This window comes from Cebidichthys violaceus, unplaced genomic scaffold (genome assembly GCF_023349555.1).
Source record: "Cebidichthys violaceus isolate CVI_PGR_0920_01 unplaced genomic scaffold, fCebVio1.0.p SCAF_8, whole genome shotgun sequence".
Lineage (NCBI taxonomy): Eukaryota > Metazoa > Chordata > Actinopteri > Perciformes > Stichaeidae > Cebidichthys > Cebidichthys violaceus.
This window is the reverse complement of record NW_027176964.1, coordinates 16983068-17123008: the sequence shown is the minus strand read 5'-3', so window position 1 is coordinate 17123008 and position 139941 is coordinate 16983068. Positions and strand designations below refer to the sequence as shown.

At 46.9% G+C, this 139941-nt stretch overlaps 10 protein-coding genes and 1 long non-coding RNA gene across 21 annotated transcripts in view; 5 read left to right on the top strand and 6 right to left on the bottom strand.

The window, feature by feature from the left end:
* gpsm2 (G protein signaling modulator 2) overlaps window positions 1-919 on the bottom strand; it is a 7854-nt gene extending 6935 nt beyond the window's left edge. For 2 of the 3 annotated variants that reach the window (XM_068701433.1, XM_068701434.1), the window contains exon 1: window positions 698-918. The gene's annotated coding sequence lies outside the window, so the exon portion shown is untranslated. Of the gene's footprint in view, window positions 1-697 lie in introns of all 3 variants that reach the window. The other variant, XM_068701432.1, reaches the window with a different exon arrangement.
* Window positions 920-1261: 342 nt separating this feature from the next.
* Window positions 1262-10719, top strand: LOC137892830 (microtubule organization protein AKNA). The gene is made up of 22 exons (XM_068738220.1): window positions 1262-1562; window positions 2329-2551; window positions 2848-4013; window positions 4133-4207; window positions 4294-4408; window positions 4880-5049; window positions 5129-5188; window positions 5343-5476; window positions 5580-5772; window positions 6441-6622; window positions 6897-7031; window positions 7369-7516; window positions 7664-7758; window positions 7849-8054; window positions 8154-8262; window positions 8615-8797; window positions 8998-9104; window positions 9227-9364; window positions 9485-9583; window positions 9870-9984; window positions 10106-10271; window positions 10377-10719. The coding sequence occupies exons 2-22, from the start codon at window positions 2347-2349 to the stop codon at window positions 10572-10574; spliced, it is 3999 nt and encodes a 1332-aa protein (XP_068594321.1). The 5' UTR covers window positions 1262-1562; window positions 2329-2346; the 3' UTR covers window positions 10575-10719.
* A 2679-nt stretch (window positions 10720-13398) lies between these two features.
* fndc7a (fibronectin type III domain containing 7a) lies at window positions 13399-20711 on the top strand. Its single transcript, XM_068701997.1, has 14 exons — window positions 13399-13509; window positions 14000-14018; window positions 14216-14473; window positions 15089-15349; window positions 15890-16147; window positions 16224-16475; window positions 16563-16817; window positions 17344-17601; window positions 17828-18085; window positions 18408-18662; window positions 18799-19062; window positions 19161-19190; window positions 19421-19457; window positions 20064-20711. Exons 1-13 carry the CDS (start codon window positions 13453-13455, stop codon window positions 19450-19452), a joined length of 2457 nt encoding a protein of 818 aa, XP_068558098.1. The 5' UTR covers window positions 13399-13452; the 3' UTR covers window positions 19453-19457; window positions 20064-20711.
* Window positions 20712-43682: 22971 nt separating this feature from the next.
* On the bottom strand, window positions 43683-48347 carry prpf38b (pre-mRNA processing factor 38B). Its single transcript, XM_068738236.1, has 6 exons — window positions 47935-48347; window positions 47289-47357; window positions 46915-47066; window positions 46647-46707; window positions 45204-45445; window positions 43683-45092 (listed from the first exon to the last, which is right to left on the bottom strand). Exons 1-6 carry the CDS (start codon window positions 48142-48144, stop codon window positions 44420-44422), a joined length of 1407 nt encoding a protein of 468 aa, XP_068594337.1. The 5' UTR covers window positions 48145-48347; the 3' UTR covers window positions 43683-44419.
* Window positions 48348-48821: 474 nt separating this feature from the next.
* On the bottom strand, window positions 48822-55757 carry LOC137892420 (EEIG family member 2-like). Its single transcript, XM_068737517.1, has 11 exons — window positions 55476-55757; window positions 54229-54349; window positions 53933-53962; window positions 53367-53483; window positions 52881-52927; window positions 51566-51669; window positions 51126-51221; window positions 50838-51030; window positions 50515-50651; window positions 49863-49926; window positions 48822-49603 (listed from the first exon to the last, which is right to left on the bottom strand). Exons 1-11 carry the CDS (start codon window positions 55619-55621, stop codon window positions 49561-49563), a joined length of 1098 nt encoding a protein of 365 aa, XP_068593618.1. The 5' UTR covers window positions 55622-55757; the 3' UTR covers window positions 48822-49560.
* Window positions 54363-62286, top strand: LOC137892419 (mitochondrial adenyl nucleotide antiporter SLC25A24-like). 3 transcript variants are annotated; one of them, XM_068737516.1, is made up of 11 exons: window positions 54363-54403; window positions 57323-57601; window positions 57768-57894; window positions 58037-58124; window positions 58277-58388; window positions 59600-59758; window positions 59917-60069; window positions 60204-60311; window positions 60754-60921; window positions 61073-61223; window positions 61335-62286. In XM_068737516.1, the coding sequence occupies exons 2-11, from the start codon at window positions 57422-57424 to the stop codon at window positions 61514-61516; spliced, it is 1428 nt and encodes a 475-aa protein (XP_068593617.1). In that variant the 5' UTR covers window positions 54363-54403; window positions 57323-57421; the 3' UTR covers window positions 61517-62286. The 3 variants fall into 3 exon arrangements, with proteins under 3 accessions (XP_068593617.1, XP_068593616.1, XP_068593615.1); XM_068737515.1 differs by lacking the exon at window positions 54363-54403 and adding an exon at window positions 54590-54633; XM_068737514.1 differs by lacking the exon at window positions 54363-54403 and having other exon boundaries at window positions 56973-57601.
* Window positions 62287-63412: 1126 nt separating this feature from the next.
* On the top strand, window positions 63413-68014 carry prkab2 (protein kinase, AMP-activated, beta 2 non-catalytic subunit). Of its 2 annotated transcripts, none has more exons than XM_068701676.1 (8): window positions 63413-63519; window positions 64453-64619; window positions 64758-64909; window positions 65057-65150; window positions 65405-65519; window positions 65613-65746; window positions 65884-65952; window positions 66851-68014. In XM_068701676.1, exons 2-8 carry the CDS (start codon window positions 64461-64463, stop codon window positions 66926-66928), a joined length of 801 nt encoding a protein of 266 aa, XP_068557777.1. In that variant the 5' UTR covers window positions 63413-63519; window positions 64453-64460; the 3' UTR covers window positions 66929-68014. The 2 variants fall into 2 exon arrangements, with proteins under 2 accessions (XP_068557777.1, XP_068557778.1); XM_068701677.1 differs by having other exon boundaries at window positions 63420-63519; window positions 64456-64619.
* A 552-nt stretch (window positions 68015-68566) lies between these two features.
* Window positions 68567-106187, bottom strand: LOC137865903 (myomegalin-like). 6 transcript variants are annotated; one of them, XM_068701471.1, is made up of 49 exons: window positions 106008-106187; window positions 104557-104603; window positions 104403-104470; window positions 101423-101533; window positions 96211-96287; window positions 94723-94846; window positions 94471-94628; window positions 94228-94384; window positions 93622-93675; window positions 86590-86727; window positions 86383-86502; window positions 86207-86299; window positions 85864-86088; window positions 85614-85772; window positions 85431-85532; window positions 84892-85029; window positions 84566-84745; window positions 84128-84322; window positions 83835-84017; window positions 83635-83751; window positions 83470-83538; window positions 83254-83360; window positions 83027-83166; window positions 80626-80759; window positions 80335-80486; window positions 79919-80204; window positions 79633-79837; window positions 79398-79514; window positions 79033-79283; window positions 78725-78939; window positions 78518-78635; window positions 78262-78379; window positions 78068-78122; window positions 76918-77165; window positions 76725-76829; window positions 76467-76628; window positions 76057-76314; window positions 75827-75958; window positions 75630-75746; window positions 75356-75545; window positions 75100-75221; window positions 74733-74969; window positions 74506-74607; window positions 74107-74324; window positions 73878-74021; window positions 73607-73745; window positions 73227-73273; window positions 72969-73023; window positions 68567-71353 (listed from the first exon to the last, which is right to left on the bottom strand). In XM_068701471.1, exons 1-49 carry the CDS (start codon window positions 106055-106057, stop codon window positions 71223-71225), a joined length of 6870 nt encoding a protein of 2289 aa, XP_068557572.1. In that variant the 5' UTR covers window positions 106058-106187; the 3' UTR covers window positions 68567-71222. The 6 variants fall into 6 exon arrangements, with proteins under 6 accessions (XP_068557572.1, XP_068557566.1, XP_068557567.1 ...); XM_068701465.1 differs by lacking the exons at window positions 93622-93675; window positions 94228-94384; window positions 94471-94628; ... (4 more) ...; window positions 104557-104603; window positions 106008-106187 and adding an exon at window positions 88123-90240; XM_068701466.1 differs by lacking the exons at window positions 93622-93675; window positions 94228-94384; window positions 94471-94628; ... (4 more) ...; window positions 104557-104603; window positions 106008-106187 and adding an exon at window positions 88123-90240 and having other exon boundaries at window positions 76482-76628.
* A 3213-nt stretch (window positions 106188-109400) lies between these two features.
* Window positions 109401-113297, bottom strand: LOC137892558 (uncharacterized). The gene is made up of 3 exons (XR_011105422.1): window positions 112830-113297; window positions 112006-112101; window positions 109401-110253 (listed from the first exon to the last, which is right to left on the bottom strand). It is a non-coding gene; the product is annotated as an uncharacterized lncRNA (long non-coding RNA).
* An 834-nt stretch (window positions 113298-114131) lies between these two features.
* LOC137866126 (transmembrane 6 superfamily member 2-like) lies at window positions 114132-117696 on the top strand. The gene is made up of 10 exons (XM_068701812.1): window positions 114132-114426; window positions 114854-114957; window positions 115047-115144; window positions 115271-115374; window positions 115463-115545; window positions 115629-115753; window positions 116212-116313; window positions 116418-116510; window positions 116601-116720; window positions 116811-117696. Exons 1-10 carry the CDS (start codon window positions 114335-114337, stop codon window positions 117018-117020), a joined length of 1131 nt encoding a protein of 376 aa, XP_068557913.1. The 5' UTR covers window positions 114132-114334; the 3' UTR covers window positions 117021-117696.
* A 1350-nt stretch (window positions 117697-119046) lies between these two features.
* The window catches only part of LOC137892557 (neurocan core protein-like), a 34744-nt gene continuing 13849 nt past the window's right edge, over window positions 119047-139941 (bottom strand). The window contains exons 3-20 of the mRNA XM_068737802.1: window positions 139403-139606; window positions 138196-138378; window positions 137430-137604; window positions 136626-136753; window positions 135957-136241; window positions 135257-135400; window positions 135039-135125; window positions 134790-134947; window positions 134527-134689; window positions 131212-132318; window positions 127773-127889; window positions 124205-124318; window positions 122713-122764; window positions 122414-122520; window positions 122043-122125; window positions 121433-121577; window positions 120382-120564; window positions 119047-120210 (exon numbers count right to left, since the gene is read on the bottom strand). Coding sequence (XP_068593903.1) covers window positions 120092-120210; window positions 120382-120564; window positions 121433-121577; window positions 122043-122125; window positions 122414-122520; window positions 122713-122764; window positions 124205-124318; window positions 127773-127889; window positions 131212-132318; window positions 134527-134689; window positions 134790-134947; window positions 135039-135125; window positions 135257-135400; window positions 135957-136241; window positions 136626-136753; window positions 137430-137604; window positions 138196-138378; window positions 139403-139606 — 3554 coding nt within the window. The 3' untranslated portion in view covers window positions 119047-120091. The remainder of the gene's footprint in view (window positions 120211-120381; window positions 120565-121432; window positions 121578-122042; window positions 122126-122413; window positions 122521-122712; window positions 122765-124204; window positions 124319-127772; window positions 127890-131211; window positions 132319-134526; window positions 134690-134789; window positions 134948-135038; window positions 135126-135256; window positions 135401-135956; window positions 136242-136625; window positions 136754-137429; window positions 137605-138195; window positions 138379-139402; window positions 139607-139941) is intronic.

The window sequence follows — 139941 nt, the reverse complement described above, 5'->3', positions numbered from 1 at the left end:
GAAAAGTGTTGTGACCATGAATAACCGCAAACCTCATTCTGCTGCTGTTCAGTGCTTGTGTGAAACATTTTAGCTTTATAGACACTACGATATGGATTGTATATAACGTTAAACGTAAAGTTCTCCAGGTGATATATATACACACACACACACACACACACACACACACACACACACACCTTAGGTATAAAAACCAGGTAAACCTAATAAACAACTCAATGAGGGAAGACCAAATGTGAGAAACACATCCCAAAATAACAACATTCATTTCAACAGCACCTCAAACTACATGCCACATACTAAAGGGTGATGTGAGTGTGCGCATGACTGTGTATTACCATATCAATTAGTGCAATGAATGCAGAAATCCACATGAAAGTGTACACAATAATGTAAGACAAGTACAGTTATGACGTCAGCTATTTGAACTATATTCACATAGGACGGTTTGAATCCTACATCACGTGTTTTCATATGCATGTAAACATCAAGTTTATCCGAATTCCCAGATTGCATCTCTTCAATGGAGGCTCCAGACAGAGAGCATATTGTGAACGCCACGCGCTCGTGACGGGGTAAGAAGTTGAACACCAGCTCGAGGCCACAAGTCTCGGGCTCACGTTCAAGCCCCTCACTGGTCCCGGTGTCGCGTCCAGCTTACAGACTAGCATGTTAGCATGTTAGCAGCTAAACTTACGTTAGACGATCCAGCTCGAACAACGGTGACTTCTCCTCTTCTTCCGTTTACTTTCTCACGAGAACAAAAAGTAAAAACCGGTCGGTTTAAAAACACACAAACAGACGTAGAGACACACTGTACACGCAACCTAAACGCTACATTATCCTCTTTTTTTGGAAAACTTCCGAGTTAACTTCCATGAGACTGAAGCAAAAACTCTTATGGATGTGCGTTAACCAAAGTGTGTGTGAGTGTGTGTGTGTGTGTTTTCGCCAAGTAGCCAATCAGGGGACGACATTCAAATGTGGCCACGCCCCGAACGACAGTCATTGGACCGGTGGATTCGAAAAGCCGTGACGTATCGTTTGTGTGGCTGTCAGTGCCAGACGAGCAGACTTTGCTTTGTGACATTTAAAAAACCCTTTTTTTTCTTGCAAAGTCAGCACTAAGGACCACTTGGCGGCTGTGTGTCGTGAAGTGAGGTGAAGGTGCATCGTTCCCCTCACTCAACCCCAATGAAAGACTCTCGATACATACTGAACATGCAGAGGTTTAGTCGTTCAAAACGTATTTTGCTCTAACAACACAAACGCATTCCTTCACTAGTTCTTTTGGGTGGAGGTTACCCAGCAACTAGACTTCCTCCTGCACGCTGCCGAAGGGGGCCCCTCGGCTCCAGACGCTCCAGACGCTGCCGTGCGGGCTTACATTATTAATGACGCTACAGACACCGAACCTGTCCGAGGAACCATATGTCAAGAGAGAAAGACACAGAGACGCGTACAGCTGGATGCGCGGTGATGTCAGGATCAAGAGCGGTGGCTGAGGAACGGATGGACTCAACGCTCGCGTCGCAGTGCAGGAGGACCGGCGCACAAGGCGGGTAAGTCACCGCCTCAGCGTCACGATATGAGACTGAACGTTTAGCAGCACGGACACGTGAAACAGCTTCGTTGACAGTCAGACTCTGCAGTGTAGCTCAGTGATGCATGTCCAAAGACCCAACTAAGTGCATCTAACGAGTAGCACTTTAATACAGTTTGAAGATACTTCTACTTTACTTTCTTGAGTATTCCTATCTTCTGCTACTTTAAACTTAAACTCCACTACAATTAATACTGTACTCATTACTTCATTACATACATCTGACAGCTATAGTTACTGTATTCATAGGTTATTACTATAGGCTACATAAAAAAAACAAGTCATTTCATAAAATATGATGTATTACCAAACAGAGTATTAAAAATAGTTGAACCACCCAACATAATAGGAATAATTCCCTCTATCTATACTGTTTAAATAATATATACATATATATTGTATTGATCTGACTCTGACAGGGGCCATGTTACAAGTAGAACTTTTACTTTTGATAGCTGACAGCACTTTAAAATGTTTTACTTGTAATGGAATATTTTTATATTGCGTAATTGCTCATCTCACCACCGTTTCACACACTTCCATCCGTACATAACGTCATCCACGCGAACACCTCGCGCACTTGTGTCACGCAAACCTCCGACCACACAATGCATTGATCGTTCAATAATTGACGGCGCCGCACGTTTTTGATCCGGTGTTGTCAGCTCACACGTCGCGTTGCTAAGTGACGAACAGGTGCTCCGTCCTCCTTTCTTATCCCACAGGTGAAGACAAAAGCGTCCATGGAGGGAGAAGCGGAGGAACCGGACGGGGGTGTCCAGGTAGAGGACAAGCCCACTGTGCTTTGGCAGAAGTGCATTCAGCAGAGCATCTTCGTCGACCTAAGTGAGGATGAGAGTCTCCACCTCAGTGATTTCGAGGATTCTTTAGCCTTACGTCTGTCCCAGGCAGAGTCTGCTGCCTCCGAGGCAAGCGTCCATCTCAGTGGTGAGTCCGGAAGACACCGTCACGTTAAACCGGCTCGTTTTAGTATTTAGGAGATATTTAGGTGGGAGGTGGTATTTTCTAATCAGCTGCATGTGACATGGGAAGGGGAGCCATGTCTGAATGGCTTGTTAACTCAAGTGTTTCTGATCCAGGTAGCCCATAAAAAAACGGACCCGGTTGTCTTGTATCACAGTTTGTAGGTTGGTAGGCATTCCAGATACCCAAATGAGTTTTTCATGATAAGTCTCCCATGCAGGATTCTGTGCTGCCCTCTAATTTGGCATTTTCGTCCGCAGGGAGCTCGGAGCTGTCAGCCTTGGACGTCACCTCGTCAGAGTCCAGTGTTGTCGTCAGCAGTCAGAGTGAGAAGGTGGTACAGAGCAAGACCAAGAGCAGCGTATTGCACGTGTCCGCCCAAAGACCCAACACCATTCGAGATGAGCCGGCCTCATTAATAAAGCGCGAGGACCCGGGGCAAGACACGAGTGACGAGGATCAGGATGACCTGCCTTTTGATGGTGACCTAGGAAGCCCCTACTTCAACCACACGGCGAACTCTGAGGGCAATATGAGCTCTGACGGAAGGGAGACGGTTCACGCGAGTCCTGATGTTACTGGTACGCTTGAATGCGAGACAAGAGATAGAGATGATATTGTCGAACGCTCGGTTTCTGCCGAGCGTTACGCTGAGAAACCAGCGACGTCCTCACTAGAGGACGCCGACGCCAAACGGGACGAGCTCTTTGACGCTCCCGAGCCGAGTGAGGTCGCCCCGCCGTGCCCTCGTCCTTCAGACATTGACCAGCTGTTGCTGCGACACTTCTCCCAGGAGGAGCTGCTGCGGCCCTGCAGGCCGATCGAGGCGGAGACCCTGCCGGAGGTGTCCCTGTTGGAGAGCGTGGGTGACACTGTTTGTAGCTGGGCTCCAACACACAACAGCACAACGATCCATAGCGGCCACTCAGACAGCCCTGCGTGTAATTCTGAAATTAATCACAGTTTCTGCTCTGACAGGACTGATGAGAAAAGTTCAGAGGAAGAAGCAGAAAGGGACATTGCTCCAGTCGCCTCTGCTGCTTCTGACAGCATTGTATGGAGCTCTGCAAGTGTACATTCAGAACAGGGCAGCGAGGAGAAGCAGGAAAAGGCCGAAGAGGTCCAGAGAGTCCCACTTGTGCGCACCAGGTCCTTCATTGACATGAAGTATGGTCAAGGCCAAGTCCATTACCCACTCCCTGACTTCTCCAAGGTTGCCCCCAAGGTAAAAATCCCCAAAACTCCAAATGGACCAGCCAGACCCGTTCCTCAGAGCCCCGCCACCGTGCACAGAGCCCAGTCCTCTCCAGTGATGTTAGAGGTGATCAACAGAGTCCTGGAGGATTCAGTCCAGCCTTCAGCGAAGCCCTACGTGTTCAAAGAGGAGGACAAACAGTCTGCTCCAGCACTGGTGCATCACCTGCAGGTAGAAAACATTCAGGGTTTACGGTGCACCTGTACCTACTGCTTTGTATGTCCTCAAACAATAACATCTATGAATGCTGATAGGACTAACATTTGTCTCATTCCATCTGTCTTCCTGAGGCCGAATATGACAAATTACTAACCAAATATGCTGAAGCGGAGAACCTTATAGATCAAATGAGAATAGGAACCAACGTAAGTAAAGAGTTAACTTAACCTCAGAGTCATTTCGGAGTCATGTTTTAAATGCAAGTTACAAGTTTGTGGCTCTCCTTTCACAGACTCAACCCTCCTCAGAGCCGATGCTTTATTTAGAGCGTGATGATGATGATCATCAGGGTAACTTAGTTGAGGGAAGCCATCTTGGATCCGTGGCGTCTCACCTTCCCCCATCAGGTACGTCTCTGTGTCAGACATCTGATATTAGGACGGGTCAGCGCTTTGCTTTGCTGTACCTACAAAATAACGCAGTGGAGGGCAACTGGTCTCCATAGAGACAAATGGGGTCAGGTGACAACTATTGCAGTTGGACAGACATCTTTTCTTAGCGTTTGCAGCACGTTAATTAAGTGGAAATCAATGCCTGTAGACTGAACAACCGAACCACACGCAGATGTTTCACTGTTGATTTCTGCGTCTTTAAATCACAAGATCATCAGTAACATGTAAGTCGTAACAATTTGCAAAGTAACACATTATTTGTATGCATTCACTGAAAGTATACATTATTAGCTTCCTTTCCTCAAATACAATGATGAGAAAAAAATAATTTGATTCCCCTTATCTTTACCAATTCAAGGACATGTTGCTCATGGTTTGATGACCTGCGTTCGGTTTGGATTCCTCCAGTCTTTGCTTTGTTTTCAGGAAACTTTGGCGAGAAACAAGAAACAGCCCCCCAGAGCAACACTGAGGTGATGAACACAGCCTCCTCCTCCTCCGGCTGGCTGGAGGAGGAGGAGGAGGAGGAGGCTCCCAGTGATGGTGAAAGAATGACTGCAGAGCTGATGGACATCATCAGCCAGTTCATGCAGAAGGTGCGTTTGAAGATGTGCCAGGATATTAACACTCTACCATTAAATGCACAACAACATGTATGAACCTTCTTCTATTCAGGTGGAAGGATTTAAATCGAGTGTGAGCGTCATGTCGGTGAGCACAGCAGAACAACAAATGGTGAGTATTGTTTACTTCCTATCTGTAGTTCTTTAAGAGATGCACTGAATATGGAGCTGTAGGACGTCACAATTTTGTGTGTTTTTTGGGGTGCATCATATCTTACATTGTGCACTTCTGCATGTCCGTGAATGTAAAACACGTCCATTGTCAGATGTTGAGGAGCATAATGGAGGCTCAGGACCAACTGGAGAGAGAGTACATCAGTAAGAAGGAACAGCACAGAGCTCTGGAGATGCAGAACTACATGGGCCTGTCCAGGAGAACGGGCATCTTTGACCCAAACAGGTTAAGGAGACCCTTAACCCATTTCACCAGTGTGAACGTGTCAGTGTCCTGTCAAGGCTTTCATCCATGCGTGTGCGTGTTGTGTGTGCTAAACCGTGTGCAGGCTGGTGGAGGGAGACATATTCAGGATAGGGATGCACCTTGAGGACATAAAGGAGATGATAGACAAAAATGTGTGTGAGCAGATGTCTCCGCCCCATTCATCCTCCACGCCCACACCCATGAACGAGATGCTGCAAACGACGCCCAGTCCTCTCTGCATGCCCACACCCTCACCTCCACCATCCCCGCATGAGGTAACCAACTCACAGACACGCTTACTGCCTCGTACGTTCCTCTAAATCTTTGTCTTTCTTATTTCTTATCTTCTTTCACACGGAATGTTCTGAGCTTGAGTGGGGGACCCAACAGCAAGAGTGGAGGCGAGCTTTAAAATCCTCTCGAAAACATTATCCTTAACCTGCTCCCTTTCCCTCAATCGTTTTACCTTCAAAACAAAAGTCCCATTGAGGAACCGTATCTTAACAGGAAGCTTAGGATTAGGCTTGTTTTTTCAAAATAAAGCCCCCAACTCTCCCTGTGTGTTAACAGAAAACTAGGGATAGAACTAGTCTTTTAAAATGAAAAGCCCCAGAAGGTAACCATATCTTAAAAAAAGATCAATAATGTGATCGGTATTAATCCAATTTTCAATGACATTCATGAGAATTTAACCCAACTAGTCCCTCTACCTCACCTTCTTCATACAGCAAGCAGTGCAGTCCAGCGTCAGCTTTTCAAAAATAAATTGAAATAGTCCACATCTGTAAATATCGCAGCCTCTGTGCAGAAGAGAGCAGAAGCCCATTTGTAGCATCAAACAACCTGCTCATTCCATTGTGATAAGTTCTCTCCGGGATGAAATGCGTCAGTGTGTGTCTGTGTAAGATTTACACTAACCGCAAATTATCTGAACGGGTGTCAGGAGCCTAGAGCAGGTGTTTCCACCGTGGGTTATAAGATGGAGACACAGAGAGAGGAGGAGGTCCAGGAGGAGGTCCAGGAGGCCGGTGAAGTCGGTGGAGATGAGGGTTTCCAGCAGAGCAGTGAACGTATAACAACTGACTCTTTGCTGAAAAATACTGGACACATCTGCAGCCATTCAAGGTACTTATGAAAGATATTTTAAAGTCCAACGGTATTATAATAACGTGAATGATGTAGTCAAACAAATGAAATCATGCACCACTGTTGTGCATGTGTCACTGTCACCATTGTGTCTACCTCTCGGTGTTTTTGAGTGGTGCTTGCATGTGTGTGTGTGTGTGTGCTCAGATAATAGGCACGCTCTCAGCCTCACCATGGGCAGATAGGGTTTCAGGTGCGCTGTTGGTGTTGGGTTCCACAGCGTGTCTCTGTGTTCTTCTCTGTCCTGCTTCAGGAGCTCACTGGGCTCTCTGCAAGGACTGGAAATCCAGTCGACGGAGGCTGAAGATGAGAGGAGCTCTGTCTCGTCGGAGGCGGTAGATCGTTCATGCAGCTCATCCTCAAGACGGAGGGAGTGGACGCGCAGCAGGTCAGTGGCGCTGAACTCTACCTGACCATATAAAAGAGCTATGACTCTCTGTTTGTGGTCTCTCTATACTGCTTTGTTCCTACATAATGCATGACTCATTAAAGTAATCCGTCTTGTAGTTTTGTCACAGAGTAAAGGAGCTATGTTTGCCTACTGTACAGCATGTACTGTTGTATTGTTAATCTAGAAATAGGGAACATCTACAGTACTCTCCCAAGAATAGTTATGTTCAATGCTTTCCATGACAAACTGTTGAAGAACTATTTCCCTGAAGCCTCTCCCTTCCCCAACTCCACTCCACAGACTGTAACTATCTCACTTGTTGTTGTTGCTGCAGCCGTAGCACCCCGGACAGTGTCTTGAACCCAGAGGGGGAATGTGATCTGGGGGATTGTGTGAGTCTGGCTGTGGAGGTCTCGTCGTCAGCTGATGCACCCAGAGACATTCTGTCAGAGCCTCCTCTCAACGCCTCATCCGGGTCACAGGTCAGTCACAGAGAGCCGGTTTGTTTGACAACTTTAGTCTGATGTTTGCTGTGCGACAGCTTTTCTTGGATGGTGTTTAGGCTACAGTGGTGTAGAGGATGCATTGGCTGCCATAGTTTAACTGTTGTTGGGTCTTCTGGGGTGCAGAGGATCGTGAGTCCAGAAACCGACAGTGGATTTGGAAGCTCCTACTTGAATCAATCAGCCTCTGGACCGCTTCAACCAAATCTGTTCACAGAAAGGTGCAAAGCTACAATACTTAAGTATTTAATAAAATTAGCTCCTGTTGATGCACAGTCACAATACCTGAAGTTTGGTCCTCCCATCTACAGTGGGCCGTCCCAGGATGATGGTGTAAGTAGCTCAGACAGTGAAGGCTCCTGCTCCAACCTGCAGACAGCCATCCATTCAGCCTCACTCAGCAGCCAGCGATGGGCCGGTCCCTACCCACCTGTCCAAACACAGTCCTCTGGTGCGGCAGCAGATGTGCAGCGGTGGGTGGAGAGCACCACGCAGGAGCCTGCAGTCAGGCTGCAGGGTGAGCTCACATGCCTGCAATATGACGATCTCTTTTCATCTCATCTCATCTGGTCACTACTGCAATAATGAACGCTTCCAAACACCTCTGACCGCGCAGGAGTTGAACGCAGCCTGCCGGCCCGGCTCCGTCACCACGTATCTGAACCCAGCGCCGCCATGGACACAGAAGAGAGAGGCAGCCCACTGTACTCCTGCTCATGTAATAGGTATGCCGAGGAGCGGGTTAAAAGGTTTAACGCAAACTCGGTTTTCAGAATGGAGATAACGGCAGACAGGCTAGGCAGAGGTTGAGTGTTCTTTGGGGCCGATCCAGTGGCTTGATTGACAGGAAGAGAGTAAGCAGGTAGGCAGGAGACTGAGGCTGTGAGGAAAGCCAGGGTCGTTAAGCTGCAGCAGTTGATTAGATGATGAGACTCAGCTGCAGGAGAAGCCACACTCGCTCGCAGACACTGCCTGTTTACACAGTGAACATCTGCACGTCTGTGTGTGTCTTCACGTGTGTGTGTGTGTGTGTGTGTGTGTGTGTGTGTGTGTGTGTGTGTGTGTGTGTGTGTTTAGTGAGGCCATCCGAGCCTTGCAGTCAGAGGTGTCCCGGCTGAAGAAGGACCTGGAGGAGGGCTTGGTCCAGCTGCCTCACCTAGCGCAGAAGATGGACTACCTCACCTCCAAATACAGACAGGGTCGTCAGGAGCGCAAGGCGAAAACCAGACCGCGGACCCACCACAGATCGGACTGCAACAGGTGGGGAGCTGATCCTGCAGGCTGGTATGATGGCCATTGTTGGGGCGTATTGATGCAACATTTGGCTGATATTTACCAACCAGACAACCGCACATGAGATATACAGATGCTGAATATCAGATGAAGGTCCAAGGTAGTCCCGTCATGTTCATCTTCATTATACAGTCCTTATTCTGACCCCTTTTTATTCTAACGTCTAGTGTGTGGAAGCCGTCCAGTGGCACACAGAATGTGAGCGATCTCAGTTCTGGTCAGGTGAGGATAGAGGACTGGATCTCTTCAGACATGGACCCCAGCAAGAGCAAAGGTTCCTCCACAAAACACTAACAAGCAAATTACAGCAATGAACTCCACGTCTCAAAGTGGGTCTCAACATCTGCATGTGTGTGTTTGTGTGCGTGTATATTTCTTCCATCATCCGCTCTTCAGGGACAGACAGCGGTGACACAGCTGGCTCTGAGATCCTGTTGCAGTTCCACCGTCCGCCTGTAGAGAGCAGGAGAGCCAGTGTGCGCTCAGCCCCGGAGCTTCAATATGAACTTCAGGAGGCGCCGCGGCCCAACAGAGGTCAGAGCCACGGCCGGTTTGTACACTTCAGTACATACCCCGTTTGTTTCTGAATCTCTTGTTGTGTGTGTCATCTACACAGGGATGCTGTGTTTAATATCGTGTGTTGTGCTCCTTCAGGGTCAGAGGGAAATGGCTCAGTGAAAACATCTGGTTTGACCAACTCCATTTTAAAAGGAGGGAAGGCTTCTGACGGCCATGCTAAGCAGAGACCACAGAGTAAGTGGTTTTATCATCAACATGTTGGTGTCCTTGTTTAAAAAAACAAAGACTATATATACATACAAATGATTTCAATTGTATTTTTCCGTAATAGACAAATTGGTTTCAGAGCACATTCTCTAGAAAAGCACAAGAGTAACCGTGTTCAAACAGGGAAGAGACAAAGAACTGTCATCAGAATCACCATCATCATCATCATCATCATCATCATCATCATCATCATATGTGTGCGGTATTGTGTCGGTATACACACTGTAGTGCTTCTCATGTTCTCCTCGATCAGCAGCCGTCATGGAGAGTTTTAACTCCACAGAGAGCTGCTCTCTCTTCACCTCTCCACCTCTTCAGAAGCCTCTTCTCCAGGTCAGCTACGGCTCCTCCAGCAGCCTGCCTGCAAGGTAAACGCGTCACACAAACCTCCTGAAAGCAGACACACACACACACACACACACACACACACATGCAGAGTTATTAGATTTTATAGTTCTGTTCAAGTGGAATGTCTGTCCTCAAATCCAGCTATAAAGTGAGGGAGCCTCTGCGGTCCATGTCCCGTCACAGGAGGCGCTCCACCCAGTCGGACACGGCCCTCCTGCCCAGTAACGTGTACTTCCAGCGGACGCCGTCTCCAGCATCAGTGCCCTCGAAGACGGGCAGCCGGACAGGCAGACGCAGAGGGACCAAGGTGAGATGTTCCATCTCGTCGCGTGCGTCTGCTCACTATTCTGACATTTTGAATGATCCTCCCCGTGTACGAGACGTGTGCCGTTGTTTGCAAACCGTTTTCCAGGAGGTGGACATGAACAGGACTCTAGACCAGGCCATCGAGGTGGCCCGCTGCATGAAGAGGACCACCGACCGAATGGCCAAGAGACTGTCAGCTGACCTGGCGGAGGCTCGTCTTCACAGGAGGGTGCACAGCGTGCGGCCACAAGGGGGCAGCAAACACCATTCTAACGAGCAGAGTGCGGATCACTTCACTCTGTAGTCATGGATCTGCCTTTCACTGTGATACCTGATGCCTACGTAGAGCATATCTCTGTGTAAAGTTATTGCTTTTTACATGGTTGTTTATATTTATACATGGAAAAGTCTGAAATCAAACTGCAAAAATAAACATTTGGATTTTATAACCTGTATAATATAAGGTGTTAAAATAAACACGCTGTCCATGTTTTTGTTGGACGTCCATCATCTCAGTTTTACACTCAACCGTGTGTAAAATGTCACCAAAAAAAAAATAGGTTATAGCCACTATTATGTGAAAAAAATTACATTCTGACCCAATATCTTTGACAAGAGGAACGCTGTGATCCAGTTGTGACCTCTACTACAGATGAACGAGTGAACATAAACCTCATCTTCAGTGCACTTGTGTCACCTAACCTTCGTGTTTTCCACCTGCTCACCAACTGTTAGCTATCCACACCAGCAGCCACGGGGTAAGTAGATAAAGTTAAATCATATTAAAAGTAGGTCAGATTTGTATTGTTACATTTCTGCCTTTAGTTCCACTGAGTATCAGCCTTTGTCCTTTTCGCTAATCCGCTCTACTGCGCCTCCCTGCTGGCCTGTGGGTGCTAGTGTCTCCTTACTGAGTATCAGCTGGAGGGATGTGTCCCTGTCGCAGCCTGCTGGTGCCACGCTGTGTTCAGTTTTGAGTTTCGCTGTTGTTCTAAAGGGGGGGGGGGGTATCAGGGAAGAAGATGTGTTCAGTGTTCACTAACCTGTAGGCCGTCTCAGTGAGGCAGGCACGACTCTTCAGCCGGTGCAGTTCACTCCTCGTGTTTCATGTGTCATAACACGTTTAGTTTACACAGTTGTAGATTAATGCCATTACATAAGAAGTTAGTCTTAAGAGACAGTAGTCCTTATTACACATTGTCAGCAGCTCTACTTATGGAAACATTTAAATAAACATGAGCCTTTGTGAAACCTTACTGTGCATCAAATACACCTTCTGTAGGTCATTGCACCTCATATCGGCTGTAAAGGAGCTTCAGCTTTTGGTTGCCAAAACAGACAATATTTTGAGTCACTGTATGTTTTCGGTGTATAATGCAATACGTCGGCTTAATCATGAACCTGTAGCGTCAAAGAATCAAAGCTTTATGACAGTAACCAAACAAAATGTAGACCTTTGTGCTGATTCCCACCACAGGTCTGTTGGCCCTTTGCCATTACATTCTTGGATTGTGAGACCAACATAAACTTGAGCATTGTTTTTAGTTTCAGGGATGATCTTCAATCTGTCTGGATTCTGCTGAATCCCTCTCACAAAAAGACTGTCCCTTTATTTATATGTTAAAAGTGGTTGATACTGATGGAAACGGCCAAGAATTGGTTGCCAATTTCTCAAACCCTCACTTTCTGCCGATTCCTGAAAAGCTGCAGGAAAAAAAGACGCCTGGAAAGCTGTTGGCATTTCACCTCTTTGTGATGATCAGGGGCGGAGCAGTGCTGCAGTGGTGAGCATCCAAAGTAAGTAGGGATATGATTACTTGGATTCCAGGGTCATAGATCCACATAGAACAAAGAGGTGCAGAAACAAAAGCTCGGCGTTGGTACTGTGGCCCATCAGAGCTCCAAGGAGCTTCTCATTTCTGTGTTTCTCTCTCAAGGTTTCTTCAATATCTCTCTTTAGAGGATTAGATTTAGAGGAGTTTATTGGTTTGCTTGAGGAGGAGGTCACCATCTTATCAAAATCAGCCTCTGGAGTGCAGCTTTCTTTTCTAAATATTACTAAAGTTACCAAACTAGATGTTAGCTGTGTCAATTACACATTTAGAGTTTTTATTAAACGCTATAAAAAAAAACATAATTTGTGTCTTTTATGTGTAGAAAGAACAAATAGTTTAGAATAGTAATCTGGAGCCATGTCAACGTGGATTCCTTTAAAGGATAACTATGGGAACATATGTTTACATGGAAAGATGACACAGATGTACACATCAAAATGTGAGAACTGTTTTGAGAAAAACTTGAAAGATTGTGACCCCTTTGAGGACTTGTACAGAATGTGTACTTGCAGTTAAATATTATTAATATAGGCAATTATCTGTAACATTTACCTCACGCTGACAATACCTCTGAACGACACGCTGACTCTGGGACATCCGACACCGTTACTGTTTGTTCTCCTATCGACCTTTAAGCACAAAAGAATTAATCTGGTCCTCTGGGATCGTCCCAGCGCATCTTCATAACGCACACCTGACGCTGATACTAGGCCACTGGCTAAAAGAACAGCTATGACACCTTAATGCAGACGATCTGCACACAGAACTGTTCAGCATAGAGTACAGTAAAGCACAGCACAGTGTGAAGTTACACAAGCCAGCTTCTCTCTAGTCTCTAGTTTGTTTTGGTCGTCAGCTGACGAATGATGAAGTAAACAGATGAAGTATTTATTATTAGAGAACACAAATAAGTGAACTGTTCCCTTTCAGACACAGAAATAGGTCATCACTAGGTATCCCATGATCCTTCATTAAATAAGGTGTAGTGATGCATGCTTCTCTACTGGGAGGTCAATTTGCCCCATTTGTGACATGGTCGTAAAGACAAAGAGTTTGCTCATTCTGTATCCTCATGTAGAGGAGATGAGCGTCTCTCTCCGATAGGACACCCAGACACCCCGGTGGGGGGGGGAGGAGTTACAGCCTTTGGGCTCTTTGGTATTTGCTGAAACAATAAAGGACCTGTCGTTTCATCTGAGAGGGAGGGAGGGAGGGAGGGAGAGGGAACCAAAAAAAAAAAAAAAGAAAGTCAAATTTAAGCCTGAGCTGCTTCCCTGAAGTCATTTTAGAGAAACAGCATCAGACGTCTGGCCTCAAGGCTCAGCATCGAACTACAGCGCCGAGGGCATGAGAGCCACCGAGATCAACATGCTGAAACTAATGCTTTTACTCACCTTCACAGAGGTAAGAGACCATTTCATCATACTGTACACTGACTGTAGAAAAGCATTGAACAAACAACATTTTTGAACGTCCTCGGTGTAGATCGTCGGCATGTTTTCCTGTATCTTTGATACACTGTTTACTTTATACGTCCAGATGAATAATAGCGGACGTATGAACACAGGCTCTCTTTTGAGCGTCAGTGCTTTCAACAAGTGCGCGTGGCGTGCCCAACCTTAGCTCAATAGACAAATTCATTCCGACCTGAAAGAAATACCTGCGCTGAGCAGTCCTGAAGCCTGTGTTGAGTGAAGGTAATGTGCAGCCTGCTGCCGAGAATATGATACAGGCATTATACCCTGAGGCGTAATTAGCCTCAGGGTATAATGCGGAACACTACTAGCCTGCTACCCTTGGAATGATGTCCTTGTCTTGAAAATGCTGTGTTTCCTGTCGTCTATCATTATCATTATCATTAACCTGCCATGTTTGGGTTTTTTTTCATTTTCAGATCTGTGCTGCTCAAAATGGTAAATGGTCTTCTTTGACATGTGCCTCTAATAACACACATTATCCATTATTTTAAATGCAAATTGCTTTGAAAGGTTCCCCGAAAAAAAGCTTCAGGTTCCATAAATAAAACTCAACTTATGCACATTTTCTGAAACAACCCCAATATGCATATTTCATGAGCAGACTTGTTGAACGTGTCCCATCGCTCCCACAGGCATCGCTCTGTCGGTGTTCGCGGCCACGTCTAAGAGCATAACGGTGCAGTGGAGCCGCTACGCCGGTGCCAGCTCCTACAAGATCACGGCAACACCCAAGAACTCCCCAGGAGGATCCGTCTTCGCTCAGTTCAGCGGCAACTCCGCGATGGGCTCAATCATCTCCCTGTCACCGAACACGGTGTACACCGTGCAGCTGGAAGCCATGGACAATGCCCTCAATGTCCTCAGCGGTGCGGAGACAGAGGAGACAACAGGTCAGTCACAACAGATCCGTCCCTGATCACGAAGACAGACGGCGTGAGGAGTTCAGTTCTACAGCTGAGGAAGAAGTCCTGAGATTCTTTACTTAAGTAAAGTAATACTACAAAGTCATTGGATTATTATTAGTGATGCATCAACGTGGAAGCAGCGTCTCTATGTACCTCTTTATCTAAAGCAATGCATCATCGTTTAAGAGTTTCAGTTACAATGATTATACTACTACTATTACTACTATTCATACTACTATCACTACAACTGAATATCTTTGAAGCTGGATTGGACATTTTGCCCGACTCTTAATTAGCAATTAAAGGTTTTGGTCGCAGCCCTAATTTATAAAAAAAACTTCTCATGTTTTGCATATAAAATCTAAATTAGTGGCCATAGCTTTCAAATACATTTGGCGTAGTAAAAAGTACACCGTCTTTCTTAAATGTGGTGGAGAAGAATAATGAAGTAGGGCAGGACCTCAAGAAAAGTACAAATACTTCAAAATGCTTCTTAATTATTGTAATAAAGTGAATGTTCTTAGCACATTCCACCACTGCATTTATAATACATCTTATGCATAGAGAAGGTATTGTAAACTTCTATCGTTTGCTCTCCAGCTCCTGACATCCCCAGCATTGACCAGGCCTACTCCAAACACAGCGACAGCGTCACCGTGGAGTTCACGGAGGTCTCAGGGGCGACCAGCTACATCCTCAGGGCACAGTCGGAGACGGGCGATTTCTTCTCCGAGACCATGGTGGACAGCTCCCCGGGCACCGTGGTGCAGCTCCAGCCCTACACGGACTACAAGCTGAGCGTCATGTCCATCAACTCCGGGGGGAGGAGCCAGCCCTCGTACCCCATCGAGGCCAGGACAGGTACGGACCAGCTGCCTCACGCAGAGTCCTCAAAGACACTTCATCCTGTGGCTGCATCTCGAGGAGTGATAGAAGAAGGAAAAACTGATCATTTAACACAAACTATAAGACTTAATATTATTACTATTAATCTGTAATAATGATGCTTTCACACAGACACTACACATAGAAGCAGTTTACTGCAGATGGTGATCAGTGTATGAAGGGTGAAACGCAGCCTTCCTGTTGTTCCTGAAGGACAATAGTTTGTCAGCTCACTCCGCCGGCCATAACAGCGTGTCCTTTCACAGCCCATTGTCACAGAGTCTCTGCTCCTTAAAGCCAACGCAGGAGGGTGGAAACTGTATCCACGCTTTGGCAATATACTATTCTCACAATATGAAAAGTGAAACCATGAGAACGAGGTCGTCTCCCTTCCCATAAAGAGTACTGTAACATAATCGCAAAAATATTGTTTCCGTATCGCCCCCAAATTGTCAGGAGAGTAGAAGTAAGAACCCTGTGTTTATTTCATTTATTTATTTCTGAACCTGCCCGTAGTGGTAATGGCGCCCAAGTTGAACACCACGTCCCCCGACAACGGCACCATCCTCGTGACGTGGCCCCCGGTGAAGAACGCCGTCCTCTACATGCTCTGCATCATCCAGGAGGGATCCAGCTCCCGCGTCAAACTGAACACCACGGACACCGCGGTGAGCTTTGATGGCCTCAAAGCAGGGACCACCTACTGCATCAAGGGCACGGCCTGGGACTCCGTGGGTCGAGCTGGAGACGACCTCACCGTCTGCCAGATCACACGTAAGACATGATGAGACGTAGGAGACGAATGTGGCAGGTGGTGTTGCTCAACTCACTTAACGCTTTTCACTTACAGGTCCTCCAAGCCCAGATGTGACCTACGTCCACGTGACCCTGGGTCGGTCTCTGGGGCTCGCTGTGTACTGGGCGTTAGTGGAGGGAGCAGAGAACTACATGGCCACGACCACTAATGGCCAAAACTGTACTTCAACAGATAACAATTGTTATATCATACCTGTGGAGTGTGGCCAGAACCACTCAGTCGCTGTCGTAGCCAACAACAGCGCTGGTCCCAGCGACCCCTCGCAACCAACAGACTACATTACATGTGGGTATATCACACACACGACCATAGGCACATACAGTACAACTCCAGAAATCCTCCATCTTTCTCCATCTCTGTTTTACCTGACAGATCCGTGTCCTCTGGAGAACATCAGGGTGGAGGAGCCTGCGGCAGGCAACTGCTCGGTGGTGTGGGATGAAGTGGCGCTGGTGGAGCACTACGTGGCGTTCATCAAGAGGGACGACGGGAGCGAGAAGTCGTGCAACACCACTGGAACCACGTGCCCATTTTCCTGCATGTGTGGCTACACCTACCTCACCACCGTCTTCCCCTACAACCAGGCCGGCTCCAGCCCTTACGCAGAAGTCCGCAACTACACCACCAGTAGGACCAGAAGCACCCACACGTAGTACCACCACAAGGACATAGTCAAGGACCATACTAGTGGTTTTGTACTTTTTACAACCTTCCAAAGTACGCCATTGCCTTATTTATTATCAGCAACTTTCACACCAGAAATGTAACCTGTTAATATAAGAAATGCCTGAATCCATATCATCCGTTTTGGTTTGGCTTCTGGATTTGATCTTCTCACATCATCATCATCATCATCATCATCACAGCTCACGACCGCAAGGCTTCTTGGCAGTTAACTCTAAAATCTCGAATGATGGAGATTCCCTGAATTCTCCACCTTTGTCAGAATAAAAGTGTCCCTATTGCATGAAGGGAATGAGCAGATGTAAATCACACCATGGCTGCATTCCATTTAGGTGTGGCCCTTCTCTCACAATATCACGTCCCCAGCATTAAAGGAATACTTCTACTTGATATACTCTTAAGACTTTACTCTGCACAGTGTTGAATAATATTCTCCCCTGCCTCCTCTTCCCTCACCTCCTGCCCCCAGTTCCTTGTTGCCCGCAGGACGTCGTCATAAAGCTGGTTTCTACAGAGACGCTGGAGGTCATGTGGCCGCCGGTCAAAGGGGCCGAGCTCTACGAGACGACGGCGGCTCAGACCGACGACGTCGTCCACTGTAACGACACGGCACCGGTGTGCGCGCTGTCAGATTTGAGGTGCGACACGGCTTATTCCGTGACCGTCACACCTTGCAGCGAGCTACGAGGATGCAACCGCACCTGCGCACCGCGCACACACGCGACAGGTACCAATGGGGTCCGTTTAGAGTGACCTCTCACCCCGTGAATACACATGAACACAAGCTAACCAGCTGATGACGGTAGCTTCTAGTTACTTAGCTTTCTGCTTACAGACATGAGAGCGGGTTATCAAGCTTCTCATGTACCTTCTTGGCAAAGTGAATCATGCTATTTCCCATTTAGAGTCACGTCTCTCTCTGCTGTATTTCAACGTGTGTCTTTTTAAAACAGCTCCGTGCGCTCCAGAGATCCTGAATATGACGCAGACCAACAACTCCACATTCACAGTCCTCTTCACTACCCCCAACAACCCCAAAACTAATTATACCATCACAGCCGTCGGACGCTACGGCACCCACACCTGCCAGTCGACAAACGCCTCCTGTCGGCTCACACAGCTGCCCTGTGGTTCGACCTATGAGGTCACGGCAGTGGCCATCACAACCGTGGGGAGAAGTCTACCTGGATTCAGTAAAACCTTGGAGACGGGTACGATAGTAGGGTTGGTTATCGCTAGGTTTAAATGTGAAGTCAAATCTAATTTTATTTATGCATCCCAAGACCACAAGTTTGTCTCAGAGGGCCATTATAGTTATCCTACAAATAACACAAAACACTCCACTAGCAAAAAGTATGACAACACGGATTTGGCAGCTAAAAACAGGACAGTTACATGCTGATCCCACCAGTAACAGTAGACTTCTCATAATAAGAATATGAGCTTGAATAAGGTCATTTCAAAAATGAATGAATGATATTCTCCCTACATTCACTCACGTGTCGATTATTGTTCTGTGATTCACTCCCCAAGGTCCTTGCTGCCCCACGTATGTGAACGTGACCCAGGTGACCCAGGCCATGACCAACGTGACCTGGTCACCTGGCAGCGGAGCTCGCTCCTACATCACCACCCTGACGTCCTTGCGCGGACACGCTAAGTGCCACACCCTGGACAACCACTGCCTGATGGGATGCATCACCTGCGGCACCAACTACAGAGTCGACCTGGAGGCCATCAGCGGCACAGGACACAAGTCGGAGTGCAAATATCGTGGATTCTCATCGAGTGAGGGCAAATACACACACACACACATACATATGCACCTGTTTGAGAGTGTGAGCGGTGAATGTTAAGGGTGGACATTTGCAAACGGTCAGTAAAGTTTCTAGTAAAAACATCCAAAACGTCCAACTTCCTGTAGGTGCCTGTTGTCCAACGAGCATCAAGCTCTATCGCAGGGCCGACAACTCCCTCAGGGTGTACTGGCGCTCCATGGGCGCTCTGACTCAGAACCACACAGTCGAGCTGAACGGGACGGCGGCCAACTACACGTGCATCGCAGCCGCCGGCAGCAAATACTGCGACATCCTGGAGGCGACGTGTGGGGACGTGTACACAGTAGTGGTGGCGCCGGTGGGACAGAACGGGGTCAAAGTCAACTTCTGTCAACCCAGGATCTACTCAGGTGAGTCCTGGAGGGGACGGACAGAGTGTTTTTAGAATCTGCGTATGGTTTTGTGGTAACGAGCTGCATTAATGCGTTCATCTTTGTTACATTCTCAGTACTCTGCCCAGGAAGTAATGCTGGTATGGGTAAGTATCCTCTAAAGTGTAAACTTCTCATTGTTTAGTACACTTGTTTGCGTCTTGCAGAGGGTTTGATGAGAAGTTTGTTAACACCCAGACTAAGAAGTGGATCTTCTCACGTAACGCTCGGCAAGAAGTTGAATAAGTGCATTCACCGAAACTATTCTTTAAAACTGATTAAGAAGTTGTGTGAAAAATACCACTGCACTGAAGACCTCGTCTCTCTCCTTCTTCAGTGATCTCTAGCGGAAGACTCACGGTGGAATAACTGCGGTAAGTTCAATGGTCCTCAACTCCTTCCAGATAAGAAGGCACTGTCTTCAGCCCACCTGGACTTGCGCAACAACACGGGACAAACAACGTGCTTTGATTGACGAACGCCGCTTTCACAGGACGCTTCCATCGCTTGCTTCTCGAGCTGGAGGGGTGTCTTGTGACAGCGTCGCCAGCGTCCATACATCGACTGTGTCTATAGAAGTGTTGTGCAACAATAGGCGCGTTTGAGCATAGAGCAGAAAGACGAGCACAGGTGAGGCCGAGCTCTGTCTGCACCTCTGGGACCTCTGGGATATCTGTAAAGCACGGGAAGAAGAATGACATGGACATGACTCAGGTGAATGAAGATGGAGCGCTGCTGCGGGAACGTGACACGGGCATCTTATTGTGTCTGCGATGATAGATAAGACATAGATGGATATTCAATACCCCCCCTGACTCAGTGTGACGAGGCTATATTCTGCTTTCTGCAGATTCAATTCCACAAAGAATTCTTTCTTATTGAGTGTGATGAATCAGTGCTGAAGCTATGATGATTTATTTGTATTTTTTCCAGTAAATCCAGGTTGATAATCTCTCTCTCTCATCTTTCTTGCCCTACAGCGAACCCCCCCCCCATGGACAGTAAAGACCCAACGTACCAAAAATAAATCTCAGCCTCATTTAGGAATATCTGTTCCGTTGTTTCTGCTGTTTGCTGTATAGAGTCTGACTGTTTCTGCTGAATAAATATGAGAAACACAAATGAAACGCTGGACTACTGCAGTAACATGTATAGAAGAGGGCTTTGAAATGAATAACTGTGGGCATGTAGCCAATGATTTTGAAAAATATTCTCCATATTGCTACTTTTTATAATAGGCTGCATGTTATTCTAACTGTGCCTCGTGTTTAATCAATGATATGATGTAACCTCAACATGTAATGACAAATAGTGAAAATGAAAAAGAAGCAGAAATAGAAACTTTTACAGCGAACCTACACGGATGTATCCAAGTCATTCAGAGACCAAATCAATTCTCAATAACATATTAGGACTCCTCAAGTAGAAGACCTCCACACGGCGGCCGTGGGACATGTCGACAGGAGACGGCCGGTGGACAGTGAGGCAGCGGGCGTCCGTCTCTTTAGGCTGAAGCGGTGCATGGCCCGTCCTGCGGATGATACGTCTGATCACATAGCCGGAGATGGACTCAGTGATACCTCCGCCATCGTTGGGTTTGTTTTCTTCGCTGCTGGCAGACGACAACAAATAAAGCACGTCACTTTTTGCATAACAACAACGTGTGCTGTCAATCATCTTGTGTGGGTTTTTCTTTAAGGAGTAGAGGATCAGGTGGTTGGATACATGAGCTGCATTCAGTCCCCCCCCCAAAAAAAAATACTTTCACTGACGTTAAAGGTATCTGACCCACGGGACTCTGTTGCACATATGTTGTACGTTCCAGGGGTGGAGGATCAGTAATAATGATAATGACCACTCTATATGCCAAAGAGAACATCTCAACAGGCTGCTTATTGTTGACTTCTGTAACATATCAATGAGTGATTGATTTGCTTAAATCACATTCATAGTCTTAAAGTTCAGTTGCACATATAATACAAAGATAGAAATGAACAGGATGTGTCCAACCTTTCTTCTTTAACAGATGTGCTTTTATGTGAAACGCTTGTCATCTGGGCAGTAGGCCTCCTAATGCAGTACCCAGGGATCAGGGGAGGCAGAGCCCTTTTTATTTAAAAAACAAATAATGCTAAGATAAAATAAATATTAATATGTTTCTACTGATCTGTGCTATAAATGTAATTTCTGGATGATTCCATTCATTTCAATCATTTTTATAATCATAATCTCTGAATGACGTCATGTCCTGTTCAAACAGAGGACACAGTGAGGTGAGGCACTGACCAGCTGTTCCTCTCCTCACTGTGAATCCTCACTAACTGTTGAGTCTTTTTCTGTCTCATTGTTTGTCACCACTGTAATATCTGTAGACTCTTTTATTATATGTCCTTTCTTTACATAGAATAATGTATCTCACGTCTGTGTAGAACATGTTTAGTGTTGATCTGACGTTAAACCGCAGTGAAAAAGCACAAAGAGGCGAACAGTACCTCTGCCTCACTGAAGGGGGCGAGCGAGAGCCCACGGGTCGGGTTCATGCTTGTTCTATCGTTGCTCTTCTTCTACGCTTTTCTTCTTCTTATTATTATTATTATATTTTGCTTTGACCACAAACACGTACGATTCTATATCCAAGTTTAACAATGTCTAAAAAAACAGTGAAATGTGACCAAATCAACATCAGTTCACCGTCGGACAGGTAAAGTAACCTTTTATGTGTTCGAGGAATCTCACGATTTTTGCGGGTGGCGCTCGCGAGCGCTACGCTTCTGAAACGCTCCTTGTGGAATCAAATATGTACCTTACGTGTGTGTGTGTGTGTGTGTGTGTGTGTGTGTGTGTGTGTGTGTGTGTGTGTGTGTGTGTGTAAAGAGTGCTGATATGAAAAACAACCAGTAGTCAATGTGCAGGCTCCTCTATTGGGTTCATATATTTGTAAATCTGACTTGTGAAGTGTCAGAGCCTCACGAGACACGAGCCTCACCGCACGTCACCGCTTATAGTGACTCTAAACGTTGTTAAAATGATAGATGTCTCCCTCTGTATTGGTTAACTGTGGACCTATCGACCCAACAACAGGCCAGAGCATTCAGTATATTTCACATCAAAACCAGCACGGTGGCCGTAAATCCAGAGGTGGACTTTTCAAAACAATTACTAGAAAACACGCGTGTGTTCAAGAGCGTTTGGTTCTCACACGAGGCCGACAAATGCTACTCGATACTCACAATTCAAAAGTGCTTTAGAAACATGGTACGCTGCTTCTCACTCATTCATTGTTTGATGGCTTTAAACTGCTCTGAAGTTTTGTTTTATTACTGATCTTAAATATATATGTATGTATATATATATATATATATATATATATATATATATATATATATATATATATATATATATATATAATGACAGAACGTTTCCAAGAATAATGACATCAGTCCAGGAAGGATGCAGGACTTGGTTCCATCCTCTTTATGTCACATAAAGGATCATTGTATCATTTTACAGCAGGAAAGTCCAGTTCCATATACTGGGAAGTCAGCTTTATTAAAGAAATATGGATATATAGAGAAAGATTAAGTCTCATGTCAAGTTACAGCTGAATCATTCTGGGAACATGGAGCAGTTTCAGTGTAAAGGGGTGGGGGGGGGGGGTTGGAAGCGCCCCCTCCTCCTCCTCCTCCTATCACAGGAATCACACTTCATTTCCTTCTCATGATGACCGGGAGGCAACGAGCATCTACCTGTCCTCACTTGGGACGTCCTGATTGGTTCCCATTGAGTTGATCTACAGCACTCGGCCAGTGAGGACTTCAGTTGAGCTGCAGTGTGCAGAACCGACGTATGGATGTACCTCACTGACACCCTGACCACTGCAATGGATACGATGTGGATGCTGTGCTCATCAGCCATCCTTTTGTCTGTCATACAGGTAAGACAACCTTTTCCTAAATTCAGTTTCTGATTTGAAAAATTGTTTATTATATCTTGTAATTCTTATTAATATATTTTGTCTTTTTTTTTTAGACTCAACATGTTTTGGCAACAGGTGAGTGTTCTGCTGCATGTGAGGGGAGAGGCTGACACTGACTTCTAGACGCTAGGTGTGCAAACATTAGCCCAGTGGACCTCTACATCTGTATGGTTCATCTGTACTTGTCTTTATTTCATATTGTATTTTCTATCCTAAAGCGAGAAATGAGGGTTTTTGATGAAAACCGTCTTAGAATAAAAAAAAAAAATTAAAATTAAAATGCACCATTATTCACAAAGGACATTGTAAAAATTACAGATAATAACACAACTGAATTAAAGATTATTGAAATACCCGACAGTGAAGAGAGATTGTTCTGGTGATTAAGCCCTCCAGGTGTCGAGTATCTTGATCAGACGGCAGGAGGAGGAGCTGCTGAGGGCCTAAATATCATACTTTTTAATTAATAACATGATCACAACTTATTTAAAAATGCTCAGAGTTGCATATTCCATATAAGTCTGGCATTTTTCCCTCTTGTAACAAAAACCTCCAATAAAAAATAAAACAAAAAATCAGACTAAATCCTCAGTATTTATATTTTTTTTTTACCATTCTAATCTCAAAAGGTGCTATAATGATATTCCCAAACAGGACAAATTCTTCCTCTCTCTTCTTCCAGGATGTGATATTGTGTCCGTGACTTCTCCTTCTGCATCAACACTGAATGTGATATGGAACGGCTTCGCTGGAGCTTCAGTTTACTTACTGGACTTGAGAGTGGTGAACTCCACCACCGTCGCCCCCGTGGTGGTGACGCAGATGGCGCCCGGCACACAGAGGCTCATTCAGGGCTTGAGACCCGGAAGTGTCTATCAAGTCACTCTGAAGGTCTTTGATTTTCCCAATATCTTGTGCACAGACGTTAAGATAACCACGACAGGTAATGACAAAACATTTTTGAAAAGTTGCCAGTGAAATAAAACAAAAGCAGAAGAATCCCTCCGTTGAACAATGTCTTCATCTTGCATTCCCACAGTGCCCGCCACATCTCAGATCACCTTTTCCAAAGCTATTTCCAGCTCCTCTATAAGGTTCGAGTGGTCCAGCGTGTCAGGAGCGGACAGCTACGTATTGTTTGTGGAGGAGTTGTTCAGTTCTCCTGCAAAAAGCCGCAACCAGACCTTCACGACTCTGGGTGGACAAGTGGACGGCCTAACTCCCGCTAGAACGTACAACTGTTACGTCTACTCGTCAAACGCTGCTGGAAGAGGCGCCAGGAGTCGCACGAGGACAATCACGATGCGTAAGTGCTCACCAGACGCTGCTTTTGCTGATTTATGTAGAGCAGAGTTAGAAGATTTACGTAAGGATATGTGAAAACACGGATGGGGATTAACGCCTGTATTTTGTCTTTGGAAGTGGTGCAGCCACCGACCGGTGTGGCCGTGGTTCCAACGGGAAAGAGCACAGCCCGAGTGACCTGGACCTCTGTAAGCAAAGTCCTGCTCTATCAAGTGGTCGTGAGCGACAATGACGACCCCAGCATCGCCCCGGTCGTCAGAAACACTTCAGCCACATCCGTGGACATCAGTAACCTGGAGCCCTGCTCCACCTACACGGTGGGAGTGTCATCCATCAATGTCTTCTTAGCTCCTGGGGAGGCCTCTGACGTCACATACACCACCTCCAGTGAGTATTTGAGCAGGAGGATTCAGTTGTGAGTATAGATACTCTCACTTTGTGTGTTGTGTTGATATTGATCTGACTTCCTCGATGTTTGGGGTCCCACAGACCCCCCCCCCCATATTTGATGAAGGTGACAAAACATGTAAATGACCATAACGCATTGGTAATACACACATTTCATGTATTCTGTGGGCTATGCATGAACAAATACATAATAATTATGTTGGCCTAAAGGTCAATCGCATAGTGATGTTACTTATGTTTGGGGTCAATCAGGTGCCACAAGGGTCAGATTCCTAGTTAGACCTCCTGTGAGGTGCAAAAATCCAAGTAAACATATTTGGATTTTGGGGTAGTGTCGCCTAAAACACACAGAGAATACAGAAAGCTGCTGTATTCACCATATTTAACAGCTGAGGTCTGTAGTGCAGCATTTTCTGTTGCTGACTTCTGCAACATTTCAAAAGAAATTCATGAAGTATCAAGCTGATAAAACAATGTTACGTCTGTGTTTGAGCTGCCCGGGGTCTCTAGCAGCCAAACAGAACATGAGGATTAAGCGGAAGAAGGATTGTGAACATCTGTCTCATCTGTTCACACTTCTTCCTTCAGCCATTAACCCGGTGACGACCGTCGCTGTGGACTACAGCTGCTCCGGCGGCATGGTGACAGTAACTTGGGATCTGGTATTCGGGGCCAACTTGTACCGGGCCACGGCCGTCGACGGCACCGGCGCGTCCATCAACTGCACATCGGCCTCCTCCAGCTGCCAGATCACCATGCTGCGATGTGGCGAGACGTACGCGGTCCGCGTGACGGCCGTCTCTAACGACTGCGAGAGCAACTCCAACGTCACCTCCTTGTTCGAGACAGGTGAGCGGAGCACCTGCTCACGAGGCCATTGTCTCCACCTCTCCCCAGGCACCACCACCTCTCTGTATGTTTCCCACATGTATGTGCACGCCTTCTCATTTTACCTCTCACTGTCTCTCTCACACACACACACACACACACACACACACACACACACACACACACACACACACACACACACACACACACCCACGCTTCTGGAAAGCTCTTTATCACAAACCTTTCCTATAAGTCTGTCCTGTGGGAGGCTGTTTAGGGTCCTCCCATGGTGGTGTCCTCTGGTCTTTTCTCATGCTGAGCGGTGAAACACATCCTCTCTATAACCACCGAGACCTGACATCCAACACCAGTCAGTCCAAAGCTCTGAACGGCCCATTGAAGTCAGGGAGTTATCTCAAAGGTCAGCTATAGCATGAGTCTGGAAAGTGAAAAGGTGAAGGAGGCGCGCACACACACACACACACACACACACACACACACACACACACACACACACACACACACACACACACACACACAGTCCCCCCCCCCCAGGTTTATTACGAAAGACTGGAGTCAAATCTCAGGATCTTTTTGAGGGCTTTCAAACAATACAGTGTGAACTGCTGTAAATACCTCCTTCTAAACCATTGCAGTGCATCGTAGAATCCACAGCTCTGCTGCTTCTTTTCCCCCCTAATTCATCCAGATGTGAAATGCATTCCACCCTTTTTGGCGTCCTCCATATTCATTGCGCTTTAACGTCTAACTCCGCTCCCCCAGTCCCCTGCGCTCCGGCTGATCCTCGCACCACTCACGATTGCTCCGGCAATGTGATCGTCTATACCTGGCAGCCCACCAACAACACCCTCTTCTACGTGGCGACGTCCGTGGACGACACCGGCAAGGCGACGGAGTGCAGGACGGCAGACAACGTGTGTGTCTTCACCGACACGGGCTGTGGTCAGTTCTACACGTACACCGTGTACGGAGTCAGCCCCGACTGTAACACCGACGTCAGCCAACCTGAGTTTGTCCGGACCTGTGAGTAGGACTTGATTTGTTCACACAGACGGCAAAAATAAAGTCTTTGTTATTTTCTTAAATTGTCATGATTTTGGTGGTATTAAATATTTGTCTTATTGTCAACAAATCCCATGAAAAGACTCTATAAGAAATGAGTCAATGAGCCCCACCTTGTAGGAAGAGAGAGCACATACGTCTTTGTTCATGTCCGTCTCCTGCAGCTCCATGTCTACCAACAACCGTGGAGACCGGAGCTGGTTGTCACTCTGACATCTTGCTCACCACCTGGGATTCCGCTGCCGGAGCTCTTTCCTACACGGTGGAGGCGCAGGGGAACACCGGAGAAACCTTCAACTGCACCTCCTCCTCCAACAGCTGCGCGGTGACCGGGGTGCCGTGCGGTGAACACCTCAGCGTGTGGATCACCGCCTCCAATGACAACTGCTCCACTAACAGGGTGTTGGGAGATGTTGCTCAGACTGGTGTGTGTTTTAGACTCTTACTGATCTTGTTGATGTTCTGTTATTCTGAGTTTATTAATGAGGTATTTGACTTAAACGCGAACCTTTCCCCGTCTCTCCAGTTCCCTGTGCCCCTATCAACTTCTCCGCATCGGTGGACTGCAGCCAAGACTCTGTCAAAGCCAACTGGACGGCGAGCATCGGCACTATATTCTACGTCGCCATCGCCGAGGACCAAAATGGGAACATGCACAGCTGCAATTCAATGGGCAACGACTGCTTGATCGAAGGCCTGAGATGTGGACAGAATTACACTGCCAGCGTCATCGGCTCCAATCTGGAGTGCAACAGCAGCGCCAGCGAGGAGGTCAGCTTCATGACGGGTAGGTCAGAGGGTTGGATTGCTCCGGTTATTCATTTTTTACAAACATATATATATATATATATAATAAGTCTGATGCTTTGTGCATCTAATCGACCAAACCCTCTGCCTCTCCATCAGCTCCTTGTCCTCCAACCAACGTTGAGGCATTTAGAGACTGCGACGCCAACCACGCCCTGATAGTCTGGCAGAACCATCGGCGAACAGGCCTCTACACCGCAACCATGGAGGACCGGAGCGGAGCTCAGCTCAACTGCACCAGCAACATGGTCAACAACTGCAAAATCACCTCTTTGCCCTGCGGAAAGAGATACAACGTCACCGTCACCTACAACGATGGCTACTGTCCGTCCACCTCCGCGCCCATCAACCTGAACTCAGGTAGGGAAGTAAGAGCGGCGCACCTGCATCTGTCTGGAAGAGTAACCAATATTACAAATATCTTACGGTGTCTCGTCGCCTCTCCTGCTAGTGCCGTGCGGTCCTGAGGATGTGAGGGCCAGCGTGGCCTGCGTCACCGGCGAGCTGACGGTCACCTGGAACATCTCAGTTCCCGCAGAGAACTACACGACGTTCGTATCTAGAGGAATGGGTCAGCCTCTGTACTGTAACTCTACAGAGGCTCAGTGCACCATGGGCGGGTTGTTGTGTGGAAGCACCTACAGGGTGATCGTCTTCTCCGTCACCGGGACCTGCTTCAGTCTCCCCAGCGCAGAGGTCACGGTGCAAACACGTGAGCGCTTCATCTTCTCTAAGGTCGTAGACTCGGCAGCGGGACTGTTCTCCAGGGCCGTCTCAAAATGTCTCCTTCGTCTGTATTTCCCTCCAGTGCCGTGTCCTCCCACCAACGTCTCGGCCGCGTACGCGTGCGCCCCGAGCCCCGTTCCTGTGTCGTGGGTGGCCAGCGCCAGCGCCAAATACTACACCGCCGTCGCTGTGAGCGCCGGCGGAGGAGGCCACAGGTCAGAGTGCACGACCAATACGACTTCCTGCAGCATCCCCGGACTCCAGTGTGGAGAGGTTTACACCGTCGGTGTGTCAGGAGCTGATGACAACTGCACAGGTCAACTGAGCGACGCCGTGTCTTTGAACACAGGTAACGCGACGCCGACCGCCAGCAATGACTTAAATGAACGTGTCATTCATATGAATGAGGTTTGATTTGTTTCCCTCTCCAGAGCCTTGCTCTCCCTCCAATGTATCCAGCCAGCTGATGTGTAGGGCTGCCACCGCGCAGGTGTCCTGGACCCCCAGTGCACACGCAGTGAGCTACACAGTGAAAGCCACCAGCGACGGACAGACCCTCACCTGCAGCAGCCTCGGCCTCAACTGCACGCTGAGTAACCTGGTCTGTGGCCGAGCGTACGACATCCACGTCGCTGCCGCCGACGGCGCTTGTGTCAGCAACTTCAGTGCCCCCTTCAGGCAAGACCGAGGTACTGACAGAGAGAGGTCTGGTCTTTAGATGACGAAGAGGAAAACGCAAGCTTAGAAGAGCGAGTTTGATGAGTGGAGCTGTCGGCTGTTACAGAGCTATCATTAATCCGCATCGTGACATCACGTGACCCGTGTTGTGGTTATGCAGGGGGCTTTTGTCTTGAATGTTTCTGACACAATAATGCATGTAAAACTGCTCACCGAGTGACAATGTATCAAAGGAATAGTTTGACATTTTGGGGGATAATTACGGTTATTCAAAAACACGCTTTATCTCATAATCGTTTTTGTATGGAAAACACAAACAAGGTATAATGTGACTAATTCACATTGTGTTCTGTCTCTGTTAGTACCCTGCGCTCCGGAGGACTTTAGGGCGGAGCTGATCTGCGGCACCGATGACGCGACGGCCAGCTGGAACACTTCTGCTGTGCCCCTCAACTACAGTGTCGCCGCCGTGCCGCTGGCTGGACATCTCAGTTCGGTCACGTGCCACACGAGCGGCGCCAGCTGTAGGCTGAGCGGTCTTCGGTGTGGACGGAGTTATAACGTCTCTGTCAAAGCTTCCTCCGGCAGCTGCACTGGACCATATAGTCTCCCACAGACTGTTCAGACCGGTAATAAAGACGAACGCAAGGACGATCATTTCCATTAACTTTGTGTTGCTGCGTTGATGTATTTCATGCAGTGATGTCTCCCTCCAGCACCCTGCCCCCCTGACAGCCTGACAGCAGCCACAGACTGTGGCACAGACTCTCTTCGGGCCTCCTGGAACGCCTCTCTCGGTGCCACCTCCTACACGACGACAGTGACGGGCCCCGGTGGCTTCTCTAAAACCTGCTCCGCGTCCAACCTCACATGCTCCGTGTCCGGCCTGCAGTGTGCCAGTCGGTACAACGTCACGGTGACGTCCCGGGGCAACTGCACCAGCTCCCCGAGTCAAACCTCTCTGACAACAGGTTTCCTTTCAAACATTTCTTTACATTTATTGGAAAGCATTCTTTTGGACTTGGATTGCATGATGTGACACACATCCTCTCTTTACCTCTTCCACCAGGACCATGTGAGCCTGTCAATGTGACCGGTGTCCTCCAGTGCGGTTCGGACGCGGCCTCTGTGTCCTGGGAAGCTGCTGCCGGAGCCGTGCGCTACACCGTGCGCGCTCAAGAGGACGGCTCTCGGCATTATACTTCCTGCAGGAGCAGTACGACTTCCTGTCAGCTGAACCAGCTGCGGTGCGGAAAGGTTTACAACTTGACTGTGATGGCCGAGGATAACACCTGTAACAGCACCGGAAGCATCAGTGCAACCCTGATGACAGGTAGAAAGGAGAAAACCAGAGGAGACTGCAGAGAGAAAATAGATTATCTTTGGAAACCACTAACTCGTTCTCCCTTTCATCTCTCCGTCTCAGCTCCTTGTTCTCCCTCGATCCAGAACGGCAGCCTGATCTGTGGCACCAATTCCTCCTCTCTGTCATGGACGCCGATGGCCGATGCCACAGGTTACGTCGTTAATGCGACGGCTACTAACGGGCACGCGGTTTCGTGCAGCTCGGCCTCTGCTGCATGCAACCTGACAGATCTCCTGTGCAGTGAAACCTACACCACCACAGTCATTGCACGAGGAAGCCAGTGTGACAGTGCACCTGGCTCCGGCAACAACATTACTACAGGTGAGATAATTTAAGTGTATGTGGGGAAATAGACACGTCTTTCTTTCTGGTGACCCCACGTCTATATCCCGTTTCTTCTGCTTTTCCTTTTCAGCCCCCTGTTCTCCTGCAATCTTATCTAAGCAATACACGTGCGGTACCAACACAGCAGTGTTCGGATGGACCGACCCTGTGGGACGCCTCGGCTTTCTGGCTCGGGTAGCAGGAGGAGGGTACCAGGATACCTGCCGGACGACAAATACCAGTTGTGCATTTCAAAATCTTCCCTGTGGCTTGGATTTCAATTTGACAGTTCAAGCTCAGGGGACGCAGTGCAGTAGCCCCCCGAGTGTCAGTGAATCTGTTGAAGCAGGTAATACTTCAACCGATGTAGCGCTTAGCAACACTAACTGATCATCATGAGGTCGTTCCACGCTGCTAAATAGTCTTCCAGCCTTTGTGCTAAGCTAACCGGCTGTCCATCATATCAATCTTCTCATCTAACTCTTGGCCAAAAAAGCAGAGAAGCGTGTATCTTAAAAAGTCAGACAACTGGCTGAACCTGAACAAAGTGTCAGGTGATGCACTGCACCTTAATAACTGCTTTGTCTCGTTTCCATTTCCCTCCCCCAGTCCCTTGTGCCCCGCAGAATGTGAGCGCCACACCGGTGTGTCTCGATCACTCAGCCCTGGTCTCGTGGGTAGGAAGCCCCAGCGCCGTAGGATACAATGTGACGGTGACGGGCCGGGACGGACACACACACCACGGCCACACCGACGCCACCAGCGCCCGGCTAACTGACATCCACTGCGGTGAAACCTACGGCATCACGGTAACGCCGTACTCCAAGACATGCACGGGACGCCCAAGTGCAGTTTACAGCTTTGACGCAGGTGCAGAAAGACTTGAAATTAGATGTTATGCCTCAAAAATCCACTTTCAGCTCAGAGAGACAACATCAAACCCTACTTGTCTTCCCTCACCTCCAGGTCTTTGCGCTCCAAGTAACGTCTCCGTGTCTGCGGCGTGCGAGGACAGCGCTGTCTCTTGGTCTAACGTAACAGGGGCTGAGATGTACACAGCAATAGCAACTGCAGATGACGGACACAATCACACTTGCAGCTCAAACTATTCCTGCTCGTGCAATTTCACCGACCTACACTGTGGGGAAACCTACGCTGTCACTGTGGTGACTGTAGACAGGGGCTGCTGGAGCGAGCCAAGCTCAGCCGTGGAGCTGAGGACAGGTGAGAGGAGACCGCAAGGTGGGAAATGAAGACACATAGATGAAGCAATTGTGCACTGACACAATGTCCCCTCTGTGTTATCCTAGGTCTGTGTCCGCCCACCAACTTGACAAGCCAAGTCAGTTGTGATACCAACACACTGAGCCTCACGTGGGACCAGAACCCCGTGTCCGGGGCCACCTACACTTTAGAAGCTGAGAGGATAGGCGGCACTCACCCTCCTTCGATGCACACTGCCTCTAATACCTCACACGCGTTGACCAGCCTGCTGTGTGGACAGACATATGCTTTCCGCATCGCGGCACAGGACGGAACCTGCCGCAGCAGCTACAGCCCGCCCGTAGAAATAAGCACAGGTGGGATGTGTTTCTATGGCAACGTCTGCAAGAGTTTTTACCTGCTGCAGTAGAGTAAAAGGGAAATGATCGTAATCGAAAATCCGTTTTTTTTTCTTCCCCCCACCTCTTTCAGCCCCTTGTGAGCCGACCAACTTCACTGCTCACGTGGACTGTGGGACCAACAAAGGGAACTTCTCCTGGTCCGAGAGCAGCGGAGCAGATTTCTACACCGTGGAGGTGACAGGAGAGCACGGCCACATAGCGTCCTGCTCCTCCAGGGACACCTCCTGCGCTGCAAAGCTTCACTGTGGCCGGTCATACTCGGCTACGCTGGTGGCTTCCACAGAAAGCTGCAACAGCAGCAAACATGCTGACATAGACTTTGACTCGGGTAAGATATAAGGACAGGACCTTTATTCAGAAAGTTGACATAAAGGGACATTCAAAAACAGTTAGTTTATCCATCGATAAGACAAATCAACAGTCCCGTATAGCTCAAGGTAAGGCACTCAACATGTCCTGGGCCCCCCATGCACATTTTGTGTATCAAATATCTCACAATATCAACATTTCTATGTACATATGTAGAGTGTGCTCATACCTGTCTCCCACAGCTCCGTGTCTCCCAGAAGACGTCCTAGCTGGGGTACAGTGCGACAGCAACATGATGAATGTGAGTTGGACACAGACGCCGGGCCAAGACGAGTACACCGCCTGGGCCATCAGCACCGACGGACACAGAGCCTCCTGCAACTCCTCGTCCAACTCCTGCTCCATTCATGATCTGCAGTGCGGCAAGGTCTACGAGGTGGCCGTGACCTCCTCCTCCATTCACTGCAAAGTCATTGCCGGTTCGGACTACAAGGTTCAGTCTGGTCAGTGCGGCGCTTTGATCTGCGGAGCTTGAATGTAAAATCATTTTTAAAAAGCTGAATTATGTTTGCTGAAACGATGAATGATGGGATTTTAGTGAAAATGCTGCTCTTCTTTCCACCGCCTCCAGCTCCTTGTAGACCTGAGAACGCCGCTGTTGAGCAGAACTGTAGCAGCAGCGTGGTGACAGTGAAGTGGAACCAGCGCAGCACAACGCAGAACTACACCGTCAAAGCCACGTGCGCTTCAGGCGTTAACTCCACCTGTGACTCCCCCGAGAGCAGCTGCACCTTCCTGGACCTGAGCTGCGGTCGGCTGTACACTTTCACCGTGACGGGACACACGAACGTGTGCATGAGCGAGATGAGCGCTCCGGTAGAGAAGCTCACCGGTGAGCTCATTTAGATGACTTTGACAGCTGTTTCTCAAAGGAAAGGAAACTGTTTCGGAAATGTACTTATTCGCTTTCTTGCTGAGAGTTATCTGAAAAGATTGACGCTGTGATGCATCTGCTCTAAACAGGAAACTACCACGAAGCAAAAACAGCATGCATAGTGGTGCTAGAATGCTGCTACAACGATGTCATTATGAGAGCAGAGACAGAAAACTTCATACAGCCGTAACTATAAATTACGCTGCTAGTGGCTACTTGAATGTTTTTAGTCGATTCCAGCCGTCTGTAGTAATTTGCAAGGCATGGACGGCCATTTGCTCTCTGTCTTCCTCCAGCGTCGAACAGACTAGCCACAGCCTTGCGTCTGAAAACACGGTCTATTCCTCCATCTGGTGGATGAATCGTAGGGGTCAGTTTGATTTCCAAAACAAAGCCAATCATGATAATTAAGAATGAATGCCTATAGTGGCGTGTAAATTAAATTAAATGAGTTTCACAGTTACCTGAGGACGTTTCAAATGGCACAGATGTTACCCAGATGTTACCCAGATGTTACCCAGATGTTACCCAGATGACCAATGTGAAGACTCTGCCTGAACACAGCTTTACTAAAATCTCTGCAACTGGTTTTGGGGTGCAAATGCATCATTCCAAACTATCACTCTAAATTAAAGCGTACAAATGTGTTGTGGTGGAAATGAAATCTTTTATTTATTTATTTAGCGGTGGCTTCATATTTAGCGTACAGACACAGTGGCGTCGATCTCATTTAACTCTCCTCAATGTAATAAAACTAATAAACGTATTTCTGTTATTTTTATTTCAGTGTATTTTTCTATTAGTCTTCTTCGTGTCCACCAATCTGTGCCTCTCTCCCTGTCCAGCCCCATGTCCTCCCACCAACGTCTCAGCTGAACTGAACTGTACGACCCGTAACGCTCTGGTCAGCTGGCGAAGCTCAGCTGCAGCCGCGGCCTACAGCGTCGAGGCGACCTCCACTGCCGGACACAACTCCTCCTGCAGTGAGACGAGCACCTCCTGTGACCTCAGCGACCTGGTCTGTGGGCAGGACTACTCTGTAGTCGTGGAAGCGATGCAAACCGGCTGTTCTGGACCCTCCAGTGTCGCTGCCAGGCTCACTACCGGTGCGTGTAACTCGGACCTCGCTCTGTTGATGAATGAAAATGAATGAAATCGTGAGTGACGAAGACCACAGTCGTCCTCACTACAGTATAATTGTCTCCTTCCAGAGCCCTGCGTCCCCGTGAACCTCTCTGTCCACTACAACATGAGCTCTGCCCACGTCATGTGGGGGGCAGCAAGGGGCGCCAGCTCCTACTCTGTCCAGGCTGTGACTGACCAGGGCTTCACCGTCACCTGTAACACCACCAGCACCAGCACCAGCTGCTCCCTGAATGGCCTGCAGTGCAGTCAGATCTACAACGTCACTGTGACGGCACAGAACCGGGCCTGTGACAGCATGATCTCTGAACCCTCCCGCCTCATGACAGGTCCGTCATCTGACTTGGAAAAGATGTGTTTAAAAACTATTTAAGATATGGTGTATGTCTTTTTTTCCATTTTGAAATGTGTTTGCTCTTCATTCAGAACCCTGCCCACCCACCAACGTTCAAGCCAGCATGGCGTGTGAACAACTCACTGCGACTGTTTCCTGGCAGCAGAGCGACCTCGCCGTGGGTTACGTCGCCTACTTTGACAACCAGAATGGCCTCGACGCTTCCTGTGTCGGGTCAGACGCAGACACCCGATGTGTTGTCTCAGGTCTGACGTGTGGCACCGTGTACAACGTCTGGGTCAAGGCCTTAGGTTGGCCGTACAACAGCTCTGACAGCGCAGTGACCACCCTGACGTCAGGTAAAGACGCACTCAATACATAGAATTACATCAACTAAGTTCTCAAGAATTATTGTGAGGAGCAGGTTGTCATAGCACCCCATTCAATAATTGAAAAGACATTTTACTCAAAACCACAAATGTCAAATATGCAGCAAATTACCCAATGTACTTATCCGGTAAAGCCTTATCCAGGTGTACGCTTGTTAGTTTAATTTGGGTGAAAATGAAAATTCCCATTCTTCTAAATCCCACAGGACCTTGCCAGGCGAGCTCCATCGGAGCCATTGTGGACTGCGAGGCCCACTCTGCTGCCACATCCTGGCAGCCGGGCGTCGGAGCCGTGTCCTATGTTTCGGAGCTCACGGCTTCGTCGGGCCGCACCACCAGCTGCACCACCAACCGCACCAACTGCGAGCTGAGCTCCCTGCAGTGCGGGGAGGAATACAATGTCACTGTGAAGGCTCTGGGAGACACCTGCAACACCACCGCTCAGATGGGGGGACACCTCACTACAGGTACAGCGCACTTACCTGTGTGTGTGTTTGTTGTAGCGTAACGGCCATTGTGTGCTGTGGGAGACGAGAGTATACAGCCACGTCATCCTTCACATTCAGTTCCTATCTTTTTGAATGTAGCTGCCACTAAGTTCCCCCGTTCTCCCTCCAGAGCCCTGCGTCCCCGTGAACCTCTCTGTCCACTACAACATGAGCTCTGCCCACGTCATGTGGGGGGCAGCAAGGGGCGCCAGCTCCTACTCTGTCCAGGCTGTGACTGACCAGGGCTTCACCGTCACCTGTAACACCACCAGCACCAGCACCAGCTGCTCCCTGAATGGCCTGCAGTGCAGTCAGATCTACAACGTCACTGTGACGGCACAGAACCGGGCCTGTGACAGCATGATCTCTGAACCCTCCCGCCTCATGACAGGTCCGTCTCTCTGATCGGGAAGAACGTGTAACTTATTGCACCACATGCAGGTGTGGCCCTCTGCATGTCTTTCCCTCATTCTTAAATGTGTGTGTTTTCCCTCTTCATTCAGAACCCTGCCCACCCACCAACGTTCAAGCCAGCATGGCGTGTGAACAACTCACTGCGACTGTTTCCTGGCAGCAGAGCGACCTCGCCGTGGGTTACGTCGCCTACTTTGACAACCAGAATGGCCTCGACGCTTCCTGTGTCGGGTCAGACGCAGACACCTCCTGTGTGGTGTCGGGTCTGACGTGTGGCACCGTGTACAACGTCTGGGTGAAGGCCTTAGGTCTGCAGTACAACAGCTCTGACAGCGCAGTGGTCTCTCTTACATCTGGTAAATACTCAGTGTTTACGTCATTTTCTGTCCATATTGTTTGTGTATCGTTTCCATTCATAATCCTGCTCATGCTGTTTCCTCAGCTCCATGTCTGCCCACGGAGGTAGAGGTAGAGGTGGACTGTCACTCTGAAGGTGCCGCCGTTGTGTCCTGGAATGCTACTTACGGCACGGCGAACTTCTCCCTGACGGCCGTCGTCAGTGGAAGTCTTCAGACTCTGTGTGTGACGCAGCAGAACAGCTGCAATGTGACGAGTTTAAGTTGTGGGGAAACCTACAACGTCAGCTTCGCCGCCAGCAACGAACAGTGCAGCCTCCCAGCGCCGATGCACGCCAACCTCACCACGCGTGAGTGTTTTTACAGCAAATCCTCACAAGTGGCTTTCATTTGTTGTTCAAGATTTAAGATCTCATGATCCGTCCAAACGTCCTCTTTTTAGGTCCTTGTCCTCCTCGGCGCGTGGCCGTCGACCTGCAGTGCGGCTCCCGCACCGCGGTCCTGTCCTGGGAGGAGATGTCCGATGTTGATCTATACGTAGCAAGTGCCATCAAGACGTCGGGGGGGGGGGTGCGGACGTGTAACTCTACAGGCGACGCCTGTCGGTTCACCGGCCTGGAGTGTGGAGAGACGTACAACTTTACTGTGAAAGCACACAGTCAAGGCTGCTGTAGCCGGGCCAGCAGCACCGTGTTCATCCAAACAGGTACTGCAGCAGATTAATACAACATACATTATAATATAACATAACTCTCAAAGGGATTCTTTTCTCAATTAACTGATCAATTATTTGGTCTGTAAAATAGTCGAAAAGCATCAAATCCTCACGTTTGAGAAGCTGGAAATCTCAAAATGACTTAAACAATGAATTGATTATTGAATCTTTTCAAGTACTAACTGCTAATTGATGAATCAACTTATCGTTTCAGCTTCATTAGTATTTCAACTTGTACTTTTTTAAAGGATCTGAGTTCCCTGTTTGTCTCTGGCAGACTGCCGATCGTCTTAATCTCTTTGTTTTTCTGCTGCGCCCCTCAGAGCCTTGCCAGCCTGTCGTCGTATCCGCTCAGGCGCTCTGTCAGAGCGAGGTGGTCCACATCTCCTGGCACCGAGCAAGTGGCGTTGTGAACTACTTCGTAACGGCCAGCGGGAGCCTCGGCTATGTGGAGATCCTCAACACGACCCGGACCCTTCTGACAGCCGCTTTGCCGTGCGGACAGGACTACAATGTCACTGTCCAAGGACAAGGCAGCGAGTGTGACAGCCTCCCCAGCAGCCCCGCCTTCTTCAAAACTAGTACGACCTGCTATCTTTACACCACAACACGCATGACGCACAGCTCCTCTCACACGCTTGTTTGACACCGCCTCCCTTCTCCCCCCAGCTCCATGCGTCCCCCGCGGCGTGACGACCTATGTGCAGTGCGAGGTCAACGTGGGCTCTGTCAGCTGGGGGCCCAGCGACGGTGCTGAAACGTACGTGGCCGTAGCGACTGGGCTCGATGGCTACGCCCACCGGTGTGTCGCCAACGCCACCTCCTGCACCTGGAGCCGCCTGCGCTGCGGAGAGGTGTACACTGTTGTGGTGAGAGCAAAGGAAGGCAACTGCACCAGCCTGCCCAGCAACAGCTCCGTCATCCACATGGGTACGTGAGACAGTGAGACAGTGAGACAGTGGATCACCTCCAGTTCATTCAGTCATTGCTGGAGTAATTTAGGCTTTTAGTCAGTGAACGCTGATGCAAAAATGTGACATTTGTCTTATATTTATTGTCCGCATATTGACAGAACTATTGAACATGGTGAAGTAAACTCTAGCTCTGTTTTAACAGCCACCATGCTTGTTTCTTGCAGGTCCCTGTGTGCCCCAGAACTTGGCTGCCACCGTGCATTGTGATCTGAAAGTGGTTTCACTGAGCTGGGACGCCAGCAACGGGACAACGTCGTACGTGGTCTCGGGAGAGGCGGGAAACGAGACAGCTGGGCTCACCACTAATGTCACCACAGCTCACTTTTCTGACTTTAAGTGCGGACAAAACTACAGCCTCACGGTGACGCCTCACAACAAGTTCTGCTCCGGAAACTCCAGCGCAGCTGCTTCCAGAGAGACGTGTACGTACCGGTCAGATTATGAGTTCAGCTCACTTTGAAGGGCAAGCAGCTGGAAAACGTAAATCGTAAAAAAAGTGAGCTCAAACGGGTCTAGAATGATCTTGTGTGTTATTTTTCCCAGGGCCTTGTCCACCTGCAGGAATCTCCACCATGCAGGACTGTCTCTCTGGCATCGTCCTGGTGTCCTGGCAGGCCAGTAACGGGTCGGACTACTACACGGCCACCATGCAGGCCGACACCGGCATTTCAGAAATGTGCATGTCTGACTCTGACGAATGCAGCGTCCCTAGCCTGACCTGTGGGCACAACTTCTCCGTGTCGGTCACGGCCTCCAACAGGCAGTGCAACATCACCTCCAGACAGACCACGAGTCTGCACTCAGGTGAGGTTTCTAAGGAGGCTGAAGGTCACTGTGCTCAGCCTTTGTAACCAAGAATCATTTCCTCTTCTCCTGTTATTCACTCCTACAGCATTTGGTGGATGCAGCCAAACCAAATAACGTTTAACAGCTTTCAAAAGTATCTATCAAATAGATTTTACTTCATTTAGGAACACGTTGGAATTTGTATGAAACATCTGTGGCATTGGCAAGATTTATACACTCTTTTTTTATTAAGTTAGGTTTAAAATAATAAAAGTATATATTGCAGAATACAGCATGGTGGTACGTATTAAACTAAATAACTATATATACCTTTCATATGTTGTAATACAATATATTTTATTATATTTATGTGTTAGCTTCATTTTGTAAATGACGGACATTTTTCTGACTTTTTTGGTGAACTATTCCGTTTCCCCTCTCGATGGTGATGTTTGCATCACTCTTATACACGTGAACACATGAATGATTGATGAACTTTGATGAAGCTCTTGTCCGCCCCCTGCCTCCAGTGCCCTGTGCTCCCACTAACGTCTCGGCGGCGATGGACTGTGCCAACGACACCGCTCTCGTGTCCTGGCCCGCCAGTCGCGGTGCCGCTCGGTACTCGGTGACGGCCCACGGCGCTCACGGCAACGTCAGCTGCCAGACCTCCGCCCACAGCTGTAGACTCGTCAACGTCACGTGTGGCGACCGCTACAGCGTTCATGCGGTGGCTGTGAATGACGACTGCTCCAGCATCCCCAGCCAGACTCTGATACTCAACTCGGGTAAGAGAGGAAACACCAACAAATACAGATTTATTACTTTTGTGCTTTGTGTACCAAAGTGTTCAACTTTACATCTTATTCCCAGCTCCCTGCCCGCCTCAGAATGTGAGTGCAGAAGTCAGCTGTCTGTCAAACGACGTGACGATTTCTTGGGACGCCGTCAGAGAAGCAGAGCGCTTTCTGGTGTCGCTGATTGCGGACAATGTAGGAACCGGCGAGTCCTGCAACACCACAGACACGGCATGTTCCATCAGCAACGTGACCTGCGGAGATGCATTCAGGGTTCGGGTCACCTCCGTCAGAGGAGCCTGCCACAGCCGGCCCGGTCAGGCCCACATTATCCCGTCAGGTACGACGACCTCGAAAAGGCATCCGTCCTCGCGAGACATCCATTCATCCAGTTATCAGTTTAACTGTCGTTGTTTACTGTCTAGCTCCCTGTCAGCCTCGGGGAATCAGAGGCGACCTCGACTGTGTGACCAATTCTGCCTGGATATCGTGGGACGCCGCTCCGGGGGCGGACGGTTACACCGTGTTAGCTGTGGGTGGAGGCGACCATACGGCCAACTGCACCGCCTCCTCCAACACCACATGCGAGGTGAAAGACCTGGCATGCGGCCTGCTTTATAACTTCAGCGTCACGGCTAAGAACGGCAAATGTGAGAGTCAGCCAAGTGCCGCCATCAGCTTGCAGACAGGTAACAGATTTCTGACGTCAATTTAAAAATAATGCCCGACCCTGAGTAGAACGGAACGTCACGGGACGCTGCAGCGTTCCTTCATGAAAGTCCGTCTCCTCCCCCCCCAGCCCTGTGCTCCCTCTCTAGCATCACAGCAGTTCCTCAGTGCCACAATTCCTCCATCCTCGTCCTGTGGAATCTGATGGAGGGCGGCCAGGGAAACACTGTGTACACGGCCACCGCAGAAGCCAGCGATCACACCTACCTGTCCTGCAACGACACCGGCACCAGCTGCTACCTCCGCGGAGCACGCTGCGACCTCCAGTACACCGTCATTGTTGCTGCTTCATCAGACCAGTGCAGCGGTCTGAGGAGTCCACCGTACAGGATTAGCATGGGTATGTAGATCTGTTTTGTTTTCTGTTTGTTTGGATGAATTAAAACCTTAATCATGAATCATCACAGTTAGAAAGACATCTTTAGACATCACCAACTTCCCAAACTTTTTCCACAGAGCCGTGTCCGCCCAGGAACGTGGTGATCAACGCCACCTGTGAGGACAACAGTGCGCTGGTGTCCTGGAGCCCCTCTCCCGTCGCCGAAACCTATCGCGTCGTCGCCGTGGGTGTAGACGGACATCCTCACACCTGCAACGCCACCTCCAGTAACTGCAGCATATCGGAGCTCCACTGCGACGAGCGCTACGCCGTGTTTGTGACGGCCGGCCATGAGAACTGCTCCAGCAGAGCCAGTCAGAATGCCACACTCAACACAGGTGTTTGTCTTTATATACTGAAGACATGTACTACTACTACTTTACTTTACTACTTTACTTTACTCTACTTAGTAATATTAGTTTCAGCAGTTTGATCTTCTTTTTCTGTCCAGGTCCCTGCCAGCCTGACGGTCTCTCGGTTACGTTCCGCTGCAACAATCAGTCTGCATTGCTGTCGTGGACGCCCAGAGATAACGCTGTTGGCTATTATGGCTGTGCCCAGGCTGGAGATGGAGACATGCTGTACTGCCACAGCACAGATCCCACCTGCACCATCCAGGCTCTGGATTGTGGAACAGTTTACAACTTCTCTGTCCAGGCCTCCGATGGGACATGCAACAGCTCCTTCAGTAGCCCAGTGCAGAGTGGAGCAGGTATAAGAGCCGCATGTAAGACTCAACAACTTTGTGACATGTGTGGACTAATGCATTCATTCATCTCTCTCTCTCTCTATCCAGCTCCCTGTGCGCCAGACGCTGTGGAGGTGCAGCTGCTACCAATGGAGATGGAGATCCAAGTGATGCGCTTCAACTGGACACGGATCACCTGTAGCGACACGGACTACATGCTGAAGTTGACAGGAAGTCTGCTGGGAGACAGCCAGGCCCAGCTGGAGCTCTCGTCCTATTGGACGACCGTGACGTACTTTGAGATTCCTCTCCCCTGTGGGTCGTCCTACTCGGCGACAGTGGAGAGCAGGAACGCTGCCGGTACCAGCGACCCGTCCGTGCCTCTTAACGGCACGACAGGTGAACCACACCGAACGCTGGAGCTGCTGTTCAAACGTCACCCATTTCATTATGGACCTCTGTCCTGTTACTACTGTGACCAGCTTAGATGCTGATTGAAACATTGTATCAATAATAGGAGGTCAAAGTAGCTCCTATCCGTACTGTAGAGGCCTTAAACACACATGTTCTCAGTCGGTTTCTTACTACAGGACGAGCGATGGGGTCTGACACAGGAATGCAGCGTCTTCTGCCACATTTAGAGAAGATGTTTGGTGATCATTTAATCATGAATGTATACGGAAACCAAGTTTTTCAGACGCTTTAACTAACTCCGCCGTCTCTCCTCCCAGCTCCCTGTCCACCATCAGGGGCGGCGTACAGCGGTAACGGCTCCTACGCCACAGTAGCGTGGAACGCCTCCGTGTTTGCCACGTCGTACACGGTGTACGACGACAGCGTGACGCCGAAAGCCCAGCTGTGCAGCACTGCGGGGCTGTCCTGCTCCCTGTCCGGCATCGCCTCCGCTAGCCTGGTGATCACAGCCAGCAACGCAGCCGGAGAAAGTGAAACGACGAGCGTCACAAGCGGTAAGGACTCTTCTGTGCTCGTGTGAATGAGCGCGGACGCTGCATTTGAAAAGACACATTTCACTGATTGTTTAAAACAAACCGAGTTAAACCGTTTCCCTGCAGTGGCAACACAAGGACGCAGGAGGAGAGATCTCAGTCCGCAAAGGCCAGAGCACGGTGGGTTTAATACCTGAAAATATTAGCATTATTGCAATATCATTATTCCTCTTTTATTGGACTCTGAACTCTGACTTGATTTCCCCCAACAGGAGGCCTCTCGGCTCCCGCGCTGAACGTCACACAAGCGACGGCGACGGTCGTTTTGATCGAGTGGTCACCAGTAGAAGGCGCGTCTCATTACCGGCTGCTCATCACGGAGCAGAGCGGCTCCAGAGAGCCCGAGACCAACGTAGTGCAGGGAGCGATGACCATCGTCACGGACCTGAACCCGCACTCCGCGTACTGTTTCTCCGTGCGGGCCGAGGACTCGACCGCCGGCGGACCGGAGTCAGAGCCCGTGTGCGTGCAAACGGGACGGCGGCTTAACGGCGAGACGCTCGTGTAGACGGAGCTGGAGGTCTGCACTCGTCTCACTGTCGAGGTATCTGACAAATCTTTTCCCGGTGACCTGTAATAATAGGTCCTGTAGAACACGGGGGTCAAGTAGCAGCTCTGACCTTTACAGTTCTGCTGCTAACCATAAACGGCACACTTAGGTTGAGGTGTTCCACGAGGGAAGAGGTCTCCTAAATGAGCCACGCCCAAATGATTCTTAACTTCCTCTCCTCTTGCTGTTGGTCGAGGTGATATATTTCATATCTTGTTCCTCTTGCTTTTTTTAAATTATAATCACTTTTGTAATAACTTAGTCACCTTAAAGTTAATATATCAGGAATTGTTTAATTTTTTTTTTACCATTTCTTAATGTATATTGAATACGGAAAATACTTTCTGATTATGTTCTAATAAAATTCTAAAAAATATTCTTTGCATTGCAGCGTTTGTGTCTTAACGTTGTCCATAAAGTTATATGGTAATCTATGCTTGCATGACATTTTTAAGCACTTTTCTTTCAAGACAGGAACACGTTTTGTTTGTAAAAGTGTTTTATTAGAAAACAAAATGCAACAGAGCAATAACCCAAACACAGCACAGGCAGGGCTCAGTGTGTGAGTTGTACAAAATCACCCTTTGCAGACTGCTCATTCGAGGATTAAAACATTCTCGTGCCGTCTACACACCACCGCGGACAGAATTGCTTTTTGCTGAGTCGTCGTTGTTCCGCGTCGCTCGGATTTGTACTTGGACCGTTTTACTTGTGACCCTTCAAAAGTTTGACTGTGAAGAAACTCCAAAATATGTGCACTGTGATATCAGACGCCAGTCGGATTTAAAAATAGGTTTGGGCTTTTTGCATCGCCTGAAAATAATTCTTTATACACGACATGAAGTGTGTGACGGCGTTGAGCCGAGCACTCGACCCAGCAAGAAAGGCAACTCGGCGCTCCTGTCGTGTGTAGACAGCCTCCGAAACAGTATGTACACACCCACATCTCCACGGGCAGACGAGCGCACCATCGGAAATTAAAATGCCATTTTTGCCACTTTTCAAACTGTGAAGACTAACTGTTCTGGTGGGGGGAGGGGGGGTGAAAAAGGCAAAAAAATCAAACAGTAAAGTAAAGCAACATTACATCGGCCAAAGACGACGACTGCAGATGTCCAATGAGCTGACGCTCCTTCTCTTGAGCACAGGAGACAGACAGCTGGGTAGAAAACACGAGTAGAAGAAGTGATATTGCTGGGGGGGGGGGGGGGGGGGCATTCACTCAGTGCTGTGACTCCTATGTTTACTGTGGTCGTTGCTGGACTCCCGCTGATGGTGGCTCCTCTCTTTGCTCCCGCTGCGTTTGTGGGACCGCTGCTCTCCGTCCCTGTCCCTGTCTCTGTCCCTGCTGTGGCTGAGCTCTCCTTTCCTGCTCTTCTCTTCTCCTCCACCTTTGTGCTTCCTCTCCCTGCTTCGACTCCGACTCGGCCTCTTGGCCTTCCTCTCTTCTCTGTGCCTCTCCCTGTCGTCTTTATGCTTCTTGTCGTCGGTCTCTCCCCTGCTCTTTTTGTCCTTGGACCTCTCCTTCTCGGCGCCTCTGTCTTTTTGTCGCTCCCTGTCCTTCTTTCTGCTCTTGTCGTCCCCGCCGTCTCTTTCTTTGTCTCTGCGTTCGTTTTTTCGGTCCCGGCTGCCGCTGCGACTTCGCCTACGTTCCCTACGGTCTTGGTTCCTGTCTGCACTGCGGGACCGCCGTCTCTCCCTGTCCCCCCTCTCCCCTCTGTCCCTATCCCGGTCCCTGTCCCCCCTGCCGTCCCTCTCCTTCTTCTGGCGGTCGCGCTCCCTCTCCAGCTCGCGGTCAAAGCTGGGGCCGTGGCGTTCTTTCTCGCGGTGGTGGCTCCTGCTCCTCGACCGTTTGGGGGACCGCTTGGGGCTCGGTGTCCGCCTGGGTGTCCTGGCAAGAAAGGTTCCATTAGCTTCAAGCAATTAAACGTTCTGGTCTAATGAGCTGCAAGATGATGGCGCTAGGTAAGATAAAGCTCAAAAGCTTGAATCGTCGCGTTACCTGGAGCGCCGGCGTTCCCCTGGCCTCCCTGCCTCCGGCTCCGGCTCCGCGGGTTCCTCCTCCTGCGGCTCCTTCTGAACCACCTTACGAGGCCTCGCCTTCATCTGCTGGTCAATGAGCTTCTGCACAGGCACTGGGATACGGGGGAACAGCGTGGAGAACCACTCCAGTTTGGTCAAGAAGGAGCGCAACATCTCCCCAACGGTCATGACGCAGCCGCCTCCCGCCTTCACGTCGAGCTCCTAGAACCAAACGGTGGTGAAAGAAAATCAATCAGGAGACACCGGCAGGACATGGGAAACATCTGATCGCTTTATCAAGCTTGCCTCAAATCAAAAAGCAATTTGTGATGACCAAGTACTGAACCTTCACCTCTGTTCATCTAGCTTAATCTCTCATATCAATCAAATTTGCCTACTTTACTTTAAAATGTTTAAAGAGGAAACACAACGACAAATAGAAAAGCTTGCCTCGTCTAATCTAGTGCTGGAGTCTGTACTAACAATGTGAGCTTTGATCAAACAGACGCTATGACATTTATGAGAGCCACCCTCCTTTCCTTCACGTCGTCCGTTTAAAGCGACACGCTCCAATAAAGCGCTTTGCCTCGACTGCTCACGGAGCAGACATGAAGGAAACAAGAGAGCGCCGTCTAACGACACTGTGAAACATCCTCGTTGAGCCAGAAGGACAAAGAGAGAGAAGCCTCGGCTCCCTTCAGTCTCCCAGAAGCACAACGGGGCCGTCGGAGCGTGAGCCCTGCCCACAGTGTCAGCACAGAATGGAGCGGGTCGGCCAAACGCACGCCAGCTCAAGAGTTATCGACTTTACATGGTAGAGAACAGCCGCTTTGCACTCACACACGCAACCCAACAGTGCTGAGATACAATATCCAATTCACCTGCTGCACAATGGGCATCTAAAGAAAAAAACAGGGGAATTAACCAGTTGGGTAGGATTTCATATGATCAAATGTAATGCAACAGAACATCAAAGGAGGCCTGGCTGCACAGCCTGGTATCAAATCGTATACTAGTTCAATAAGATGGATGCAACAGTTGTCATGTGTGGTATGGTTTGAGTTTATCTCCTCTGTGTGTATCCGTAGGAATGCTCCTGTTGCTATTAATCCCAAATTTAGTTTTGTGCAACAAGTCCTGATAAACGCATGCCTTAATATTACACCGACGAAAATATGTACTCATTATTACATTACGGTACTTACCATGATAAAAATCACCGGCAGAGAAGTGAGCAAGTGACCGAGCTACTTAGGTTTAGAGGACAAAAGTTGGAGGACAATTAAGCCAAATGAAGGCAAAGGTGAAAAATCAGCTATGAGCATCACAAGGGAGGGAAACGGACAGTTTTTTAACGTGTGTCGTGTAACTGTGTGTTTAATGCAGAGAAAGAAACATTAAATTATTACCCGAGGTGACATACCTCCTCATCATCCAGGAAACCGTCGTACCATTCGATCAAGTCTGCCGGGGGCTGAGTGTATCTGAGCAGAGCCAAACAGAGAGCACAACGATTCATTTATGTTGTTGTTGTTACAGACCTGATTCACTGACCTTCAGAGAGGCGAGACAACGCAGCATCAGAGCATTAAAATGTCCCGTATGCACACTAGATTTAATTTAGCACCACATTTCTAATTACAATAGTTAGAACTTTTCTATTAACTCACGTAGAAATATGTCAACCGTACCGTATGTACATGAATCCAAGCGCTCTGATGTATGGCGAGTCTGTGTGAGTGATCAGACCCATCAGCTGTTTGCGAGTCAACTTGAGAGTAAACAGTTTGTATAGAAGACAGAAAGCTGTGGACACAATACCACCGGTCCCGACTCCACGCACCTACAGAGGATGAAGACACATTGGTAAAGCACATCGGTGTAAACGTTTCACAGCAGACCTATTCATAACTGACCGGCCTTTAGGCTACATCGCTCTCTGGTAGTACCGTGCATTAATAAATCACGTAAATGTCTCATATTTGTAACGCATCATCCTCCAGACTGGTACGGGCAGAGGGGGGTTAGACATGGGGAATATAAAAAGCACGTACTTCTCACTTACCCCTCCGCACATTCCAGTCTGACCCGCGGTCTTTCTGCTGCCTTTTTCCCACGGTTCAGCATGGGTCACCTGTAGGAGCACAGGACGAGTTTACACACACACACACACGCACGCACGCACGCACGCGCGCGAGACCGTATTCACAGCGCACATTAGGAAGACACCGCCCACCTCCCTGACGACTTGCATTAGAGGTTTCATGAGACAGTCTGGGACTATCGTGGACGTTCCCCTCGCAGAGAACACAGCTTAGCTCGTATACATAACGATGTTGAACTGTCCCAATCGTTCTAAAAAAAATGTCGACGTACCGTTAGCCTTTAAAGTACCAAATGAACGGTAACGTTACTCTAACACAGCAGATGTAAAGTTAAACTACTCTGGGTTTGTAACGGCAGCCTATTAACGGTATTTGATTTAACGTTAGCTTAGCCGCCAAAGTTAGGTAGCGTTAGCTTACTAATAAGATCACCAACGTTATATATTTGTGCGCATTTATGTGAATTAGGCGGACATCTTTCCGAGCCCTGAAGTTGAGTTAGTTAAAATGAATGCTATCTGAGCCCAGTTACCGCTGCGGTGTAGCGCTAGCTTGACTGGTTATCTAGCTAGCATGCGGCTTAGCATTGGCTAACGTGAACGTTACCTTGAAGTAGATTTCGTCCACAACTTCGTGGTAGGTCTTGAGTTCATAAAGCTGAACTTTGAAATACGGTGACGACAGTACATTCGTAAGGATCATTGGGTTGAGGTTCATGGTCTTCTCGTTGCCCCACAGGGGCAATACATTTCCATGTTTTCCTGGCGGAGGCTTGCTAACGGCCTGTGTTGGTAGCTGGTTTCCGACATTAGCCATGTTAGCTGAATCCCACGCCGCTAAAGCTTACTGTACAGTTAGCGTATGTCCGATTACAGACCCATCAATGTTATATCGTGAAATGATGATCGTTAACGATTTCGTCCGCTCAACTGTCGCTGATTCGAGGTTAAATTGATGATAACAACTTCCCGCCGTCGTTGTAGCTCGGTGCTGTTGCGCGGTGGAACAGGACCGTTGGTGGTGCAGTGTGAAAGGAACCGAGAGCTAACCGTCGGTACGTCAACAAGGCGAATGTTTACAAAATAAAAGCATTTATTTATACGCCAAATTGTTTGAATTTTTAAATCAAACAATCGTGCAACGCTTCTGTGAAGATGGGGTGTTTTAATTCTTATTTCATGGTGTATTTAAAACGATTTTTCATGTCAATACACTCAGTACGTTTATTTTGAAATGTGTTCGTCTTGCCTCAACAGGAAATGGTAAATTTTATTTTCCGATTTAAATTTGCCGCTTGATAATTTCAACAACCAATTTCCTCTTAAAGCTTCAATTGTCTTTTTGACATTTATTTTGATCTGGGTAGTTAAATAAAATGTAACTATATATTTGCTTTTATTTCCAATTTTAATTCTGGGTCACATTTTCCTCCACACCCCTTCTGCAAAAAGAGTAAAACGCAACACAAAAGTAGTTTGGAGTTATCCAGAATGCACATTTTTAAATGTTCTTTTTATTTGACCTATATACATATACATACATAGATTACATACTTGGCATTACGTATGACTTTGCACAAATACAAAATCTGTGGTAAAAATAAATTCCATCCGTTAATTATGACTTTACAGACATGCACACAGAAAATAGACGTCATACCAAAAGGTACAAAACATGAAAACGTTGTGGTATTTTAAATGCAGTCGTCCTCCCTCACAACCAGGTGAGGAGCCAGGTGACACACACTGGTGCTGTAACCACTGCAGCTTTCACAATGTCAGTTATCTATTGTTTAAATTTGAAGGAACTTCAAGGAACGGACACAGTCCCCTCCAGCTTAAGGTACGAGTAAAATAGTGAAACAAAATCAACCATAGCAAAATAAAAGCATGTTGGGTACTTAAGCATATTTTTTAAATAACAGAGATGGGTCAACAATATATGTAGAACTACAGTACTAATCCCTAGACTTGCTTTTCAAAGAACACCAACAGAACTGTCAGTACAGTACACTAGCAATCACCAAAATGTTCCAATTGTGGCCGTCACCCCCGCTTCCTGAACACTAGGGGGCTCTCCTGGTCAACAGACGCAGAGGGCTTGCATAAAATAAATTAAATCTCCTGGAGTGAGGCGGGGACCAAGTTCTGATGGAAATTCCACAACTCAGTCTGGTATACCCCGTATCAGTGTAATACGGCACCCTCATGACAGCCACATGCTTCCCAAAGCCTAGCGCTTGATCACCACCTGCTCGAAGGCTCCAGCTGCAACCCTGAAAGAGAACGCCACAACGTGTTACAAGACAGGAAATGAGGGCGGTTATCTGATCCGCTGCTGCTGCGGATGCATTCTTTTACATGCAGAACTAACACTGCGTTGTGAAATTGAAAGTACCCTGACATCTATGCAATAGATACCTAAATAAAAACATTTTAATTTAATCAATTTAGCAGACGTCCAATGAATTTAGATGTGTAATGAATGCCTTTCTGCGTGGCAACCACAATCCACAGTTACATAATCACACCCACCTCATATGCTGGCTTCCCAAAGCTGTACTCCCACCAGGACCAACAAACAAGCTGAGGCCCTCCTCTGTAGAGACAGACACACACACACACACACACACACACACACACACACAGTCATGGTTTGACAATAGCTCACACTTACGTCTCTAGAAATGATAATAGTAAACGGCAATAGAGGAATAGAGAGGGAAACGATGTTGCAAAGCCGATGAGATCTTTTGAAGAACATCAACAGAAGTAGGTGATAGTTGAGGAACACCATCAAAACATATGTTCAACATCACTCTCTGAGTGGAGAGAGTCTCCATTTTTTAACACAATAAATGACTCCTCTTAAGGACGGGGGTTAGTAACACGGCAGCCACTCTGTGCGCTCAGCTACCAGTGAAGTGAAACTGCCCTTGAGGAATTCAGATAATGAAATCTAACCTCTGTAATCCTTATTCAGATACATTTTAATATTCAGGCTGGTAAATAATGTATGATTTGACATCATAAACATCTAATTGTCATTTAGCGTTAGAAGGAAGTACTTAAAGCCGTCCATTTGTTGCATTGCAACACCTCAAAGTAATTTGATCCAATCAGCAGGAGTGGAGGTAACTTTTCCGAGTGAGCCTTCAGTGATAAGTCACGGATCAGGTGTACACACCCTCTGCACTGGAGTCAAAGACGCTATGGCTGAAGTCCTGGCTCTGCAGGATTTTCTCTATTATGTCATCAGCATCCACCCTGGTGGCATCGACTCGTTTGAGCTGATTCTCCACTGAGTTCTGCTTTACTGGATGTCTAATGGAGGAACGGAAACAGAGGGGGAACATCATACGGGTGTGCTTTATATAGACCATATATTTAGTGGAAAACAGACACAGGTTTGTTTATATAACAGGGTCATTACACACAAAGGGCGGAACCAGCATAGAACACGTGTTAAAAGTAAACAGTGAGAAGGAAGGAAGAAAACAAAGACATTACCGCTGGACTTTAGCAGGGGTGGAGGGCTGTTCAGGTGAATTGGAGCAGGTAGCGGCGGCTGACGGAGTGGTCCTGCTCTCCCCCTGCTGATCACTGGGTTCCAGGATGCTGCCGATGCCGGTGGAGGCAGAACTTCCTGACGCGCTCCTCCGATGGCAGAGATCTGTTAAACTGGAGTGATTCGAGCTGTAACCTACAGAACAGGAGAGGGGGGGGGGACATTATGGTTATGCTTATGATTTGTGTAGCTGGCGTGGGAGTAATGTTGTGAGTCTATGTGTTTGGTACCTGAGATTTTTGACTGTTGACTGGCATGGCTGGGTGTTCTGGAGTGACCGTACACTACCAGCTCCTCTGGGACTGATACCGACTTTACTGGAGTCTCTGAATGAAAGAAAACACAAAACAAGTTTAGTTATGAACATTTTGTAAATATGCAAACAGCTAAAACGTCTTTTCTTTAAGGAGGATTCAACTAGTTTCAGTGTCTTCATGATGCTATTCATTCTGAGGCTTCTTCAATGAAAACACTTGATGATGATTTTGAGTATGTTGCCGTTGACTCCTGAATAATCACGACGCTCCGTGAAGAACGGTTCTTTGTAGAACCTTGTCAAAACCACCGTGTTGCTGCTTTCGGCAGGAATTGAGAACCTTCAAATAAAACCTTGCCATCGTGAGGAACGGCAAACTCTTCTAAGCCTCGGAGTCTGTGCGTGCGTACGTACCGGTGAGTGAGTGGGATATGTGCATGTCTCCTCCCTTTCTGTCCTCAAGGAGACACTCTGCTTCAGCCTGTGGGATTCCCAGAGTCATGGCTGTGGATGGGGGACTAAAGGGAACACAGGAAGAGTTTCTTAAGAACCAGAGTGTTGTTGGAAAAGACCTCCTTCAACTGCTCTTATCATCAACACAAAAGTGTGGACTCTGACCCGATTGGACTTTGCGGTATGCACCACTATTCTAGTGGACACAGCAATGTGCTGCTACGCAGAAACTCTGTTCAGATATGGTTACGCATCTAGGAATACCTCTACTGGTGAATAGAAATAGAACAAAATACCGCTTATTAAAATATAAAACTTTGCATTTTCTTCTGATTCACAGTCAAAAAAGGGGGATGAGCCTAGAAGTGCAGAGACACTGAGATGTTAAACACACACTTTACATGTAGAAATACTGTGTGATAGCTAATCAGCAACAGTCTCCTTCAGCAAGTTACACATTAGTTCAAAATGGATAAATAATAAGTCTATTAAAAATAGAAGGGCACAGGAAACATGACTTCTGATGCTGTGTTAAAGAACAGAGAGAGGAAGGAGACGAACAGCGACAGACAGAGTTAAAAAAAACAAAAAAACAAGCGTCTCACACACACACACACACACACACACACACACACAATGAGTAACACTCTGTGGGATGAATGACTACGCCATCACTGAGTTTACACTTTAGACATCTCCTAGGCAGCAGTGTGTGTGTGTGTGTGTGTGTGTGTGTGTGTGTCACTACACTAGAATGAGTTGGAACATGACAGACTTCAGCGGTGAACTGTTTGTGAGCGGTGAACAGGCTTTGGCAGGATTGTGGTGTTTCATCACATCCCCAGAGACAAACTGCTCGACACAAAGCTCCCCGACGGAAGAGAAAACAACGTCTGGGCCGATCACACTCACTGCTGAGGTTGGGCAGATTAATGAAGTGTGGGTGAGGCGTTATTAGCTTTCAGATAAGATTCTGACACAATCTCAGCCAGCGTACGCCGCGACTTCAAACTCAACGAGGACTCTGTAGCGTGAGACGAGACAGCGTGTCTTCGGTCGTGTGACAGACGAACACTTTCCACTGTGGTTGGATGCAGATGTTTGTAAGTGGGGGACGTGCTTCCTTTGCAACCACGGCTACAGCATTTTGTAGTTGACTACACTCAAACACAACAGACAAGTCAATATTTCCGTAGTAACGACTTTAGAATTGAATTGATATTCAGAGTTGCAGAACGAGTTATACAGACGAATGAGGTAATAAATGAGCTCTTACGTTTTAAAACAGGGGTCTCCAGACATAAGCTGTGTGGTGATGACAACCTGTAACAGACAAGAAGAGGTGAAGGGAAGCAGGCTTCAGGCTGACAAGAGGCAGAACAAAGCTGCAGTGTTCCTGTGGTTTAATCAACTCAGGTTTAAAATAGCATTTTGTTCAATGTAAGCCCATCGTAGCCCCAGGAGGAACCCGCATATTTTAAATACGTTCCCATGGCCCAGGTAGTTCACAGATCACAGGCTCAGACATGTGTGGCAGCAATTGTCAGAGCAATTCAACTTTTCTCTCCACAAATGACATCATTCAGAGCAGCACAGCTTTGCAACAACAGGTTACAGGCTTTGCTAAAATGCGTGTTACTCGTACAGACGTGTAAGGAGAACGTCACTGGACCGTATTAAAACGCCGCCAGTGTGGCAGCGGCTCCGAACGGCATTTACACCTCAAAGGGTTGTGGAGCTACGCGTCCAAACAATACCGCACCTTCAGAATGGAGTTGTCCTGCCTGGTGTTTTTGGTGTCGTACCCCTCTAGGAGACACCGTCGTGTAGTGCTGCCGGAGCCGGCAAACTCCGACAAGTTCAAGTCAGCAAAGCCCAGCTGCACAGGGATGTTAGACCCAGTCAGAACCATCTGACAGGAGGTTTCTCTCCGTCAGCCAGCATCAACAATGTATGTGTACACAAAGCATCATCCTATAAACTGTCTACATTTAAAGAAATCCAGCACAGATAAGGTTTTTGGAAACCACCTGTGTCTGAGAGGAGGTATTAAATCAGATTAATACTTTGACTCATCGTTGAAGTTCATGATTAACGTTGCGTAGGTTGTGATTTACAGACTTTTAATCAGTAACTAAAGCCGGAAACTAGAACTACAAACATTGGTGGTAAACAGACTCACCGTCCTGAAAAGTCCTCTAGGGACACTTGGAGGCCGACTGTTATCACATGTCATGTCTGATAAGACGGCTCTAATGGATATCTGGCACTGAAGTATCTACGTTTACAACACATACCAGTCTACAGACGTGAGAACAGAGGCGTTACCTTTGCAAACGTTTTTCCACCCTTCAATTCCTTGAATGACAAAAACACAGACATCGTAGAGGTCACAAGTAGCCGTTTCATCACAATCTCAAACAGCATCTTCATTCACCAAACATCTGTGATATGATTTCAAATGAACAATGCTCTGACCTTAGCTGCAGAAACATTGTTTTTTTTTAGCACATTCAGGTCTCAGTTAACTGTCTGGACTCTATGCTATGGAACATTTCTACTGCGCATTTTTGCAGCGTCAACAAAATTGAGCTCGACGGCAGCAAGAAGAAAACGTCCTGTACCTTACGCACGGACACCCGGCAGAAGCAGGGGTCGAGTACACCGGTCCCAGCGCTGGCACTCATCTTAATCATGAAGGAGAATCTCTTCCTCCAGTGGACACAGTTGGCTTGCACTGGATTCCTGTGAGAGAAGCACATTTAGCAACACTTCTTCATACAGAAACAACACACGCAGGTATACTGAGCAGATATTCATTTTAAGATTTTGTCAGATTTATGCTCGGTTTGCCCGCAGAGCTGGATCCTAAATGTGTGCAACGCTTCAGCGCAACGCTCAGCTGAACATGTGCGTCTTTTGGAAGAAGACCCTTTTAGAGGCTAATTGATTTTGTCCTACATGAGTACACCAGAGTTCACACGGTGCGCAGAGAACGTTGAGCAGACACTGGACAGCAGCGATAAGAGGTGTGGCTTTTTTTAATTAAAAGACAATATAGTGGTAGAAATAATAGAAACAATAGAAACATAGGAATGTTCATACGCCCCATAAATCACACGCACGATTGTCGATGTGATTGTGTTGAAAAAGAGACTACGGTTGTGTTTGGAGCAGGACAACACTAGGAGCACAGTGTTTGTACACAGACTGTTACCATGGCAAAGTAATGAGGGGCTGGTGACTCATTACGACACGAGCGCGTGTAAGCACGGGCCCCTAGGACGAGCGCGTGTGCTTCTTTGCAAAGGAAAGGAAGTGAGCTTCAAGAAGACGCTAGGTTAACTCAGAGACGTTGATTTGCAACTGATTTAATCGTTACATTGATTAACGAAATAACATTATTGGACTAATGATGTATAATATGTATAATAAGTAGCGCTAGTAGCTCTTTAACCAGAGCCTCCTGGTGTGTTCGCTTCTGTCTCCTTGAACGGTCTTCACCGGTACGTTGAGTTAACAACACATACTTCATCTAACTAGCTTATAGAAGTAACGTTACAAGCCTAGAGTTACCCAGGAGCTGACTAACGTCTCTGGTGTCGCTTAGTAACTATCGTCACACACACACACACACACACACACACACACACACACACACACACACACACACACACACACACACACACACACACACACACGCGTTCAAACTCACGAAATGCAACAAAGAAGCAAAACCGAGGCGACAAATGATTGACAGGTGTCGAGCGAGAGACTTCAAATGGTCAAAAACTAAGTTTCACTAACTTTCAAGTGTAGCGTGCTTACAGCCAGCGAACTGCTGCTATAAATAGCAAAACCCAAATCTTACCTAGGCGACTCTTCTGCGAAGCCTCCATCCAGGAGTCGAACTTTACAGAACAGAACTCCGTTTACGAAGGGAACCGATGACAACTCCTCCAGAGCGAAGTCCACCTTGAATTTGAATCTCTTCTTCTTCATGAGAATGAACGACATGATGTAGAACCGAGGCGGAACTGAGTCCCGACAGGAGCTGACAGACAACTGTCCGCTTTCCCCCGCGCGCCGTGCTGTCACCGCGGCTCGCTCAGCTGTCGCTGGTTGTTGCGGTGTTTGCGGTAGCGTCGTTGCAGTGTTCGCGGAGACACGATTCAAAGTTCAAATCTCCTCCTTCCCACCCACTGAAAAGTATTATTCGTGACGTGACGGATGTTGCGCATTTTGATTGGACACTGCGGCTACATGAAAACCAAAAAAAAGAAAAAGAAAAGCGGAATACCGAGGTATTCTATGAGGACACGGTTGAAATGGTCACACGCGTCACGGAGGAAAGTCATAATGTAGAGCCCTGGAGTGACACACCGTTGTGAAAGAGCAGAAAGACAATATCGTTTATTCAGCAGACACGTGACAGGAAAGAACACGCTAAATCAGCGTATGATAATTAATACTGAGGTTCAAATCACTGCTCAATGAAACTTGTGATAGGTGGGATCTCCACAGCCAACATGAAGAGACCATACGTGTAATTCAGCAAGAACATACTAATAGTTTGAAGCTCAGGTTATTGAATATTGAATGAATGTCGAAACAGTGTTTGAAGAAGAATGCAGATCATTTACTGAAAGTAGAAACACAATGTCGTACTTTGTTTACTTAGAAGTAGAAAAGTGTCACCTGTGCCCAGAATACCCTGACAGGCCCTGTTGTTGATACACTAACATGTTAGTAACATGTTAGTAACATGTGACATGTACCATTGAGGTGGGGCAGATTGTATCCAGTACTACTGGGTAGTTTAATATATAACATTTCATTTATAACATTTAATGTATAACAATGCACAGAGGTGGAATGAAACTACATGTACTCAAGTACTGTACTTAAGCATACATTTGAGGTTGTACTTTACTTAAGTATTTGTCACTTTATACTGATACTTCATTACATTTCAGGGGGAAATATTGTTTCTCTCTACATTTGTTTGACAGCTTTAGTTATTAGTTACTTTAGAAATTAAAATGTTTACAGTTTTACATTGTAAAATACGATGTTTAAATCAAATTTCCACCACAACCAACTATACCAGTAAAATCAAATCATCATATTTACATACTTTTGCAATTTTTAATCATAATTCTTAATGCAAGATTTGTATTTTTGCGAGGTTAAGAGCAGAAGAAATGGAATGTGCGGTGCATTACAGATATGCACCTGTAGCACCACATGAGTCAGTCCGATGCGTTGAGGGGCACAGACACGTCTCATACTCCCCATGTCTTTTTGTGCGGACGAACTCCGCCCTCTAGTGGCGACCAGCGGTACCGCGCTGCAGGGAAACCTGTTATTTCCTGCACGGACACGTCGGGCCAGATGAGGAGATTACGTCTCCCACTATATGACACACCAGGACACATCACATGGAGCACAGGGCCAAAAAGACAGATGGTGAAACTCACCACGCGCATAAACCGGATTATGCACGCGGTTAATCCGGGATATTAGTTTCACCACTTTTCTATTTTCACCATCTTTCCTGCTCTAAAACGTCGAGTGGCTACGTAGCCTTTCGTTGCTCCGCCTCCGATAGCTGCAGTTCGCCTGAAACGTCACGGAGGACACCTCTGCACGGGACAGTGTGCAACACAAGAAAGCAGCCTTTTTATTTCATCGCTCCCATCTGGATTTATTCCCCAGGTTTCATGCATGATTCTCAATCTGGATATGGATTCATAACCCGATCCTGAGCGCAGAGCGACCCGCCTCTCGACCGCCGCTTCCCCCTCAGCCCTGACAATGTATCCGACGTTACGGACGTTTCTACTATCGAATGCCCGGTGCTGGGACGCCGACAGCCAGAGGTCGTACCAGGACTTGTTCGAGAGGCTCGATACCAATAACGATGGGAAGGTGGACGTCGCTGAATTACGCGCGGGCCTCAAAGCAATGGGCATGTTCCGCCAGGGTGCCGCACAGGTAAAAAAAAAACCCGGGGGGGCATTGGGGGAAATTCCTGACCATGTGTCAGTCTGTGTGTGTGTGTGTGTGTGTGTGTGTGTGTGTGTGTGTGTGTGTGTGTGTCTGTGACTCGCCCTGATACCACCTGCAGGCGACCTGAACCACTTGTGAATCCTCTCTGCAGAAAATCGTGTCGTCTGGCGACCAGAACAAAGATGGGAGTCTGGACTTCAACGAGTTCAGCAAATATCTGAAGGAGCACGAGAAGAAGCTGCGGCTGACGTTCAAGAGTCTGGACCGGAACAACGACGGTAGGGCACGATGATGAAGGAAGCGCGCGCTCTATCAACATACTTGGCACAGAGTAGTTATGGCACATGCCAGTGGTCTGTTTACAGGTCTGCATACCCTCCGTTCAGACTGCAGCGTGTCTGAGTACTGTGTTGTGTTCAGGGCGCATTGATGCCTCGGAGATCCAGCAGTCCCTAGAAGAGCTCGGCATGGACATCAGCAGAGAGAACGCCCAGAAGATATTACAGAGGTTTGACTTCCACTTGCTTCTATTTAGAGTGTTCGCGGTAGTCTGACAGCCGTGCACGGTCAATGGTGTGCTCGTTATAACCATAGATCAAGGGGTTAACAGGTGTGTGTGTGTGTGTGTGTGTGTGTGTGTGTGTGTGTGTGTTTCCTTAGTATGGACATTGATGGGACCATGATGGTGGACTGGAATGAGTGGAGAGAACACTTCCTTTTCTGCACGGCTCACAACCTGGAAGAGATCATTCGCTACTGGAAACACTCCTCGGTACGGACACACACACGCACGCACGCACGCACGCACGCACGCACGCACACACACACACACACACACACACGCACACACACATTCATATACAGAGGCAGGCTACTGCAGTGGAATTAAATCACGTGGCGTCTAGTCCTCTTGTGTGAGATGTTATGGATTTTCCCTGCAGTCCACATTTTGCCACCAGCTTTGAAAGATAAGAGTGCCCAATATAATTAGGTCACAGCAGCACAGGTCGCCCCCCCCCCCCCCCCCCCTTCAGCCTGCTCCTCCACCTCTCAGTGCAAATAAAGATATTAGCTCCAAAACCAGACAAAACTGCATTCTCATGCCATAGATGTGACGTAAGAGTGGCTGCAGGACAAATAACTTGCTGCATACGCCTCTGTGTTTCCCTGCAGAACTGCATTGAGTGTGTTTGTCACAGACACATTTATGCTTTTGGAAAAACATTGGATGTGTTTATCGGTAGTTCTAGCTAAAGGAGAAGGAGGTCAATTCATTGTTTGTTGTAAAAATAGTTACATAGGCAAAGAAATCACAGAATACTTTCTCCAACAGTGTGACCTTTTTTCTATGCACAAGTTGTATGAACTACACAAGACGAGGAAACATGTGCTTTTAATATTTTTACTTCCTGCAAACCTTATGTTCACGTCTTTGTGAATGCTGCTATCTCTCTCTCTCTATCTCTCTCTCTCTATCTCTCTCTCTCTCTCTCTCTCTCTCTCTCTCTCTCTCTGTGTCTCTCTCTCTCTCTCTCTCTGTCTCTCGATATCTCTCTCTCTGTCTCTTGATCTCTCGCTCTCTCTGTCTCTCTCTCTGTCTCTCTCTCTCTCTCTCTGTCTCTCTCTCTGTCTCTCTCTCTCTCTCTCTCTCTCTCTCTCTCTCAGTGCACAACTGAAAGAAAAAACACAGTGTGAAACTAGACCTCAAAAGGAGAAGTTCTGGTCGGCTTGTGAACATTGACAGCCACACAAACGGTCTCTATGTGACATGTGCCTTCCTGAGAGAGAGACAGTCTCAAAGGCACTAATAATTCTGCTGTATTATTATTATTATGGTCATAACACTGAGAATGTGTTTATAGCTCTAGCAGGAGCAATAATGCCAAACGGACATGTCTTTGATTTGACCCGTGTCCATAAATACAAGTGATTTGATCACATATACATATATATATATATATATATTTGTATATATTTGACCAGGTGCTGGACATAGGTGACAGTCTCGCCATCCCAGATGAGTTCACCGAGGAGGAGAAGAGCTCGGGCGTCTGGTGTAAGCAGCTTGCTGCAGGCGCAGCAGCGGGGGCCGTCTCTCGCACTGGTACCGCCCCTCTGGACAGAATGAAAGTCTTCATGCAGGTGAAATAAGTGAAAGAAAACGAATGGACCACTGGACTCTTACCTTAGGACGATAAGACAATCCTTTATTAGGGAAATTCACTTCTAATCATAACGTCTGTAACGTACGTGTGCTGTGAGTGAACCTGACCTGTAAACCGTATGTGTTTGTGCTGCAGGTTCATTCTTCTAAGACCAACCCGATCAGCCTGGTGGGGGGCTTCAAACGGATGCTCAGAGAGGGGGGGCTGACGTCACTGTGGAGGGGGAATGGGATCAACGTGTTGAAGATTGCACCTGAGACGGCGATCAAATTCATGGCCTATGAACAGGTGAGCTCTTAAATGCACGTTTATCACAGTTTTGTAACATGACAAGTATTTGGAATAAGTGCATCATTTATTTTCTGCTCCATTTGTGTGTGTGTGTGTGTGTGTGTGTGTGTGTGTGTGTGTGTGTTCTGTAGTTTAAGAAGTTGTTATCCTCAGAGGGCAAGAAGATTGAGACACACAAGAGGTTCATGGCTGGCTCTATGGCTGGAGCCACAGCGCAGACAGCCATCTACCCGATGGAGGTAGGTCACCTGACTGCTTGTCATGTTTTTGTACGTACTGCAGCTGCACCGTCCCGTGCATTTGAGACGTTTCACTTCGTCATTAAGCTGCGGCTTGAACTTTGACCCTCTTGAATGTGCCGTCATCTGTCACCGCGCCTTCGGCCACTCGAGCTGTCGTCTGTCTCGTGCTCCGTCGGCTCAGACCAGAGGGTTGCGGGTCAGGATAACCAGAAAAGCATGCTGGCTTGCGTACCGACAGATGTGACCGGATGCTTTAGGACGTCCTGGGAATGTGGCATGCTGCTTTTGACTCACTGTGTCTCAGGGGAATACTAAATGTTTTTCTGATATACTAAATCGTATGGTAATTGGGCGGCGAAATAAAATGAGAGTTGAAAATACCACACAAATCAAAATAATCTGTCCCTCAGCTTTTCTTCTTTTGTACTTTCCCTCTAAGGTATTAAAAACTAGGCTGACCCTGAGGAAAACTGGCCAGTACTCAGGAATGTTTGATTGTGCCAAGACGATTCTGAGAAAGGAAGGCATCAAGGCTTTCTACAAGGGCTACATTCCAAACTTAGTGGGGATCATTCCCTATGCTGGGATAGACCTCGCTGTCTACGAGGTACGTATTCTGCTGCTTTTCCTCATATGTCACGACAGAGTTACTCATTTGTACGAATCAGTTCCCCGAGGACCGCAGCGCTTCGTTAAATCAGAGAAATCCATTCTTTTTTTGTTTTACGCTCATAACGCACGTCTCTCCCGTGTCTCAGACTCTGAAGAACACGTGGTTGTCGCACTACGCCAAGGACTCGGCCAACCCCGGGGTTCTGGTGCTGGTGGCCTGCGGGACCATCTCCAGCACCTGTGGCCAGCTGGCCAGCTATCCGCTCGCGCTTGTGCGCACGCGGATGCAGGCGCGAGGTAAACGCAGTCCTGACATTTGGTAACAAGGGTGACAAAACTTACACGGCACGCAACTACACAGCGCATAATAGTAATTTCAGCCTCCCTAACTTCCCTCTTCCTCTCCAGCGTCCATGGATGCATCAGACCAGCCCTCCATGACCAGTCTGATGAAGAAGATAGTAGCCAATGATGGCTTCTTCGGACTCTACCGGGGCATCCTGCCAAACTTCATGAAAGTCATTCCTGCTGTCAGCATTAGCTACGTGGTTTACGAATACATGAAGACTGGCTTAGGAATTTCCAAATGACGCTGCAAGTCAAATGAAGAGAGAACATTTATTCGTCAGACTTGAAAATGCCTGAAATACTGAAAATCCCAAGACGAACAGACAGACATCAAGCATACAGAGCATGACTTCCACCAGCTGGAGAAGAAGTTCACTGGATGGAAACCTGTGTGTGTGTGTGTGTGTGTGTGTGTCCTAGTAAGGGTCGTCTGTCAGTAGCCGAAGCATTTATCGTTCCTGCTGAGCATGCTTTCATTTCTACCCTGTTGTTACACATAACACGCTCCCAAAATATGATCACTGTCCAAAAACAAGATGTGACGTAAAGAGACTACTGCACTAAATACATACACAGAAACTAGAAAACATGTAATGTATGATGATTCTGTTAAAACTGTGATCAACCAAAGTGCTAGCTTTATGGATCATATTGTTGTTGTTTTTGGTTACTAAAGAAATATTTAGTTTGGTGAAATCTGGAGCTTTTCCAGTTAACGGTCTTCTGTTGAGGTAAAGCGACGCTACACCAGTTTAAACGTCGGAGCCGACGCCCTTCAGAGGTAACTCAACACTTGACTAAGTTGTAAACACCTAGAGTTCAGCTCCTAGCAGCTGTCTGCTAAAAATAACTGTCCCTGAGAAATCAATAACTCGTTAACACTGGAGTGCATGAAGACAAATGTGTCTTGTGCAATGTGGAAATCATGTTATGTGATAATCATTGAAATGTGCCTTACAGCCACTCAATGTGTTTTTTACTACACATGTATATATACTGCATTTATGTACTGTGTATATATATATATATATATATATATATATATATATATATATATATATATGTATATATGTTTTCAGTTATGATTATTTACGGGTTGTGATGATGGATACTACTATGTCACATATTAACAGTAATGACTTGAAAGGAGCATGTTTTTATCTTGTTTCTCTTCTCATTTCTTCACAGCAAGACTTTTACAACCAACCACACACTGAACACTCTGGACACTGTTGTATTTAACTTTACAGCCTGTTGTCTTTATTATATGTTGCTTTAATGTGGATTTTAAGAAACGAAAACTGGTCTTGATTTCTTTTTTTTTTTTTTTAGCCAGAACACGAGGACACTTTAACATGGTCTTTCCTGGAAGGCTTACTGGCGAGCAAATGGCTCAGTGGTGTAAAGTTCACCTCTTCAGGGTGGGGATCATCTGAGGCGCGTTAACAGCGCCACCCAGTGGCTGATGAAGATAACAGGTGGACACATTTCCACGCAAGTAAACGAGACCATAATAGTATTTTAGACTAAAGTATTTTGTCTTTAATCATCCCAGGGATTTTTATTTCTAATGGATCCTAGCTGGCCTAATAAAAACGAGCCAGACTTAATTTAAAAGGGCAGCACAGAGGTCAGAGATACTAGTGGAACAAAACAGACAAAACACAGACCAAGTGGAATAACTAAGACCAATAAAATGATCGCATCATCGTTGTCTGTGATTTGGGCTCTGGCTCTTGTATAAAGCATGTTGTCATCTTGTCCATCTCAAGTTCGAACAGTTTGCTTTCATTCATTACACATAAAGGGTCAAGAGAATTATTTAAGATGCAATAGATTTCTCAATAAAATGAATGAATGAATGTAGCTGGTCAAATGATTCTGCAAATGACTCTTTCTTTTATTGTACAGGTTACAATAATACACGTTTATATTAGAGCCCTCCCTGTAGCAACGCTACCAGGGCTAACTGTAATGACAGCACCTTGTCAGTTTATAATTCTGCAGAGTAAAGTACATAATATGAAGTTGCTGTATCTCTACTGCATCCGTAAACAATTGCATCGTTCCTTCTCAGGAAATAATGGTAGTACTGGAAGCGCGTTTCTGCAACTGTGGCGAAATAGACCGTCCCACAAGTTTGTCCTAGTCGCACACCGTAGTTGGGACTGCAACTGTTGGGAAGGAGGTTCTCTCTCCGCTGGAACAAAAAAACCCAAAACTACATAAACTTCAGCTGTTTTCGGTGAGTTTATTTACTTTGTCGTTACTACAGTTACATTGTGATGTTTGCGTGACGTTGTAATAATCGACACTGACGTCGTAAACGAGACAAACCCCGTGCTAAGCTAAGCTAAGCTAGTTAGTTGTAGAAAGTGACAGCTAGCAGCTAGCCGACTATAAGCTAAAAATATTCTCCTGCCGAAGGGAGTTGAGGTCGACGCAGCTGAGCGGACACTTCGGTAGGCTACAACTAGCAAGCTAGGTGTGCTAATCGCTCTCAATTTAATGGCGACGTTGTCTCTAACGTCGAAGCTTAATTTGGGAAGGTACAACTTGTTGCTCGTTAAGTAGCTAGTGGGCGTTAACGGGGGGGACGAAGCTGTGTGGAGACGGTGTTACCGATTAGCTGTGGCAGGTCCAGGGCTACAGTTACAGTTACAGCTAGCGTTACTCGGTCGTGTCTTAAGGCTGTCTAGCCTCCCGATAAGCCTGTCTAGAGAGCCGTGTGCACAGCTCGTGTGCATTCAGTGTCTTAAGAAGGTGTTTAAATCAGCCACATGTCACACTTATCGTTTGTAGTTTGTGCTGTAACAATAGGATGTGGCTAGACTTTCTTTTTTACCATTACATTGTCATAATGTATTATTATTATTATTATACCTTTTTATTTATTGTTTTAATATACACGCAATCATTGAAAAGACATGAAACAAAATCATAAAAGGCAGATTGATATGCTGGGACGACAGACAGATTTATAAACTCCTAATGAATTAGCCTCCAAACCCTTGACTAGGATCGAGGACTAGGATCGAGGACTAGGGTCAGCCTATCTAGCTGCTAATCTGTCTTCAAGTGGTTCCAGGCTGGAGGAATCTGTGCATGGTTCACTAAGGTCTCCGAAATCTGGGACAAAAGATGCAACGGATTAAAAGAAGTTGTCTTTTCGTTCCAGCAGGCATCATGGGCAACACAAGTGACAGAGTGTCTGGAGATCGGCACGGAGCCAAGGCCCACCGCTCGGACAGCGGCGGCAGCCACAAAGACCAGGAACCCAGCGGCAAGATGGTGGACAGCACAGACGACCCCAACATCTTCAACACCCACGGGCCGGAGTCCAAGGTGCTGCTGGAAAATACAGAAGCGGAGATATAGATTGTCGTACAGTGTCTTGTTTGTTGAGCAGGAATACCTTTTCAGATTTTTATGCCGTTTGTTAGATATGATGTGTTTTCTGAGATGTCAATGAATTGTTTTCAGGCGTTAGGAGAGAAAGAATCAGATCTGGGTGACCAGGTGAAAACCGGTCGTCAGGCTCGACCCACAGTCATTCGCTGGGCTGGAGGGGGGAAGGAGGTCTTCATCGCTGGTTCCTTTAATAACTGGAGCACAAAGATACCACTAAATAAGAGGTAAATATCACCTCTTACGCTCTTCTAGGGGATCCAATGGAAATGATCTTCTCTTATCCATCGTAGCTCCATCCATACGTGTCAGTCGTAGAGTTGTGACTGAGAGTAACGACGTGTCGCACTAATACTCTTTTCTTTTCTCCAAAGCCATAATGACTTTGTAGCGATCCTGGACCTGCCAGAAGGAGAGCACCAGTACAAGTTTTTTGTAGATGGACAGTGGGTCCATGATTCCTCAGAGGTACGTCGGTGTCATTTGTACTTTATTGTTGCGTTATTGAAAGTGTTTCCTTAATACCGAATAGTTCAGTTCCAGACTCGTTCACACTTTTGGCCATGTTACGATGACCTTTGACCTTATATACACGTGACAGGATAAAGACCTCCTGTGGAAAGACATCATTGTTGTGGAATTTGGTCAGGAAACCACAGAAGTATTCGAGGGAAATGTGTTCAGTGTTACAAATAATATGTATATACATTTCTCTTTTGCAGACGGTTGTAACCAGTCAACTCGGCACCATCAACAACCTGATCCAGGTGAAGAAGTCGGACTTTGAGGTGTTTGACGCCCTGCATGTTGACTCTCTGGAGTGCTCAGACACGTCAGGTCAGCTACAGTAAAACTCTGATGCAAATGGAAAGTTTAGTCGAGCCTCGAAACCCCGTCAGCGGCGTTATTGTGCCTCTTTTACGGTTGCAGATCTGTCCAGCTCCCCTCCAGGTCCGTATGGGCAGGAGCAGTACATCTTCAGGCCTGAGGAGCACTTCAAAGCCCCTCCTATACTCCCTCCTCACCTCCTCCAAGTCATACTCAACAAGGACACCAATATATCTGTCAGTGCCTCCGTCTACCTACGATTCAGATTCAACACTATCATTTCCTCAGACCTTGATTTGCTGCTGCTGCTGCTGTTGTTGTTGTTGTTGTTGTTGTTGTTGTTGTTTACCAGAGTCTTCCTCTTCCTCCACAGTGTGACCCTGCCCTGCTGCCTGAGCCCAACCATGTGATGCTAAACCACCTCTACGCCCTCTCAATTAAGGTAGGCTCCCTGGAAACGGCTGAAATACTCCTCACACCTTTCCTGATGTTACTGGCACCCCATGAAATACACACGCCCCCCCCCCATTAACTACCCTTGAGCAACCCAATTCTGTGGAGGGGTTTGAATCTCCCTCACCTTTCAGCCAGTGAATCAGATGGTCGTGCAAAAAAACGTCTAACTTAATATATTTGTCGTTAACTCCCAGACTCTGATTGTACAACAAACTTTTAAATGTCAAAGTCTGTTGCTGTGACATAACCCTGCATGACTTCAGAGCATGTCTATCGCCTCCACATGGCTCTCAACACTCACCATGGCGACGTAGCTAAGGACGCTAACAGCGCAAACAACGGCAACAGTGGCGACAGGGTTCAGTGTTGATCTGAGGGTGGGTGCTACGCTTCCGGGACGCTGCTTGTCGGTCGGTGGCCGGTGTTATCGGCTGGGACCGCTTCATGAGCGCAGTGCTGAGCAGCGGCCGCCGGCTAGCTAGTGGGGCACGTTCACGTGCACTAATGTGCACTAATGTGCACTAAAGGCCGCTCGGGGCGACCCTGCTATGTCAACAAAGCAAGGAGGAGCTCGGGTTACAGCACATACAGAGGGAGAGCGACTCCATTCCCTTCAAACGTAGACATTACCTCACTCTATCGCTACAAAGCAGATGGTCGTTTGCTGCTTCCTGTATTAATGCTCTGAATATCCTATAGAGAACATTTTAAATATATTGCTAGTATTGCAGTAAGACACGTTTCATCACTAAATAAATAAAGGTTTTCGTGATTATTGAAAATCATGTGTTCATCTCCTGTTTATCTGCTCCGTGGGTTTGGCTCTCTCTAATGGCAGACTGCCTGTGTGTTGTTGTGTTGTGTTGTTGTGTTGTGTTGTGCAGGATGGAGTAATGGTGCTGAGTGCGACTCACAGATACAAGAAGAAGTACGTCACCTCCCTGCTTTACAAGCCCATCTGAACCCCAGCGTGGGAGCTCCACGGTGCTTTAGAGAGCAGCATGCTGGTTTTTCTTCTTTCTTTTTTTCGTTGGTATCGTCACATTTAGCCAAATCTTGCACTGAAACAAGTTTACAGGCAAGCCGAAGGCCGGTAGCTGCGACCTCGCCTCGGCTTTTTATAAAAGGCCGCACCTCTGTCTACACAGGGCTCTGAACAAAAGGTAGCGGAGTGAGCGTCGGCTGTTGAAGAGAGAGGAAAACCACACTGTGGCTTTTTACCTGTGACATCGACTGAGAGATGAGAGACGGATCAAATCACTGCGTGTGTGAGAGTGTTCGCTGCACCGTGTGAATATATGCATGTCCGTGTGTGAAACGAGGAAGACGTTGGTCTGTGAAGGATCCGTCTCTGAAGGTGATTTGAAGGACGCTGTCCTGACATCAGGGCTTCTGAGTGTTCCTGGTTTGATTTTAAAGTGTTGTGTGTCGTCATATTCACGTCAAACTGATTTTGAATTGCGTTTTGATAATAATTGACCCGACGGTATTTAAGGCCAGTGCAGGTAGAATAACAGAACGGTGTAGATGCTGCAGAGAGCAGCAGGCCTGGCGTTGGTCGAACATGAAGTGCAATAATGTGACTCTCAAACGAGGACAGGAGGAGGAGTTCAGAGGAGGAGCAGACCGACCGCATTCAGATGAGTTCACTTATTTATTTACGATGAGATATTATCACCATGCATTCAATAGTTGTAGGAGGTTTGCTCACTTGTGTTCTTTACTTTTGTTTGTTGTTTTGTTTGTTTGTTTTTGAGGTGTGTAGTCTGTGCACACAGTGCGTATCAATGGTCGACACAGACTGGTGAAGAGAGGCTTTCATAACTCCTGTTATGTTCAACTAGACGCTCTGAAGGTGTTGTTTGAACGTTGAGTCTAGTCATGAAGTTTTGTCCAAAGAGTTTTTATTAAGGCTGATATGAAGAGATATTGAGGTTCCATGTGTTTTAAGGCTACAACCCAAAACTTGAATTTTACATGAATGTTTTAAAATGCGTTTGAAGAACCAGTGTGGTGATCCTCTGTAAATAAAGACGCGCTGGTCCTGATCCCCGTCTGTCTGTCACTCATTTTGTCTGCTCTGAGAAGCTGTTTGTTCTTTAAACACATTTTAAGTTTTATTTGTTCATGTGTAAATACTCGGGCAGCGATAACCTCACGAGGTCGAGGCGGGGGCCCAGTCCTGTAAGACCCAGTGCATGATGGGAAACGCCTGGTGTCTGTGACTTCCTGTCACTTCTCTGAAGGCAGCGGTTTGTCATCGCCTCCTGCTGCTGCAGCCTGACCTCCTCCACTTTCCAGGTGAGACGCAGTTTGTGAGTTTTTACAACCTGATCCTGGAGAAACGATATTTAACTTTAGTCTTTTTAAAAAGCTGGAACAAGGAGATAGTCAGAGACACACCTGTGGTCTCTATGCATCATTCCTGTCTCTGGTACTCTTTTACCGATCTATTAAAACACATTTAAATAGGTCTCACCCATGCTGCTGAGCACTGTGACATCATCCCTCTTGGGTGAACAAAGACACAAACTTTTATCTTCTAGCTGACGGGGATATATAAATATATAACGATACATTCCACAAAAGTGAACCACACAAGCTTTTGAAGTGTTTTATTCATTCTTTCTCAAGTCGTTCACTGATAATACTTTTTTGCCCACACAGCACACTGTTAACCGTCGTCAGAGACAGGATCCGTACGAGTCCTGTATCGGCTTCCTAGTTCATTATGCACAAACTCAGAAAAAAAACTGCTTTCCTATCACATAAAAGCTGCACCAATCAAATACAGTATATACATACGAAAAGTCAGGGCCAACAATACATCGACTCAAACTGCCGTTTGATTCCCTTCTTAATAACGAGTAGCAAAAAGGCTTTGTTCACGCTCCGACAAAGTGCTTTGTTTCAGTCGTTGGCTTTTTCTTTGACGGTAGACAATTCTTCAAAACGGTTGTCTTCTAACTTCTTCCATTTCAAAAGGAAATATCAAACTTTTTAATCTCTATTGAAGTACATGCCAACTTTAGTCTTCTTTTTTTTTTTTCTGAAGACTCAAGCGCAAACAAAACCTGATTTGGCAGATCTCAGGTAGACGAGCGCTCGCTCGAGCTAATAAATGCAAAGGCAAGCGAAGCGACATTAATCGGAGCTTTGTTATAGGCGGATGATGCTGGGATCAGTGACTTGGATATCATGGAGGCATAGTTTGAGATTCAAAGTGACAAACTCCTCTAACGCACAAATCACACGTCGCAGGAAGTGAATGCAGCGATCGAACTCGCGTTACAATGATGTTTGACATCAAAATAAAACACAGAAGCTATTGCACAGCTACCCAGAAAATCAACTTTGCAAAAAGCAAATGTTGGATGTTTGTTCACACACACACACACGCACACACACACACACACACACACACACACACACACACACACACACACACACACACACACACACACACACACACACACACACACACACACAAACTCACTCTTAAGGTCATACAGAAGAAGCAGGTTATTTACAGCGTCAACATGGCAAATGTACAGCAAGAGCTCATCAAACTGAACGTGAACCGTTATAAGCGAGTGAGTTAAAGACCGGTGGTCCCACCAGTAGCCTGCCAAAGTTTGCATCGTCTATAAGAACTCGGTATCCTACGTTGCCGTTGCCATGGAAATCCTAAGACGGCCTGAACCAAGAGAAATAACACAAAGTAAATAGCAAACGGCCAAGTGGGAAAAATCCACTCTTGAGTTTTTGGTCCAAAAAAAGGAGCTCATTCCGGTCGCACAATTCAAAATTGTACCGAACCAGCTGTCTAACGGTTACCGTCTCTGTGGTTCTGGAGGGAATAAAGACGTCTCGGTGTCCCTGCGGTCTGAGCCGACCTTGGGTTTGTCGTTCGCATGGATAAGGCAAGTCAAAGCGAAGTGAGGAGTTCAAAGACTTCAAACTTTGGCAAGTATTGGCGATCCACCGATTTTTACAATCTCTGCCACGACTCAACAGTCCGGCATGAAGTACAATCGTTACTCTGATCGTGTCTTAACGTTATTATGAGTGAGAATATAATAATCCAGTGTCAAGCAAAGAAAAAAGAAAAAAACAATCCCGGTGCAGCATTCAAGAAACATTATTATTGCACATGCTCGTATGAGAACTCCTACAGAGGAGCTTGAATACGCGTGTTTAGCCTGGTTCCATTTCAGCACTTTAACCTCTTTTTATTTTCAATTGTTTTTACATATTCTTGTGAACATCCTGCTCACAAATCACAGCCAGCCACATTTTTAGAAGCCTCGAGCATTACATTGACCGTACGCCCTTTTGTTTTTGACTTATTCAGAATTCAAAAAGGACCCAAAAAAAGAGGCTTTGTGGCTAAAACGGAACCTTTTTTTTCTGCTTTTTTCATATCCCTTGGCTGATGTCTGACAAAAGCATTCATGAGCTTCTTCCACAAATACAGATACTAGAACACGACTACTTAGCAGTGATCGCCTACGTCCTCTACATTCCCCCACTGTGCGTAGTGATGCATCGTGGGTGTCATTGTTCTTTTGCATTGCATTTGCAAAAAAGAAAAGAAAGAAAACGTCCTCGTTGATAAAAGTGCCACAAGAAGTAAACTTGCAGTCGAAGGTAGGATGAGTGGTCTCTGAGTGTGCTGTTGTCGATCCAGCGTGACCTCTCTCTCTCTCTCTCTCTCTCTCTCTCTCTCTCTCTCTCTCTCTCTCTCAAGCCACGATTTAACATGCATGAACATCTACTCCGTCCGCAGGCTGTCTGGCTCTCAAAAGAGGATGCTCTTAGATACAGATCACAGGGTTCTCTCAAATCTACGGTTAAAATCTCCTTATCTGCTTTAATCATCCTGGAAGCCTTCACTGACACCAGACTGAGAACACACACCTGCTCTGAGATCAGTGTCTGGGAGCATCCTCAACCAGCTCCGTCAGTAGGACGCACTTCACTGAAACCACCAGAGGCACATTTTAAAAACCTTCTTCGGTCACACACACACGGCGAGGCGTACTGCCCACCGTACCACTCAAAGACAGTGATGCATGTGGTGGGACGGGGGACGGGGACGGGGGGGGAGTTTAGTAAGGCAGGTTATACTGCACACGTGTTGGCTGGACGGAGGCTGGAGTGTTTGGGGTGGGACAAGAAAGGCTGGTGTGGGGGGGGGTAGCATAGAGGTCAGAGGTCAGAGGTGGTAGCATTGAGGCTGGTTCTTTTAAAAGTCTAAAGCAGGCATCGGCTGCTGCGCTTCCTCGCTGCTGGACGCTGATTGGCTGCAGCTCCGGGAGCTCCGCCGGTCTTCAGGAAACTGCGATCAGCAGGCCGGTCTGTGGCAGCACCTCCTGGGTCCTCAGCTGGGTTTAGGGGACAAAAGGAGAGGACATTAGACGCACGTTCTTATTCACCAGTCCTCATGCAGGCGGTTGAATAAGATCAGACAAACTTCTGGCGAGGTGAAATGTTGAAGGAACAGTTATACAATTTTTGGCAAATAGGCCTATGTGCTTTCTTGCAGAGAGTTTGGCGAGAAGGTCGATAGACTGTTCGCTCAAAGAAACAGACAGCCAGTAAAAGATCCTCCTACTAGTGATGAGCTGGATCACTTTCACCGGCTGCAGTCATTCTGAAATCTTTGCTAATTGATTAGTGTTAGTTAGTGAGCTTTATAGGTGTGGGTAGGGAACGTCGTCACCTTCAGACAGAGACGGGCTAGTGGTTGCCCTCTGTTTTCTAGTTGTTATGCTAAGCTAAGCTAACATGTGTCCTGACAGTATCTCACTCGCGTGATCTTAGTTGTAATACCATTCCCAAAATACAACCGCGTGCTGGTGAGAAGCTGAGAATGATTATTAGAGAATAAGCAGTGCTGTTACTCAAATCTGTTGTCCTTCTCACACACACACACACACACACACACACACACACACACACACACACACACACACACACACACACACACACACACACACACACACTCTGTGTACTGCGAGTTAATCTAGGTGTTTATGACTCAATGCAAACATTGAAGGGCAGCAGTCAAACCTTTCATTTGAAGCTGTCACACAGGCGTGTGTGTGTGTGTGTGTGTGTGTGTGTGTGTGTGTGTGTGTGTGTGTGTGTGTGTGTGTGTGTGTGTGTGTGTGTGTGTGTGTGTGTGTGTGTGTGCATCATTTAGCGATACTGTGACAGCATGCACACAGAATAGAAACTACGCACCATGCAGTGATTTTAGCGCTAACTGTGTGGGGGGGGGGGGGGTCTAAAGCTATGAATAGACTCAACTTTAATACATGTGAAGGTAAACAACCCTTCAGTGCAGTGGAGGCTTATAGCTGGGTGCTTTTCGGGGTTGTGGGTTCAGGAACAACTCGCTGCCTTTAACCTTAAAAGTGTTGTTTACGATAGCTGAGGAGGATTTTAGGATCACCGTGTCAGACAGACACACACACACACACACACACACACACACACACACACACACACACACACACACACACACACACCGAACACACAGCTGAGTGCTGCTCATGGCTTGTGTCCCATGTAGGAAACAAGGAGGCCACAAACACACGGCTCCAATGACAACATTGATTACATCTACTTTACTTTACGGACATTGAGAAAGCCCAGGAGTGTGTGGCCAGCTTGTTTTCTAGATAGAACAATGTTTCCTCCTATGTTTGATTTCTCCACGATAAACACTCTTATATGTCAGAAATGTCATAACAAGTTAGTTTAACCAGGATGCAGGTCGCTGTGACGGGATGCTGAAGCAGTGATGTCGGCATTGGTTAGAAAAAGCGAAACCAGGCGGAGGTAGAAGCTGCCCCAGACCACTGAGTCACCCTTATTCACTTCTACAGCTACAGTTCCACCAGCAGGTCTGAACTACTACTGTCGGGTTATTCGAAAACAGCATCTGGGACAACGTCTACCTGTCTGCAAGATCACAAGATGTCAAACAATTACCAGCGTGAGGAGAGGAAGAGGAGGAGCTGAGAGAGGAAAGTCTCAGCTCGTTCTTCTGGGGGGTTTAAAGGAGCAGAGGAGAGACAAATGCAGGACGAAGGAACAGGTGAGGCAGGAAAGCCAAAAGTGATGAAATTACATCATGAAGACGCCACAAAAATACAGTACTTATACACATAATACTGTGACCTATGGAGTATGCACACAGATGCCTATACTATGTGTGATATCCTGGATGTAACGGTGATGTTTGCTTACCTCTAAATTTGTCCTCGCTTTCTTCAGCACATCACGAGTCCTCGACACTGTAAAAAAAAAACAAGGAAAAAAGACGTTTCTATATTGTTTCTACTGCTTGTTTCTGCTGCATACATTTGTTGTTTCTATCCAAATCCTCAACCTGGAATTTCTCCAGAACTTCCAAAAGAAAGGGACAAAGCAACGTTGTCTGCTGAGAAGCTCTCGTTCTCTTTTTCTTTCCTCGCACCTTATTTGGTTTTGTTTCACACTCAACATTCCTACGTTCTTTCCTTTCACTTTTCGTGGCTGTGCACCGAGCAGACCTCCTTCTCACACACACACACACACACACACACACACACACACACACACACACACACACACACAGAAACACTTACACTGGTTGACTATGAAGTGCTCCATGTTCTCCTTGGTGCGGCTGGTGCTCCTCAGTCTGTAAATCGTCCCTTTAAGGACCTCTTCCTGCTCTGACATACGCAGCTTCAGGGACAAGATCTCCTCCTGCATACACTGCTCCTACACACACACACACACACACACACACACACACACACACACACACAGACTATTACGTTGTTGATTTTGGACTTTTCATGGGATTTGTTGACAATAACACATTATTATAAACAATTAAAATATGCCCCGAACCTTCTTAAGGTTTTGGATGGAGGGATCGGTGCTGGGCAGAGCTGCTCTCCAGAACATCTTCAGCAGGGACATCGCCTCTTCCAGGATCTGTCTCAGAATCTTGGTGTTGGACAGCAGACTCTTCACACATCCATAGTCCAGGACCTGCAGACAGACCTCTCAGTTAGACATTTAGTCATGACTTGTTGTCATTGACGACCTGTCTTCGGCCTTTTGTTTCGGCTCTCACCAGCTCACTGCTCTGCTTCTGGTGGCCCTCCAGCAGTGGCGGGCCGAGGCAGGCCTGCAGGGTTGTCTCCATGCGCTGGACGAGGCTCCCGCCCTCTAGGACCTGCTGCTGAAGAGCGCTGAAGTCATCCACGTGGCCGATGGCGTGGCGGCCATTGCGGTTTGCAAACGATCCGTCGGGGGCCTCCCCCTCCAGCTCAGAGTGAGGGTCGAGAGGGTCTGTTGGGAGTGAAAGAGCTGAATGTGACTTTGACTTTGACTTTGCATGACATCTTTGCATTTATTGTGTATTGCGAGTTCAGCAGTGATTAAAACAGTATTCATTCTAAGAAGTTATTGTTGTTACAGAGCAAACCACACGTTTAAGACAGATTAACATGCAGCGCAGTTAAAATCACACCATTGGCAGTGCTATGGCTGTCCTCCAGGTCTGAGTAGGGAGGACCGGGAGATCCACAGTTAAACAGACCGATGTCCCTGACCGGTGGAGACGGAGCCGGGTCTGTGGAGCACACAGAAACAACAAACCGGGCTTGGACACAGCGCAAACCACACCACAGCACACTGAGCGCCAAGGACACGTCGTGTCGTTGTAGTTGCGTCGTATCTAGGAGCCGCCCGTCTCACCGTGCAGCAGCTGGCGCCGGTAGAAGTTCTCTCTCTGAGGGCTGGCGGTGAGGGCGGAGAGGGAGGGGGTCCGAGGAGAGCCGACACCCAGTTTCTGCTCCAGCTGCTTGTGGAGCTCCAGTTGTTTGAGGGCGCTGTTCTCCTGGACGCTGTTCTGCAGCTGGGCTCGCAGGCTCCTCACCTCCCCGAGCAGCTCCCCCAGCTCCACCGGGAGGCCTGGGAGCTCACACAGGTAGCCTGAACACAAAACCCACAACCACGGTCTACCACGATGCAACTTTGATTTCTATCACCAGATGGCGCCAACATGTTACGTAACAAGGGGAGTGTATGCAGTACAGCTAGTGTGTGCGATGGACAGACTTGCCTTTGTTGGCGTTGGTGCTGGAACACACTCGATCGTACACTTGTAGCTCACTCTGCAGGGAGTGGATGAGCTCTCTGCTCTCACACAGCTGCTGCTGCAGTAGAGACACCTCATGCTGGAGCCTGAGGATGCATCACAGTGCATTAGATGTGTACACACACACACACAGACACACACACAGACAAGTTCTATCAACGAATCAGTCGATGTTTGATTCAATCTGCACACACACACACACACACACACACACACACACCTGTTGGTCTTCTCCTGGCTGGCCTGCCGTTCCTGCCTTAAGATGTGTATCTGCTGTCCTTGCTCCTGAGTGTGAGCCTGGAGTCGTCTCAGCTCCTCCTTCCACTGCTCTGCCTCCAGCTCTGCTTGCTTCAGGCGGGCGCGTGCCGTAAACACCGCCTCCCGCAACTGCACCACCTCCTCACACGTGTCTGAGGAAGGAGGAGAGTTTAAAAAAGATGGCTGAACATGCGTCTATTCCAGAGGAGAGTGATTCAAACATTCAAAGGAAGTACCTGTGCTGGCCTGCAGGCGTGACTTCAGACCCACGTTCTCTTCCTTCATCACTCGGATCTCATTGGACAGTTGACTGACTGTGTCCAGTCCCTGAATGTAGATGTTTGTTGGTGCCCCTGGCCAAAAAAACAGAAGAAGTTATTTAATGTAATTTCTTACAAATAGAGAAAGAATGTTGCAGCGAGGGCTGCGATACCTCCATCGCGCCCGTTTGAGGCCAGTCTCTCTTCCAGCTGCAGTCGGAGCCTCTCATTGGTCCTAATGGACTCCTCCAGACGCTGACGGAGACACCTCACCTCCCGCAGGTGCTCCTCTATCAAATTGACTCCTAGAGACGACATAACAACAACACGGTAATAATCATTTGACTTTTCTGAAGACTTTGTATATCGATTACTAACGAGACAAAACAGTAGAGCGTCCCACCGGCGTGGCTGCCTCCCTGCTGGTGTCCCGATGATCCAGAGTAGCCTCCAACTGGCGGAACCATGTTTTCCATGTCCCACATAGTCCGCCCTGTCACTAGACCCGAGTCAGACTTTGTCGAGTGGCCTTCGGGGATGCCGCCCAGCGGATACTGTTGAAAGGCATGATGGGATTGCGGGCTGTAGCTGGAGAGGTCGTGCTGGATGTGGGCACCCGGTGCGAGAGTGAACAGAGGCTTGTCGTGGGGAACTGCAAAACCTGGAACACACACACACACACACACACACACACACACACACACACACAAAAGAGTGAAGTGTGTGAAAAAACTCAAGGACAACAGAGGAATGTAATGAATCTGCAAGTGAGATGGTTCTGTTCACACGTCACTCCCCCACCAAGGCCCTCACCCCCGTTCTGCTCACTCATCAGTTTGTACAGCGTGTCCAGCTCGGGGCGAACAGCGATCACAGACAGGGCCCTGGGCCGGGGGTCAGAAGTGACTTCTTTACCCCAGACGTCAGGGCCAGAGGGGACAGAGTAGGAGTGGGAGACAGGCTCACTGAAAAGGGCTGGAGGAGAATGACACGTACAGAAGGTGAAGCAGGAGGAGGAGGAGGGAAAAGGAAATGTGATTTTGGGGGGATTTGCATCTGTGAGTACCGTACCTCTAGAGGACTGACCGGTCAAACCCACGGGGGCTGAGCAATGCATGTTGGGACAGCTGCTGGAGGACTTAAGGAAGCCATGAGGAGGAAGGATAGATGGATGGACTAAAGGAGGGGAATGAAAAGTGAGAGGAAGGAAGAGGCACTTTCCAGATATGGAGAGCTGGAACATACAAAAAAACAACAACGTTACCTTCTTGTTCTGATCCGTGTCCCGGCCGCTGCAGCCCATGCTCCTCCTGATATTCTCCGGCGTCTAAATCGGAGCACAGCTCCAAGTCTTCATTGGTTCTGTACTCATCAGACACCAGCGAGGTTCTGTCTGATTGGTCGGTGGTCTCAGAGAGGGCATGGCAGCTGGACGGGGTCTCTGGACGCTGCTGCAGCTTGGTGTGGAGCGACTCGATGATCTGATCTTTCTGCTGAAGCTCCTTACTCAGCCTAGACAAGACAATCAACCATGACGGTCTGGACTGATAGCTAACGAGGACAAATAAACATTAACTCGACATCATAATCACTGAAAATGATGGACAGCAAGATCTTATGTAGCTCTACATCATTTGTGGATGATTATCCTCGAGTAAAACTAAAGGAGGAGTGTAGAGGACACGCAGGAACAGCTATTACAGTGTCGTCTTAAAGTACACCTGCCGATGTGAAGTCACTTCCCCTTACTGTTTCAGTTGCTGAAGCATGAACTCCCTGTCTCTCTCCAACAGCATCCTAAGAAAAGACGTGTCTCTCGCTTGTCCTCGAGCCGTTGAAAAAGACCACAGCGAGTTCCTGTATACGGAGCTGCTCTTAGAAATCATAGATTTCCACAGGGGAGCCATCAGTTCAGTCCAGAAAGACCACGTCCTTGATGCACTTCAGACTCTTCAGACTGTCTTCTAAATCTAAGATACCTTCTTAATAATAAAAAAACTAAAAAGAAGTCGCGGTAGCTTTAAACGCTTAAAATCCAGGAATAAGTGACCGAGCATAGATCCAACAGAAACAGTCCTCCATTGAGCAACTGAATGATGCAACTAAAGGATTGTCAACCAGTCACACTGAGCCTCTTAGGCCCAGCTGGCGGGACACCTGCACCGTAAGACTATTCAACGAAAGCAACTTAAGGTTAAAGGATCCATGCTGGGGCCTGCGTGTGGATTAACAGCAACCTTCTGTCTCCTTCTACCGCGAGGAGCCGTGTGGTGTGACGACGTGAACTAATCGCTAGGACAGGAGTGGTAAGTGCTCCACTAATAACTTCGAGGGAGGCCCACACATCTCAATGCTGCAGGGGATTCGACAGATCAGCGCTGTTCTTTTTAAAGCACGTTAGCGAGCCGACTCACCGCAGGGCAAGCAGCTCGTGGCCTGTCTTGTCGTCGTGGCTCTCTGCACGGTTGCCTACGGAAGTGAAACGGGAAATGCAGCAGAGGAGAGAGGAAACGTCAAAAAAAAAGGGACAATTTGGGCATAAAAGGACCACAAGAATGAACTGTCTGTCTGTGCGATGGAAGACACGGGGGGGGGAGATGTTCCTTACGTCCGCTGATCTTGGCGACCACTCTTTGTGCCAGGGCAGAGTTCTGTGCCAACTGCTCTCTGAAGCTCTGACCCATGTAGTAGTCGATATCGTTGGCCCGCAGCAGCTCCTCGAAGGTCTGCAAGTTGTAGAGAATTTGAGTAGCTATGAGAACACCGACTACGAAATGCAACACTCCCATTATTTCCACGTGTTGGTAATCTGTAGGAATGTGGTTCAGGGATGTAGTTAGTCAGTGCAGAAGGGTTTGCAGCACCTTGGTGGTATCACCCAGGTGCTGGGTGAGGATGTGGCAGACTCCTTGCCCCTCTCTCACCCTCTGCCTCAGGTGGGACAGCTCACGAGCTTGTGCCTGGATCAGAGAGTTGTAATTCCTGCGGGAGGGAGGGAGAAAAGGAACCATGTAAGTCTGGTGACTCATCATTCTCATGCTCTTTAATCTTATCTGTCTCTGCCCACTCACCCGGGCCAGGTGGCACATTTCCCCTCCTCTGCTTGGCTCTTGTCCTCCCGTCGGGAGCTCTTCAGTTGCGCCTCCAGTGACCCAACTCGTGCCATCAGTTCCTGCAGTTCCCTGCTGGGTTTGGGCCCTGAGAGAATGCCCTGGGTGTCAGACATCCAGCCTTCGTCCTCTTCCACGCCGCTGGGGGCCGGTGATGTCTCAAAGGCCCAGTTTACCTAGAAGGTGAGGATAAAACATCATCATGAATACATAATAAACCCCAAAAAGGCCGGTCAGTGATGCCGAGCAGCCGGTTAATGTCGCAGTACCTTGCGTGGGGTTCGCTCCAGGCTGGAGGCGTAGTCGCTGGTGGTGGACAGGGAGCGGACACGCAGCTGCAGCCCACGGATCACCTTGTGGCAGCGGGTCAGCTGTGAGCGGAGATCCTGGACCAGGTGCTGCAGAGAGGCCGACTCGTCCTCCATTTCACCTGCGTTACTGCTGCCGGCGTACCAGCTGCCCGCACCTTCGTAGTCCTGCTGATTGGACAGCGACGTGCACATCTCCAGGTCATCAAACTCTGAAAGAGGGAGCGATGAAGAGACGCATTGAGTCATGCGGATCAGTGAGTGCATTCTACAGGAGAGGAGAACACTAGTGCGTCAGATTGGGAGGGATTTGATCCGTTCGTTACCTGGGCTGCTGGCGTCTTCTCTCTCAGCTTCGTTCTCGCTGCGACCACACGTCTCATAACCCAGGTCCTGGAGATCCACCTGCACCTGCTTACTGGCTTGCTGGACCGACGTCTCCGCTGCAGAGACGTGAGTAAGAAATGACTTAAGTCTGGTGTAGTTATCAGTGTGTGATTGCGGTTTTGAGTACGTTCTTTTGTGTGTCAATAACCATAGATGTTCCTGAGAGTGACTCACTGAGCAGATCTCGGTAGTCCTTCAGTTGTTCAGCCTGAGCGTGGACCGTGGCTTCAGACACCATCAGCCTTTCCTGCAGCTCTCGGTTCTCCTGGTGGCTCAGAGCCAGATCGGAGGTCAGCCGGGCCGCCTGCTCACGAAGACCCTCCTCTGCATCCTGCCACGGCGCTCCGTCCTCGCTGCTGTCTCCAGCAGGCTCCACCTCCTGCAACGGCAACAACACGCTTAAGCAACTCTTGAGTAGGTCACTAAGAGTTTGATTTCTATTGAATGAAGAATGAGTTACCTCAGGCTGGTGTGTGTGATGATGGGACGTCAGAGAGCGCGGCCCCTTGCAGTGCCTCTTCACTCGCTCGTCGCTCAGACTAACACACGGATGACCTCGCTTTCCCACCGGCACCGAAGATGTTTCCTCCTCTTCATCTTCTTCCTCAATCGCCTCCTCTAGCTCCTCTTCCTGATTCAAACTCCTGTGATTCCTCTCCGGGTTTGTCCTCAGGCCCACAACTCCAGCTCGTCCTCTGGTTTCTTTCAAAGCCTGGTTCTCCTGCTGCAGCCTCTGCAGTGCACTCCTAGCAGAACACGAGGAAGGAGGACAAACAGACACATGCATGATGAAGCTGTCAGATCTAAACCCCTCTCCTGCAGCGTAGACAATGAAAACACAGAGTTTTCCAGAGGATCTCTGAGACAAACATGCACCTCATCTGAGCCACGGTGGTGTATCCATCCCTCTCCAGTTGCAACCTTATTTCTTCAAGATGGCCTTCAAGTGTCTTCCTTGCTTCCTCGAGCTGCTTCACATCAGCTCTCTGGGACACCTGCGGTCCAATCACACCCTCAGCTCCACGAGCCTTAACAGAAGACGCCGTCTGTTATTGTGCTACCATTGAAGCCATTGAGTGGTTTAAATTAGTGAGAGGTCCATGAATCTCTGGCTACAAGCTGAATTTAAAGGGATTCAACAGTGAAACGGAAGTAGAAGACGTCTACCTGAACGGAGGCCAAACTTCTGGCCGTCACTTTATCCTCATCCTCCTCTATGCTGTCCGTAAACTCGTCACTGCTGCCATCTTCATCGTCTCCTTCCTCCTCCTCCTCCTCCCCCTCCTCGTCTGTGCTGAGCTCTGGAAACAAAGCAACCATATAAATCATCCACTTTGCTTTTATCCCGGTTTCGTTATTCTTCTTATTCTATGATTTGTGTATCGTCTCCCTCTCTCCAGCGTCCACCTCTTCTTTCCAGCCCTCCTGTTTCTACACTGAATCACCACGTTGTCATGGGACTAAAGGGAAATGTTGCGTCACACTCTGCCCACCGGCCAAAACACACACTCAAGACATGCGCAACCCAGGACCAGAGTGTGCATATGTGTGTGTGTGTGTGTGTGTGTGTGTGTGTGTGTTCAAGGGAAACTGAGACAAATGTAATTGATCTTCATGTATTTATTTAAATTCTCTTACATGAACGGTTTCGTGGGGAAAACTAAAGGACGCAGAGGCTCAGTGCAAAAGGAAATTAGTTTCACACACACACACACACACACATATTTCACAAACAGTGTGTAGATGTGCATCGTGTGTGTATCTACCGTTGCTCAGTGCATTTTTGGAACTTATTACGGGATTAGTTCATAATCCGGATAAAGTTCAAAGGCACTGTAATTTGACTCTTTGACCCTAAAACGAGAATCCAAGTTAAATGTCTGAAACGTGTCGCTGCTGCTGCTGAGAGGCAGGAAGTTCACGGAAGCGAACGTCTGGCTGGTTACAGATTGAACAATGTGCTCTCCAAGCGGCACCGACTGAATGAGACGCCCCGGTTAACACATATTGTCTCCGCTCTCATACGGGATCATAACACAGACAGGGACGCTCCTCGACACTGTGTGTGTGTGTGTGTGTGTGCGTCAGTTAAACTAAGGTGGATTTCATGTTTAAAACGATCGGGGATGTTGAGTAAAAGGCTCACATGAGCTCCCCTTGGTGTGTGAATGTCTCACAGCAGAACAGCCATGCAAACATGAACTCCATGCCACAGTATCATGCATGAGGGACGACACCAGAAACAAACACTAATTTGGACACACAGTTTTGTGTTCATATTTATATGTGAAGACTGAATTATCTACCGAAATCTGTTGACAAGTTGAGATATTTCTGACCGTATTTAAATGACTTTACAACACGTTTATAACACGTGTGTTCTTGATACAGGACAGACTGCAGAGGAATGGTTGAGACAGAGGAACACACTGTGGGTTGAGCTCTGGGGACAGAAGGGAGGTAGATCAAGGACGTGTGTTGGGGGGGGGGGTTCAGATTTGGGATGCTTCTAAGACAAATTCCCAATTAAACACAACAAACAGAAGTGCTTTTGACAAAAAAAAAAAGCCAGCACATTTTTTTATTTCTGTTGCATTAAATATACAAAAAGAAGTGTTGACAAGGATTCCATCTCTGATGCTGGATGAGAGATCAGCACAAATCCCAAGGAAAATGTATTCTACCTAATATAAATATTTAAATGGGAAAAAGTATTACTCCTGGCAATCACATCGCATGTGATGTATTGAGAGCGTAGTGCAGACAGACTATATTGTTCTGCCTTCTTGAGACAAAGCAGACTAACTAAAAACAACACATGTACTAAACTACCGCGACGTTACCTTAAAGAGATCGGCGTGAACCAACCGCCTGATAGCCAATGACCTCTGACCTCATCCGTCAGACTAAAGCACGACTAGAGCAGAGCAGGATGTGTGAGAGCGCTCCAGGCTGAGGCTGAACTAGAGGAAGCTACATGACCGGGGTTTTTTGGGGGGATTTTGTATCTCGGGCCTTGTGAGGTGTGCACATCCTGTTCACAAACACATGATATAAAAAACAAAATGACGGACGATGAGAGACGTTCCCAGACGTTAAGGCATGAGCTCGAGTTTCTCCACAAGACGGAACTTCACTGTGATGGTAAGGCTGGAGGACAGACGCCGGTGAGACACGGGACACGGAGATGAAACTATCGCAGTGCAGAGCGACACGCAGGCCGTTTCCGGGAAACAACACAAAAACATATTCACACCACACACATATTAATAAATAAGACTCTGGGTTGCACGTTGCCACTTCACACCACTGAGGTTCATTTGAACAGCTGGGAGGAGAGAGTGGTGCTATCTGGATGAAGCTACCTGGAAACTGATGGTCAGATTCTGCTCTTTTTTTTTTTTTTTCATGCACACTTAAAAAGCAGAACTGTCTTCTTGTTCTTTATGAACCTGACCATCAGTGGCTGCAGACAGCTCCGTGTCACATAAAGAGTGTCACTCAGCAGTGCTGCGATCAGACACAGCGCCCCCTGCAGCCCCGCAGGCTGGACCCGGCCCGTCCCCACCTCCAAAGACGGGCTGCTTTTTAGCTGCCCGTTCCAGCATCAGGGCCGTGCTGCGGGTCCTGGCCAGGACCTCCTCCAGCTGTCTGCGGAGTGCCTGAACCGAGTCTAGCTCGGTGTGGAGGGCCTGGATCTTCTCAGAGCTGAGGACAAAGGGAAATGTGTTTCAGAGCAAAACAAAAGGAAACCGAACTGTATTCTGTCAGAAGGCCGCCGTGCAGCTTCCCTACCTGTCACTCCTGGTGTGAACCTGTGTGAGATTTTGGTATAATCTCTTCTCCGTCCGCAGCGCGTCGTTCAGCCTGTTGTACTCTGACACGAGCCGCTCCAGCACACACTAGATCACAGTGGCAGGCGGGGTGGATGAGACATAATCAATGCAGGTTATTAAGCAGCACAAATAGCCGAACACCGTCTAATTGATTGAGGATGAAGCCACGCCCTACTTGGTGATCGGCGCCGTCCTCATTGTCCTGCCGGTGAGCCAAAGACGAGCGCAGAGCGGAGAGCTCCGTCTGCAGGGAGAGCGCACAAAGACACGCCGTGTGAGCGTTTTAAAAAAAGAAGAAGGATCGTTTTTATGTTTTTAATCACAGCGTCCACACAAATACCTGAGCCTCCCTCTCCTTCTTCACTACCAGCTGCAGCTCTTCCTGGACAGCCTTCATCTCTGCCTCGCTCTCTGCAGAGGACGGCTGCATCGCCTCCTCCTGGCTGCGCATCAGCTCCTGGCGAATAAAAGTCTGCTGTGAAGATCAGGTCTACAGGAGATGAAGCAAGGGAGGAAACAAATGGGGGGAAAAAAAGGTACCTTGATAAAGGCTTCTTTCTCTTTGAGCAGACTCCGCAGGTTCTCCGCCTCTCCTCCCATCTCTCTCTCCATGTCCTGCTTCAGCTCGCACAGCTCTCGCTCTCTAGACGACAGCTGTCTGCGTAGCTCCTGCAGCTGGCCGGTCCGCTCACTGATCACAAGGGAGAGCCTGTAGGAGTAGTCCTGAGAGAGAGAGAGAGAGAGAGAGAGAGAGGAGAGGAGGGAGGAGAGGTTGAAAGATTTGCTGTTGTGCACGATTGCTTTCCCATAACCATACCAGCAACACGACCTACCTGCAGGTACTGGTCTTTGGAGCTGAGAGTGTTGAGCATTCCCTGGACCTGCGCTTGGTGTTCGTCAGACTGGCGGCTGCGGTCCGAGAGCAGCTCCTGGAAGAGTTTTTCTTTCAGCGCCAGCCGAGCTTTCAGCTCCTCGACAACCTCAGTGGGACCGGCCTGAACTCTGGCAACGAGGGTGGCTGTGAGATCCTGTAAACACACACACACACACACACACACACACACACACACACACACCCAGAAAGGCCCATGTCAGCACACCTGATGTATTTGTCAAATGGAAAACTAGTAGCACAGGTTTGTCTACGTGGACTGGTTTTCCAGTTAGTACAATTAGGAGCAACGGCCATAAAGGCAATCCACGAGTGTGTGTGTGTGTGTGTGTGTGTGTGTGTGTGTGTGTGTGTGTGTGTGTGTGTGTGTGCGTGCTACCTGGGCCTCCAGGCTGTGTGTCTGTAGAGCTGCCTGCAGCTGGCTGATGATGGTGTCTTTCTCTCTCAGAGTGTTTCTCTCCTTCTCCTCGCTCTGCTGCTTCAGCCACTGGAGGTTCCTGTAGGCCTCGGCCGCCTGTTCCAGCTCCAGCTCTTTGCCCCGCACCAGGGCGTCCAGACTCTGATCGGTCACAATCACAGGCGTGACCACACAAAAAAAGTAGAATAATAACTGGTGTGCATCATAAACGACCTCGTTTTGAAAGTAAAGCCTCTCCTGATGTAAGATCAGGTCCGACATGTTCGTCCTGTGTGAGACGGGCGTACCGTGACGGTCTCCTCGTTGTTGGACAGAATGCAGCGGAGTCTCTCCAGGTCCCGCTCCTTCTCCCTGAGGGCCAGCTGAAGCCTCCTCACTTGGGCCTCGCGCTCCTCCACACAGCGGAACTTGTCATCTATGGAGCGCTGCAGATGGTGGAGGGGGAGAAAAAAATAAATCACACTGCTGCTATTCTGGGCACCTTCAACTGTGATAGTCACCATGTTCTGAGCAGGTGGTTCATCATCCAAAGCTCCTGTTCTTTACAAATGCATTTCATAAGATGAGTCAGGGTATGAAATTAACATTTTAGTTAAGGAACGCCACCAGAATCTGATATTTAAGAAGAATTCTTAGAGAGTAGTGATGTTCTCCTTAATAATTCCCATCAAGACTTTTTTTTTACTGTTGGTTGTGAAATTTTATGCTGACCTACTGATTTAGGGGGAGTTTGCACATCTGTCTCCTACCGGCTCTCTTGGCCGCTGCAAGATGCATACTAAAGTCTTTTAGTCGCATTAATCACACCGTGTTTAATGAAATGTACCTCCAGAGCTCTGTCTCTGTCCTTAATGCGCTCTTTAAGCTTCTCCAGCAGCGTATCTCTTGGTTTGGAGCTTCCCGTTGACTCCAACATCTCAGAGTACTCCTGCAGGAACACAGATGTTTGGACGGGATCAGAAATGTGAGCGTCTGTGTCGCTAACATACTGCATGGACTGACTGATTACCTGCAGCTGCTGCTCCTTGTCCTGCAGAGAGTGCTTGAGCTGCGTGATGCTCCTCTCTTTCTCCTGCACCACAGTGTGTCTCTCCGCCTCGGCCTCCTTCAGAGCCGCTTCTTTAGCCTGAAGCTCAGAGCGACTCTTCTGTAGGGCAGAGCGCAGGTCCTGCGGGACACAGAGACGGGAGGTCAGACGAGGTCAGAGACGGGAGGTCTTTCGTACTTCCGAGGCGCGTTTTTTCCGCAAACCCACTTACCTGGTTGTGCTTTTCCGTGACCTCCCTGTGCTGCTGCGCCTCCTGCAGGTCAGAGTTGAGTCTGTCTTTAAACCTCGACAGGTCGTCTCCTTGCCTCTGACTCTGTCTCAGGCTCCTCTGGCTGGCCTCCAGCTCCAGACCGAGGGAGAACAAGGAGCTTTGCACGCCCACCAGCTCGCCCTGCAGCTGGGCGAGCATCACCGACCCGCTGACCCCCTCTGGCGCCTAAAGAAACGACGGGATCAAAGTCAGCGCGTCACGCCTGGAGACGAGGTTTCTCACCATCAATAAAGAATGATCCTGGATCAGGGTTTGCTGCCACTACATGTGCGCCGAGTCTCACCTTAAATTGAGCCAGCTGGTTGCGGTGGAGCATTTCTCTCAGCTTACACAGTGTGCTGTTCTGCCCTTCCATCAGCTGGTACAGCTCCTGGGCCTTAAAGCGGAAAGAAAATTGCGTGTATGAGCGTCTCTCGAACGTCATCTCGCGCAGGTTGACAACAAAAGACGCACGCTCACCTCGCTGTCTTTGGTGCTGATGGACTCCGTGAGACCCTGAATGGTTCTCTCCTGACTCTGAGCAGCCTGGCGGATTGAACGCAGCTCACACTCCATCTCGTGCAGCTTCTCCTGCAGTTTCTACAGAGGGGAGACGGGGCAACACCGTCAGAGGCTGTCACCCGTCATCAGAGATATCGATCTTTAAAAAGAAAGGGGGGGGCGTACCATATTGTTGGCCTCGCTCTCGTGGATCTTGGCCTGCAGGGACTGGACCTGGAGCTGGGCCTTCTGCAGCTCGCTGACGCATTGACCGGCTGCACACTCGTACTGGTTCAGTTGACTCTGCTGCTCCTCAACGAGGCTCTGGAACGACGGAGACAAAGCGTTTCAAGCTTTAAATAAACCCACTCTGCTGTGAGCGTTAACTTCTGACCGAATTCCAGCGGCGGAACTATTTGTGAGGAAGATGATTTTGTTCGTTTCAAATTCATGTAAAATACAGAGGCTGTTGTCGGCGTAACGTTCACAGAGGATTGTGTTTGTCGTGTAACAAACCAGCTCATTCATGCAGGTACTTTTTTTAAAAAAAAGCCACGATGGGGAGAAGAGCCTCTGAAGCGGTGTGAGTGTGTCTGCATGCACGACTGTTGTGTAGCACTACTGTCTTTACGTAACCTAAGTTTCCAACGGTCACTCGCTGGAGGAAGGATGTCAGTTAGACACACAGACTCACGCTTTGATTAAATGTAGCCGAGATTAAACGTTACAGTAAGACGTATGTTTTCTAACAGTAATGGTACAGTAACGTATCATTACAGTGGGGCTATTGTACCGGAGCTGAGCTGATGGGACGCTCTGACATCGCGTGGACCAGTTTGCCTCGAGGGCTCTTGAGTGAAAATAGGCCAGTAGTGGAGTCACTCCGTCTTAACGTCTCCCCACGTCTAACCTAGTTCAGCCCCGAGGCAGACACACACACACACACACACACACACACACACACACACACACACACACACACAGAACGCTGTCGTCGATTACTATTGTCCGGAAGAATTTTCACATCGTCGTCGAGCAGAAAATCCTGTGCGACCACACAATAGATTGTAACTGGAAAAACGGGTCATTAAGTCTGCAGGCTGTGTTCGGTTTATGGCAGTTGTGATGGAAGATCATCAGCACCTTCATTTAAATATAGACGCAATTACATAAATACATGAATTTATAGACCTTTACACTCACTAGACTGTTAAAAATGACACTATTCGTTGTGTGTTTTCTATCTTATTGATGCGACTAATGACCTTTTTGAGTGCACACACACACACACACACACACACACACACACACACACACACACACACACTAGGTAAATAGGCCATGTCGAGTGTAACAGCTTACCCTCACCAAACTGCTCATGTAATGTATTTTCACAACACACAAACACACACAACACACACACACACACACACACACACACACACACACACACACACACACACACACACACACAGCACTGGAGCTCACTTCCTCCTGGGTAAAAGCTTGCTGGAGAAGCTGTGGGCAGGATCTCACTGACTGACTGGGATTATGAGGCTAATTAAGTAAAAAAAAAAAAAAGGCTGTCAAACACTGAAGCCTGTTGGGTTGGTTCTCTGTTCTGCAGCAGTCAGGCAAAATGCACGACCCCACTGTGTGTCACCATGCTGCACTAGTCCAATCTGTGCGTTCACCACCATCCTGGTTGAGGTCGTATACCTGGTGAGGACGTGGGGGAGGATACTCTTTGTACAAGTCCTCCAACAAATCCTCCATGTAGGCCAGGTTCAGATCCCGGTCGACCAGCCTGATCAGAGGGGTCTCCGGCTCGGGCGTTGGCCTGCGGTCGTCTCCTTCTCCCTCCGGAGCATCGTAAGACATTCCCAGGACGGGATCGGGGAAGGCCAGCCTCGAGCCTCCGTTACCGGAGCTCTGCCGGAGCAGCACCGGCAGCTTGCTCCCTTTGGAGCTCAGGACCGGCCGGTAGACGGCATAGCTCTGCAGCAAACAGAGGGCCAGAGAGAGGCTGGGTCCGGGTGAGGCTTGGCCATGTGGGGCTCCCATGTGCTCCTCAGAGAGGAGGGAGTCAGATATCCGGTCATCTATCGGTTCCCTGGGGGAGCTCAGCCGGCCATCTGTCACAGCTCCAGGCTGAATATATTCCTCTAAGGATGCTATAGAGGGGCTGGAGCTGGCTCGCCCAGCCAGGGTGCGTTCACTATCGGACGACCTCGAGGGGTCCGGAGAACCAGGGACCAGAGTTAAAGAGGAGGGCGGCTCTTCTGAATCCTCCACATTGTTCTTTTCTCCTCCTCCTCCTCCTCCTCCGGTCACACTCCCTCCAACAACGCTGGCTGAATATCTGGATGACGGCCCACAGGAAATACTCCTCGCCAGCTTCCTGGGCACCTTACAAACAGCTTCATAGTCAGAGTCCGCCACCCGCCAGTAGGAACAACCCCGACACTTCCTGGGAGTGTTGGGAACACAACGATGGGATCCCGCAACCGTGACCTCCGACTCTGGACCGGCAGAACTGTGAGGGTGGTGGTGGTGGTGGTGGTGCTGACAGTCCAGGCCGTCATCGGCCCAGGACTCGTACAAAGAGTAGACCAGATCCTCTTGGAGCAGGGCGCAGTACTTTGCATGGGTGAGACCGGAAATGTCAACCATCCCATCTCCCGATCCATCGCTACCCCCGGGTACCGTCGCCGCCGCCGCACCACCCTCCTCTGAATTTGTTTTGCGGTAGAGCCCGCTGATGCACTGCCTCAGCCTGTGCTTCTCCTGCAGGAGACGCTGCAGCCTCTCCACGGACAGGGCCTCCACGCGGGCGATCACCGTGTCGAAGCGGTACATGCGGTCCAGCATGAAGGTGCACTTCGAGCAGGCGAACTCTCCTCTGCCGTCCCGGGCGAGCTCTCGCCCAACGGCGTGAGACAGCAGCACCTGCAGGTTGAGCTTGGGGGTGGGATGGAAGATCCACCGCCGCTGGTTGCCACAGAGCTCCCGTCCACAGATGCGACACGTCTCCTTCATCTTGAGATCGAGCATGCCACAGGTGTGCGATTGTCCTTAGTCACCCCAACACCTGAACCCTTATTATGATGAATTTGATCCGTCGTGAGCACAAAAGAGCACAATGTCTCAACAATAACCAGGTGTGTTTAGAGGACAATTAAAGCCTTTTTTCCATTCCATATAGTGTAAAGCTCCTTATGACATCAGTCCTTTCAATGGCATTACATTAAAAGGCTTAACATACATGACATGAGGTAGACAGTGAGAAGCAATGTGCATGGAGAGGATGGTTGCACGTGAGGTTCTGAAAAGCCACGAGGTAAAAATAGGTGATCAGATATGGTGACGTTAATTCAAAAAATATCCATCAGCCCAGGATCGCCATTCATTTGCTGGAGGTGCAGGTGCATCGGTGATATGGCGCACAGTCACTCCCGCGGACGCGCAGCGCAGCCATGTGAACGTCTCGCGAATCAGACGTGGTATCTATCTGGTTATCGTCCTCGCGCTGTCACCACGCCGCTCGTTTCATCATTTCCCCCCTACAGTACCGACACGCGCCTTTGCGCCATCAGTCGGCTGTCACGGACACACCAGCAAGCACCGCGCGCCATCAGGTTAATAACGACACCGGTGATCGGCAGTAATCCGGAGCAGTAATTTGCGTCCCGGGACGGTCTTCTGAGTCTTTTTTTCCGGTGTCTGTATTCATGTCAGAGCCTCTACCGACAGCTAGAGAGGCAATCACGCGCTCGTCCGGTCCGGATGCTTCGTACGGTCGGAGATCCTTCGGGCTGAGAACGATGAGGCTGAATCAGACCTGCAGCGGCGGAGCGTACCATTTAGAGAATACAGGAGGGGGGAGGAGCACGGTGCAGCACAGAGATGCTCGCGGTTTAACATCCATTAAATCCATTTTCAGATTCAAAACGGCCTTTCAATAGTTTGAAGCACACGGTATAATGTACACCCAGCGACTATCAGCTTGATTCTGGAGTTTATTATTAAAGAGATAAGATGATGTTCCCCCGGGACTCTGCTACTTCCGCCTGCCCGGTTTACTAAACTCTGTCCGCCTGACTGAGCAGGTGAAACGCTCAGTAGCACCGTGACATTAGTGACGCTCTGTGGAATCAAAGAGTATATAGAGTAGAGTAGACTCTATTCTATTCTATTCTATTTTTATCAAATTCATTTTTAGTGGTATGACGATACAGTTTTTGCCACAGCATGTTTTACAATGTTTACAATGCAAGTAAAAATAATTCTTATACAATATAATATATTACAAAATAATAAGTATGTACAAGAGGTACACATTATTAGCTGTTATTATTAGCATCACAGCTGCACTGTTCAAAGCTAGTGTATGCAATAAGATGAGGCATCATATTACATTTTTTTATAGAATCATATATACAGCATTAATTATGCTGTAGAGTCATCACACACACACACACACACACACACACACACACACACACACACACACACACACAGTGCCTAAGGGTTGACTAGAACCAGTTTCCATTTTCCAGTACTTTACTTTCAGCTGTGCTACATCTTTTGTTGTATGGTAGAATAAAACACGTCTGCAATAATGTCCTATCCTGTAGTGCTTCACAGATGATTATTTTAATAATTGAGTCGTCTTTTATGTATGAATATCAGTTTTGGTTTCAGCTGCGTACCTTCTGTTACGTCTGCTGTCTTTCCTCTATTAACTCATCAATAGTGGTGGAATCAGGCATTTTTAAGACGTATTGCTCTTATTTGGGCACTTGACATCATAAAGAGGCATCACAAAGAAGCAATGCTGAATTACAACAATCAAAGCTGACTTAGTTGACTTGCTAACTAGCTAGCGGATCACTGAGCTCACTGAATACTGGTAAGAGTATCATCATACTGGTTTGGTCTTTTAATGGAGCCCTCATCCGACCAGCGCAACTTGTGTCAAGATTAGTATTATTTGTACTTCTTCTTGTTGTCATGGAGCAGATATTTCAACAAAGATTTGACTGTGACGCTCAAACAACTAGCTCTTTTCTCATGCGTTTGACTGTGCTTCACGGCTGTGACCGCAATTTTTTTTTTTTTTCCCTTGGGGGCACAAACAGATGGTCACGCTGTCCCGCTGTGACTTCCTCATAGATATGCAGTGCAAAACAAAAATAAATCCCAAAATGTGTTAGAATTTGCCCGACGGAGGCTGCAGACAGCCAGCAACACATGAGAGACGACTGCAGCAGAATAATAACACCGGATATATGATGTTTCTTCTTTCTGACCATATCTATGTAATTGAATACAAGCACATTTATAAAGGATTACAGTTGTTTACAGTTTACCAATTACTACAAATTATTGTTAAAAAGGAAACCCTGAAAATAATTGTCTTAAGAGGTTTCAGATGATGTTCCTTTGCTGGCTCTTCCTCTCTCGCCAGACATAGATTTGATCTAAAGGGCTGTGGTGTCTGGGGAACTAATTAGGAGCTCTTATTGCGAGTGTCTGTAGGAAACTACACAACTTGATATCAGCGTTGGGAGCGCTGAGCTCTCGAAGGTCAACCTGACCTGTCGACAACCCGGCTGAAACCAGACCTGCTGAACTGCTAACCAGCAAGATGCCTGTATGCACACACGCACATATGAAAGAGGGCGCCTCATGGGAATGTGTACACACACACACACACACACACACACACACACACACACACACACACACACACACACACACACACACACACACACACACACACACACACACACACACACACGCACAAGACCCCAGTTACTGATCCTCACATGATGTCTGTGCGTAGATGCGAGTGTCGCTGTATTAACGGTTTCTGCCACTGCTACAGAACATAAATTGCTAATAAGTATAATTATGCGCCACATTTAGAATAATTTACTTGCCGTAAAAAGCTGCAACATCTGGCAAATCATTTTTTGTTTTCGCTGTGTTTTACCTGCAACGGTTCTTCCTTAAAACCTTAAAATGAAAGACATGTCTCATGGCGTATTGGATAATATGGAATCATTGTATTCTATATATGCTGTCTCTTTCGTGTGCACACATACGCACAACCAACAAATAACTGTCACATGTCCGCTATCTATACCAACACTCAGACACAACATGTTGCACATCATATGTACATCACTGTTGTACATATGGTGTTGTTGTCGTCCATTACCGAACACGCTACGCCGCTGTGTTTCATTTTGTCGTCACACCGACACTCACACAGTCTGAGCAGAGAGCCTGTCTGGTGAGCACATTTGCATCTTTCATTCACGACTGATTTACAAGTTAAAACGCCACACACACACACACGCACACACACACACAACAACAACAACAACAACAACAACAAATAGTGTGACGCATTCAGGCCAACACTGCACAGCACAAGATCGGTGAATAACAAAGCAGACTGTGGTTATGATTATTGATTATTGGAAGTGCAAAATTGATGTCAAGGACTGCTAAGTAAAGGGAGCTCACATCATGGTCCCTCTCCATTCGTAGTTTAACTCGACATCAGGACAGAAAGGCGTCCTTGGGGACGTCAGTGCAGCTAGAGCCTATGAATGTAATGAGATTCTGGCACTCTGTGTGACGAGGTGAAGCCTCAGTCTCACATGGTGCTCCACTGCTGTTTGTTCGCTTTAGAGGAAAGTTCACCGTCACATATCTGTGTTGTTGACCAATCAGACTGGAGGAAGCCATGATGAAACATTCGGGGTTAGATTGCACAAAGATGAGCAAAGTTGCAGCTCACCACAGGATGTACAGAGAGTAGTTGTATTGATTTTATTAGGTTTATTCTGCAGAGACAGACTTTTCTTAATGGGCAAAATGAGAGAAAAGATCCTCAAACTTTGGTACAGTTTGAGGATTCTGTACCACAATCTCTAACGTACTGGTTATATTGCAACTTGTCTGATCTCCCTCTGTCTTAAATACTTTACTTTGTATAAAATAAAGTAGTAAATATACTTTAATTGTTCAAATATGTGTCCATTCTATCTACACTTGTCAGCTCCTGTTTGGAAAATGCAATGTTTCACTTCTCCATAAGGAGGCAGAGTGTGTCCGACATTAAGGGAGAACTGTGACGCCGTTCTGACACTTAGTGGAGAACTCTGTAATAACGAACCAACAAAGACACAGAGCTGCACATACCTGCATCTCCTGTTCGATGCGCAGCCTCTCTCGACCAAGTTCCTCCTGATAAAACTGTAAGAATAGAGACAGACTGTTAACTCACTGCATGTACTGGTCTGAGAATTTAAATGATTAACATTAATATCAATTTTAAGATTAAGGAAACGCATAAGGAAACAGGAAAGGGAACGAATGAACCTTCACAAGACATTTCTTTTGTTTTTTCTTCAGATACATACGTTCATACGTTCATACTTCATGGGAGAATACTTGAACCCGCTGGAGATCAATACAGGTTCATCTTATCTTACAGGTTCCCCTGCAGTGTGACTGTTGTTTGAGTAGCAGTTTGTGCGTGCAAACACTTCTTGTGAGCTACATGAATAGCTGTTAAAATAAGGTTTGGGAATGTCACATATGCTGCTTTCTAGAATAGAAGTGTGGCCAGAGGAGACATGGTGGTCCAGAGGAATGCAGTAATTTTAGAAGTCTTGTGAACACCATGTAGGGTTTGAATAACATACTCTAGGGATGACTCGCTGATAGAAACGGATTTACTGAAGGGCTCCAACACTTAGACTCCGACGAGGCGTCATAATAAATAGGAATGCAATGTCTACATACATCCACATCCTTGTCCTTCTGCAGCAGAGAGGAAGACAGCTCCTGCACTTGTCCCTCCAGCTCTCCCACCCTGAGCGTGAGAGTCGTCTTCTCTCCGCTCAGCTCTGTGATCAGCGCCTCCTTGGAGCAAAGATCTTTAGTCAGCTCCTCTATCAACCTGGACACAGACAGAGGAAACGCCAGTGAGACGGGGAGGTGGATTTGGTTTGATGGTAGTCGTGGAGATGTCTTCGTGTTTTGCACCTGTCTTTGTTGGCGTTGCATGTGGACAGGATGCTGGGAGGCCTCTCGTCCTCCGTAGTGTCCTCCATGGGGGTGTCTAGAGAGAGGAGGGAGGCGTGGGAGTGCGATCCAGCCAGCGAGGCCATCCGCTCGGCCTCGCTGCGAGCTAGCTGGGCCTCCTGAAAAAACACACGCATACGCAGTTATGATTTGCAAACCTGAGGCCCCCCCCCCCGTATCAGTTCAACCAGCAGAGGGCGTGAGCAGACGAACCTCCTGCAGGAGCTGAATCTTAGTCTCAAGCACTTGCTCCATGTGGTCGATTTCCTGCTGTCTCTCCCGACACCGTCTCTGCAGCTCGGCCTCATTGTGATTGGTCAAGCTCTCTGCTGTTATGCTGTTCAACAGGGGCGAAAAAGGAAAGCCAGAGTCACAGTGAATACAGCCCAGATCACTAATGTAGCCAGTGGTGAAAGCATTAGATCACGATGCAGATGCCAAGACACAAAGACGTCATCGCTCTCCTGTCTGCGGAGCTCATGGGAGACCCGACACCTTGTCCACATGGTTTAGGCCTTTGTTGTGACGGTTAGTGGCGTTCACACAATCTGTACGTGGTGAAGGGTTGAACACATGCAGCATATGATGCACTTTAAGTCCTTTTTCCTGTTGTAAGTAACCTGGAGATACACCCTGTGAAAGCTGCATACACAAACACATGAACAGTCTAAACGTTTCTTTGTGTTCCCGGTTCTTAAACGTGAGTGTTCCCCTCGCTCCTACCGTTCGAGCATCTGTCTATATCACTTAGTCAGTCAACGACGCCATCCCAGAATTTCTGCTCCCAGAATGGCACGCGCCACAATGTCGCCATGAGTCCTGCCCCGGACCTTCTCTACGTACGTTTTTAACTCTGTCCGCCGCATGCAGCGGCTCAAATAGCTGGGATATTTACAACCGGTCTGAGCGATGCAAATCTCTGTCTCTCGTGGACAAGTGTCCTTTATGTGCAGCGGACAAGAGCTTCATGCTGAGCGCCAGCCTTAAACTACCGAGAAATAATGTGAGGCTTCAAGTTCACGGGACTCAAGCAGCAAAAAGAAGCCCGGCAGGTAGAGGAGGACGTGACGTTTAAGGGAACCTTTAGTATAAAAATGTCTTTAACTGGTATTCCCTGTCTTGAACTATCGGTAAACATATATTCACCTGAGACCATTCTGGTGAGTCCCCTGGTTAAAGGTCACATTTAGAGCAACAGCAGATGTTACAGCATGTCGACAATAACCTTAAACGAGACTTTTGTAACATGTCAGGGGTTTAAATGGTGGGTCTCATTTGTCTATTCATGAAGGCTTCTGTGTGTCCTTAATGTGTGTGTGTGTGTGTGTGTGTGTGTGTGTGTGTGCTCTATCTCTTTCAGCTGCTGCATGACATATGAGCTGTTGGAGATATGAGGTGTTGCCACAGTTAAGACAGGACCATGGAGCCAATACCCATAGATGGAGGTGCACACACACACACACATACACACACACACACACACACACACACACACACACACACAACTTACACACAGTATTATAGAGGATTCATCTTTGTCATCAAAGCCTAAAATTAAAATAAGCTTGTAGGCGTTGTAGCAACTTTGTTGCTCTGTATCTTTAGATCATTTGTTGTTTTGACACCAACATTCACAAACTGTGTGATCTTAGTTTATTTCAGGTTAGGGTCCCACATTAATAAATAATCATGAAGACTTACAGTGCTTTGTCCAAAAGCTGCTGTTTCTCCTGGAGCTCCTGCTTCAAGCTCTCTACTTCCACCTTCAGCTCGATGTTCTGCAACAGATGAAAGTAGCAGTGGGTCAGTCACCGGTCATCACACACCAAACATCTCCTCCAACATCAGCGTTACATCGAGCACCACGTCAATGACAATGTGTAGTTATACTGTAGGATCAATGATGTGATCAAGAAACCTTAGAATATTGGCAAAACAGATCCATTTATTCTATACATTCTGTAATCTGCCTGTTCTGTCTGAGCTTCAGTTACAGATTCTGTATTTTAAAAAGAAGGTTTTAATATGTTTGACCCGCTGTCGTTCATTGTTTTGACGTTCGTCTGTGTCTAAAGCGTTCTTCCCTCCCTCACGTCTACTTTTCCTCTCTTTTCTTACGTCTCTTCATCACACACTGGCTGTACTGTCAGGGCTGCTATATTTAGAGCTGGTGAATTCAGGGCAGCTCAGATATTCACCTCCGGGGCCAAAGGCTAAACTCCACAGTTTGTTTACCTGCAGGGGTCCGCATGGGACATGTTCGGGCCTCAATCAGGGCTCTTACGCTGGGGGGACAGAGGACTTAAACAGCAGGGTTGGTGGGGCTCATTCTTTACGTTCTGACCTTAGAGAGCGGCGAGGGGACAGTTTATCCGTCTGCTGGACTCAGCTGATAGCTGGTTTGTCACTACAGCTTGGCTCGTGGTCGTCTCAACAGATGGTCCACTAACAGATGGTCCACTACTATGACGGACACTAGATGTCCGTCATCTTGATTTATCTGAGTCTCTGTCCCTGTGTCTGTCTCTCCTCTCCTCCCTCGTTCTGTCTCTCTTTTTGTCTTAGACACGTTGTAGTGTATATATATATATATATATATATATATGTGTGTTAAAGCCTGTTGTTGAGAGCTTCACGTCCTTAAACTCTCACAGAGAGCCGGGCTGCATGTGCATCAACACTCACAGCCTGAACCCGACTCACAAACATGCGCACACACTGTACACACAGTACACACTGTACACACTGTACACACAGTACACATTGTACACACTGCACACACTGTACACACAGTGCACATTGTACACACTGTACACACTGCACACACTGCACACACAGTACACACTGTACACACAGTACACACTGCACACACTGTACACACTGTACACACAGTACACACTGTACACACTGTACACACAGTACACATTGTACACACTGCACACACTGTACACACTGTACACACAGTACACACTGTACACACTGTACACACTGTACACACTGCACACACTGCACACACTGTACACACAGTACACACTGCACACACTGTACACACAGTACACACTGCACACACTGTACACACTGTACACACAGTACACACTGCACACACTGCACTCACTGTACACACTGCACACACTGTACACACTGCAGACACTGCACACACTGCACACACTGCAGACACTGCACTCACAACGCACCTAAACTGGTCACGTCAAATCAGAAAGAGACAAAGATCCATGGAGTTTAGGTTACTTCAAGTTTTAGCAAAACAAAATACAAAAAGAAAACATTTTGTTTCTTAATATTATAGTACATTTAATTAAATTCGTAAAACAGCAGAAATGAATTCTAAGGGACACGAGGTTGTGTTTAGAAAATTAGGAAAGCCATGTATTTTACTTATTAAATGACAATAACTCTAATAACTATTCAATGTTTACCATGTTTTAAAGGCTCGCATATCTATGTTTTCAGGTTTATGTGAGGCTCTTTAAGGACGTGGACACAAAGCTCACATTCATATTCTTTGGACTAATTAATCTCTCAAGATATGAAACATATGAAACACGTGATGACCGGCCATGTGCTCTGCATAGCTACTGACAGTAACTGATTCACCTAAACGCTCCGATAATAAATGAATGTCACTCACAAGCCACAGGAACACGTGTGTGTGTGTGTGTACGTGTGTGTGTGTGTGTGTGTGTGTCAACAACGTTGCTTACAGTAAGAGAGACCTTTTCTCTCTTGAAAACAGCTCTATATATAGACTCTCATCACGGTGCACCAGCTGCTATTATGGCCCCTCCTGGCCTGCCGGCCCCCAGCAACAGATCCCCTAATAACCACACTGTGAGGAGGAGGAGGAGGAGGAGGGAGACGGCTGCACTTCAAAACACAAAACATAAACCAAACACCTGCAACATTGTGACCGATCACCTGCTGACAGATGTCATATCTTACCCTCAGTTCGTCTGTTGATGATGCTGCTTATTCTGCATATTCCACACTAAACCATTTATGCTGTTATCTGGTAGCATCACTTTATTTACATTAATGAAAACAGTGAAAAATCTGAATTCAAAGATATTCAATTTATAATCCCATAAGATAAAGAAAATGACAGCGGTGTAACAAACCATACGACGAAGAGAAACACGCTAACCCACTTTGTCATATGGACACTCACGGATGCATGTGATGAATAAATCATTGCACTGCTCTATAAATAGAGTGTGGAGCTCAGGGAGAGATCAGTATGTGCCCAGGACCAACACACCTCATCTGTACTGCATTACACTGACATGCTTTGGAGGACGGGAACACTGACACTGACATGACACTCGACCAACAGAGCAATGGGCCGCTCAGGTCAGATAACCGCTATGGAACAAAGATTTAGTCTCCAATAAAACGGTGATTATCCTTCAGCTGCACAGACTGAGAGCTTGTGAAGCACAGGGCTTAAAACCCCTTCAGATGACGTGGGATCAGTTTACTCAATCACCGGTGGCATGCAGGAATTGTGGAGGATGCGTTGCAGGACGCTCAGGTCTCGTTTGACCGGATCAAACCGTCATTTAGCTTTTCTCAAAGAGTTGCCGCTGATCAGAGAGGCGAGTTTGAAATGCCGGCTGACTCGTGTAAACGGACAACAGCTGAGCCGGGTCACCTTGTTGAGCGGCACAGAGCGACGCACCGAGACAAACCGAGCGCAGAAGCCTACAGATATTAACGCGTGGATGGAAAAGTTCAATTCTGTAGCCAACGCTAATACTGTAACAACACAATAAGCAGAATGTGTCACAGTCTGTTCTGATGAGTGGAGATCAGTGGATACAGCTGAGATTCACACGATCACCGTAGCAATGGACTTTGAGTATCAGTGCTTAAAATAGTAGTCCTGAAGACCCAAGTTCTGCTTCAAATGCTGACATTTAAAAGTACCAAAATGGTGATGGCTACGGCAGCAAACACCTGTAATCTATAATCTATACACCTGTAATCTGTAATCTATACACCTGTAATCTATAATCTATACACCTGTAATCTGTAATCTATACACCTGAAATCTATAATCTATACACCTGTAATCTATAATCTATATACCTGTAATCTATAATTTATACACCTGTAATCTGTAATCTATATACCTGTAATCTATAATCTATACACCTGTAATCTATAATCTATACACCTGTAATCTATAATCTATACACCTGTAATCTATAATCTATATACCTGTAATCTGTAATCTATACACCTGTAATCTGTAATCTATATACCTGTAATCTATAATCTATACACCTGTAATCTATAATTTATACACCTGTAATCTGTAATCTATACACCTGTAATCTATAATCTATACACCTGTAATCTATAATCTATACACCTGTAATCTATAATCTATATACCTGTAATCTATAATCTATATACCTGTAATCTATAATTTATACACCTGTAATCTGTAATCTATATACCTGTAATCTATAATTTATACACCTGTAATCTGTAATCTATACACCTGTAATCTATAATCTATATACCTGTAATCTATAATCTATACACCTGTAATATATAATCTATACACCTGTAATCTGTAATCTATACACCTGTAATCTGTGACAAACTCAGAATCAATGTCTGTTTTGGTGCAGTTTTGTGAAGCATAGATTCAAATTAAAATGTATAAATAAATACAAACTGATATCATCTGCAGGTAAGAACATTTTTGAGTTCATGCATATTCATGTGTGTGTGCGTGTGTGTGTGTGTGTGTGTGTGTGTGTGTGTGTGTGTGTGTGTATGTATATATATATATATATGGATATAGAATGCTCTGCAGTTCCACAGATGGAACTGTTGCATTCTGGTCCATTGTGACATTCTACAGTACCGTACGGTGTTTAACCGTTGTTTTTGGACCATAAGCTCTTGAAATGCACAGATTTATATGAGGAGATGCAGACTGAATTAAAAAGCACAAAGAGCCACACGTTCACTGCATCGGGTTACTGGAGGAACACAACAACCACATTTCCAGGGGGTGTGACTATTATTACCAGGGTGAAGAATTACCTTTCACACTCACATAAAAACAGAAACAGATAGTAGTGAAGGAAGGGATAGTTGATGCTGTTTTATTCTGACTGATTAAATAAAGAGTAACTAAAGCGCTGAAGGCTTTAGAATCTGTACGGCAAACAGGAAGGACACCCACTGACCTGTTCCACCCTTTTCTAATTCAAATCCAACATTTCCACAATGTGCATCAGCCTTTCATAGCTATAGTGTAGCAAGGAATAAAAGCCAGCCACAAGTTAAAGTTGACATTTTGAAATTCAAACCGGGAAGTATTCAATAAACGCAAGGATGCTCCGATCCAGCTTCTCCTCTCCTCAACCTAAATCCGACTAGTGCTCTCTCTGTTCCAAACACACACCTGTACACTCAGTGGAATTTATTACAAAATGATCCAAATAAGGTCAAATGAGACCAGAGACTGCTGTGGTACTAGCAGAGAGGTCAGCTAGGCACACACACACACACACACACACAAACTGCATGAAGTATTCCAGAGCCGGTGAATGTGTGGTCCCTCACAGGTCAGCCACATTTAAAATCATACACTTGGTAAAACATCATCACCATCACTTCAACCACACCAGTGTGACAGCTGGGTCAACAGCAAGTGTCTCTGTGAAGACAACAAACCTGTACACTGTCATGACAACGCTCACTTTCTATGACGTTAGGCACACACTAACTCTTTGATGTCTTACTCAGTGTCAAATCCCTCCACAAAGCAAAGAGAATGCTTTTTGACCATGTCGGCCCCTTCACAACACCTCCTCTCACCCCTTGTGGTCCCATTCATCGTCAGTCATTCCCTGGCGCTCGACGCCCTACTCACCGTACGATAGACATCCTCGCTGCTCTCCTCGTACTTCTGCTGAATCCTCTCCTCCAGGAAGTAGATGCGGAGCTTGAGGCTGAAGTTCTCCTTCTTCAAGTCATTCAGGTGCTGTGACAAAGTACGGTAACCGTTAGACATGGCCGTCAAAGAGCACCGACACGGCTTGGCATGTCCGTTATGGGTCAGAAATGAACAGTCGTCTTCAACCTATCCGATTCACGGGGGAATAGGGAGTCGACTGTCACGGCAGGTCCATCCGTTAGAGTCCGGTAACCGTTAGACATGCTACCTCCTCCTCCAAAAGAGCATAGTGTCAAAATAAACAAGTTATGTACAAAGCGGTATCCTAGCCTCTAACAGGCCATTGGGATACCATCTACAAACACACACTAAGACTAACACATTCCCACACACACACACACACGCTAGAGTCTATAGGGGTGTTTGCAGTGCAGAGGGCGACTCTGCAGCTCGGCCGCTCAGAGGTGTAGCCATGTCAGCTCCATAGTGTGTTCTGGTCTGCTGTGGGACGGGACAGCAGCTTATTTTACAGGATGAGACATCCCTGGAATCCCAGACTGCCAGGGGAGAAGGGTGGAGGGGGGAGAGGGGGAGAGGGGGGAGAGGGGGGAGAGGGGGGAGGGGAGGTAAGAGGTTCAGGGCTCACAAGCAGTTGTGATATGAAGGGAAATCTCACCCCTCTGCAAAACAGGAGCGCCAGAACGAGCAAACAGGGGCACGAAGAGAGGGGGGGGGGCAGATTTGTGTCCTTTTTTATTTTTTCTGCCGACTTTCCATTGTATTGAAAATACATTTGGTTTTTCCAGTTTCTCAATATTTGTTTTATTTTGCTATTTTGCAAAGAAAACACTTCAACACATTCAGGGTGACTCAGAAAACACTTGATTAACGAAGACGCTACACAATCACACACCACTTTGAGCAAACACATAATAATAATAATAATAATAAACTAATAGATGTGTGTGTAGGCGTTAACGTTCAACCCTCTGAACTCCAACTGGGTCAAACATATTTAGTATCCTAGAGCAGGTTTAGTCCCCCCCACATCTAAAATAATGGGTTTTCTGAATACATTTTACTTAATAACCAAAATGTAAAAATAATCCATTATAAGTAAAAGCCATACATTACAAATCTTACTGAATTAAAAAGTACAGCAACATGTACTTTAAGCATCAACAATGTATAACCTGTCAGTGTGATATTGTATGATTGGATCATTTTATGTGGTTGGTTTAAGTGATTTTAACTATATTTCAGTTTAATGTAAAATATAACGATGCATCTTTTCTGAAAAACTGATCATATGGTTTGTATACCTTGATCTTAAAAGTAACTAGAAGCCTCACTACAGCTGTCAAATACATGTAGTACAGACAAATGTACAATATTTCTGTAGATGCATAAAAAAAATAGAAAAGAGAATTACTAAAGTAAAGTGGAAGTATCTCCAAATTGTACTTCAGTAAAGTTAATCTCATCTCTTATGTAGTCTGGCTGAGAGTATTGACAATGCCTCAGAGTAGAGCGGATACAGACTCATAGTATTAGAGTCCTATATTTACATGAATCAATATTTTCTATATAAAGATTAACAATGTTAAATGACAAAGTCTATTTTAAAGGGCGGTTGGTGGACGTTGGTGGAGACCAAAGCAGAGCTGAAAGACAGTAAATGTTGGACTTAACGTTACAATCACTGTGGTGTCAGGAAACACCAGTGAATGCTAAAGTGTCTTTGTGTCCGTTGGACGAGAAACTAGAGCCGTTAGCCAAAACGACTTCATGAGCGGTAGCATCACACTGAGAGTATGAATGTTATTGAAGGGCATGAGTCAATATCATCCGACCTTTGAGAGAACATGCAGCTTTCTATAATTTGACTATGATAGTTGAACAGTTGTGTTAAATTCATAAACTGCCCCGACAAAGGCCAGCCAGCATGCAGAGGTAGCGTGACCGAATGGGAGCGGGAATTATCGGAAAGAAGTTGGATGAAATGGGAGACTGTGAGCCACAGCGCTATTAATAGGGAGGTGTCCTGCGTCTCACCGAGCGGTGAATCCCTGAATGTCCCACAGAGAGACGAGTGAACCGAAGGAACATAACAGAAAGGAAGATCCACTTAGTCTTCTTGATCTCATGATAACAGCTCTCTAGAATCAAGCTGCAAGACACGTTTCCAGTGCAAAGAGCATCAATAGTGAAGTAACCGAAACACGCATCACGTCGTTATTAATTCTTGTTTCGTTAAATCGAGTGAACCTATTTAAGGGTCACGTTACGTGCTGTTGATAAATAATTCTGAGCAAAGATAGGACAGGCGCCAGGCGGAGTCTGCACCCAACATTAGGGATGACATCATGTACATAGTGTGTGTGTGTGTGTGTGTGTGTGTGTGTCTGTGTGTGTTTTTAACCTCCACACATGACACAACTCACACACACTCACTGTGCAGCTCCCCATCAAAGAGAAAGGCGTGGGAGTGAATGTGTGTGCCGTACGTGTTTATTTCATTGTGAAAGTGACACATATAAGGATTGGCAGCCGTCTCCAGCTCTGAGCCGTTTTAGAAAGTAGCTTCAGCTTCCGTGACTCGTTGGTGACGCCTCCAAAATAACATTACAGGACGATCACCGCTGGTGAGCTTTCAGGGACAGTTTTAGTGCTGGCTTGCGTTTTATTCTGATCTGGTATGCGTCTGGTGTGTGTTGACTTGGAATCAGTGTAATGCTGTCTGGGTATTTCAGAGGACAACCTACTACTGGAAAAGACTGCAAAATGACAATATTGATTGAGAGGCTTCTATTGTTGAAGACGAGAAGCCACACGATGGCGCTGGAGAGCGTCTTTTCATTGTTCTAACGCACTACTTGAGCAGTGTTCATTGTGCTGAAGGACACTCGATCACATCAAGCTCATCATCGACCATTCAAAGACTCGAGACTCTTACCTGCTCAAACTCCCTGAGTGTGTGGAGCTGAAGAGGAGGAGAGTTGTCTGTTTCATCGCTGCACAAATCTAAGCAGAGGGACACAACTCCTTTAATCACTAGTAGTTGTGGAATCGTGGAAATGATTGTACGCAAAAAAATCGGAGATATGTACCTGTCATGTGACCTGGGATCTTGGATGAAGTCTGCTCTTTCACAGCACTGTCCAGAGAAAGAGAGAGAGAGAGAGAGAGAGAGAGAGAGAGAGAGAGAGAGAGAGAAATAAACCGGCAAAATAGAAAACAGCAGCACATCCACAACATGTATAGAGGCGTGACTATCGGACACAATACGCTTTGTAAAAGAGCTCTACTGGATTTAAAAAGGCACTAACATCCTTCCACTGAAACAGCATGATCTCATTTGCACCTCTTTAGTGAATCGGGGGTCATCAGGGAGTCCCAGCAGGGGGGAGGAGTTATAGGAGGAGCCACCGAGGGTTAAAGTTCAACCGAGCCTCCCTACCAACCAAAACCCGACAGTTGCAATCAGTAGAATTATTCTTCCCGCTATCTGGTTCTAACCGAGTGACTGACAAGTACATAACCCACTGTGAGCACTGACCACAGCAGCATCAGCACTGTCTGAACAGGACCGCTATGCCTTTAGTCCATGGCTCCTCCCCCCTTCCCGGTCTCTGTGTGTGCATTCCTCCGACAGCTGCTCCGTCACAACATGTATGGACAGTTGGTGCATGCTGGTGGTTTACACGTTCACCCTGTGGATAAATAGGCTACACGCCGCGTCATTGTGTCGATAGCACGACTTGTTCACTGCTTGGACCGTGCACACATCAGTGGGATGGCCCGCTTATAGGAGCGGTGAGTCTCCTGTACGTGGGAGGGATTTGGTGATGCAGTAACCTACATACAATACCTCACGGAGGATTTGAACTGGAGGGACTGGAATCACCTAGTCTGGATTCATAGTTAGTAGGCTGACTCCTATTCTGTATTTGATGCATAACGTAGGTTGTGATTATTATTGAAAGTCACTCAGTCATTCTGTTGTGCTACCTCTGCACCTGAGTACATACATGAATACATGAATGTAGTCTTATGTATTACTTCTGGGTCTGCTACATTAAGTGTATTGCAGGCCCTATTGCCCAAAAGCACAGTTGGGCCCTTTAAGTATTGCAATGCAATTTCATTTGTGCAAAGTAGGCCAAAATGACCCTCCAGAAGCGCGTCCTTGTCCTTATATTTCTTATATTTCATCGGCTTATGAATGCATTTGAGGGGAAAATACAGACATCCGGTGCAATGTGGCATCAAAGTTTAGATTCATATCGCCAGTGGGCTCAATAGCAATATCCACCGATCCATAAAGCGTGCAGATGATACAGCCAGGCCTGTATTACACCGGAGGATGCACGGATGCTTTAAGACAGAAGACTTCAAACATGTCATAGAAAATAACGGCTTTGCAACCGAAAGAGGGCTTTAATTCCAACGCAGGTTGTAAACCCGGGTGGTGTTCTGTTAAAATACCCGTTGAGCGCTATGGACTTCCGCTGCGGTGTCACCCCCACACACACACAATCGGATAGAAATGCCTCCTCACCTTTCAGACTCTCCCCAGATTTGCTCCGGCGGCGATGAGCTCCAATCCATAAAGGCTACTCCTTCAGTCAACGGGCATCCACGCCGGTGAGCCGCAGCCTTCAAATCACTCGTCCATTATTTCATTTGTAGAGAAAATACAACCACACAGGAGCATGTCGATGAGCGCGGTTCACCGTCCGCGCAGCGCTCAGGTCTGGAGGGGGGGGGGGGTGGATGTGCGCGCGTGTGGATGCGCGCCCCGAGAAATGAAAGCAGGGACGTCACAGAGCCCCCCATCCCACAGAGCAGACCCCCTGCTGTTCAAGCAGCCCACCGCTACGAGCTGACAGGAGCGATGTGCTGCTCCGCTTTCTAAGGATGCATCCTTCAAAATAATGAGCTGAACAAGTCCTGATTTATTAACTGGAGACGGCTGCATTTTCCAAAATAAAAGTAGCACACCCATGTTTTAAAAGGAAGAAATGACATTGAGACAGAACAAAATGCACTATATTGTTATTTATATTGAATATGTGATGCACAAGAAGGATTTCAATGTTAATTCTCAAGTGAAGTAGGCCACACTAAATACTACACCATTCTTATTTGGAGAATAAACATTTGTTTTAACAGCAAACAGAAAACCTAAGGTTGCATTTCAATATAATCCCAGTATCTCTCCTCTAGTTTCTCCTTTGAACAGAATGATTGTAACATGTGTCCTCTGGGCTGCAGCCTTCAAAACAATTCTCTGTGTTTCTTTCTGAGGCCGAACATCAAACAGTTGTTTATAGGCCTCAAAAACAGTTGATCTGATTTTTACCAATTACCGATTTGTATGGCCTCACATCCCAGTCTGTGCTGACACTTTTCCCCAGCGAAATATAAATTCAATCAGTTCTGTGAGATCCCACTCAGCTGTTATCTGTTGTGTATGTATTGTAGATAGGGTTATTGACTGGGGGGGGGGGGGGGGGGCTCTGACAGAGTAAAGGGATTAGGTGGGACAAAGTTAATGAGATCATGTCATTGTTCACTTTGACAGTCAGTAGCAGCAGGAGGAAGGGAGCGGGGGGGGGGGGGGTACAGCTTTGGTAATCTTGTTGGAGGCAACAGAACCAAGAATCATTTCTCTGAGCTAATAAAGGTCCAGAAATATTCTGCTCCACACTCACGTCTTATTGGACCACCTCTAAAATCACCACGTTCACATCAGCCTGGAGGGGGCTACCCTGACCGCATCAGGTGTGGTGGTTTGTAGTTTATGGGCACATTGTCTAGCATGGCGCCCTCTCCTGGAGCGGTGGTGCCACACTCCTTCAGACGTGTGTTTGTGCTGCCAAGTTCCAACAACCCGAGCTTTGACCTTTCTGTGTGCAGACCATCGCTGAAGACTCCTGTTTGTGCTGTAATTTAGTATAAAGTGATCATATATCTAGGTACATTCACATACTTAATACACATTCAAATGAGGATTGTTTTTATTTGGATGAACCAACCCTTTAAGAATAGGGTTCGGATTAGCCTGGTTAAGATGCTTGTCATGGTTAAAAGGGTTCATTCAAGCTGGTGACCGCTAATTATTTTCTTCCTAAAGATTAATCTAAAAATAATTCCACAGTTTAATCCACAACTCGGTGCTCCAGATGTTACGAACAGCTGCAGCTAACTGGTCGCAAAGTGTCCTTAAAGTGACGGCGGTGCGTATATACACACATAAATATATAAATGAATAATGAACTGAAAACATTTCTCCACCTGTGTTTATTAAAATTAGGCTACTTTGCAATATCTACACTTGATACTCTTAACTTTACATTAACACCTTTCATAGACGCACTACAGACGAGACATGCTTTTATTCTTATCAGTCATTTCCACAAAGAAAAGTAAGAAATGAAGACATATTTCATCTTTTTGAATCTCTCTTTCTTAATGTGGTTCCTGTGTATTACTGCAAATCCGCTGCAATGACCTCAACAGACACTAGATGTCCTCATGAGACCACTGTGCACTGAGAGACAGAGACGCCTCCCGCGTCCATCACGAGACATTTCATCTTAACGCTTCATCACAGCCGTTCACTTCACATCTCCGTCATCTCAGTTCGATCACGCCACATACAGAAGATCCAGCTACATTAACGACGAGTCTCTGATCTGAGGTCGTCTTCTTTTTCCTAAGTCCTCTTCTCGAAGACTACCCGGGGTCCCGACCTGCTCCCCCGAGGTTCCGCAGAGATGATCCAGATAGCGGGGGCTTGCATGAAGTCCCCGTCAAACATCTTGCTCTCCTCGGCCCGGGCCATCGCCTCTAGTTCTGGGGAGGTTTCTGGGCACCAGTCTGCCACAAACTTATCTTTGGCCTCACAGTAGTTCACCACCACTTCCTCAGGCTGCACCCCGAGCCCCCAGTCTAGAACCAGGAACGAGAGGGACAGAGGGACAGAGAGACAAGAGAACAGCTGTGGGTGACGAGTCTTCATAGCAGAAACAGACCCTTTGAGTATCCTAAAGGGAGGGAAGGACCAGTAGGCTACAGTAACAAACCTGCAGCATCATGAATGAGGTCCTTGATGAGGTGACCGATGATGGCATAAAGAACACCGAGCACGACGAAGACGGCCATGATCAGGTAGAGGACATAGGTAGGCAGGTGGATAGCGTCCCGAGAGGGAGGTATGTAGCTCTCAAACAACACCGTCCCATCGTCCTCCCTGTAACGGACATTTGAGCTGTCCTCCATCACCTCCGGGGCTGTCTGAGAGTCTTCAAAGCTGCCGTCAGCCTGGGAATCCACTTAATATCTCAGAGTCATCGGCACTGAGGTCTGAAGGATCAGGAGGAAGAACCTCGTTGCTTCACATAATGTAACACAATGAACATACATTGTACTTTCAACAAAGGCTTTGCATGCAGAACGTGAAGAGAAACGTCTACATTGCAGCAAAGCAGCAGGCAGCGGTCCTCCAATTCAACTGGGTGTCCTCACACTGCTGGCAGCACCAAGCAAGTCACTCTGACAAGTGTTTCATTTAGTTTCGCTGTACCTTCCTGTTTGCTTGTGGAGCTGCGCAGGTGAAAAGTAGATCGGCTGCAGCAGCTTGAGGTAGTCAAGGTCAGAGGAATGACGCTGAGAGCAGTTTTCCTAATGAGAATCTGATGCATATAGAAAAGCATGCACATCTATCTATGCATCGTTCTGTACGGGCCTCTTTCTATCTATCTATCTATCTATCTATCTATCTATCTATCCATCCATCTTCTACTTACATCATTATCCAATAGTATTTAATATGACTCATGTACAGTAATCCTTGACATTGACAAATGAGGTCACTGCTCAGGTATTAGAGCAAGGTAAGATGGATTAAAGGACAAGGACAAGACATAACAGCACTGTTGTTTTATTCACTTGTTTCCTGGAGAGAAGCTTAGTCCAACACCAGAACGAATCAAACTGACATGTTTCTCCTTCCGCGGTACATTACGGCAACACGTGTGACTGTTTGGTGAAGAGAACGTACAGAAATGACAATAGTTTGACTCAGCTTTCTCGATATTTTCATGGAAGTTATACATCTATAGCCATATACATACATACATATTACATATACTGTATGATCTTTGGATTGAAATGTCAGTTTTTTAAATGAAATGTATTTTTACAGCTCACATCAACATCTTGAAGTTTACGTGCATAATTCAATTATTTTAGCGTGAGAAAAAAAACGATACAGTGCAATATATTTGGAATGCCTGACATAATGGAGCATGTTTACATTTTAAATAAGTAATCAAAGTAAGCATTTGTTTCTTAAGCAAAATGAGTACAAGCTGTACTGTAACATGTGTTTTATATAAAACTAAAATTACTTAGCATTACGCATCACTACAGCAAAGATGCAACACTGATCACTGCACCGAGATATGCAACCACAGCTGATCTGAACGCTGACGTGGAAACTCAGAGGGAAGTGGCATACGGGGTCACGGGGCAGGCGAAGGTCACGCTATGAATAGACGTTCTTCTCTCTCCGGGGTGTGATGCAGCGACGGAGCTTCTCGGCGGAGGAGGGACGGACGGACGGCGGCAGCCTCCGTCTCCCCGGTAGAAACCGGGCAGCAGTCCGTCCTTTTCCTTCTCCATCTGCAGCCGGTCTCTCTCCATCAGCTTACTGCAAATGCTCAGTCGGTGCTCTTCTTCTATTTCTGCTCCGCCTTCCTCGGAGTCATCCTCCACTGGTTTGGGGCCAAGAATCCAGTCTGTGAGGAGAAAAACATGTTAGAATGAAAGTAGATGATTGTCTGTGACTTCTCAGTGTGTCTTTTAAAGAGGCACTCCGCCAATGTTACATATGAACTTCAGGTTACTTGTCATGGAGCCTGAGGATCCAGTGTTTTCTGGATAGTTTGGCCTCCCAACTTTGTGGAAGTGCAGTCAAAAATCAGCAGAGTACCCCTTTGTTACTTTGGCAGAACTCAGTTTTTGTCAATCACCTTGATGGTCTAACAAGGGAAGTGTTGGAAAGGTTGACGTTTGCTCGGGGTTAATGTGAAGGAGAGTCATCAAACAACATGGTCACCCGAAAGGGGAAAAAAAGGTCAAAGACAAAACACGGATGCAGCCTCGGCCCAAGAGCTCAAGAAGGAAAAAGGAGTCAAAGTGATGAGAAGGAGACACCAGCCGGGGGTTACCTGCTAGGTCATGTAACAGATCTTTGATCAGATGTCCCACTATGGCGTATGTGGCCACTATTACCAAAACCACCCCGACTAGGACGTAGATCACATTGCGCGGCAGAGTTATAGCATCTCTCGCCGGCGGCATGTAGTCCACGAAATAGGCCTCCTCCTCCTTCCTCCTGGACAGCTGGAGGAGCTGTCGGCGCTCAAACACCAGCTGTGTGAGGTTCAAAAGCAGAGCTCCTCCCGAGGCGTTTAGGGACTCAACTGGTTGTTGGTTCATGGTTTTAGCTGCTTTGGTACAGTTGATTGTTACAGGTGGATACTGTCTTTCTAGGACGGTGGTGACGGTGACGGTGGTGGGCTGTTTCTTTGGGTGATTTATTGTCTTCTTGCAGGTCCGAGCTGCTTTGCCGCACTGTGAAAACTTGAATAACGGATGAAAAAAGGTGCATCAGAGACGAGGGGGGGGGGGGGGGGGGGGGGCAGTAAGATTTTAACATTTTATTATTTCCTGAAGTTGGGAAGAGGGATTGATGACAGATGGTTGACAAATGAAAACCCGGTTTCTTGTAGCGCTTTGCCACAAAATAGTGCTTGAGAGAATCTAGTTCACCAGACAAGAAAGATGTGATACCATAAGTGTGCCAACTGTCCTAATCTTTTGTCTAGACTTAAATCCCACAATTGGTCCTTCTCGTGTTTTTTGAAAAGGGGCTCTCGGCCAAACTTCCAGGGGGAGCGAGGAGTGTGAGACGGACCAGAGGTGAATGTGGGACAGACAGAGTTAATAGGATTGAGTCTGTCACAGGGCAATATCAGCTTTCCATCTGTAGGGATTAGAGATATGAGCGAGGAGAGGTGGGCAGTAATACGGCAAAGAGGCTTATGGTCCTCCATGACTAAGTTGCATATATATATATTTATGTATATATATATATATATATATATATATATATATATATATACATATATATATATGAAACATACATTACAGTAAACCCAGTTTATCTTGGGTTTAAAGTGGCATCACTTCATGGAATATGTGGTCCCATGCTTTGGAATTATTCCAAGCACAGCAGGTCTACTTTTATATTCTGCATATTTCCTGTCACATAATTCACAGCTCATTTCTTGCTTGATGACAGAGCAGATGCTGATATTTCAAAAAAATATGACCGATAAATATCCCCATGGGTTTAACGACATCATCCAACGACAAAGAACAAACACATTGACTCTCTTTCTAATGGAGGATGAGACGATGTTGAGCTCATGTTGATGAGATAAGGAAGTTGTAGGATGTTACGGTGAAGTTGTACGACTCCTTACCTCGTAATGAAGACTACAGAAGCCGCTCCGCTGATCTCGTCTTTGACTTGTAAATGAAAGGACTTCCGAATCGGCGCGTGTTGCTCACAAGCGGCTCTGGAAATAACCACAAGCACAGTCCAGAAGGTTAAGGTCATGCAAACAGAACGGCTCACCGAAGTGGCTGCTCTGGCCGGTACACAGTGATCCAAACAGAAGTTCTCCTCCTCTCGGGTCTTCTCGGCGGAGCGTCAGGACGTAGGTTCCTCCTCTACTCTTTGGAATCGTTATCTTTTCGTGGCTCGGGAACTTTGCAAAACTGAGAAACAAGAAAGTGCCATTCTATGATGGTGATGGCAACACTCGCAAAGACGATGAACCAAGAGACCGGGTGCAGACCAAAATAGAAGACGTGTGTCATGTTGTGTAGAAGTTGAAAGGTTTTACAAGGATGATGAACCTGGTTGGAAAACAAGGAACCAGATGAACAAAAAGAAAAAGGAACAGATTGGAAGAATGGGTGTAATGAGGAAGCAGTGTGATGCCTCTGACTGCGTCTGTCTGAGTGTGATGAGAGTCAGGCTGCCTGTGTCAGCATCAAGGTGCTCTTTAGTAATCCATGATAGGATTTGCTTGACACTGTCGCTGTCACCGGCGACACCTTTCAACTGAGTCAGCAGACAGCAAAACAGAAGACGGAGCTCATTTAGCATCAGCTGCAGTACCTGTTGACACTGAAGTCTTCTACAGCCACACATCCGACTACAACACAAACCACAGATGAGCACACATGCAATTTGATGTATTTTCCTGCACTAAAGTTTTAGAAAAATCGTAGGCATTACCTGTAAGACGAGGTTTCTCTTTCACGTGCACGATCCATTCAGTTCAGTAAGAAGTGGAAGTTAGTCTCCAGGTGACGCAGAAAGCAGATCAACACAAAAGCAGACTCCACAGAAAGCACTAGAAGCTGAACAGCTCTCGCTCACTAAGCAAAATAAAAACCCAAGACACCCAACAAATGAGTCATATCGACTGGGACTCCCTCAGGCCGGGGTGACCACCTTCTTGGGTTTGTCTTCTTGCTCCATCAGCCACTTGGAGTACGCATCGCTCAGCATGAAGGCCCAATAGACGACGGTTAGAGAGGTGTTCACGGTCACAATGGCGATGATTAAAGGGTGCAGCATTGCTGCAGACTGGGTGGACTCTTTTTAGGAATCCGTGTCACTTCAGAAAGCTGCGTCTGCGGCGCGGGCGAAGGTTGTCCGTGTGTCTGATTTAATCGCTTCTCTGTCCGTTTCTCCTCTACACTCCCCACCCCTCTCTGCTCTCTCTTTCCACTGGCCACTAAGTTTCTGTGGCAGCAGCAGCAGCAGCAGCAGCAGCGTAATCCTCTTCAGCTGCTTTGTTGCAGAAGATAACGTTGCATTAGATGTAGGCCCGCTTCATCCAGAAGATGTGATGCATAATGCACATGCTCGTTCTTTACAGTATGCAGGAAGAGAAGCAGTTATGAGACAGTATTTTGTGAAGAAACTGCTCAAGAAATGTAAGAATGACTTAAACAACCCCAGGGACTGAATACACATAATCCTTGTTCTGAACTTTATGTTCTCTCTCAGATATAATCCAGAAACTAATCAAGACTGGAGACATCAAGACGGAGGAGTTCTTAATCTTACATCAAACAGGACAGATGGCTCCTCAACCGAGCCACAGGGGCCTCAGGAGCCCAGACAACACTGCAAACACGTGCAGCATTGTGTTCCTGTTACAGACTCATCTCATCTACTCACTATTCATGAACTGGATGACATTTGAAATCAGAAGCTCAAAAGGTGTAGGGAATGAAGGAAAGACCTTTAAACACGGTAAATCCCTGTAAATCCCTCCACCAGGTGGCAGTCGGTACAAGCACGCTGAAGGCTGAACGGCAGCAGACTGTATGATCTGAGTGCTTTACAGCAGATAGGCTGAACTGATCAATTGCGGCCAGAAATACCAAAGTGCTTGTTTTCGCAATGACACACATTTGTACGCATCACGCACGAAGTCCATTATCTGCACTTTGCACGATCTCCCTCTAAAGTGTCCCTCATCGGACGTGACTCCTCCCGTGTTGAACTTTGAGACCCGCTAGATAGCAGACGCACCGGAGCACCGGCGCGGTTTCATCAGGGACTAGACGGCAGCGGGGCGACGCTGCTTTTCGTGACCTTCCGTCAGCGTTAGCGGAGAGGACGCTGGCTTCTAACATGCCTCGCTTCACAAACGCGCGTGTTTAGCACAGACGCGTTCTGAGGTGGACATTTATTTCTAAGAGAAGTCAAACAGCAACGTGTCAACCATGAGGCCGCCGATGGAAGTCTGCGTGTTGATCCTGTCTCTGTTGGCTCCTGGAGTTCTGTACGCCATGAACAACGTCCCTGCGCTCCAGGAGTAAGTGTGCCTGTCCTCTAGTAACGTCACTGTCCTCTCGGCCCGCTGTGTGGAGGCGCTGCTCAGCGGGCCTAAAGCCGCTCACATTAATAGGCTTATAATGCGGCCTGAGGGAAGAGGAGGTCCAGCGTGTTTATCCAGAGGTAACCTCGTTCTAAGTTGCTGGTGAGATTCCTAAAGCCAACACAAGACAACACATGTCAGCCTGAAGGCTCAAATGTAGAAGATGTAAAACACTTCTAAAAGTATTTTAGTAATCTAAAAGATTATGTAATGAAATGGAGTTATCTACAACCCATAATCCTTCACTTCTCACCTCCTTTTTTTTTCTGATGAAAGTATGAATGTACAATCAAGAATGCAACTAAGAGTTATTTCAAGTTTCGACCAGTCTCTTGATGTCTGACCTCCCTCCATTGCTCCTCAGACCTCTTCCTATCCTGGGAATGGGAATGGTCGTCCTGGGATTAGTTCTCATTGTCCTCCTCATCAGTGTGCCGAACAAGATGAAGGTGGACCCTTTATTCTATGGTACGACCAAACTACCGGACGCTTTAATCGGTGAACATAAAGGTGTTGTTGTTTTTTCACTGTGCCTCTTCGTGCCTGTTTCTGTTCAGTATTTGCAGAGTTTTCCTTCAGCTGCATGGTGGGCCTGACTAATGCTCTGGAGCAGGATGGGTTCATCTCCGGCTTCATGGGTTTCTACATAAAGATGGTAAGAGGACCCACACTGAGCTAAACCCTCCCCCTCTCTGCCCGAGACGACTTCTTAACAATGGTTTGTGTGTCGGGCTGTCATGTGTCTAAAGTTAAAATTCATCATGTGATGCCGTCTCTTCAGGGCGAGCCTCATCTCAGCACCGCCTATGCTGTGATGATGTCTTACTGGGAAGGCGTCCTTCACTTCGTCCTCTTCCTCACCATCATCCACCGCATGTTCAAAGGGTGAGTTGCGGCATCGCCGTCAGACGTCCGTCCGCTCTGTTGTCCACTGAGTCCTCTGACGAGACCTGTCGATTTTCTGTCCACGCAGGAAGTCCTATCGCAGCCTGGGGCTGCTGTGGGCGGGCTCATCCATCGCCAATCAAATTGTTCACATCCCAGGGGTGGTCATTGGTGAGAGACGGCCTGCATTTGATTCATCACATCCTCCACGTCGTTTGTGTCCGTTTCTATCGCTGATCTTCTCATTCGTGCAGGTAAATACGGGTCCAACATCCGACCAGCCTTTTGGAGGAACGTCCCCTTCTTCTTGGTGCCGTTCTGGGCGGCTTCGCTGCTCTTTAGTCGACCCAGAGAGATTCCAGTCATCCCAGCAGACAAGGTCAATCTCAGCAGTTCACACATTTATATTATGCGGATCTATAGAGAAGTGATGTCCAACCCTTGTCCCTTTTTAAGATTGTTTCATTTGAGCTTTTGTCACAGGACCGAAAGGTGAAACAGTATTTATCTTTGCAGTAAGAGAAAAAGCGAAGATTCGATTTAAGTATGAAAAATATGCAGCATTTTGTGAAGCAGACATTTGTGTGTTTTTTCCTTTTTCCTCACTCTGATGATGATCTCGTGACCCCTTGTCTGGGTCCTGACCCCCACGCTGTGGACCTCTTCCATAGGGGATCAACTCATTTGTGCTTCTTTACTTGATATTAGCCTGTATCTGTTAACAGCTGGACATTAAATTGTAAAAATCTGCCTCTTGGTCAGGCTTTAATGACCACTTGAAGTAATTTAAGTGAGTGAATATGTCACATTAACTGAGGTTTCTCCTGTGTTGACTAGATTTCAGCGGAGCAGAAGAAGGGTCTGCTGTCCCGACCCGTTGACCTGCTTCTATCTGTTCTGTCGCTTGGAGCAATGGCCTTCTCTGTATTCAGAGGCTTAGTGAGTAAACCTCCATGGAAGCTTTTAAATCTGTCCAACATTTCTGCTTCTGAATGAACTCCAGAGTACGGATGCTGTAACTCACTCCTGCCGCTCTGCTGCAGGTGGTGCTGGACTGCCCTCTAGACGCCTGTTTCACCTACATCTACCAGTACGAGCCCTACCTCAAGGACCCAGTTGGATTTCCAAGGGTTATGGTGCGTCTGGAGAAAAGCTCACCGCGTTAAACCAGATATACTCAATATTCTGGTTCACAATGATACATTTTTGGTGCATCACTCCTGCAGATGCTGGTGTATTTGTTCTACGCTCTGCCTCTGCTGACCGTCTTCATCTATGGTCTGAAGACACCTGGGTGCACCTGGATGTTGGACTGGACCATCTTCTTTGCCGGGGCCATGGCTCAGGTAACCGTGGTTATTTATGTCTTTGCTGTTATTTATATTCCTTGTAAAAAGTAAAACATAAAAGCTGCCTTCCTCCTGCTGTTTTCTCAGACCCAGTGGTGCCATATCGGAGCATCTCTGCACTCCCGCACTCCCTTCACCTACCGAGTCCCAGCAGACAAATGGTGGCCTGTCATCACCCTAAATGTGCTGCTGGCTGCCGTGCCGGCTCTGCTGGCCCTGCGCTGCCACACCAACCCCACTTATTTTATGAAAGCTGTTCCCCAGGGACAGACCAACAGCGGGAAGAAGAAGAACTAGACCACACAGCGGCCGCGAACTGTCGAGGAATACTTCACGCTGAGACGAGGCTCGTGTTTTCTGGGGACACAAACTGCACGAAACGCAATTTTTCAACCTAAAACCCAAAGAAAATCTAAAAAACATCACTCTCTGAGTCAGCCGTTCAAAATAAGTCACCTCAGGCAGCAGCAGCACTCCCTGCATGGACTATTGGACTCTGATAAGAAGGCTGTTGATGGAGTTGAGGTCTGTCATCAGCGTTCAGGTGACTCATGCAGATATCCGCTTGGTATCTTCCCAAACTAAGACTATTGACCTGGACCATACAGTTTCTATCAACTCCACCGCTTGAACTTTATTTCTACATATCTAGATTTGACCGTTTTCATTGTTTTCAAATCTAAGGACCTTTTTTTCAGAAAAAGATTCACCGATTGCTTAAAAGGCTGAATAACTAAAAGATGCTGATAAGGGAGCTAATAGCCGATGCTAATGTTGCTAATAATGCTAATCAAGTGGAGGATTAGATGATGGAAAAACTCCAGCTGGTTCCTGTATGTTGCAAATCCTCAAACTTAATTATCAAAGTAGTTCTGTCCATCATCGATGTCCGCTCTAGTCGTGACTGCATCTCACTGTTGTTTGTTTCTTGTGCCACTTTCTTTTGTACAATAAATACAAATGGAGCATTAAATTGGGCTTTTCTTTGTGTTGAAGTAGGGAACAGATCACCTGAGCCTGGTGTGGATGTTGATCATAGATCTAATGTTCCATCCTGAGCAGGTTGCGCCTCATGAGCCGTGAACTGCTGTCCCAGTTAACTCTTCAAACTGATAAGAGGTGGACCCTGGATTTAGGTGAGCCACAACCACACAAATGATCACATGACATGAAATTATTTTTTTTCAGTTTTTGGTTCCAAAGTGTCATTTTCGTATATAGCATGTATAGTTTTCACACGGTGGGTTGAAATTATCCTTCTTTCTCAGAGGTTGTGGGCATTTTGTTTTGACGGTGGAGAGAATACGCAGCAGGCATTTACAACCAAATACACGTAAAAACACGTAATCACCCCTCTGTTAGAAGGTCCTTCTGAAATGAAACGTGTGGAAGGCAAAGTGTCGTATGCACAGCTTCTAACTGTACAACAAATGCGTCGACTTGTCTTAAATGTCTTGTTCGGAGCCCTTTTTAGGAACTCATTGTCGTCTTCGTTGTTCTCAGAGTGAAGGTGTCGGGGGGGGAGGAGGAGCGGCAGACCGGATGAAGACGAGGACATCAAGGTGAGGAGAGGTGCTCCTGAAACACACTACCGCCTGTACACACAGTCCAATGAAATAATTTAGATCTTTTAATGATCGAGTGTGTCTCCAGAAGATGCTGGAGAACCACAGGGATGCTCAGTGGAAGCAGCTCAACAGAGATCTTTACATTAATGGTCTGACGTTTTCATTTAGTCGTTGAAAGTCATTTTGTTTCTTTAGGGCTCTGAGATGTAATCAATTACAAGTCCCTTTGAACTCCGTGTCATCATTGGGCCTCATTCACTAATATGTGCGTAGAGAATGTTCTCACCACCGAGCAGATGTTAGTGTTGGATGTATATTCTTTGTAAAATCTTTATATGAAACAAATGCAATTCACTCCCCACGTTACACTGAAGTTTAGTGACTGAACAGTGCCAACATACCATCATCTATCATCTTTAAAGAAGTGTCAAATGTCTTCCTTTGACAACTTTGTATTTAAAAGCCTCTTTTTTTACTATAAATACATATTTTGATATGTGTATTGCTCAGAGTTTTAGGGCAGATTTTAGGGTACTTTAAGTGCAAATCCTTTTTGCTGTATGGAATATTTTTGTTACGACCATTAGAATTAAAATTCTGCCCCTGGTTCATCCTCTGGGGACCATAAATATCTACCAATTGTTATGAAGTGTTGCTAGCATCGCTCATTAAATGTGCACGTTTGAAGCTGAACATCGGTCGATGTTTTGTCGGCTTAAATACAAAATACATTTTAAAAAAACCACCAGAAATGCTTGTTGTTCATTTTCTCACTTTATTAAGAATGGAATACAACAGCAGGACAAAAAGTCATAAGAACACCAAAAAAAGTGGATGATCAAATATCAAAGGGACCAAAGACAAAAAGAAAAGTGACCCATCAGGTAAATATAGCCGTGCAAAGATCGAAAGTGTTTAGCGATTCAGATACAATCAAGTGGTTATCTCAAGAAAGTACTGAGTAGTCCCATCCTCACTGTCTATGTGGGACATGTTCACTAGAGAGGGCAAGACGACTTCAAGCTATTGATCAGCCAAAAACAAACACCGCAATATTTACAGTACAGAGATTAGACGCAATCAAATGATTAATTGAATGTATTGTTGATTGTTTGATTTATATACTGGAATAGAAAAAGGTTGTTACATTGGCTCTCTGAAGTATAAGTAAAAAAAGAAAGCATATTCACTCGCGAACAATTCATAATAAATAGCAACATAACACAAACATAGCAAATATTAGAAGAAAAAAAGCATGTGAGTGGAGTAAAACTATCTATTCAGGGGCTGCATGGAGAAAGTAACGCTACAGGACACGTACGAAAAGCTCAGCTTCACCGGGGACCGAACGCTAACTTGCATCAATTACACCTGTGCTTTGCTAACGGAATACTAGGATGAATCGTGTTTCATGTAGAACGGGCAAATAGCTGCAACAACAAAACAAAACGTGACTCCGCACTTTTCTACGTTTCTCTCTTACGCTCACAACGCTGCTGTTAGTCTGACCGACAGAGAGGGCTTTAGTTCACAGACGGGAGGAGGGTCGACCGTATGGAGTTAATCAGAGTTAGTGTTAGAGTTAGTGTTCGCATGGACCTCAGTTAAAGGAAGAACTAAACACCCAAACTCAGGGATAGGCGTTTACGGAGATCAACTGTATGTTAGTGTAATAAACCCTTTATTCATCAGGAGAAGTAAAGTAGAAGTAGGAAAAGGAATGGCAATGAGTTGGACTACTGTCTTTCTTTATGGGCCACGGTTAGCACCTAGCCGTTGAAGAGCGTTGTGTTATTTGGTTCAGTAGTAGCTGTGTGTGTCCTCTCTGGCCTTGTGTCCCTCTCCTCCGTGTCTCCTGTGGCCGCGGCGTTCGTTGTGCTGATTGTGGTGATGGCGTCGGTACCGGTGTGAGCGCCGGGCTGACCGTGGAGGGAAACACACAAGCGTTATTTATTTACGTATACTGTAGAAGAAGAACCGTCTTCCGTTTCTCTGCACTCCTCCTTCACATGTGAATGCTGTTAACTTAAAGAACCGTCGCATTGAGATGTAGATCTACTGACGCTGGACTTCAGACGTTGAACACTCACACTTTGTGCAGATGATCCTGGGTCTCTCCCAGCTCCCGTCGGCCCGGCAGCGAGCAGTGGGGATGTGCCGCTGGAAGAAGCCCTCGGAGCACTGGTAGCGAACCACTGCATGGATGTCGTAATGTGACCTTCGCCGACCTATCAAATGGGCGTTCTCCACTGCGGGCGGTGTGCCGCACAACACTGCGGGAAACCACGAAACAAAACCATCGCAGAGATGAGAGGTACGTACGATATCTAGCTCTCAACTTATTACACTTATTAAGAGTCTTTTAAGTACAGATACTCTAAATATTCGTGCTCGGTGTTGACCAAATTCAATATTGCAGGTGTGCTTTGCCTCTAGATGGCAGCCTTGTTGCTGTATCTGCATGTGAGTGGAGGAGAGGCCAGGAGGAGGTGACGGGGAACGCAGCCAAGCCTCAGGGCCATGAGGCAGCAGTCAGACACTTCATCCTTCTCCCCGTGTCCTCCTCCATCCTCCTCCATTCTTTTCTAACCGCTGACCGTCCTCCCTTTCTCCAGCGTGTTCCAGTCTTAAGCTTTCTCTTTGCATCCTACGAGCTCTCGCGGCATTCGAGTCGGCCGAGCCGGGTCACAGAGGGAAGGTGTGGGAGACTATTAGGAAAACTTGGCAAGCCGGCTTATTTCATATTTGTGGACAAACGCAGTAATTGGCAATAACTGCAACTAACGGTTCTGCTGTCTGGACAAGTGTAAGAGAGCCCGAGGGAGAGTCGGCAATAAAGAGAAGATTGAGATTGATATTGCTCTCGAAAATCAATACAGGTTTGAGACTGACTCACAATCTTCACTTAAGTTTGTAAGGTTTTTTTTGGAGCATCTGCGGCTGTGACCTTTTAAGCAGGAAAAAGTGCAAATGACCGATCGCTGAATCTTTTGTTACACAAAGAGCACAAGAATGGATGACGAGCAGTGATGACTAACAGGTGGCCGGCTGGTCAGTGACAGAACACAAGCGCAATGTGTGAAGACGGCGCACGTCTCTCCTCCTGAAGTTAGATTTGATGGGAGAGTCACGCTGCAGTACCTGTGCCTTTCTTGCAGATGTAGGGCAGGTTGTAGTTGCAGGGCACGTCGTTCCACTTGCCGTCCTCGTGGGCGATGGTCACCACGCAGTCCTCCCCGCCCGCAAAGAAGTTATCCGGCTGGCTCTCCCTCCAGTTCTCATATACCTGCAGGACGGCAAAAGCAGTTTCTTTCATTTGTCGGCGCCGTCAGAGAGTCTCCAATCTTCTCCCTTGCAGAAGCGATGATGAACACTTTCAGGGGAAGGACATTTGTTGCATTACACATGAGATCTCACAAACCGGGGCGCAGGTGTAATTAAAATGCTAAACATGAAAACAAGTCTCTTACTATGAGCAACGGGTCCTTTATGAACACACATCTTTCTGCAAATGTTAAGACTTCTCTATTAGTGTTTTCCACTGCACTCTTCTCACTGGTTTGAAATACTTAGCTTATCACTAGATTTGTGGGTTTTCTGCTGTCGTTGGAAAGCTGCTCTCTATAAAATCTGATCGATTGTTTTTGAACTTTTAATCAATAATAGCTGATGTAGTTTCTCTAGATGCTAACATCTAGAGAAAGAGTTTGAGATTCTCACATAACGGCACGCTTCAAACGTGATCACTGACCAGATCGTTGCTGTCGGTCCACTGAAAGTCCTCCTCCACTGTGCGGTCATTCAGACCGATCCAGGCGTTGTCGTGACCCAGACCTGTAGAAGACACCAGAACGGCTGTTGATGCGCTGATCTGTTCTTCTTCTCCACCGTCTTTTGTCTGCATTATTTCACGACCGCGTCGTTCTATTTGTGACGTCATGCATCAAATGAACAACTCAGAAAGACTATGGAAATAAGTCCGATGAACTTTTAGTGTTTATCCTAACGCCTCACCTTTGCTACACGAGATGTATGCTGTGTGTTTATTTTATTTAAACATTTGGTATTCAAGTGTCTTGTGTGCGTTACTGCAGCTTGTCTATGACAGAAGTACACACACACCGTTGATAAACTCCTGCTCAGTAGCCGAGACGACGCTGCTGAGGTGAGCGCTGTGCTCTCTGCAGTCTTTCTCTGCATCCTCCCAGGTGTGTCTGTGGGTGAAGTACCTGTGGGACGGCGGAAGCGGATATGAAAATGCATATTTCACAAGACGAGTTTAAATGGTACAGAGCGCCGCGGCGAGTGTATGAGGAATAACTCCGGGGTGTAAAGGAGTAACGCAGACAGATGAGGCACCTGTGGTTGCAGTTAAAGATATCTACTCTAACAGCAGAGACCGTTTTTTCATCATTCTCTACCTGTAGCAGTGGCCGTGGAACTTCCTCCAACCGTGCTCGCAACCTTCTACGTCTGAAAAGTTGAAGAGGGAAAAAAAGAGAAGACGTGAGAGAAGCTAAGATCATTTCTTGAAGGACGCAGTGAAAGAGCAGGAGCACACAGTGAGATAAATGCTCTGAATAAGCTGGGAGGAGAGGGGGAGCTCTGACTCTACCCAGCGCTGCATCCCCTTCGGCAAATAAAGACACAAATATATGACTCCAGCGTCTCGAGAGGCTAAATACACGAGCTAATTATACAGACTCGCTTTCAATTCACAACGCATGTGGCCCTCTCTCTGCACTATTAGTATTCATTAATAGCATCAAAGCCAGTGGATTAATTTATAACAGCAAAGGTTAGATATTCATTCATTCTCATTACTAGTGCATGGCACGCACACGCGCACACACACACACACACACACACACACACACACACACACACACACAGGAGAGCATATCTGGAGCTGGAGGAGGCTGAAACAGTGAGGTGATGAATCAGCGCTTATGTGCATGCTGGTTTGAGTGTGGGGTATGGGGGGGGGGGGGGGGAGTCTTTGCCTCATGCTGGTGAAACTAGACTGCATCTTTTCTGTTGTTATTATGGGATGCCGTAGGCCTCTTTGATTTCCTCACACCGATCCTGATTTACCTACTTCGATATCAGATTACCTGCATCAAACTATTTCACCCCCAGCAGGTTCACTGCTAGCTTAGCTTAGCTTAGCTTAGCATGATTTATACTTCTCAAACAAAGCCATGTTGTTCGCCTGCTTGTTTTCTCTGCCTCCCCGCTTTTAGTTAAGACTTTTATTCAAGTTCTCCTTTACTTAGCTTAGCATAAAGGCCGCTACAGGAGGAACCAGCTAGGCCGAAAAATACACCAACCAGCACCAGTAAAGCTCACTGACATTATATCTCAGCAACACAGCGAATCAGCGTGGTTCCCAAAATGTCAAACCTTTATATATTGTCTTCTCTGCCCTTTTTAATGTCCCTCTTTCCCATTTTCTTTATTTGACAAAGAACTTTTTTATCTTCTATTTGATCCATTTTAGGGAAGCGAGAGAACTCCACCGGGCGTCTTTAAATGACACACACTCCATTCTACAGGTACAGCGATAATCTCTAACCACAAAACAAGTGTTACTATCACACCGAACACTTCACACTTGCTTGGAAAACAGTGTGTTGTGCCTGCAGAGTTTCAGTCATTATCTGTCATCCTGCAGACACACACACACACACACACACACACACACACACACACACACACACACACACACACACACACACACATCTTTGTGATGTTGTGTCATGACGTACAGCTGTAACAGAGACGCTGCACACCGATCGAGGTTATTTTCACCAGCTCAGTTTGCAACAAAACATTTTACTGCAAGATGACGGAGAATCTTGCGGCTGCACATGCGGTGTGCAGGATTTGTTGACGCAGTGTTCTCATTCTCACCTTTCTCACAGGCGTCTCCTCCATAGCTGGGCAGGCAAAGGCAGAGGAATGAATCAATCTTGTCGATGCAAGTGCCTCCGTTTTCACATGGCTCAGACTGGCAGTCATCAACATCTGTGGAAAAGGGAGAAGAAAAAAAAAAGCAGCGAGGGTTGCACATCTCATTAGAGTTCAAGTTAACAGGATGTATCCTGCTGATCACGTTCTTCATGAGGAGAAAAAAAAAACCTCTTTGGTCCTGACTTTGAACGGTGAAATTGTCCATTTTGGGAAGTACAGTATCCTACTGTAATTCAAACAGAGTGTGAGGAGAATACAGACAACCTAATCGCCTTTACTTTCCTTATTTGTCCTCATTCTCTCAGTGAAGAAGACACTCTAAAAGCACTTCAAGCGTTATTACGTCCTTCATGCATTTACAGTAAGGAGCGTAAGGCTGACTTGATGTTTGTCTAATCTCTTCTTTTGTCTCCTGTCCTTTGTCTCCGTTTACAAAAAGGCTGCATGAGGGAGAAATAGCACTTTGCATTGCTTTTCCTTTCGAGCGGTTATAAATTTGGTGGACTATAGTCAGCAGAGAGGAGGAACCTGACCAGAGGATTTAGGTTTGAGCCCCCAGTTTGGCAGCCGTCCACAATGCAGAAGAAGCAAAGACAGATGCCAGCTCCAGGGCTGCTGTGTTACAAAAAAAAAAACACAAGAAAGAGGAACACCTCCTCACAGGGATCAATAGAGTATCACTTCATCATTGTAAACAGAGAGCACGTCATTTTCTCTCACCACTGTGGTTTTTTTGGACCCATAATAATAGACCTCAGGACTGCAGAAATCTATTAAAACTAACAGCAGGAGAGCAAACAGAAGCTCCTTATACATGTGAGTCAGTGAGTCAGTGGCTGTAAAGAGCTAAACGTGTCAGACGGATCATACTAGACTGACCTTTAGCCTCGTGACATATCGGTTTCAGAGCGTTGTCACTACACACACTGAGCTTTGGCTGCAATAAGCCGTAGTTTGTGATCTGAACTAAGTTGTGGTTTATCAATAAAGCATGTTTCAGGGTACAAGTGGGGCGAATTAAGTTTGTTTTTAATCTTTTCTAATCTTCTAATCCAATTAGTTTGAGTTTGAACTTTTGCTTTAAAATGTTTAATGTTTGATCTAACTTTAATCCGGCAGATATAGGAAGTGAAACCAGTGGTTTATGCTAATGAGTTTCTCTCAGCAGGTTTGAAGTTGAGCAATCGATTAAGCAATGTTGTTTGTCCGTGAGATCATAGCAACTTAAGAAGATAAGAAGCCGCAGAGTTTGTGCTTTCCCCGCTGAAGGAGTAGTCTTCGTTGACATCTTGGTTCATTGTTTTAAATCACTGAAAGACACTTTCACTGTGGCGTCACAATGTGGCATTAAATAGACCTCATATTTACCAAAAACACAGACGTACCAACGTCATTTATTAGAGATGAAACGAACCCATGTGGGTAGAACTCAAGTCAAACTGTGAATTTAATCTCCACGAGAGAGAATTCATCTGAAAATAATCGAGAAGTGTAGAGTTTGGATATCCTGCAAAGTAATGGAAAAGTTTATTTTTTCTCAACGCATGAGAAAACAAGAACATGTAATTCCTCAAACGTGTCATAAAACAAATACCTAAACCCAGCTTCTAATGGTAAAGTTGTGATATGAATATGAACAAAGCTAATGAGGTCTCAGTGTGTTCGCTCATCGTTAAACACACGCCACCACCTCTCTCCTTTAGAATCAGTCCAGCTCTTTGTTGTTCGACGTGACCGGTCTGATCCCTTCGTCCCTCTCATCCATTATGCAGAGGAGAAGCTGCTCCTCAGAGAGATAATACTGCACATTCTGCAAATCCATAACAAAGCCCTCCAGCATAGCCACACATCAGCTGCCGGCTGTCAGCTCAATTGTCTGTTTCTCCATCCGTCCATCTTTCTGTGACACTGAGCAGATACAACTTAACACGAAGTAAATTAGTAGTAGAGCCCAAGACGGTTTTAAATATACATATGTATATGTACATACATATATATATATATATATATATATATATATATATATATATATATATATATGTATATGTACATACATATATAGTTTTTAGTTTTCTTTGTTTCTCCTGAAGTAGAGGACGGTTTGTTGTATAAGCTTGTAGCTTCTTGACCTCTGCTGTCACACTTTTTATGATATGGATATGGACTTTGTGAAGTCTTATGTGTGAGCTAATAAAACAAAACAATGTGTTACTGTATGTGTTTCACGTATTACATTCCCCGAGAAGGTCATGTTTTCATTTTTTTTTTTATTTGTTTGTTTGTTAGCAGGGTTATGGGAAAAACACTGACCCGACTTTCATGAGACTTGGTCGAGTGTAGCGCAGAATCACGGGTCTTACACAAACTACAGACCTTTAGAAGAGTCACAGCACAAAAAGCATTACTGACAATAAACAAGTTCTCCTATGAAAAAGGCCTTTCAAGCCCAGTCCTGAGAAGATGTCGAGTAAGGAGAAGTGAATACATCATGGGCCTTTAGATCAGGGAACATTATTTCAACAAGAAGTACTGACAGTCTGTGTGTGCAGTTATGTGAGAGTTAGATTTCTCTGCAGCTGTGTTTCAGGTCCACTGTTGGGCAGATGATTGCATTGTAAACCACAGAAACACCATCTTCTGGCGTTAAAGCCGGGTCACATGTGTTGCATGTCATGTGACACTGTCTCTCCAGTCATGTCCTGTCTGAGTCTATTTTATTAACCATCCAACAACAGGCAGAGGAGCACAAGAGGCTTTCCACTTCAGCGACAATGAGCCAAATGTGATTCTCTTTACTTTTGCTCTATGCTTTTGGTGCCCATAATATTTTGTTTACATGCTCCAGCCAAACAGATAGGAGGAACAACAGGGGAATCAGCCCGAAGACAGAGGGAGGAGAGGAAATTGCATGTAGATAAAGAGGAATTGATCAGGACGATTTTGAGTCTAGATTCTGTCAGTCCCTCTTTGTCCTGCAGTTCATGCAGGTCACACCTGGTTTTGTGTTTGCTGGCCCTGACCTCCTGTAGTGAAATGAATCTTATCTCTAACCTCTAAAGGTGTAGCCACAAACAACAGTGATCGGCGCCTCTCAGCCATCCTTGTACCTGGACAACGATGCATTTTCTCTGCTGTTAGTCGCTCCTTCTGTCAGCAACACATCATCAAACTCTATGAACGGATTTCTGTGACGTTTGTTGGGCTTAAAGGCCGTCGGGTGAGGAGCAATTCATTTATTTTTGTAAAAAAAATCCTTAACCTTTAGGGGGACAAGAAATCAATTAAGCTCAAAAATTCAACTGACTGACTTTGACCCCAGCCCCCCTCACTGTGACGCACAGCTCGACCTTTGACCTTCCAGTAGGCTATTGGACAGCCTTACGTCAATATGTATTTAGGCAGGGCTGACTTTATCGTGACTATGTGTGGATACTTGCATGTGTGTGTGTGTGCTTGTGTGGGATGTGTGCAGTGTGTGTGTGTGTGTGTGTGTGTGAGCATCACTAACCAATCTCACAGTTCTCCCCAGTGTATCCTTGTGGGCAGTAGCAGCTGTAGCCCGTTCCCTGCGGAAGGCACTTTCCTCCGTGCAGACATGGGTCTGTCACGCAGGGATCCACCTCGTCTGCAGGAGACAGACGGACGGAGGGAGGGAGGGAGGGAGGGAGGGAGGGAGGAGGGAGGAGGGGGATGTTGGGATTCAAAACAAGGGGGTTGATTAGTGATACTGTACAGGAGAATGCTTTTCCTGCGTGTAAATGTGATTTAAAACACGTGCGTCGAAGCTCACCGGCTGAATAAAGCTTAAATATTTATGCCCATGGCTCTGAACTCGGATGGCTTTAACGCAATTTTCCGCTCTCACCACTTCTGGGATTTTTCAATAAAAATGAAAAAAAAGGCATGACTCAGAAAAAAAAACCTTGTTTTCCACCATTTGCAGCTTAGTCAAAACCATCGGCTATAACACACAAGCATATCCATTTCACACTCTGTCTCTATTCAAAGGGATCAGAAGCCAGAGAGCCTCAACCTCGCCATCCCCTCACAGCCACAGTTGTCATGGCTACCATATGGAAAGCGAGGCCTTGGCTCACTCCGCCGAGCGTAGCGGGCAGCGTGAGAACTTCAGACATTAGCCGTCCTCAACAGAGACGAGCAGACCTCCCGCTGAGAGCCTCGGCCCCGCCATTCACCCCCTAAATGTGTGCGTGTGTGGTCTCCTTCCACAATTACACATTTCCATATCAATTGACACCACTACCACGTGTTCCTCCCCTGAGCCGCTCATTATGGCAACTTAAGGTCTTTGAAAACCACCACTCGTTCATCCCTGGCCGCAAAAAGCTCTGCTGTGGGAGTCTTTGTTCTGCCAGCTCTCTCTCTGACACTGAGCACCGCTTAGGAGGGGGTGGTGTGTGTGTGTGTGTGTGTGTGTGTGTGTGTGAGGTAGGCAGTGTGTATGTGCGTAGGTTTGTGTGTTTGTGTTTACACAGTATACGATGAGCAAAAATGAGGCAGACATGGAAAGCTCACATCCTCTGAGTTATCATGATGCCGGCTGCTGTGTTGGGGCGAAATAAATGTTCAAGGATGAAAAAATAATAATAAAAAAAAGCAGGGTTTTCAATCAAAAGAGCAAGATTTCTCAATGGCGTCCATAGATTTATGTTCAGTTCTGCCAGCCAATCCTCTGCTCCTGGTTTGAATTCTGCTGAAGTCAGGCGCTGAACCCAGCCATGCATTTCATTTAGTGCACATCAGTCCAGGCCGAAGCGCACTCGCACCCTCCGCGTCAGTCAAGGTCATGGCACGCCTCGACAAATCCCAACTGTTATGACAAGCAGATTTACTACAGCATGTGTGTGTGTGTGTGTGTGTGTGTGTGTGTGTGAAAGATAAACTCTGTGCGATTGGCCGTTCATTAAAGCGAGTGGTGCAGAAAAAAATCAATAGAAGTCGGTAGAAGGAGTTGACGGAGTGGACTGTCCCTCGCTTCGCACAGCGACCGAAACCACCGGCACAAACGGCGACAATAAGCTTCGGCTACGGCTAAATCCAGCTGATGTGTTCACAGAAACAGCACAGGAAGATGAGGAGAGGCAGAGGCAACGTTGGGATAGCTCCAAGTATTAATCCACACATCACACGCAGCCTTTGCTTTGAGTAATAAAAGCTACAGACACGGTGGAGACGTGGTTCACTTTGGAAATGTGATTTTCGGATAAGCACTTGAAACCTCACAGGTGGCGTTGGCATTTCTGTGAGGTCAGGGAAGCACGAAGAGGAAGGTGGAAACAAGAAACCGTCTGCAATTTAAGTGTAACAGAGAGATGATTGTGGTAAAAATCGGTTTAAAAAAGATCAGAAAATGGAAAGAAAGGCGAGTGCATTGTGTGTTGACTCCGTGTGCGTCTGAATGTGTTTGTTTTCGCTTTGATCAATTTGCTTTCCTGAAGGTCCTCGAATCTAACCTGAGGCTTCTTTCTGTTCTGTCCTCATTGATTTAACTGACTGATGAAGTTCTCCTTGATCCAGTCAGGAGAGAAAATACTGACCACCACCATCAAACCCAACCACAAGGGACTGGACTAGAGACGAGAGAGAGAGATGGAGAGAGAGAGAGAGAGAGAGAGAGAGAGAGAGAGAGATGGAGAGAGAGACGGAGAGAGAGAGAGAGAGAGAGAGAGAGAGATGGAGAGAGAGACAGAGAGACAGAGAGAGAGAGAGAGAGAGAGAGAGAGAGAGAGACAGAGAGAGAGATGGTGGTAGAATCTCGAGTGCATTCATCCTCTTCTCCTGTTTGTGTAGCAAAGACATCTCCGTGTGTTAGTGTGTTTATGGCCGTCTGCTGCATGACTCCAGGGTGTCGGCCGATCAATCAACCCTCATACTGTACACCAGAAGCCCAGATGGTTGCCCTCGGCTTCTTGTCGATACAGTTTACAGCTGTTTTCCACCCTCATGCTCCTCACATCCCGAGCGGGCAGCTCAGCCACGTCTGCCACAGATTCAAAAGGAGTAAAATAAATCACCATAAAAACCCCCCCCCCTGTGATAGGATGATGGCCGCCAGGTGAGGGGATGTTCTCTGTGTGAGCTCTCATTATCAAGGAAAAAAAAAAAGCAAACCAGGTGGGCAGCCAGGAGCTTCACTGGAGAATACAGAGCTGCAGACTTAATCAACAGACTGTGTGGATGTGGTCTCTGCTGCTGGTGGGAATAAAAGGTGTGTAGCCAAGGGAATAAACACCGAGTTCTTCAGAATAAATATGCCAGTGGCGAAGTCAGGGGAGGAAATGAAAAGGCAATATTAAAGAAGACTTACATATTTACAACTTAGGTCTTATTTACATCTGCCTTCATTTCCTATCAGCTATGACAGTGAGCCTACCAAAGTAATCCCTGAGACACGTGTGAGTGCGAGCAAGCAAGAAACCCCAACAGTCGCATGATCAATGCATCGTTACACGCGGAGGCCGTGACAAATAAACACAAACGAAAACAGTTTTCAATCAAATGTTCTAATAGATTCGCAGGGGACCGACTAGCTAGACCCCACTGATCCATCAGAACAGTCTGTCTGAGGTAGACTGTTGGACAGCCGGAGCCACCGTAAGCTACCGAGTGAATTTGGGTTTCCTCTGGTGAACGGTTACGCAGTGAATGTTTCAAGGGCATTTACTGTGAAAGGAAAGAACGGAGGGAATGGAATAAGCACAGTGTGATTTGTAGATGCCCTTATTCGTGGTGAAAATCAGTAGCCATCTTAGACTTCAAGTCCAGTCTTTGCAGTGAAGCCATGTGGTTTAAACATTCTTACTATTGGCAATAATAAAGCTTATAAAATCAAAATTGTGTTTTGTGTAGAATAATATCGATTAATCACAATGAAGATTCAGATACATGGATGACAACACATCTGAAAACAGGCATACAAGGCTAACCTGTTGGGCTGAGATTTATGGTACTGATGTTGACTCCGCCTCTGCTGCTCTCCTCCTCCATGTTGCCAGGTAACAGGGCCCCTGACCCCACAGCGTGAGACCAAGCAGGCTCCTCCACATCTCGGGGTCCCGACAGTGATGGAGGACGATCCAGAGAGCTGTTCAGCAGCGCTTTCTCCACTGGGATCCAGTGGGACGATGTCAGGGTCTTCGTGGAGCTGTCCTGGACGTCTGAGCGAGTCGATGGAGCCGGGTCTCCCAATCCGGCAGTTTGAAATGGGGAACGGGGGGACGATGGTGAGGTTGAGAGGGATGGGGTTTGGGAATTGGATGAAGGGGAGGAGGAAGATGGACTAGACGGGGATGGGGATGGTTGGGAGGACGAGGGAGATGGGGACACAGTGACAGAGGACAAAGGTGATGGAGATGAGGAGAGGGATTGGCGTGGATCTGGTGAGCTTGACGGGGATGGCATTTTTTCCGGAGAGGTGGACGTAGATAAGTCAGCCCTTTCCGACCCAGTTGTGGTCATCACTGTGAGCTCCAGAGGACCAGCAGTAGTAGTGGTAGAAGTGGTGGTGGTGGACTGTCCCTTCCTGTGACCTCTGTCTCTAGATCGTTCTCTGGATCTTTCTCTTGGTTTGCTTGTTCCAGCCAGTCGGCGTGAAACTTGTATCTCCCCTTTTGCTTCTGCGCCAGTGATTTCTCCGCTCCCCTCGTCTTCTCCTTTCCCTTTATCCTCTCCTCTCCCCTTCTCTTCTCCCCTGCTCCTGTCCTCCCCTCTGTTCTTCTTCCCCCTTCCTCTGCCTCCTCTACCGCTGCCTCTGGAGGTCACCGTCTCCTCCCTCTTGTCACCCGGCTGGGTTGCGGTCGCTGATTCAACACGGACCTGCGTCTCCCCTTTGGATGAGGTGATTCCGGGTGCAGAGCTGGAGGCGGCGGACGTGTGCGTATCTGAAGTCTCCCAGCTCTTGGTGCTCTCTGTAGTCATAGAGTTACTGGAGGCGGCCGAAGTAGATGCCAGACGAGTGGGAGATTCTTCACTGGCTGGTGGAGGGTTTTCACTTGTGGAGCTGCTGAACCATGAACTGCCCCAGGAAAACAAACCTGCAGAGGACACAAAACAAATAAAGAAAGGAAAGAACGAGTGAAGTCAGGGGTCCAATTGTTCCCGACAGAGAGAATAGTGCAAAAAAAACAAAGCCAAGAGTGACTAACACAGAGAAAATCTTCTTATGGATTCACTTTGTTTTGCCAAAAACAAACACTTCTGAGCTGATCTTCCTCTATCGCTGCACCGGCGCCGTCTACACTTCAATAGGATCAGTCAGCTAGCAACCCTCTGTTCACACGGTAAGGAACAAGATTTAAAATAATTTAAAAAAATATGTTTCTTCCTGTAATCTCAGGCACGTTTGACTTAATGGAACTGTTTATTTAAAACAGCCACTGTTAACGAACACGAATGAACAAATGACAAAGAGAAAACAGGCGTGGGTGAAGGTCTAAAACCTCTCTGCACACACATGGAGTCAGGAGAAACAGAGTGAAACTAAAGACCACCACAGCCTCAGAATTAAATCAACTACTCTGTAACACAGTTCTAACAAACACTACATGGATGCCCGCCATTTGGAAACCACTGTCATCCTCATAGAGTCACATACTGACAAACCTGCTGCACCCAGAGACGGGAACCAGGAGTTCAGTTTGATTTTTCCATCATCTCTCTCTTTGAAAGAAACCTGAATTGATAGAAAACTTTTCTAGATGTTTATTGATTATTTTTTTCGGGTTTGGCAAGGGTTAGTGGGCACCAGGTCTCGGTTGGTAAACCTTAAGTGGACGCTCCGGCGGTTTAGGATTTAGTAGCTCGGAGATGTAGACGGGGCTCGGCCAAGGAGTCTCTTATAAGAGATTAAAATAATCTTAAATCAGTCCTGAACTTGACTGGCGGCCAATGCAGCAAGGCTGGGAGTGATGTGAGCTCCACAGCCCGTCCTGAAGAGCCCAGCTGCTGCGTTCTGCATGAAGTATGAAGTATGAAGTATAAAATAGTCTTTGATCATTTTGAAACAAATCACCACAGAGTCATGAAATACACATATACTCATTACCTCGTCTCCTCGGGAACTTCTAGCTTTGTTGCTAAGTAATGGTCAGTTCAAAAATACAAAAAGTATACTTAATAAAATAATACGATTATAATCATACTAAATGTCCTGCTCATTTGGGTATGAGTAATTCCTACAATTATGCAAATTACCTTTCTTATCAAGCTGAACAGATAAATATCAATGTTTATACCGGCATTTGCTTGTGTTACCATTTCATGAGACCTAGAGCTAATCCAATTAAAAGTCAAATTCATTTTTTAGGCGTTGACTTTAGTGCTCGTATGGCAGAATGATGCTCAGTTCACACAAGACGCCGCACACCTCTTCATTTTATTTAATTATGCCTTAAGGAGTGCTTTTAGTATTTCATTTTAGCATTCATATTTCTAGTTATTAAATCATTATTGTACTATTCCAATGACCAGTCACAGTTAAAAGAACAGACATTTTTAAAACACTATTTGTATCGTATCCCGATATGAGGGAAATCACAGCTGGAGCTCGTCAGCTGTCACACCTGTGGCTTTCCTCGTTCCTCCATTTTGTGCCTCGCTCCTCCGGCTCGTGACCCGGAAATCATTCTCAGTCCCAATTCCTAAAATCCATCTTGAGGAGCGAGGAGGCTTGCAGGGGGCAATAAGTGAGGAAACACAAGCGCATCCTTTATGGAAGTTTTGTATATATCTATATAGACACAATGTATGTTGCTTTTCATACAACAAAAGGAGGTGATGCTGGACTCGCTCCTGCTGTTCTCCTCACTGCGAGGCGTCTGCTCTCCCAGTTACGCCTTATTCATTCTGTGTTCCTCTAATGAACTTCATTCCTGGGGCTTCTCTGTACTGTAATTAATGTACCATCCTGTTGTGTTTCCCCCAACATCACAGACCAATTACTGCCTCAGCAGCAATATGTTCACAACGCTGTTCGTGCTCATGAACATACACTGCCGTCAAGCCCGGTTGCTTTATAACTCAAATTGTGTGACAACGTTCCTCTCCGGACTGCTTACTGTGCTAATAATAAGATGCATTGTTTCATGTTAACACTGGAAAAGTTAAAACATGTAGAATACTCAAAGATGTCAGTTGTGTCCACTGAGTTGCCTTAATTTCTGTTTGCTGTTATCCTCTGTTCAGAGATGTCTTCCCTCATACGCTCTCTCAGGGGACCATGTAAGTTATATAAGTCCACTCACTTGGTGACGCTGCACTGGATGAATTTGAAACGTCATCCATCTTTTTGGTGGCCATCTCGTCTTCCTCTGCCTGTCTACTTGGTGCTCGGGTTCCTTCCTCATCTCCAGTCCCTGCCAGGTAGTTCCAAGGCTTCCAAATGGACTTGACAATCTTTGAGATCACCTTCAAAATGAAAAAAAGTGGACGCACAGAACGTTAGCTGACCCAGTGACGCTGCTCCCGTTTGTTACATCTCAGAATAAAAGCGAGAACCGGGACCGACCTTCTTGTCAGCAGGGGTGGGGTCGACCGGCGGTCGGAGAAACTCCTCAGAGTCGGGGCCAGGCTCCAGCGGCTCTCCCCAGTCTAAGAGCTTCTGTCCTGGGATCAGCTGGAGGGTCACAAATGACCCCGAAGACTCTGAGGACCAGGGGTCTGAGGCTGAGGACGCAATCAGTCGGATTATAAGCAAAAATCGACATTCCGTATCGATCAATACGTATAATTAACCAATATTAGAAAGCAGCCTCACATGCATCAGTGCTGACGGAGGTCTCGTCTTCTAGTTCAACCAGTCCGGTCCAGTTCGATGGTGAAACATCACCGGCGTCTGTGGACCCTGCAAGGATGTGTTTGCAAAAGCACAGCTATTGTCAGTACAGTCGTACTGTGTTTACTGATGGTTGATCCTGTGATGAATCAGCTGCTTCCTGCTGCTACAGATCTGCTAAACGTAAACAAATGTAAAACCTTCGGTAGTGGCGGTTTGCTGTGTGGTGACATCTGGACCGGCCGTCCTCGTGGAGTCGGGGTCACCTAAGCCTGCGAGGTAGCTCCAGGGCTTCCACAGGGAGGTGTAGATCTGAAAGATGGAGCCTGAATTCTCCACCTTACCTGGGGACAAGAGTTGAGGAGATTTGCTCGTTCACAGGGCTGTTGCTGAAGGAGCTTAAGAAGTTGGACTAAAAAGTTTCCTGTGTTTTCATTTTGCAGAAATTGGCCGACATCAGTCGACAAGCTGAGCTTCTAGATTTTTAACTTTGACTCATCCTGTTCTTTCTCTCTGTCTCTCTCTCTCGATCCAGCAGACAAACATGTGACCGTGTGATGGATCACATGGATAAGAAATTATTGTTGCCATAGCTACAACAGTGCCAATGACATTTACTTTATTTGCACTCAAAGCTTCCACAGTTACATCAACACCTCTGTTAAGAGTGTATAAGGATTATTATGAGTCCAAGGATATTTAAAAAAATTAAATATTGATATCATGTGAGTAACACACATATGATGATATAATGTAAATACTGCAGCACCTCTTAAATCATACATATTACAGTTATGTTCACAGAGTCTCTCTCCACCTCCCTACACTGTACTTTGAGTGTAATTCATTCATGATATATATCTATATATATATATCATATATATAGATATCTTAAGGTACCTCTGTAGCAGTACACGTCATACAGCGTGGTGCTCCTGTCCGCAGTGCTGTTGGGTGCGACGGTGTGGACTCCTGGCCGGCTCGCTCCACAGTCCGGGCGAGGCCGGGTCATCGGGTAGCGCACGCTGCCGTCAGACAACCAGCCCGGAGCGCAGCTGTCCAGGCCGGCCTTCCAGGCCAGATAAAGCTGTCCCACTGTGGCCAGCTGTCCCCCGAGGGACACGCAGCGGTCTGAGGCCGACGGCAGAGACAGCCGGCCCGGCACCGCGGAGTGAAAGACTTCACCTGGAGACACGAGAGACACGAGAGACATGAACTCGTCTGTCGGATTTCTAAAAAGAACAATGGGTTGAGTACTGAAACTACATGTAATTATGATGGTATGTAAAGGATAAGGATGGTGATATTATGTCTGTGTTACATACTGTAGTTATGTAGACATACATCTTTAAAAACACAACAAATGTATATAGTTTCATGTTTTTAAAAGGCTTGATTTTAAGCAAAGGTTTCTCAACCTGGGATTAATATACATTAGCTGCAAAATGAAGTTTCTTTGTCTTTTCACTTTATTGAATGTTTAAAATAATGAAAAGATTCTCAGCTGTCCTTTAATATTGCAGCAGAATGTGTGTGTGTGTGTGTGTGTGTGTGTGGGGGTGTGTTTACCATCCAGTTCTTTTGCAAAACAGTACACATCAAACAGTTCTTTGGGGTCCCTCTTCCCATAATTCCTCACTCCAGCTGAGTACTCCTTGTGTCCATAGCAACCAAGCACTGGCAACTGGACCGAGTAGCTGTGAAGAAAACCACGTGGTTTAATAATAATAATAATAATAATAATAATACATGATGGGAATGAACCTTTTACTTCACTAATTATAGCAAATAAGTGACTCGGTCTTGTGGACATTATCTCGGCTCACATGTCGAAGCGTTTGTTCTCATTATCAAGACTTTAAATGTCAGTTAAGAATAAATTCAAATTAGCAATCTCTTTTAAAGGGCAAGAGATTCAAATAAATTGAAATACAAATCAGCAGCAAATATACAACAGCGGTGAAAAGAAGAACATGAATCTGACGCAGATGAAGCTACTAAACAGAAGAACTGAATGTTAGTTGAGACAGTAGACAAAACAAAGCAAATGTCTTCATATTAGAGAATTAACAGGCATAATAAAAATATATAGCAGCTTCCAAAATAGTCCTGAAACTGGTTGTTTAATCGATTAGTCAGTTGACAAATTTGATAATCGATAAATCATCAAAGTAAGTTTGTCTTTTTGGCAAATAGACTAATTTGCTTTCTTTGCTGAGATCAAGTGAGACTTGATACCATTCTAGGTCTTTGTGTCCAAACATCCTGCAGGTGGATCAATACTGACTGTAACTACAGCGGGACTCTCAACACCTAGTGAGCAACCGGGGCGATGGGACAAACAGAAGCAAGCTGTCGAACGTCTCTCCTCACCGGACAGTCTGGTCATACAGCCAGCCGGCCGCACAGCTGGCGAAGCCGTCGTAGTGCGCCGCCCACAGCTGGGCCGGTGTGGCCATCTCAGCCGAGTTCTCCTGGCAGACCCGCCGAGCGTCGGCAAACGAGAGGGCGTACCTGGAGCCGGGAGCCTGGTAGTGAAACACCACACCTGCACAGGTACACACAGGGGACACGTGGCGAGACGGACACACCGACGAGTTTAAAAGCAATACACCAGCGGGAGGTGATCGGTGAGCGCGTCGTCGTGGCCACAAACAGATCGATCTAATGCTCTGAGAGTTTCAGCTGGAATTTCACAGACGGGAACACAGAAAAGTGATCATTGGTATTCAGCCTAAACTCTTTAATTAGAAGAATTACACAATCACTCAAGTGGAAAACTAGATAAAAAAAACAACAACAACACAGAAAGCAGCAGCTACATTAATTAAGTCAGTCATTTTGATATTGATATGCTGAATCAATGTTATTAATGTTTAATTAAATAGAAAAGCTGAGAAAGGTTGGCAGTGCTCCTTGTTCTCAAGCTGGCATTATCTCTGTGACATTAGCACAACAATCCTGGAACGCAACAAAAACACAGAAATCAATTAAGTCAGAACAAACTTTGAAGTTGTTCGTGTGAACGCTGCTCGGTCCGTCGGCAGCGTTCCTTCTTTGAGCTTAAATGTGTCCTTCAAGGGAGGTTGTGGCACTGAACCCTTCCTCACATCACAGTGAACAAGGCTGCTGCACTTACCGGAGACCACCAGGGGCACCGCGTCTCGCTCATATTCGTTACCCAGGACAACCTGACAGCGGTAAGTGCCCGAGTCGTTGGTGCGGAGGCTGGAGATCTCCATGGTAGCATTCAGAGGGTTGGCAGCGTATCCTGGCAGCATGACGCGGCCGCTGAAAGCCTTATTCACCTTGATGACATCACCTTTGGCAGAGAAAGGAGAGGGTTCCTTCATTATACTTGTCTATTGGCATCCTGCAGATTTGAGCGATAAAGCATAAACTCATAAGGGGCCTGAGATTCATAGATGGAGGTAGAGATAAAGGAATCCTCTCAGGCGGCCTCGGTGTTAGTGATCGGTCCCGTGTGAACACACACTCGTCTGCCAAAACACGTTTTAGGTCATTTCCCACAAAACAACTTTTGTACTTTTTTGTTTTTTGTCTTTGCTTTTCCCACTGGTTGGAAGAGGGCGGGGCTCATTTGGAACGATGTGACGTCACATGCCTTTGTGGACCAATCAAAATTCAACACTTGAATCAAACTCTGACAGTCGTTTGCTTCACTTTCAGACCAAAATGAAAAGTGATCAAACACCCACAGTCCTGACAGAGCAGGGCAGTGATTGTGAATTAAACCTTTATTTTTTACCTTTAAGAGTTTCTTTGTTTGTCATGAACATTCGGCGTTGTAGAGGAAAGAATTTAAAACTTCATCTACAATTTGATTTAGTTTGTGTGGCTCCGGTTAAACTATTTAGAGCCTTTTCACTGAAAACAGCTGCCTTCTACATTTGAACACCCGGTTGATTAGCGGTGAGACTGAACCAAAACACTAAATTTGCTGGTCGTAAAACCAAAACAATGACCTGAAAGACACCAACGACTTTCAAAAGGGCCTAATATAGGTGACTTCAATCTGTGCCGAGCAATGACTTTGCAGAATCCTTCCACCTTGGGAGGTTCGGAGTGGAAAACCTCTACTGCGAGGATTTATCTTGTTTTAATTCCAGGAGCTTCTTTTGTTTCACCGGTGAGGCCTTCAGATGAATTCATTGAATACATGCTGAGGAGAGCTGCAGAGTCAGTACACAGACATCTAACTATGACACGTTACTATTAATATGGACATACTGAGCAGCCTTTAAGTGCACTTTCTAAGCATTCTAAGAAATGTTATGCGAGCGATCCATCAACAGCTGCACTACATCGCCGTGTCTCTTTCTTACCTTTGGCAGAGAGCACAGTCTGCTCCAGAGGAGCGCCCTCTCCCTTTGCTGGTGCCCTGATGCGAGTCCACAGCAGGTGGGAAGGCTGGCCGGAGGAGCCGGTCTGGAGGGTGAAGACACAGGGGAGGACGGCGCTGCCCGCCAGCGTCTGTTGTACGGTGGGATGCGTGATCCTACGCATGTTCACTACGGAGGAGGCTACAGCTACAGAGGACAAACAACAGAGCAGGACATCATTACATCAAGTAAATATGTCGGAGGGTGTTTTGCATACAAGGGAAGATGAACAATATACTGCATATACTTTTTTACAGATATGAATGAGGCTGGTGTTTGATTAGAGGGTAAATGACATACAGTATTCTACACAAAGAAAGTGCATGCTGTTCTGGAGCTTCTAACAGAGGTGCCTGCTACAGTAACAAGACCTCAGGGGTTCATTAGCAAGTTCACACTCATGTTTCCACACAAGAACAGGACCTGGTTTCATCATTCCAGCAAAGGAACACGACCTATTATAAGGATCCCAGCCCCTCACA

Coding starts and splice junctions, on each gene's coding strand:
- LOC137892830 (XM_068738220.1), top strand. CDS start 2,347: ATGGAGGGAGAAGCGGAGGAACCGGACGGGGGTGTCCAGGTAGAGGAC. Junction 6,623..6,896: donor CACATCTGCAGCCATTCAAG/GTACTTATGAAA, acceptor GTCCTGCTTCAG/GAGCTCACTGGGCTCTCTGC. Junction 9,985..10,105: donor TCCAGCAGCCTGCCTGCAAG/GTAAACGCGTCA, acceptor CCTCAAATCCAG/CTATAAAGTGAGGGAGCCTC.
- fndc7a (XM_068701997.1), top strand. CDS start 13,453: ATGAGAGCCACCGAGATCAACATGCTGAAACTAATGCTTTTACTCACC. Junction 18,086..18,407: donor CAGTAAAACCTTGGAGACGG/GTACGATAGTAG, acceptor TCACTCCCCAAG/GTCCTTGCTGCCCCACGTAT. Junction 18,663..18,798: donor ATATCGTGGATTCTCATCGA/GTGAGGGCAAAT, acceptor AACTTCCTGTAG/GTGCCTGTTGTCCAACGAGC.
- prpf38b (XM_068738236.1), bottom strand. CDS start 48,144: ATGGCTAATGTCGGAAACCAGCTACCAACACAGGCCGTTAGCAAGCCT. Junction 46,708..46,914: donor CTTGGATTCATGTACATACG/GTACGGTTGACA, acceptor GGCTCTGCTCAG/ATACACTCAGCCCCCGGCAG. Junction 45,446..46,646: donor GTTTCCTGGATGATGAGGAG/GTATGTCACCTC, acceptor GTTTGGTTCTAG/GAGCTCGACGTGAAGGCGGG.
- LOC137892420 (XM_068737517.1), bottom strand. CDS start 55,621: ATGTCGTTCATTCTCATGAAGAAGAAGAGATTCAAATTCAAGGTGGAC. Junction 53,963..54,228: donor GCCGGGTGTCCGTGCGTAAG/GTACAGGACGTT, acceptor TTGTCATTCAAG/GAATTGAAGGGTGGAAAAAC. Junction 51,031..51,125: donor TCAACAGTCAAAAATCTCAG/GTACCAAACACA, acceptor CCTGTTCTGTAG/GTTACAGCTCGAATCACTCC.
- LOC137892419 (XM_068737516.1), top strand. CDS start 57,422: ATGTATCCGACGTTACGGACGTTTCTACTATCGAATGCCCGGTGCTGG. Junction 58,125..58,276: donor GCCCAGAAGATATTACAGAG/GTTTGACTTCCA, acceptor GTGTTTCCTTAG/TATGGACATTGATGGGACCA. Junction 60,070..60,203: donor AATTCATGGCCTATGAACAG/GTGAGCTCTTAA, acceptor TGTGTTCTGTAG/TTTAAGAAGTTGTTATCCTC.
- prkab2 (XM_068701676.1), top strand. CDS start 64,461: ATGGGCAACACAAGTGACAGAGTGTCTGGAGATCGGCACGGAGCCAAG. Junction 65,520..65,612: donor GGAGTGCTCAGACACGTCAG/GTCAGCTACAGT, acceptor TTACGGTTGCAG/ATCTGTCCAGCTCCCCTCCA. Junction 65,747..65,883: donor ACAAGGACACCAATATATCT/GTCAGTGCCTCC, acceptor CTTCCTCCACAG/TGTGACCCTGCCCTGCTGCC.
- LOC137865903 (XM_068701465.1), bottom strand. CDS start 89,457: ATGCTCGATCTCAAGATGAAGGAGACGTGTCGCATCTGTGGACGGGAG. Junction 78,940..79,032: donor TGGAGCGAACCCCACGCAAG/GTACTGCGACAT, acceptor CTCACCTTCTAG/GTAAACTGGGCCTTTGAGAC. Junction 73,746..73,877: donor CCATCCAAAACCTTAAGAAG/GTTCGGGGCATA, acceptor GTGTGTGTGTAG/GAGCAGTGTATGCAGGAGGA.
- LOC137866126 (XM_068701812.1), top strand. CDS start 114,335: ATGAGGCCGCCGATGGAAGTCTGCGTGTTGATCCTGTCTCTGTTGGCT. Junction 115,375..115,462: donor ATCCACCGCATGTTCAAAGG/GTGAGTTGCGGC, acceptor CTGTCCACGCAG/GAAGTCCTATCGCAGCCTGG. Junction 115,546..115,628: donor CATCCCAGGGGTGGTCATTG/GTGAGAGACGGC, acceptor TCATTCGTGCAG/GTAAATACGGGTCCAACATC.